The sequence below is a fragment of the Lissotriton helveticus genome, chromosome 1_1 (genome assembly GCF_964261635.1).
Source record: "Lissotriton helveticus chromosome 1_1, aLisHel1.1, whole genome shotgun sequence".
NCBI classification, from domain to species: Eukaryota; Metazoa; Chordata; class Amphibia; order Caudata; family Salamandridae; genus Lissotriton; species Lissotriton helveticus.
This window is the reverse complement of record NC_136057.1, coordinates 573,456,450-573,600,628: the sequence shown is the minus strand read 5'-3', so window position 1 is coordinate 573,600,628 and position 144,179 is coordinate 573,456,450.

The window sequence follows — 144,179 nt, the reverse complement described above, 5'->3', positions numbered from 1 at the left end:
TGTATATAAGTACTTGAGGGGTTTTTGATGGCACATAATCTCCAATTCACACATGTGCGGATGGGTCTGATAAAGGGTGGATCTCAGTATAACTATTGGATTTACAAAGGTCTTTTCTGAGTTGCATTCACCATGTTGGTTCACTGGCTATACACCCTTCCTAGTAATAGAGTCATTACCACTTTGCCACTGACTGGAGACAGTGCACTATGTTTAGCATGTAAATAAATGTAAGCTTGCGAAACAAAAAACTATTGACCTGTATACAATCCGTACAGAATAACAAATCACTTTCTTTCCAACAAGCACTATTTTAAGAATACTAGAGAAGGGTGCACATTTCATGCATAGAAACAAATTTAATATCCTAGTAACCTTATTCAGATCACAAATAAAGAGGGGTTGAGGGGAGAGGGGTTGGCCTAACGGCTAAGGCGCTCGACCTCGGACCTGGGGATCTGGGTTCGAGTCTCGGTAACGACGCCAAAAACCCCCTGTGATTCTGGGAAAATCACTTAATCTCCCCGTGCCTAAAATGAAAGTGTGTCCTCATGTAACGTAACTGGTGCTATGTAAAGCGCTCTGATAACTGATTCGGTTCGGTTCTAGTTCGCGCTATATAAAAAAAACTCAAAAAAAAATAAAAAAATAAAAATATATATGAATTGTATGTATTAATAAGTTTCTTTCCATGGTAAAGATGAGTTTGCATGCTAGTTGTAAATTTACATACTCTGCATACTCCTGCCATCCAGTGTTCTGTCCAGTTTAATATAAGTAGTATTTCTTTGAAGAAGTCTTTCAAGTTGGGAGTAAAGTCACTCCTCGTTTTTTAATTAATCTCCTTGGGCATTGACTCAATTGTTACATTCTATTCACACATGAGGTTCATAATTGAGTAACTAAGTTTAATATAGAGTAATCAATGCGTATGTAAAATAAATAATAACATGAAACAACCACAGGTGTTGGTGGGTAGGTAGAAGGGCACATGTGAATCAATATTTAACATTCCAAGAATAGAAGCTGAGACTGATAATGCCCTAGGTATTGACTCTGTGCTGTATTTTAGCACACTCTCCATGGTTTTTAATAACATAAAGAACAAAGCTAAACAAGTGTTTCACAATCCCTACCGTATGGCTTTTCTATGATGCAATCAGACCATAACTGTGGTTAATACAAAGTCAAACATAAGATATGTACCAAATTACCCAAATTAAGTTTACACTTTTTACAATAGCAGTTAAGATGTGGTAATGTACATCTCTTTTACATTTACATTTACATTCCATTGAACAGTTCTGCGTTGCCTACAACCCAAAACTTCAGACATCAACTCAATTTTTGCATTCTGACTGAACAGAAACAAGAATCGTACAAATTTTAAGTTTGACACTATTGAGTCCAAGCGCCCTTTCATACACCCTGAACTTTTTTCCATAGATTTAGCTGCATAGTCTTTCACGTTTCTACAACCATCACTAGTTTGATTTCATCACTAACATATATAAAGTCATCAGTCACTCCTATGGCAGGCATTAACAATCCTTAAGGCTGACTGCTGTATTTTCTATGAGAGGATGCCCATGCATGAGCAACAGCTCTCATTAGCTTTCAGAATCTATTCTCCCATGGTGTACTGTGATGTACGAATTACGTGATGTGATGGAAGTGCGGTAGCACGTGACGTCATATCCATATCGAATGCGGTCAGTGCACAACTCCCGCAATTTTTTTTATTGTTGAAAAACGTATTTATATATATTTAATATACATATTAAGACTAGAGATTATCTGAATATTGTTTAACTTTATTAAAAACTACATTACTTTTTAATGCAATTTCGGAAAGGTGCGCTGGGTGCCTCCTACGTGCACCCCATGTGACCGCAAAAAACAGATTTGATTGGTTCATTACACTTTCAATTGAAGGACCCCACCCATTTCAATCACTCTTCTTGGAATTTTTCTTAGGAAAACACCTCCTGAGAAGATCTGCTGCTCTTTCTTTTTTGTATAACACATTTAGTTAAAGCTACTATGGCTGCTAATTCACCATCATCCTTTGATTCAGAGAACTCATCAGACCAAGAATTTCTTCCTGAACCTCCACCAAAGTAAAAATATACCAGCATTGTCTGGAAAATTTTCACCTTTCCACCTGGCTTAAAAAAAGGTGACTACAACAAAAGTTACTTGGCGCATATGCAAGACTGTGCTTTCAAGACAAGACCGCAATAAAAAGTACTCGTGTAGAACTGCAAGAATACGGAAGCACTTGCAGACCAAGATTCTGTCTCTCTGCTGCTGCTCCCGTATCTGCTTGTGACAAGTGTATTCCATAGTTGAGATATCGATGTAATGAAGTGGGAATCAGATGTATACTTGCCACTCCCCACGGCTGGTGTTGTATCCATCTATGGACCACTATCTATCTGTATACATCTATATCATGGGGGAGCTGATATAGACACGTTCTGTTTGTCTGCTGCTACTCCCGTATCTGCTTGTGACAATTAGTACATTCCATAGTTGAGACATCTGTGTAATGAACTGGGAAGCAGAGAAATACTTACCACCCCCAGGGCTGGTAGTCTATCCATCTGTGGACAGCTATGTGTCTGTGTACCCCATCCATCTGTGGACCCTTATGTATCCGTGTACCCACTATGTCATGGGGGAGCTGATATAAACAGGTTCTTTCTGTCTGCTGCTGCTCCCATATCTGCTTATGATACTCCTTCCCAATTTGGAAAACTTAGAATGACCTGTATGAAATATGGACGGCTGATAGCATATGCAGAGAAGTCAGTAGATCTTTCCACCAGACTTAACAAAGGGCTGGTGTTCTATCCATCTATGGACCGCTATGTATCTGTGTACCCCCCTGTATCATGGGGAGCTGCTGTTGCTCCAATATCTGCTTGTGACGACTTGTACATTCCATAGTTGAAACATCAGTGTAATGTACTGGGAAGCAGATATATACTTGCCACCCCCAAAGCTCCTGTTGTATCCATCTGTGGATCCCTATATATCTGTATCCCCTCCTATGTCACGGGGGAGCTGATATACACAGGTTCTGTTTGTCTGCTGCTCCTCTCGTATTTGCCTGTGATAACTAGTACATTCCATAGTTGAGACGTCTGTGTAATGAACTGGAAACCAGACATATACTTGCCACCTCCCAGGGCTGCTGTTCTATCCATCTGTGGACCCCTATGTATTTGTGTCCCCCCCTACGTCAAGGAGAAGATAATAGTCTGCTGCTGCTCCCATATCTGCTTGTGATACTTCTTCCCAATTTGGAATAGTTAGAATGACCTGTATAAAATATGGACAGCTGACAGGATATGGAGAGCAGTCAGTAGATCTTTCCACCAGACTTAAAAAAGGGCTGGTGATCTAGCCATCTATGAACTGCTATGTATCTGTGTACCCCCTATATCACGGGAGCTCATATAGACAGGTTTTGTTTGTCTGCTGCTGCTCCTAAATTTGCTTGTAACGACTAGTACATTCCATAGTTGAGACATTTGTAATGAACTGGGAAGCAGATATATATTTGCCACCCCCAAAGGCTCCTGTTCTATCCATCTGTGGACCCCTATGTAACTGTATCTTCCCGTATATCACAGGGGAGCTGATATAGACAGGTTCTGTTTGTCTACTGCTGCTCCCGTATCTGATTGAGACGACTACTACATTCTATAGTTGAGACATCTATGTAATGAACTGGGAAGTAGAGATATACTTGCCACCCGTTGTCTATGAATCTAGACCACTGTTTTACATTTTCAAAAAAAGGACTTATTTCATTGTGTATATGGCGTTCTTTGAGTTTACCCACATACAGGCATGCCAGATGTGTTTTTTATCTGGGAAGGCAGTGAGGAAGACCTGACCAGTTTTCTAGAATTGCTCAACTGTGGTGATCCTAATCTTAAATTCAAAGGCAATAGAAGTCAGGAATCTGTGGACTTTTTAGACATTAAGATCAAGGCAGAAGATTCAAAGCTCTCTGTCGAACTATATATTAAACCTTCAGATAGGAACACATTGCTACACCACACCAGCTATCACCCTAAGAGCCAGAAAGACGGGATCCCTTTCAGTCAATTTTTGCGAATTAGACGCAATTGTAGCGATAGGAAGACCTTTGAGCTCCATGCAGAGACTCTTAAACATAAATTATCACAACGTGGGTATCGAAAAAGACTGATCAAGGAAGCTTACAAGCGTGCAAAATACTTCAATAGGGATAGTCTTTTTGAGCCCAGAGATAAAACAGCAAATGTGACAAAAGGGATCGGTATGGTATCAAACTTTAATGGTATGAGCCACAAGTTAAAGAATTTAATCAATAAAAATTGGACACTGCTTAATAAACAAGGCATGATACCCTTACCCAAACCCATTTATGCATATAGACGGAACAAGACCATCAGAAACTATGTGGTCAAAACCTATAGAAAGCCAAGATTAAATCATCAATTGAGTATTAGGGATGCTCAAAAGATTAGGAGGAACATGCCCTGTGGCACTTGCTCCCATTGTAAAAATATTATCAAGTCAGACAGAGTAGAAATAAACGGCATCTCCCATTGGATGAATGAACATGTTAACTGTAGAGCCACAAACGTGATCTACCTTGTAGTCTGCCCATGTCAGAAGGGCTATGTTGGTGAGACTGGCCGAGAAATACGTACCCGTCTTACGGAACATCGCTCAGCGATAAAAAAAATCGCAAAAAGAATGCACCACTGGTTGAACACTGGATTGAGAAGAACCACTCAGAGGGTGAACCTAAATGGTTCATCTTAGAGAGAATCAGAATATCTGCCCGCGGAGGGGATTTGGATAAGAAAAGAAAACAAAGAGAACAATTTTTCTTGTCCAAATTCAAAACTTGGCACCAAGGGCTGAATAATAGAGAAGAGTGGGAAAGACTGATTAAATAGAGAGTATTATAGTTAAGGTAGGAAGAAGAAACAGATAATGTGTTTCCTGTAATTGAATGTTTTCCAACAAGTGTCATATATATTTTGTGATTTGTTTAAAGACATAGACTACAACAAACTGTAAAGGGATTAGACAATGTCTGTGTATCTTTCCTCATTAATATGTTTGCGAGGAGGATTGGTATCGAAATAGGGTAGAATGTTTATTACCCAGATGTAAAGTATAACCCCAGGAAGGAGGTAATGCCAATAATTAAATATATAATTATGTGAATACTTGATGTATTGATACATTTGCTTTCTGATGAGATATATGCTCTCTGATAAGATATTTCCCTTTATTTAAATGGAAGAGAAATAAAATTATGGTAGGATATGACTTGATGACATTACTGTAAATACCTGCTATACTTTGTTTAATCATATTTATATGATTGGGCCCGCATAATTAGATGCATACGTAGATTTGCTGTAAGTTGATCCGATACATATCATGGTGGGCTTAAGTGAGAATAAAGCAATAAGAGCAAAAAACTACAAACATGGCGTGAATAGGACAGAGGCACTCGCACTAGGCAGGATCCAAGGCAAAAGTTACAGCCTTATGATGTTAACTGAGGGAAATCAATGTAATACACAAAAAACATATCCGTGTCTGAAAACAAGGTTTTTGTTTTTTACTGAACAAACTAGCGAGATTGGTGAATACAGTAGTTCGAAAGCGAAAACAACTAAACACTCCAAATATGGCGGCCGAATGCGCGAAGACGTGTCCACGTTAAATTAAGGATCGGGATACAAGTATCAGGCAAAAATACATAGGGTCAATCGGTCGTAGTAATAACCTTGAACAGATAGGATTAGGAATTAATATGTAAAAATAATAATGCGACCGGTAAATATAGTAGTTCCACCTGAATATAACTAAGAACTACAAACATGGCGGCCAAATGCACGAAGATGTGATCATGTTAGAGACCACGCGCAAATACACCAATTAACTCCTCATTAAATGCCTAATTAGGGATGTGGCTCCGATATAAAGAGGACTACAGCAAACAGTCTTTCTTATCGCTCGGGGAAGACTGATGCCAGATCGAGTGACGGCAGTAAAGATTTAAATGCAGGTGAGAGACTGACGGGGGATAATGGTTTTGGGAGGAGCGCCCACACAGTGATTCGGATTTCGCCCCAAACGTTGCCCGGAGTGGGAGGATTCAGATAACTATACTGAAAAAATCGGTCGAATAGCGGCCATACCCTGGGGTAAAAGGATAATAGGGCCAAGAACTATCAACAACAGATTCAAAGAGAGAGAGCCATCTTTGAAAAAATTAAACGCGCTATGCTGAAAATTAAGTTTTACCTGAGGCTATAGATATAGACCATATTTTGGGCAATTGGTAAGCTGCGCAGTATTTTGAACCCCCACTATCATAAAAGTTAACTCGTTGGGGTGAAATAGAATGGGATATTAGCACGCCCGAATTTGCAAGGAAAGGAAGGGGTGGGAGTGTCTAACAACTTACTCCCCATATCAACGAAGAGTGGTCGCTTGCCAGGGAGATCTGGACAAGCACTGTTTATGCACTTTTTCAGCCTGAACCATTATTCTTACAGGCACTATCAGCCCCACAAGAAAAGAAGAGGTGGAGGCAAGACACGAGTTGGGGCGCATTAGATAAGGACCCCCAGTACCCAACAGTTGCAAAGTACATTATTACAGAAGGGTATGAGCAGTACCCCAACACACAAAGTAAGTGTGAGTGTGAAGTATTTAAGCAAAAGTATGTGTACACGTGGGAGATTCAAAACTAATTGCATATATTTGTTTTTAGATACAAGATTTTAATTGTTCAGTCCTGAGGAAGGTGTTGGCACATTAAAGAAAAACACCGGATAGCGTCGACACATGGACCAAAAAGATGTTTTTTTATTGAATGTATTAATTGTAATTTGTATTATGTATACTATGTGATTTTTTGCAATATGTTTTGATATTTGGGAATGTATATGAATATTGTATATTCAGATGTTTTTAAAATTGCAATTCATGAACTGTATTGATTTTATTTAAAAAAGAAATTCTTTATATTAATAAATAAAATACAAACTCAAAACAATACACCTCCACGTGCTAGTAATATTTCTATATGTAGGTCTCTCGTTTGGTCTAAATATTAACTAGACATAATGTTCAGATAATTAAAGTGATTGACACAGAAAGGAAAAACTTTTTTGTATCTTAACTTCACCCAGTCCTTTCTGGTCTGTTTGGGGAAACTCTCTTTTTTTTGGAGTGATGACTAGTACATTCCATAGTTGAAACATCTCTGTAATGAACTGGGAACCAGAGATATACTTACCACCCCCATGGCTGGTGTTCTATTCATCTGTGTACCCTGATGTATCTGTGTACCCCATCCATCTGTGCACCCCTATGTATCTGTGTACCCTCCTATGTCACAGGTGAGCTGAATAAGACAGGTTCTGTCTGTCTTCTGCTGCTCCCGTATCTGCTTGTGATGACTAGTACAGACTAGGACATTCCATAGTTGAGACATCTGTGCAATGAACTGGGAAGCAGAGATATACTTGGCACCCCTCAAGGCTGGTGTTGTATCCATCTGTGGACCCCTGTGTATCTGTATCCCCTCCATGTCATGGGGGAGCTCATATAGACATGTTCTATTTGTCTGATGCTGATGCGTATCTGCTTGTGACGACTAGTACATTCCATAGTTGACACATCTATGTAATGAACTGGGAAGCAGAGATATACTTGCCACCCCTCAGGACTGGTGTTCTATCCATCTGTGGACCCTTACGTATTTGTGTCCCCCCTATGTCACCGGGGAACTGGTATAGGACGGTTCTGTCTATCTAAACCATCATCATCAAAGCTTTATTTCGATATACAGAATATCATAAAATCACATAAGAATATAAAATCACAATTCATTGACAATACATTTAAAAAAAGGTTACAATAAAAATCATTTATGTTACAATAAATAATTTAAAAATTAATTAAATTATAGCAGCTTTGTGAGAATTTATGGATGTGAAAAAAAAGCCAGCTAAAAATTGGATCATCTAATAGCCTTCAGCCTAATCAACCAGGCCCAACTAAGAAATGTGGCCACCCCACACACTAAGGTTGTGCTAACATCAGCCTTAAGAATTCTAAGTGCGGCGTAGTGGTCCCTGGTTCCAAGCAATAGGCACACAGGTTTAAGCCACTTTTGTCTAGGTTTAACATAGACTGGGCATACAAAAAAGACATGGGGGATATTTTCAATTGTGCCGTCACAGAAGGGGCAGTCAGGAGAGGTTTGGTGCGGGGGCTTCCACCTACTAGTATAGTCGCGAAGGGGGAGTGTTCCCAGCCTAAACTGGATAAAAAGGGATCTATCTCTTGGTTTCTTAATAAAATCTAGGTAGGGCTCCAGACGAGGCTTTAATTTATGCTGTCGAAACGCCTCAGTCAGCCTACCTAGATTTGGCTCCCTCTGTTCTTGGTCATCAACCCATGACCAATAGGCTCGCTTAATATCGGTCTTGGATAACGATACCCCAGGCTCCCACTCAGTTGGCAGGCCCGTTACAAGTAAGAGCTTTTTTATGTTTCTAATCCAACTAATTTTGTGGGAACCATAGAGATTCATAACTTCTCTTAAACCATCCACATACCTTGAGAGCTCCGGGGTCCTCCATAGCCGGGCCCAATATAAAAGAGGGCGTAGAATGGCTAAATCCTTAATAGAGCGGCGACCCAGATCACTCAAAAGTTGTTTAGTGGGAGTACCCCTCGGGAGCAATACCAGTTCCTTAAAAAACTTGTTCTCTGAAGTGACTAGGGCATCAACACAATCAAAGCCCCAAAGCTCTGCGCCATAAAGGGCGCAGCCTACAGCTTTCGCTGCATAAATATCAAGAGCAGGAGCAATGGGCTTCTAGGTGGATGCGCAATATTCCCTCCCTAGCACTCCAACTACCCTTTTGTGGCTTAATGCCATTTTATCTATGTGTGGCTTCCATTTCATTTTGTCCAATATTCTAATTCCCAAGTAGTCAAATTCCCGTACACGTTCCAATGGCACCCCATCCAGGGAAAGGGTGGATCTTGACGACCTACTTGGGTTGAAATAAAGGAGCTTAGTTTTTGAGGTGTTTATTACAAGGCCCCTAAGCTTACAGAACAGACAGAAACGGTCCAACAGCTTCTGCAACCCTGCGGGAGTTTTTGATACCAACAGCATATCATCCGCAAAGAGAAGTGCGGGGACTTTATCACCCGCCAATACCGGGGCATCAGCATTGATATCGAGCAGGAAAGAGATTACGCCATTCCCGAATAACGTGAAGAGTGTTGGGGCTAGTACGCAGCCCTGGCGTACCCCACGATTCACAGGGATTCTGTCAGTTTTTTGCTCCTGTGTACCCCATTTAATACGGGCGTAAGTGCCGTCATGCATGCGTGCCAGAAGATTCACTATGGGTGAGGGAATCCCCATCTCCTCCAGGATCATCCGGAGGCGGTCTCGAGGGACCATGTCAAAGGCGGTCTTTAAGTCAATAAATGCCAAATAAAGATCGCCTTTGCCAATGGTGACCACCTTCCAGAGTAGGAGTACCAGCCTAAAAGCCTGGTCTATTGTGCCTGTGCAGGCCCTAAAGCCCGCCTGAAAGGGTGAGATGATATTGTTCTCATCAGCCCAGGAAATAATCCTCTCCAGGAGTACCCTGCCAACCAATTTCTGTCCTGCATCTATAAGACTAATTAGACGATAGTTGGCAGGGTCCTCCCTGAGACCCTTCTTATAGATAGGGATCACTTCAGCCGCCTTCCATGAACTGGGGACAGGTGAACCTTCCAACAGAGCATTCGTTAGATTTACAAAATAAGAGGCCGAGCCTTCAGGATTAGCTTTAAAAAGATCACCCGGTACACCATCCTGCCCTGGGGCTTTAGCAGGTACTATCTTAGTTATTGCCACCAGCACCTCTTTCTTATCAACTCTAGTTAGGGGTATCCCTCCGGAACCAATAGCCAGGGCACCGCTCAAATGCCCTGCAGCTCCGTGCAGTTCACCCCCCCCCCCCACAGAGTTTACTGAAGTGCTCAAACCATTCAGTATCTGTAATATGGTTGGGGATTTGGTCCGGGTCACACCCATTATATCTTCTGACTAAAGCCCAAAATAGCTCACTGTTCTTAGCATTACTTGCAGCTCTGAGGCTTTCCCAATGAGATTCTTCCCACTCCCTTTTAGCTGTTATCATGGCTTGTTTATAGTGCAATCTGGCCACCCGAACAGCAACTGGATTGCTAGATTTAATAGGAAGAATCAAGTTGTTCTTCCTCATTCTGCAATTACTGTCAAACCATTTCTGCACTGGCTTGGCAGTTGTCGAGCTCTTCTTACCTGAGACTACGAACAGTTTGCCAATCTGATCTATAGTGTCAGTGTAAATAGTATCTACCTCCGCAGGCCCAGCCGCGCCATTACATGCTGCTGAAAGCCTTAAGGACTGCTCACTAAGGATTCCATCCAGTGCACTTAATCTAGTTTCATCTATGCTAAACTTGGGCCACTTGAGGAATCTATTACAGTTAGATGGTACAGCTCTCTTAGTTATTAACCTCGCATTATCTAACGCAGTATTCTTATTTCTCTGCCATACATCCACTAATGTGAGGGATAGGGGGTTGTGGTCACTCTCCTCTGACGGTATAATAACCATGTCCACTACTAACTTCCATGCTCTCCCATCCACCATTATATAATCAATTCTGCTTTCGTGCGATACTCTGTTATATGTATTTGCCCCCTGAGCATCGGAGGTGGTACGACCATTTAGAGCTCTTAGTCCTGTTTCTAACATGAGGGTGTTTAATTGGATGACAACTGGGGACCATCTCCTTACAGGCGTAAGCAAGAGTGGCGGGATGCCCCATCGAGCATCATCCTCATACACTCCAAGGATGTCATCTGCTGCCAAAGGCTCAAATGAACAATTAAAGTCCCGAACAACCAGAACTAAAGAGTCAGGAGAACACAATTCAAGCGAGTCCGATAGAATAGCAATAGTGAACGATTTGGCCCTCCCTTGGGTGCCTCTGGCATATACATTAAAGAATTCCCAAGTGGCAGCACCATTCGGGCCCCTGATGGGGATGAGCAGGTATGATGAGTGATCTTAAGGTTAAGGTCAACCCGTACCCATGCCATAAGCCCTCCAGAGGGACGTCCTCGCCCAACCATGGTGGCCGGTATATAAAAACAAGAGAATCCCTGTTTGTATAAGGGTTCAAGGCACCATGTCTCCTGGAACATACATATGTCATACCCATCAATAAAATTATTCCAATCCGGCAATGAAAGCTTGTTTCGCAGACCTGCCACATTCCACGAAACAAGTTTAAGGTTGTTAATATGAGCATTGCCGATGATCGGGACACATGTGTTAACATTTGGGTCTTGACTGGTCACAATGTTAATAATCCTCGTAGGTTCCAGGGCTAAAGTTGAGGACTCAGGGCTCAGTAATAACACAGATGAGTAGGCAGAGCAACCACCTGGAGCGGAAGAGGGGCTATTCAGCACTCTTACTTCAGCATCAAGTCAATCAACCGTCTCCAGACAGTCAAACCGGTTGTGACTGGAGATAGGGTCCAGATGAAGGGTGGGCATGAGCCATCCCCCCTGAGGTGGTCCCCTCCTATTCCGCTGTACCAGTGACCAACCATCTAACTGTGAAGCAAAATGGCCATGGGGATAAAAGTAAGTCAATGGGAGAGAATGAATAGATGCACCTGCACTGGGGTAACTCCAATTACAAATATGATCAACTATTCTCGGGTTTTTAAAATTGATCACAATACAATCTCCCTTTATATTCTTGGCCAGGTGACCGACCCATGGGACCCTCCGGGTCATAAGTATTTGACCAGCAAGGTGGGGAGGCAATGGTCTGTTCGAATTTAACCAATGTACAACCCTATTGCGTAATTTAATGTGGGTTTCCACCTCACGTTTGCCCAACTCTGGAACCCCAGCTAAGATTACCACAAGTGGACAAACCTCCGGAGGTAAATTAAAGATGTTTTTCCCTATATTAAAAAAACATTAAAAAATCGTATTGCTTCGTACTTCTCTGATAAAGTGGCTAACATCTATTCTGCTTTCACAGGGGGTAAGGATAAGGCAACTGAGTTCAGGGAACTCCCTAATTTAGATGCAGGCACTAATAGACTATGCAATTTTGTTATTCCATCCCCTAATGAGCTTCAGCGGATTTGTCGCTCGATCAAATCCGGGTCCCCTTGTGACCCTGCATCGCCGAAACTCCTTGGTGGAAGCATCGAAACCTTAGAACCTTATATTAGAGATGTTCTTGACATCTCTTTTAAGACCTGCATTGTACCCAAAAAATGGAAGCAAGCAATTGTACTTCCGCTCCCAAAAAAATCTAACCTTAGTTGGGACAGGTTGGACAATTTGAGACCCATTTCTCTTCTCCCTTATATGGCCAAGGTGGCAGAAAAGGTGGTCAATTCCCAAATTATGACCTTTGTGGATGAATACAATCTCCTCCACCCTACGCAGTTTGGATTCCGTCCTCGCCACTCTACGGAGTCTGCGCTGCTTCTGGCCACCGAGACCGTCAGGCAAGGAGTTGATGAGGGTCAAACTATGGCACTCATCTTGCTTGACCTGAGTGCCGCCTTTGACACTGTAGCACATTCCATCTTGCTACAGTGTCTCAATAAGGGAGGAATCAATGGGAGGGCACTTAGATGGCTACAATCCTTTCTGATGGAAAGAGGCTTCCAGGTTGGACAGGGTGAACACTATTCCAGTCTGTTCTATCTTGATCAAGGGGTTCCCCAGGGCTCTGCCCTAAGCCCCACCCTGTTCAACCTGTATGCTTCTCCTGTAGCCACTATTGTGGAGAGATTTGGTATCCAACTTGTATCTTATGCGGACGACACGCAGCTGGCCATCTCCCTATCACGGGCGCCCGACACTGCGGCCGCCAACTTCAGTGCCTGCATGCAGGAGCTAGCCTCCTGGATGTCTAACAACTGCCTGAAGTTGAATGGCTCCAAGACTGAGGTGCTCGTGGTGGGGAGGGGTCCATCTGTGTGGTCCTCAGCATGGTGGCCAGATTGCCTGGGCCCTACACCTATGCCTGTTCAACAGGCTAAAAACCTAGGGGTACTATTTGACTCCGAACTATCGTTTACGCCCCAGATCAATCGGGTAGTGGGAATGTGTTTTGGAATACTCAAAACCTTGCGTAAGGTCATTGACATGCTCCCTGCTGGAGACAGACAGACCCTTGTGCATGCCCTGGTAACATCAAGGTTCGATTATGCTAATCTCCTTTACCTGGGCAGTACGGTCAGTAGTGTTAACCGTCTCCAGGTATTGCAGAACGCAACAGCCCGGTTGGTGCTAAGGCTCCCGAGGCAAACTTCCTCCAAAGCGGCCTTAAAGACCCTTCACTGGCTGCCAATCTGTGAAAGGATCAAATACAAGGCCCTCTGCGTATGCCAGTGTATTCTGGGAGGCAGAGCACCAGCCCCTCTTAATGGTCTTATTACCCCCTACAGACCAGAGCGGATGCTTAGATCTTCTGACACTGGCTTGGTCACAGTCCCCAAAATCCGCAGATCCCGCATGGGGGGCAGATCGTTCCGATTTCTTGCAGCCAAGAATTGGAACCTATTGCCTATTGATCTACGCCTTGAACCTTCTGAGGCCAAATTTCGCAGAGCCCTCAAAACACATCTGTTTCGTCTAGCTCTGCCCTAGCTCCTCCTCTCTTGCACTCAAGCAATCTCAGCGCAGGGACACGCCGGTGAGCGTAGCTAAGCGCTTTACAAAATTCCAAAATAAATAAATAAATATATTAGGATGGGCAATTGGGATCTCACCACCTGTACTATCTTGTGGTATACTATGTATTTACATTTACATTAATTGGAGTTACAACTGGAAGTGCTGACGAGATCTTATGGGCTGTGTTTGATACTACTACGTCCTTCTGGATGGCTATAGCTGGAACGTTAGCTGGAACCTTATTCCCACGTGTTTTAGCTAATAACTTAGTAACTGTGGCTGTATTATTCCTTAAAGGGGGTTCTACTATTCACTTGAGGTCATGTTCAATCCTTTTTAAATGGGCCTCCATGTTAGTCAATCTAGCCTCTAATGGGGCTAGAAGAACTCTGAGGGTCTCATAAATGGCATTTGGCTCATTCACCATCACCCCTTCCCCATCGCCTTGAATCGAAACAGCACCTGTTACCTGGTGCACCCCACTAGGCATTGAAGGATCAACTAGACCCTGGGCGGGGTTTACAACAGGCTGCTCCAGAATGATTGGGGTTTCTTTCATACTTTTTGAGGCATTCTTTTTCCTCCCCCCAGTATTTTTTACTAGCCCTTGCTTATTTTTTGGAATTGCCCCCGGGTCTTTCCCACGTTGTTTAGTGTTATGTACCTTCACTATATTAGGCACAATGGGCAACTTTTGGGGGGATAGCAACAAAGATTCCGAGGCCGTGGACTGACTATCAAGTGAGGCCTGTGATAAGTCGCAGAAAGGGAGCTGTGGAATAGGGAGTTCTAAAATTGGTGAGGCATCTCTACCAACATTTACGCCTAAATTAACTGGAGTCTGCGCATTCGCAATATGTCCCATTGAAGACCTTCTAGCAATGGCCAATTCCTGTGAAACACGTCGCTCCATTATAGAGATCCCTTCATCAACAACACAGTTCATCCTTGTTATGAATTGGTCCATGGCTCCCGTGAAATTAGCAGTGTCCACTCTTCCCTTAGCCTCCTTAGGGGGCATTGCAGTAAACCCAATGAGGTATAATGATAACCATAAACAGAGTACTCACAGGAGTAGGCCGCGTGATGAATGTCAAGGGGGTGGCCTGACCCGGCCTAGTTCGGTCTTGTACGGGCTTAAACGGGCCCGCCCTTGGCCCGGGCTTCGCCCGGCGCTGCCAGCGCGCGTCCCACGAAGCGGGGCTCTGCGCCGATGATATGCGCCTCCTGGCGCTGGCGCGTCATCACTAATGCGCGCCGCCGCTTTGCCTGCCGGGAGTTGTGGTCCCGGGGCGGCGGCGCGAGGTGTGCGGTGCTGACTCTGGCCGGTGGCGGCTTTCAATACTGGTGAAGCTGACTCTTGCCGGTGGCGGCGTCCTCCTCCTCCTCCCGATAGCAGTGGCAGTGGCAGTGGCAGGTAAGTTTTGCCTCGGTCCATCTTCTTTGGTCTCGGATCTCGGGTCTGCAGTTTTCCTTCAGTGCCTGACGCGAGCTCCGCGGCCTCGTGCACCTGGCTCTGGAGTCAATGATCTAAACAGTTGTATGTCAGCTATGTGACATGTCATCACACAAATGTCTAGAGTAACCAAAATAGAGAGCAAGGGTTATGAGGGGCGAGTCCCTACCCCTGTGGTAAATTTAGATAAACAACGAGGACTGACCCACTGTGTTGGAGTGATGGAATCTGGTTAGTTTTCCATGTCACCTGTAAACGTAGCTGGGCACAAGCAGTCTTTGTTTTAAAACCCCTCACACACCAACCTGGTTGGTGTCATGCTTCATCATCGGGGTCCAACCAGGCAGCCGAGTGCCGCTTGGTTGTGCTTCAACGCCTGACTACAGCGGAGGGGGTGTTGTGCGATAGTGTGAAGTGGATGAAGGTGAATGTTAAAATGCACCTCTGGGAATCCTTGCCTGGTAATTTATTCGTGGCGGCCCAGGGTGTAAAGATAATAAAAACTATGTGTTGCAACTAGTAGTAAAAAAATTATGATAACTAAGTTGACTTAATACCGGTCTACATGTTTCAGTACCTATAGGGTCTAGGCGGGACTTTCTTCAGGACCAGGGTGAGTGAGTGGCAAAAGGAAAGGCCACGTGTTTAGGTCCTACACACGCGCTAAGGTGTGTGGAAAAAAGCGGTGGAAGGCGCGCCTGTGAGTTGCAGGCACCTTCAAGCGAAAAAATCCTGTGGGAAGGAAGAACAGACAATGCACACCAATGCGTTAGAAGGGCTGCAGTAAGCAAGCGTTCGCTTCATTACAATAGGTGTTTCATGGCGTGCATGGTGGTTACTGCTATCAAGAAGGTAGGTGACAGTGGGTAGAGCACAGTATGCTGTGAGTGCTATCATGCCTGTGCTGTGGGCTTATTAGGTGGCGCTGTGGAGCCTGGTGGGTGTGACTATGACCTAAGTGCCACCAGTGTCTTAGCCAAGGTGGTGCCGTTGCCTATGGCGGCCGGCCCTAGCGTCACCAAAGGAGTAGAATACAAGCCGCGTGGCTTGTATTCTCCAAAAAAGTCCTACAATTTAAGAAGAAGCGAAGAGTCAAAATACATATATGACTACAATCCAGTTATTCTGTCAATGTGAAATGCTAACATGGATATTCAATATGTTGCGGACAATTCCATTTCTGTTGCTCGATAAGTAACGTCCTACATTACAAAATCAGAAAAGACGGAATTGAAAGAAATGTGGGAAGAGATTTAGCATGAGAAGACATTATATAGTTTCAGTTTGAAGATGTTATCCCATCGAGAAATCGGAGCATATGAATTCTCAGATCGGTTATCATCAGCAAGTCTATACTCCAAATCTAGAAGAATCCTTTATGTGAGTCTAGGTCTTGCGTTTTTTCACCCTTTCAGGATGTTGGCAGTACATCATACTCAAATGCGGAAGTTAGTGAGAAGATTGTATTATGCAAAAAGTCCAGCACTAAAGATAAATGAATTGAACATTGCTCTTTTGCGAGGGTCATTATCAGATGTGAAAAAGGTTTGTGATGATATTGAGTTTAGTTACTTTGGTCCTGAAGAAGAGAGTGAAGAAACTCAAACATTAATAGAAGAAAATGTTGTAGAGAATGTTGAACATAGGTGTACAAAATATTTTGAAAATGAAATTACAAAGTTTAAGGTGATTTCAGGTGAAAGGCCAAACTTTTCTCGTATTTGTTGTCGTCAAACTCACTACAAAAATCAGACTACGAGTGTTGATCTGTATTTAAAAAGTGAAAAAGAAAAAATTGGTACGTGGAAGAAATTTGCAACTTTTTTGTTGGTAGAGAATTGTTTTGATTTGTGTTCTGATCACTATATTTGTAAATACTGTTATAACAAATTAGATAAAAATAGAATGCCTGCTAGAGCTGTCCATAATAATTTAGAGTTAGTTTCGATTCCTCCAGAACTGACAGATCTCAATACTCATTAGTCTATTCTCATTCAATGTATGCACCCGTTTCAGGCTATTGTCCGTATGGACCTAAAACAGGTAAATTGCATCCTTCAGATTTACAAAGAGGATTAAAAGGAAACGTTGTGTATTTACTGTTAGATTTAAAGAAAAATATTGAAACTATTGGTGTAGACAGTGTAGAAAGTGAACCACTAGTTATTCTTGTTAATAGTGTGCCGACTAAGAATAAGAAAATCTGGCAGGACTTAGTGGATGTTAGGAAAGGGCAAAACGCAACAATGTATTCGATAAAAACAATACATACTAAAAGAAAGTTTATATAGGAGAAGAAGAAATAGTTTTAGTAAGATCATACTGAAACGTCAAGTGGACAAATTATAAAAGTGGATATGTTAAGATGTGAAGAAATCTATGAACATTACAGTGGACCCCTATGTATCTGTGTACTCCCATATGTCACGGCAGAGCTGATACAGTCAGGTTCTCTTTGTCTGCTGTTGTTCCCGTATCTGCTTCTGACGACTAGTACATGCCATAGTTGAGATGTCTGTATAATGAACTGGGAAGCAGTGATATACTTGCCACCCCTCAAGGCTGATGTTCTATACATCTCTAGACCCCTATGTATCTGTGTATCCCCTATGTCATCGGGTAACGGATATAGAAAGGTTCTGTCTATCTGCTTTTACTCCTGTATCTGGTTGTGACGACTAGTACATTCCATAGTTGATACATCTGTGTAATACACTGGGAAGCAGATATATACTTCCCACCCCCAGGGCTGCTGTTCTATCCATCTGAGAACCCCTATGTATCTGTGTGCCCCCCTATATCACGGGGGAGCTGATATAGACAGGTTTTGTCTATCTGCTGCTGTTCGCATATTTGCTCATGACAACTAGTACATTCCATACGTGATACATCTGTGTAATCAACTGGGAAGCAGAGATATACTTTCCATCCCCCAGGACTGCTTTTCTATCCATCTGTGGACCCCTATGTATCTATTTACCCCCCTATATCACGGGGGAGCTGATATAGAAAGGTTCTGTCTGTCTACTATTGCTCCTGTATCTGCTTGTTATGAATAGTACATTCCATAGTTGATACATCTGTGTAATGAACTGGTTAGCAGAGAAATACTTGCCACCCTCAATGCTGCTGTTCTACCCATATGTGGACCCCTATGTATCTGTGTACCCTCCTATATCACGGGGTACCTGATATAGACAAGTTCTATCTGTCTGCTGCTGCTACCGTAACTGATTGTAACTAGTACATCCCATAGTTGAGACAGAAAGTACAGATGTTTTAAAAACAAATATATTGGATACATATTACCCAAAAGAAAGTCATCATCTTGAGGACATGTGTCTCTATGAAGTGCTGCAAAATTACACTTTTAAACGGAACACTACAGATGATGGACAATATAGAGTTACAAGCACCTGACTTGCGACACTGCTGATACAAGGGAATTTTACTACTTAGCCCTTTAACAACTTTTCAAATCATGGCGTTCAAAACTGCAATTACTTGGAGATTTCCAGAGCTATGAAGATTCCTTTAATACTTGTAAATATAGCATACAATGCAGAGCTTTTGAAAATGTTGAACAATGTAATTGATCAAAAAGCTACAATTACAGCTGAGATTGCTAGAGACAGTTCTCAAGACAGCCAAAGTTCTACTGCACTGAGTCAAGATCCACTAGGACAACTAATTGTTGAAAACGAAGCAGCAATTGCCATAAATGAGGTGAAAACCGCAATGTATCGAGCTTAAGAAGATGTAACAAACTTAGCAAACTTGGAAAAACAACGACATATTGAGCAAAAACAAATATATGAGCAAGTGAGACAACAGATTGACCATAGATTACTTCATAAAAAGAAAGAGTGCTTATGCATGTAATTTCAACCTATCCAAATGTACGTGAGTGGACAAGCTGCAAAAGGAAAACGTTTTTTAATTAAAGTAATTACAACTTATCTACAGAAAACAATTGAGTCGCATTTGTCTGGTGTTGTCACTGCTCTAACTGTGTTGACAGCACACAACATTAAAAGAATTACTTTACATTGTTTACTAATGCTACTAGTAGTGCATGAAAACAAATTGGAATACCACAAGCTAGCTGGAGAAGCTTGCTGTGAAGTTTCAAGAGTTTTGAACAAAATTAACTTCTCATTATTGATGAGGTAAGCATGATATCAAATGTAATTCTTGCCTTTGTGCAGTATTATCTGCAATTTCCATATGTATTTTCTCAGGAACTTTATTTTCATTTGGAAATTATTTGAAAAGTAATTGAGTCTGTAAATCTTGTTTGCCATTTCTGTCAGTAGTCCAATTCTTATATCTTGGAGAATAATTCCATAATCAACATCATTTGCCTGTTGCATATTTGTAATGAGTTCTTTTTATTTAAAATATGACCAAATGTTCATGTTTCCAACACTACTCAGAGACTTTCTGGTGTCTTCATGCGCAAATGTTTTAAATACTGGTTGTCTTTTTACAGGAGTCAGTTGCAGTAAATCTCCAAAAACTATGACGTGTTTTCCTCCAAATAATACGTCATACTCTGTTTTAAGAATTTGCTGTTTGTATGACATTCAATCAGGCAGCTCCCTACTGCACCCCTCGCAATATTGAGACCCTTGGTCAGCCCAAGTCACCTATACACAAGGCCTGCACTGTATAGAAAGCAACATCCCCTGCAAAATTTACTAACCTTACTAACCTATGTACATACACATAGGTACAACTATATTATACTCTTAATTACTCCATTCTCATCATCTGCGGCCAAATATACTAACAACAGAGTTGATTCCCATGCACAATATCATCGAAAGGAGAAGACAGCCTAACCACGTGACGAAATAGACTTCTTCAAAGAAAAACAACTTGCAAATCTCTCAACACAACACAAGACGACAAGACTATTAAAACCATTTCAATCTATGGCACTACATGCCAACCACAAATGATTACTGAGTAATTAACATTTTCCATCTGTAACAAGTAAAATCTATCAGAAGTAAAGAAACATATTCTCAGTGAAGTGAAATGAGTTATTCTGATACATTGAAACTATTTTCATAACTTGTTTACTGTTCAATCACTGTTTGTGGTCCTCACATTTAACCCGGTGCGTGCTCGTGACAGAACCAATCCGTCATGAGCCTCGTGTGGGCTGTGCTGGTGACGGAACGGTTCCATCACGGCCCACTCGCCACGACTGCGTGGCGCGAATTCCACGCCTGCGCTGAGCGTTCTGATGAGCGGGCGGGGCCTTGACGGAACCGTTCCTTCACAAGCACAGCCCACCCGAGGCTCGTGATGGAGCGATTCCGTCATGAGTACGGGAGCGCAGCGCGGCCCCGCCTCCCCCTTAGCACTGCGGCGGAATAGCCGCCGCAGCTAAGGGGTTAATATTTTGAACTACACCGAAACTGTTTTTACAACTTCTTTACTGTAATATCCACCTTTGTGGTACTCACATAAAATATTTTCTGATACATTGAAACTATTATAAAATCTTCTTTACTGTAATTTCAGTGTTTGAGATACTTAGGAAAAAAATTAAGATACATTCAAAATATTTTTACAACATCTTTGCTATAAAATCAGCCTTTGTGTTGCTTACTATAAAATCTATTTAATATTTATTTAGTAAATAAAGGAACAAAGTTTGTACTTGTGGAAACTATTTTGAAAACATACACTATTTTCTGATACTTTGAAACTATTTTAAAGACATCTTTACTGTAATATCAGTGTTTGACGTGATCAGAAAAAAATGATTAACATACATTGAAAATATTTTTACAACTTATGTAATGTAATATCGGCCTTTGTGATGCTTACTATAAAATGTATTTAATATTAATTTTGAAAATTAAGGAACACAGTTTGTACTTGTAGAAATTAATTTGAAAACATTCAATAAATATTCACAATAAATAAATACTGTATCAATATGCATTGTATCAGGTGCTTTATTAAAAATATGCAGAAAAAATGATCCCTTTAATTGTCATGGCGCACACAGCCAGACAAGAATGAACAGTGCAACTGAACTGCATTACAGAAAGGTAGCAAGCATGCAATGTCATGATTGGGTATGAGGACAGCATACAGAGCTCACATATAAACTGCTTTCCCAGCCTTCTTACTTATTCTCTTGAAGTGTTGATAAGGCCTTTCCAATAGAATTTTAAAGGAGAAAGTAGAAGATTAAGAACTTAAGTAGGAAGTTATATCTCAAAGTGCAAAAATTGATAGAAAAGACGGACCAAAGTCTGCATGTACAATGGCCAGTGAAAGCGTTTTAACAGCGAGTACACCAAAGGTGGTGTATAATGTGCAATATCTAGTAGCGGTACCACCACGCACAGAGTGGGCAAGGGCACATGAATTGATGGATTGTATGGGATTGGACTATCAGGAGAATATACTTTAAGAGGACCAGCTCAAGTAAAGACATTTGATTGATAAGACATAGCAAAGGAGGTGGCAACAATGGGGAGTAAGGTCCATGAGTGGTGGAGATTGGGATTCTACATCTATGTCTTACCTACTATGTTGCAAGCTTAAGACACAGTAACAACCAGAGCCCCTTACTTTCTGTCCCCCCATCCTTTTGTCAATTAGGGTAGAGGGGGGAAATGGAAAACAGTAAACAACATATCTACAAATATACTGGTATGTTCAGAACACTAGATCAAGAACTGAAGAACAAAGGTCACAAATAAAAGAAGAAGTTACACAAAGGAAGGCTGCAACAAAAAAGAAGACAGATCTTGTACACAAACAGGTAAGTCAGCAAAAGAACAACAAGTGAACAAGACTAAGAACACTGAAACGAACGGACGCTGTGGAACAGATTGCGATACGATGTAGAAAAATACTGTAAAAAAAAACAGGGGGTCAGGGTGTGTCTACCCTATCCCCTTTTCACACGTTCCGCACATATTTCATTGACTTCCTGAGCCTTGCTTCTATAAAGGCACAAAATGGCTGCCAACAGTTCCTGATTTCGAATGTTTACAACCGATTGACAGCCAATTAGAATTGAGCGTGTGATCGGCACGATGTGCTTATCCTATGAGGCCTCTCTGCCAAATTTAATTTAATTCCGTTCAGCCGTTCGAGCTGTAGCCGTTGCTAAAGGTTCTATGGGAAATTGCATGGGGAAAACAGGTTTTGGGACCCCCCTTTTTTCTCGGCCCCCGCTTCACCAAACACCCCCAAGCGGAACTGAGCTGGCCAAAAGTTTGGAAAATTTCAAGAAGATTCATCAATCTACGCCAAAGTTATTGCCAATAGAATGTTGTGGATTTACTATGTATAATAGATCCTAACTATAACTATCTACTGGCGACAGCCAGTAGGTAATATATATATAATATTTTAAAAGTTGGATGTAGCTGTTGCCATGTTGGCTCTATCAATTATATATCTAGTGGTTAAGGATAGCACAGTTTGGGTAAATAATTAATTTTGTTATATACCCAACATGCTGTGACTATTATTGATTTGTAAATATGTGTAATTCTGACATTTATGTCGAAATATGGATAATGTAACAACATGGAAACTTCAATAGTATGTTTTCTATTCCTATCACATGTGATGGCACTGCTTGCACTTTAAAAGGGTGATCAGCCCTCTTGACGCTTGTCATGTGATCAAGGCTATCTTTAGCCGAAACGCGTCATGGCGGACTGGTGCTGGGCTAAATTTCAATAAAAACATTTGCACCTTCTCTGGGTCTCGCTGTTCCTGTTTGCTGCCTGACAGTCTTGCTGTTTTGTTCATTGCGTAGCAGGAGCTTCACGTACCTCATATATATATATATATATATATATATATATATATATATATATATATGTATATATATATATATATATATATACGCCAAGGTGTATTGAAGTATGAGTGGGTGGCGGGCGGGCTAAGATGTAGGGCGGATCGCCACCGCCAGCACGTCGGTGGCGATCTGCCCTACATCTTAGCCCGCCCGCCACCCATTTCCCCCGCCATATTAGTATGGCGGGGGTACCATGGCGGACAGGAAGACCGTCTGCTGCTTTTCAGCCCGGTCGACAAGTCGATCAGGTGGAAAAGAGTTTAATATGGTGGCCATCCATATCAGTATGCAGGCGGGGCAGCCTCTCCGTGGCGGTGTTGCAGCCACGGAAAGGCATGCGGATTCTAAGGTTGGGGCCTGTTGCTGGACCCCAGTATGTTGTGGGGGGCACATGGGGGGTACCTATGATACCCCCCTGTATGTGCATGTACAACATGGCAGTTGTGCATGCATATGCACAACATGCATTTTTGGCATTGCAGTGGATGCTGCTGAAAGCACCGTCCGCCGCAATGTTAAAAATGCAGGATGTGCCCGCCAGTGTGGCGGGTGCATCCTAATCTCCCCCAAGGGACCCCCGCACATATGGTGGGCAGTCCCGTTTTCCATCAGGATGGCGGGCGGACTTTGCTTCAATTTTGATAATAGGTTGTCCCAGTAGATCTTGACTTAGTGGACCAGAACTTTGACTATCTTGAGAACTGTCTCTAGCTATTTCAGCTGCAATAGTACTCTCTTGTCCAATCTCATCAGTTAACATTTGTAGATATGTAGGGAAAATTGTACATTGAATGCTATCTTTACTTCCATAATAAGAATCTTCATAGCAGTCACAATCTCCCAGTAATTCTGTTTCACTGCTCCATGGCTTGACCAGTTGCAGAAGTGCCTAATTGGAAAATTCTCTCATATCTGGACTTTCGCAACTAAGTTTTCAGTGGTTAATAAGATTTCCTTTGGCATGCTTTACTAAACATCCATAACATCTAATTACTGCATATTTTTCTTCTTTTATATTTTCTGTAACTTTTGTTTTAAAGCTATAATGTTGAAGTATTTCATACAGACACAGGTTTTCCAGATGTGGACTCCTTTTGGGATAGTATGTATCCAACATATTCATTTTAACAATATCTGTACTTTCTCAATCAATCAATCAGCAAATTTGTAGAGCGCGCTACTCACCCGCTAGGGTCTCAAGGCGCTTGGAGGGGAGGGAGTCGCTACTGCTCGAACAGCCAGGTCTTGAGTTGCTTTCTGAAGGAGAGATGGCCCTGGGTCATCCGAAGGTGGGTGGGGAGGGAGTTCCATGTCTTGGCCGCCAGGTAGGAGAAGGATCTTCCTCCGGCGGTGGATTTGCGGATTCTTGGGACGGAGGCGAGGGCGAGGATGGCGGATCGGAGCTGGCGGGTGGGTGTGTAGAATATGAGGCGGCTGTTGAGGTATTTCGGGCCCGTGTCGTGGAGAGCCTTGTGTGCGTGGGTGAGGAGTCTGAACGTGATCCTCTTGGTGACGGGGAGCCAGTGCAGGTCTTTCAGATGGGCAGAGATGTGGCTGTGGCGAGGGATGTCCAGGATGAGTCGTGCAGAAGCGTTCTGTATGCGCTGGAGTCTTTTCTGGAGTTTGGCTGTGATTCCGGCGTAGAGGGTATTCACGTAGTCCAGACAGCTGGTGACGAGGGCCTGGGTGACCGTCTTCCTGGTTTCGGTGGGGATCCACCGGAAGATCTTTCGGAGCATGCGCAGGGTGTTGAAGCAGGAAGACGAGACGGCGTTGACCTGCTTGGTTATCGTGAGGGAGGAGTCCAGGATGAATCCCAGGTTGCATGCATGGTCCGTTGGCTTGGGTGGGGTGCCCAGTGCAGGGGGCCACCAGGATTCGTCCCAGGTGGAAGGGGATGGTCCGAGGATGAGGACTTCCGTCTTGTCTGAGTTCAGTTTCAGACGGCTGATCTTCATCCATTCCGCGACGTCTTTCATTCCTTCCTGGAGGCTGGCTTTGGCGGTGGCGGGGTCGTTGGTGAGGGAGAGGATCAGCTGGGTGTCGTCGGCGTAGGAGATGATGTTAAGGTTGTGTTGGCGTGAGATGGCAGCGAGAGGGCTCATGTAGACGTTGAAGAGGGTGGGGCTGAGTGAGGATCCTTGCGGGACGCCGCAGATGACTTCGGTGCCCGCGGATCGGAGCGGGGGGAGGCGGACTCTCTGGGTTCTTCCGGCGAGGAACGAGATGATCCACTCCAGGGCCGCTCCTTGGATTCCGGTGTTGCCGAGGCGCTGGATCAGGGTGCGGTAGCATACGGTGTCGAAGGTTGCTGAGAGGTCTAGGAGGATGAGGGCAGCAATTTCCCCGTTGTCGAGCAGGGATCTGATGTTGTCGGTAGCTGCGATGAGAGCGGTCTCGGAGCTGTGGTTTGCTCAGAAACTGGACTGTGATGGGTCGAGGGATCCGTTGGTCTCGAGGAAGGCAGAGAGTTGTCTGTTGACGGTCTTCTCGATGACTTTGGCTAGAAAGGGGAGGAGCGAGATGGGGCGGAAGTTCTTGAGGTCCGTGGAGTCTGCGGTGGGTTTCTTCAGGAGAGCGCTCAGCTCGGCATGTTTCCAACTCTCTGGGAAGGTGGCGTATGCGAAGGAGCTGTTGATGATGTTCTGGAGCTGGGGTGCGATGATGGATTCGGCTTTGTTGAAGATGTGGTGTGGGCAGGGGTCGGTTGGGGAGCCGGAGTGGATGGTGTTCATCAGGCGGGTGGTGTCTTCGGTGCTGACAGGGGTCCAGGTGCAGAGGGCGGTGGTGGGGGGCGTTGGTTCGGTGGTTGGGTGCGTGGTCTGTGCGCCAAAGCTGTTGTGTATGTCGGCGATCTTGCGGTGGAAGAACGAGGCGAGTGAGTCGCAGAGGTGGGTCAGAGTCACCTGATTGGGGTTACTGCCGCATACCGCATCGCTGCACAGGAGGTCCACGGAGTCCGCGACCAGCACTGCCTGCCCCCGCAGCTGCATTACACCCGCGGCCGCCGAGAGGGGTGGACGGACAGCAGACAGCGGACTTCAGTTCCCAGCGTCCCCTGATTGACAGGGACCCCGCCTGGCAGCACACACTTCCGCCCGGAGGCGAATAAACATCGGTACTTCCTCCGGTGGAGCGGGGGTCAGAGTCACCTGATTGGGGTTACTGCCGCATACCGCATCACTGTACAGGAGGTCCACGGAGTCCGCGACCAGCGCTGCCTGCCCCCGCCGCTGCATTACACCCGCGGCCGCCGAGAGGGGTGGACGGACAGCGGACAGCGGACTTCAGTTCCCAGCGTCCCCTGATTGACAGGGACCCCGCCTGGCAGCACACACTTCCGCCCGGAGGCGAATAAACATCGGTACTTCCTCCCGCGTCGCGGGACGCATGCGGGCACTGCCGGGCTGAGCCCGGGCAGAGGGCAGGCCATCTGTGGCCATCCGGGGCCGGAGGAAGCCGGGCAGGGCCACCCCCCTGACATCACGTAATGGGTAAGCGAAAGTGTGCTATCCAAGGAAATTGCCAATGCTGAACTTGAACTGGGCTTATCGGCCACCCTATCTCCAACTCTCCCATTACCCTCTGTCGCTAAACATGCCCCTGCCATCCCCCTTGAACCTAGGGTGGTTATATCCAATGAGAATGTGCCATTGATTCAAACTGTTTGTTCCTTACAAGCGAACCCTGTGGCCCCGAACTCGCCTTCGAGCCAACAATCCACTAGCAGTGCGATCACATTGAACTTGGAGAGGAGGGAGCACATCGAGGGTACCCCATTTGGACCCCCTGGCCATGACATCAATTTGGGGGACCAGTTGGAGACATTGTTCCTCGCTCAGATCGAGCCTCTGCTAGTGGGGATTGCAAAGGACATAGTGGATACACTGAACACTTGTCTCTCTGGGCTATTGAAGAAATGTACTTTAATTGATAAACTGGTTAATGATCTTACCCCAGTCTTACATCCTGTTATAGGGGTAGCCCCATTTGATTCTGGCAGAGGCTCGGGGTATACACCCATTACAACGCACTACCATTACAACGGAACTTTTACAACGCAAATACTATTACAACGCATTTATTTACAACGCATGTTTTTACAACGCAGGTACTTTTACAACGCATACCATTACAACGTAAGTATTGGTAAGTATATAATTATATTTAAAATGTTATATGTTAGGTTTTTTTTAAAGGGGTATTTTTAGGGTTCAGGGTCAGTTTTGGGTTTTTGGGTAAAGGGGTATTTTTAGGGTTCAGGGTCAGTTTTGGGTTTTTGGGTAAAGGGGTATTTTTAGGGTTCAGGGTCAGTTTTGGGTTTTTGGGTAAAGGGGTATTTTTAGGGTTCAGGGTCAGTTTTGAGTTTTTGGGTAAAGGGGTATTTTTAGGGTTCAGGGTCAGTTTTCAGTTTTTGGGTAAAGGGGTATTTTTAGGGTTCAGGGTCAGTTTTCAGTTTTTGGGTAAAGGGGTATTTTTAGGGTTCAGGGTCAGTTTTCAGTTTTTGGGTAAAGGGGTATTTTTAGGGTTCAGGGTCAGTTTTCAGTTTTTGGGTAAAGGGGTATTTTTAGGGTTTAGGGTCAGTTTTCAGTTTTTGGGTAAAGGGGTATTTTTAGGGTTCAGGGTCAGTTTTCAGTTTTTGGGTAAAGGGGTATATTTAGGGTTCAGGGTCAGTTTTTAGTTTTTGGGTAAAGGGGTATTTTTAGGGTTTAGGGTCAGTTTTCAGTTTTTGGGTAAAGGGGTATTTTTTGGGTTCAGGGTCAGTTTTGGGTTTTTGGGTAAAAGGGTATTTTTAGGGTTCAGGGTCAGTTTTGGGTTTTTGGGTAAAGGGGTATTTTTAGGGTTCAGGGTCAGTTTTGGGTTTTTGGGTAAAGGGGTATTTTTAGGGTTCAGGGTCAGTTTTCAGTTTTTGGGTAAAGGGGTATTTTTAGGGTTCAGGGTCAGTTTTCAGTTTTTGGGTAAAGGGGTATTTTTAGGGTTCAGGGTCAGTTTTGGGTTTTTGGGTAAAGGGGTACAGGGTAAAAATAAAATAAAATTAAATTTAAATTAAATTAATTAAATGAAATTAAATTAAATTAAATTAAATACAATTACATTAAATTATATTAATTTTAAATAATATACAATTAAAAAAAATATATATACTTACCAATACTTACGTTGTAATGGTATGCGTTGTAAAGGTACCTGCGTTGTAAAAAAATGCGTTGTAAATACATGCGTTGTAATAGTATTTGCGTTGTAAAAGTCCCGTTGTAACGGTATGCGTTGTAAAAGTATGCGTTTTAACGTCATATATCCAGGCTCGGTGGCCACATTCCAAAAGTCGGCCACTCGTGGCTCTGGGCTGCCTGCAACTATGGAGGGTGAAGGAAATGCTCAGAGTGCTAATATAGCCACAGGCGTAGGATCCCACAGGGCAGGACCCCAAGGGAGTGTTGGACATCCACTTAACCCACTTAATCTAGGCACAAGAAAGAGGGCATGGGGTAGTAAATCGATCCTCGATTTACCCCCGGTGGCCGCACCATTGGTGGCTATCTTTGTTGGCGTACCCCCTTCAGCAGAGGGAATGACAGAATCATTGGCTGATTTAATAATCAAGTCTAAGTCTTGGTGTGCAGATGCCAGTAGTGGTGGGACTCGTGTGGAGGATAGGATCATATTCGCTAACAGGGTGGGCTGGATTGGGAAACGTCCAAAGCTAGTACAGGGGGACTGTGTCGTTATCAATTTTGACAGCCCTGACATGGCCGACAGACTTTTTTGGGACGGCTCTGATGTCAGGGGAGGTGATCAGATGAGACCAATATCTCTGGGGTTCTTCTACCCACCACCCATGACTCAATCTAGGCCTAATTACTTAGCACAAGTAAGAAGGAGCACAAACAACAAAGGCGGCGGGATAGGGCAAGTGGGTTACACACAGTATACACAATCTAAACCTGGGCGGGACTATATTCAGATAGTCCCATTTACACAATCTACGCACCAAAGTAAGGAGTTTGATGGGCTACCACTGAGAAATCGTTTTTCACCCCTATCTGACATCGAGGAAATTGATTGACAGTTAACTATTTCACCGCCTGATAGTGTTAGCACCATCACCTCTGCTGATCAAGGGGTTTGTAAACTGGTTAGTTGGAACATAGATGGCTCTAGATCAAAGAGGGATGACGCTGCCTGGACTGGGTATATTAGCAGCCACGATATTATAGCATGCCAAGAAACCTGGGATATTTCCCCAAACTTTTGGTTGGATGGCTTCACCACATTCGCTATCCCAGCTGTATCGAGCACAGCCGGCAGACCAAAGGGAGGTTTATACCTCCTTTTCTCGCTGAATCTTAAGGGCACTTTCAAGATGATCCCAAGTGGATTACCAAATTTACTAATTGTAGAGTGGGCTGTATCCCAAAGTTGCAAGATAGTAATATTACATTTTTATAATTCGTGGGACAGGGCCAATGGAAACCACGTTCTTTTTCTATTCAGTCAAAATAAAAGTTACACTAATTTCGAGTTTATTTTATTAGGTGATTTTAATGTTCACCCATGTGGTGACCCGTGTTTTTTAGGTGAACAGGAAGGTCAGCTAGGCATCGGGATCCCCCATTTTGAACACACCAAGTCAGGGGAGGCCCTGGAGGAGCTGCTTGCCAGTTATAATTTGTATGAAGCCTGTATCTCAGAGGGAGAGATAAGAACTGTTACGTTTAAGGGTTCTGACCCCAGCACCATTTTGGATTATGTCTTCATGACTCCGGGTATGTTACATAGGGCTGTGTTCTACAACGCCATAGTTTCAATCTATAGTGATCATAACCCGGTTTTGCTTAAGTTACTTTGGGAAGTCCACATGAGATCTAAATCCCGTCCAGATAGTCTGGGGCTTGCCTTACGCCCTGTAGACCAAGGGAGAAGACTTAAATGGGCCAATGTGGTCCCGGGGAACTTTATGGATGACTTACTTCCCACTATCGAGGGGTATATATCAACTTGCCAGGACCGCTGCGCTTCTGCCCCCGAGATTATGGGGGCTTTTGAGTGTATTTGTGTTCAAATTTCGGGAGCATTAACGGCCAAGCCATCTCAGATGGTGGATAAGAAACACAGATGGTTTGACACAAAATGCTCTAAAGCACATAAGGCGTTAATGGTAGCCCTAAAAACCACCCCAAGAGACAGGCTTGTGGTAGCCTCGTTGAGAAAGGAATATAAGGCAATAATCAACAAGAGGAAAAAGGACATAAAAAATCTGGCCTGGGAAAAATTAATGTCTACTGACACACTTCGCGATAGCTCTCAGTTTTGGGCCATAGTTAATCAACCCCTCTTTTCAGATGTGGACAACACGGACTTGGATTGTGTTGTTCCGGACGATAAGTGGATTAGCCACTTTAGAGAGGTATATGGTGACAATGAGCCGGGCGCCCCCAAAACGCCATAGACGTCCTTGGAGTGCGCTCCCCTAACTGTTAATCAAGCCGAGGTCGAGAGAGCTATCTTTGAGACCTCTAAAAATAAAGCCCCAGGGCCGGACGGGGTCCCGGTTGATTTTTACAGGTATTCCCCTAAATTCTGGGCAGGGGTTTTAACCCACGTCTTTACAGCTGCAAATGAAAATATCTTCCCTAGTCGTTGGTCCACTTCAATCATCGTGCCTATTTTCAAAAAAAGGGCCAACGCAATGACCTGGGGTGTTACAGGCCCATTTCCCTCCTAGACTCTGCAATCAAGATCTTAGGCAGAGTCTTGTTATCCAAACTTAGAGGCAACATCGAGGGGGTTGGGGGCTTATCAAATATCCAGTACGGCTTCAGGACTAAAAGAGGCACCTTGGACCAGTGTTCCAACCTTCACCTGTTAATATCGAAGTACACGGTTGCTAAGGAGGGGTCCCTGTTCTTGGCTTTAATGGACCTCTCCTCGGCATTCGATTTGGTGAACAGGTCAAAACTATGGGAAATCTTACTGGTATCCGGGATTGACATATCACTTGTAAATTTCATGGCTTCACTGCACCAGGACCTGTTTGCCACAGTGCGGGTTACGAAGGAAGGTAGGTGCACCAATCGTTTTAAATCAGAGAGAGGTGTCCGTCAGGGTTGCATCTTATTGCCCCTCCTTTTTACCATCTATATAAACGGTCTGGGTAAACATCTTGAGGACCTGGAGGGGGACGTCCCGCGTGTAGGAGAAGTTAACATCCCGGCTCTCCTATACGCGGACGATGCAGTCCTGATAGCTCACACTGGGGTGGGCTTCCAGCGCTTGTTGGCAGCCTTTGGGGCCTTCATGGACCATCTTGATTTAAAAATTAACGCCAAGAAGTCCCACACGATGGTGGTGGGCCACCACAGGTTAAGGGGTAAGTCTATATCCTTTTTCTGTAAGGGTGAGGCAGTGTCTAGGGTGACAGTTTTCCCTTATCTTGGGGTTAGTTTTGATGATAGGGGCTCATGGGGACCCCAAATTAAGATCAAAAGCTTATCCCTGGCGAGAGCCTCCTCAGCCCTTCTAGGATTTGCAAACAGGTTAGGGGCCAGGCCTATGGAGGCACTTTTAAAAATCTACAATTCCAAGTGCATATCTGTTGTTATGTATGGGTCTCCATTGTGGGGGTACGTCTCACAGGACACAATACAAACAGTGGAAAATAAATTCCTGAGACGTCTTCTCTCTGTCCCTCAGTCTACCCCTACCTCTTCCATTCATGGGGAGGTGGGCCTAGACTACGTTACTGATAAACTTAGACTGGCTCCTTTATTATTTTGGTTAAAGACCTGGCTAAATGATGAATTAACCCTCAACCATGCCATTTTACGTGATGTTATGACACTGGATCACGTTAAGAGAATAGCCTGGCTGGAGTACTTGAGATACACTTTCTTACAGCTAGGACGCCCGGAACTCTTTACTTCCCCTTCCTGTATTAAGAGGGAGGATATTAAATGGACCAAAGCAACCTTTATGGATAGGGCCAGACTGGCTCGGGAGGGGCAAGAACTGAATAAACCCGCCGTCAGATCACATTATTTGTTGCTGAGTTCCCCTTCCCTTGAGCCTTATCTCAAAATTGTAACCAAGCCCTTCCATAGACACCTGTTAATAAAATGTTGATTTAATTTAATCCATTATTCCTTAGGCAGCTATTCGTCCTGGAGTAAACCAGAAGAGGGCCCACGGTGTAAATGCGATGATTTTTCAGACCAGGACACTATGCATTTTACTATGTTTTGCAGTTTATATTCGGATGCTAGGAAAAAATACTTGGCCCCAATTTTAAGAGAAGCCGGCTTTGTTCAAGTTAGGCCGGCTCTAGTTTACCTAATGTCCCTGTCCAGAACTACCATCATATTCGGAGTAGCCAGCTTTTTGGTGGCGGCCCACAGAACGAGAACAAATTTGGTGGCATTGGGGGACCCTACCTAGCTCTTTAAACTGAATCTCAATCATTATTCATTTGCACTGCCTTGTGTTTTAGTGTTGTACATAATGTTTTTGCCTGCTCTTCGTAAATTTATGAATCCTGTAAATTTTGTAAATTTGTATATAAATGTTTTAAAGTCTTTTATGATTTTTAACAAATCGAATAAAGTGAACTTGACTGACTGACTGAGTCGCAGAGGTCTTGCGAGGGTGTGATATCGTTGTTGCAGGCGCTGGGGTTGGAGAGCTCTTTAACGATGCTGAAGAATTCCTTGCTGTTGTGGGTGTTGTTGTCCAGTCGTTCTTGGTGGTGCGGATCAGCTGGTGGTGTTTGCGGGTGGCGTTCTTGAGGGCTGTCATGTTTTCTGTTGTCTGGTCGTAGCCCCAGGCTTTCTCGAGGGTGCAGCAGGTTTTCTTGGAGTTTTTGAGGTCGTTGGTGAACCACAAGGCTTTCCTGCTGCCGGATCTGCTGGGAGGGTTCTTCAGTGGTGCGAGGTCGTCGGCGCCGGTGGTGAGCCACTGTGTGAGGTTGCAGGCTGCTTCGCTGGGGTCCGTCGTGTTGGAGGGTGGGTTCTGGCTGAGGGCGGTGGTGAGCTGGTCGGCGGTGATCTTGCTCCAGTTTCTGCGGGGGACCTGCTGCGGGTGGTGGTGGGTCGTGGTTCTCCTGAAGTTGAAGTGGACGCAGCTGTGATCTGTCCAGTGTAGTCCAGAGGAGTGGCTGAAGGAGATGTGCTTGCTGGAGGAGAAGACGGGGTCAAACGTGTGGCCGGCGTAGTGGGTGGGGCTGTTCACCGGTTGCTTGAGTCCAAGGTTAGCGAGGTTGTCCAGCAGGGCGGCGGTGTTGCAGTCCTTGTTGTTCTCTAGGTGGAAGTTGATGTCCCCTAGGAGGATGTAGTCTGATGAGGTGAGGGCGTGTGGACTGATGAAGTCTGCGATGGCTTCGCTGAATTGTGTGCATGGTCCCGGGGGTCTGTAGATGAGAGTGCCTCTGAGGGTGGTCTTGGGGTCAGTGTGTATATGGAAGTGAAGGTGCTCGGTGGTGGTGAGGGTGTCGTCGGATTTGGTCGTGATGCGGATAGTGTTTCTGTGGACGATTGCGATGCCTCCTCCGGTTTGGTTGACGTGGTCCCTCCGGGTGATCTTGTAGCCATCCGGGGTGGCTATGGCGATGTCAGGGGCTGAGGAGGCGTTCATCTAGGTTTCTGTGAGGAAGGCGACGTCTGGTGATGTTGTGTCGAGGAGATTCCATAGTTCGACGGCGTGCCTGTGGACGGAGCGGGTGTTGAGCAGGATGCACTTGTGTTGGTTGTTGCTGGTGCTCGGCTTGGCGGGTGCGGTGCAGGTTCAGAGGCAGGTGAATTGGCAGGCTTGGCAGGTGAAGGGTCCGTGGGTGCATATCGGGGTGGCTCGGCAGCAGACGGGGTTCCGGCCGGTGTTGAGTGCGTGGATGGTGGCGGCGTCTTAGGTCCGTTGGGTGGGCTGGCATCGTTGAGGACCAGTGTTCCTGTTGCTGGGCACGGTCCAGGCGTGGACGGGCGTAGACGGGCTTGCCTTTGGCGCGCCCGTTGCGCGTTGCTGCTGCGCGTACGCGCGGTCCCCGCCCTTATGGCGAAGTGGGAGGGAGGAGCAGCTGGGAGGCGGGAGCGGGGCGGTGAATGGGGAGCGGGAGACAGGAGAGGGGGGCGAGCCGCAGGAGAGCAGCGGCCGGGAGCAGAGGGGGGAAAGAGCGGGAAAGCGGAGCGGGGGAGACCGAGGGCAAGCCTGGGCAAGCCTGGAGATCGGGGCAAGCCTGGGCAAGCCTGGAGAGCAAGGGCAAGCCTGGAGAGCAGGGACCCTAAGGAGAGGTGGCAGCAAAAGGGCCAAGCAGGCAGCGGCAGCAGAATCTGGGCACACAGGGGCCGTGCGGTAGTGGAGTGACCGGGTCATTCAGAGCTAAGTATTCAATTTCTTGTAATGTTTTCAATACATGTGGAGGCAAGACCTAATCTGAGCCAAATGATTCCTCTTGACTTTGAATATAAACTAGAATAGCTCAAGTGATCCGAACATTCATAGGATCCAATCTCTACATGGGAAAGCTTTCAAGCAAAAGCTGTACAATTTCTTGCTAAGACTCTTCTCTTGTGAAATTTCTTCCCACATTTCTTTCATCTCTGTCATTTCAGATTTGATTATATATGATGTAACATAGCGAGCAACATATTGAATATTCATGTTTGGATTCCACATTTTTAAAATCACTGGATTGTAGTCATTAATATACTTTGAATCTTTGGTTTTTCTTAAGTTGTATGTATTCTTCAGAGATTTCCAAGTATTGGTTGCCTTACTGCTGACCTAAAACTATTTACTTTTCCTTTAGAAATGATTGGACGTGGGAATCCAAAACGACATTTTGTATAAAATTTCCATTTAACTTAATTTTCATCTACAGTATTTTCCACATTGATGATTTTGAAACCATAACGCTTCTTGTCTCAAGCTTTTTTCCCCTACTTCTCTTGGAATGGCACAGGTAATATACTGTTCGATGAAAGACAAACCACTTTCATCAGTATCACTTCCAAATTTTTGAGCTTTCTTTATCGATAATAGCATGTGTATTTGAGGAGCACCTTTAGCTTGGTACTCTTTTCTCCAAAATAAATCAGTAATTTCTCCAAGAGGTGGAATATTTTTATTACAGATAAATGACATCATACTTTGAAACCTATGGTTAAAATGCCTGCAGACATTGATAGGATCCAAGGAACAGAGTTCTCCAGGTGTCTTCTATTCAGTATTTTTTACATTTGAATTTGCATCTCATAGAAATACAAGTAAGTCTTCCCACGCATATTCAGCACAGCTAAGTGTTACAAACCATGTAGGTGTATCTAAGTTTCTTAGCATACATTTAAGTTCATTGTGATGATGAAACCAATATTCACTGGCACCACATTGACATGCCATCAAATTAATTAACTGTGATTCTAAATTTTCCTCTCTTTGTTGAAGTTTCTCCATGAATTATTTTGCAGAAACATGTGGAAGAGGAACTCCTGTTTTTAGTATGTGGTTAAACTCATATGAATGTTCAATCAAAGCACTTTCAAACAGAAGATTAAATATGTATGGAATGCACTGTCGTAATCTTGGATCTTTAGAGTACAATCATGTTGAGCGGTGTTTTGAAGCTGGAATCTGTACAGCTCGCTCATCAAATCGTCCACCTATTCCAGTGCGGAACAACTGTGGAAAACAACAAGCTTCTAAACTTTTTTCCCATACACATATGGGATTTCCCTTTTCTTCCTTCATTTGAAATAATTCAATACTGTTTCCTATCACTTCTTTTGAATTTAGAGGATGTATAGTGTGGAAAAGTAAATTTTGCCATGTTCTGTGTCCCTACGTGTCATCCATCATATGTTATGTGTGCATGATTAAATATGCATATGCATTCCCTATGTTCGATTCAAGACGCAATTACAGTAGTGTCCACCTCTAGTATGTCAGTTCCAGTTCTCGTGAATACTACGAATATCAGGCCTATGTAAAGCTACGTTGCCACGTTTCTCAGTGTGCACGTTATTCTATTGAAAAGTCCCCGTTTCTAGGCCTCAAAAGGGCCTGGACACCAGATTCAGCTCCTGTCTCCTGAAGCCTCGCTGAGGAGCGATACAGCCCCACCTGTATCCTCGACCCTTCACTTACTTCCTGCCTCGCAGTGCCCGGCTCACCCTGGCTCTGCCTCTGAGTCTGCCAAGAATATGTTATGATTCCAGTTATCAGTTCAGTCCTCCTTCTCTGCATTCCTAAAGCTACTGAATCGCATCGATAGTTTCCGTCATTGTCTAGCCTTCACGTCTCCACGTTAGAGAAATACTGCATTTAATGGTCATTTAATATTCTTCATCACGCACTACATGTAGAATAATGCATGGTCCAGTCTTAGAATCAAGTTAGCCTTTCCCCTCCTGACTTCTAGTTTATATCAACATGTTCTCTAAACATCAGATACTAGATACTGCTTAGGTACATGTCGCCCTGACTCTCCAGACTTCAGTCTCTGCTCCTAGCACAGAGTTCATAGCCCCCAGCTTCTCCTAGTAACACGTCATTGCTAGTTTGCGCGCACCATCAGGTTAGAGGTCCCGGCTCCTTAGGTAGCCCCCTCCATGGTTTCCGCCCCATTCATGACATATTCTGTTACGTTTGCATCACATGTCTATGTATACGCCCTGTTACACCTCTTTTCACCCTTATCTTTCGCGACTGCTACGCGTCACGCCTTTTGCTCCACCCACTGCTACGCCTATTGCAATGTAATGCTATGTGTTTGCGTTATGTATATATGCTCATGCACTGTTATTAAGAAATGTTTTTTCCCCTTGTCCCGATCCTGACCCCGGCAGCGCTGCTGGGCCCTGCCATCCTATTCCCGTGCAGGTCATCCTGTTCCTGTCCTTATGCTGTATTAAACCTGCAAAACTCCTACTACCTCGAATCTTGACTCTTATTTATTGAGCTATCTGTTATTCATTTATTCATTCAAAAATAGGGTATTATTTATTTATTTACCACATAATGGCGCCCGAACAGGGACATGCCCTTTCCCCACGCGTCGGTGAAGCCACGCCGACCCCCTGACCCTCTGCAGTCGTGACGGAACTCTTCTGCGCACCGGCAGATATTTCTGCTTCAAGTATCCCTCAGGCCCACGGAGGAGACGGAGGAGGCGGTCCAGCATCCAAACGAGACGGTGGAGGAACGCGGCGAGTCCCGACCAGAGCCCAAGCCGAGAGTCCAAGGTCCGAGGTATCCGGAGGCCCACCTGTAACTGAAGTCCGAAGTTCATCGTCCGTCGTCGAAGCGGTCCAGTCCAGTCTGAGGCCTTCCGTTCTTGCTGCCCGGTGAGTACCGTTACTGGGGTAGTATCTAGACAGGGTCAATTTAATTGACTCTGGTCCGTGGGTTGGTGGTACACAGACCCACAAACGAAGTGTCCACTTCGGTGGATGCGGGTCCTGACGTGTCTCTTTATGAGACCGGTAAGTTTCGTACTGTTTCAGCAGTGCATCTAGTCTCTGTTCTAGTCAGTTCTGTTCTCGAGAAAATTCATGTGTTCTGTTCTCAGTATTCCAGGTAGTATTCTGTTCGAACTGTTATTTTAAATGTTCTTCATGTATTTTAATGTCGTGGTATGAATGGGGAATAAGTATCGTGTTCATTGTGTATTGTATTGTGTCTAGATTACAGTTCAGTCATGCCCCTGTTTTCCAAGTTACGTCAGTTAAAAACTAGAAAGGGTCTGCTGGAAGCAGCAGTTCCTGTCCCGCCTAGGGACAGTCCAGGTCATTTTATGTATCAGAAGCATGGCATAAGTGCCATACTATATCTAGATTTATGGGTAGAGTACACCAAACAGTTAGAAGAAAAGTATAGATGGCCCGTATCGGGTACATGGGATGCCGAGTGCATCATGCGAGTAGAAGAGGCATTATGGAAAAAGAAAGCAAGACAGTCACAGAAAGATGCCATCGAGTTATGGCGCAAAGAAGCTCATAAAAGAACTGAAAAAGAAATCAGAAAGTCAGAATTAAGTAGAGAATCCTTAGAACGAGCACAAGAAAAAGAACTAATCGAGATAGGTGAACAAGTCAAAGCCGAACAGTCAGACAGACAGAGGCATGCCCTTATTAGGGGTATGTATCCTCTCCTTGCCGAGGGCTTGCCAAAAGCGACCCCAGAGGCATCTAGTAATTTCCCGCCACCATTAGTTCCGACCAAGCTATGTCACAAACAGACCGCAGCTGATATTTTTATTTCGTCCTATTTGGACGACACAGTCCCAGAATATGCAAATCCTGTTCGCGCTCCGCCAGTCCCTGTAAATCAGGCACTTCCCGCTCCTCCAGACACCGGAGTACCTGTTACGGTACCCCCGGTCCAGCCCGCCATACCAGTTCAGCCCGTATTTCAATTTCCTGCCACACTAGTACGAAGAGGATCAGTAGACGACTCTAGTTTAGGGGCCGCAGGAGGAGGTCCTCCTCAAACCCCGCCGCCACACAAGCGTTTAACGACAGCCGAATTACATATACAAGCATCACAGCGTACGCCCAGACATCAGACTGTAGCAGAAATAAGAAAATCCCTTGCCGAATGCGGCTATGATCCAGTCCCAGGCGAGGATAATATGGTTTTATATTCATTCCGCGTAAGAAAGGTGGCCGAGTATCTAGTCACCTTACCGAATATGAAAGAAGATCTAGACAGAATATATTGTTTCATCCGTACAGGGGATGATCCAGAAAGCATTGGCGAGGCCATGTCTCAAAGGAAAGCTGAGACCCAGCTCATGATATTAAAGTTTCTGATCAATTGTCTAATAAGAGAACAAGATTACCCGTCTAAAGATCCGGCAGAAATGAAAACCCTGACAAGGTGGAGTGATAATATAGCCGAGGGTAAGCACAAGACCGTCGGTGCTATGGAGAGTATGTACAAGAAAATCCGTAAAGAAATAATAAAGTTACACGAACAGCGTAAAGCAGCACAAGTAAGCGAGAAAGAAAGTAACTCTGATCCTGAAGAGTTAGACGACGAGAATCCTGACAGAATAGCGTATGTAGGAAAATCTAGATTTCCAGATCGCCATTTACGCCTAGAACACAAGTCTATTTTCCATCATCCAGCACCAGAACAAGGTTCTCTAGAACAAGTGTTTCAAGCTACCGATCACATTCTGAAATCACGAATCGGTTACAGTGAGTTAAGTACCATGCATGAACAAGAACTAGCCCGATCAGCAGTCCGATGGATTACTGATTCTACCACTTTTCCAGACGAAATAGTGGCACAAATGTTTCTGAAAATGCCCCCAGCCGAGCAACGACTGGCGGGTATGTATATGATTCAGCACCTCATTACATTGTATGAGGGTCAGCACTCTGATCCAGGTCCGTTACACGATATCCTGAACGAGTTACTCCAGTATAGATGGAAAGGTTTAGGTACCGATTTAATTAGTGTCATTCTAGAACAGCGTCACAAATATAGAACGTTTTTGAACCCGCATTTTGTTCATGTCTCACCCCCAGAAAGTAAACCATTTTACATGGAGAGACAGAATCCGTTACGAGAAGTCCACCCAGTTAGAGGAACGGGTGGCGAACTAGAACGAGTGTTTGTTTACACTCCGATTACAAAGATGGAACTCCTAGAGATGAAGAAATTAATTCCCTGTCATGATAAAGATCCAGCAGGGTTCCATAGAGAATTAAAAGACATGCTCCGTATGGGAGAATACACGTATCCAGATATAATTAAAATGTTAAAGGTTCTGCTGCCCGCAGGGGTGTATGAAAAGCTCAAGGAAAAAGAATGGGAGGTGGGAGAGAAAAAGATCGATTGGGCAGTTCTAGAAGCTGAAGACAAGGCACGAGTACCAGGTACCGGTCTTGGAGCAAAATGTAAAGAATTACCAGAATTATTAATACAAGTTTTACCTAGATTATTGACAACTAGAAAAGAAGACTGGGATGCAATCTCAGCCTGTAAACAGAAACAAGACGAAGATATTAGTGATTTTTATTCTAGATTTGAGAAATGTTTTAGCATCAACAGTGGCCTCAAGACAAGTAGTGAGTCATACCCTCACCTTTTTGTTACTAAATTAGTCGAGAATTCAAGTCCACAAATTAAAAATCGAGTTTTGAAAGTTGAAAGTACCTGGCAAGCTAATACCCCGTCCCAGATGTTGCAGATGCTCCAATACCACCAGAATAGGATCAGGGAAGAACAAGAACACGAGAGAAAACGTATGAAAGACACGAAAATGAAAGTACTAGTTGCACAATCTGTTCCTCAAGATAGTCAGAAGAGGGGTCCGAATCAAGCCAGTCATCCTGCAGCTCCCGTTAAAGGGAACTGCAATTATTGTAAACAGCCAGGTCATTTTATAAACGAGTGTACAGTTCTGAAACATAACATAGCTACCGGTAAGACTAAAGAAAGACCACGTCCGCCTAGACAAGAACAAGTTTCACAGACTCCTCAGCCACAGAATGCACCACAGACAGTTACCGCACCGCAGCCTATTGCTGCAACACAGCACGTTACACAGCAGATGTACCAGTATGCACAGTCTAAGTATCCAGAGTACCAGCAGTATTCATGAAACAGCCTAGAGAGGGAGGTAGGCTTGCCTCTCATCAAGATACCTGTAGATCAAGAAGGTCCCTATGTTCACAGTCAAGTATTAGGGAAAGACAGAAAGTTTTTGATTGATACAGGGGCAAGTAGGACCACAATTAGTCACGCCGAAGTTCCAGGGGCTCCGCTCTCAGGCTCAAGAAATGTTTCCCTTGGATTTTCAGGAAAACCCATTGTAAATGAAATATCAAAGCCAGTTACTCTAGAAGTAGGTCCATTGTCCCGCACTACTGATCTGTTACTTACTAAGTCATGTCCAGAAAACCTATTAGGTATTAAAACACTGAAAGAGTTAGGTGCAGTTATATGCTGTTCCCCAGAGGGAATACGATTGTTCCTACGTGATTTTAAGGGTCACTATGTATTACGAGATTTTGATCCCAGATTGTCCAATGTCCCGCAGCATCTATGGGCGCAAGGTCCAACTGATGTTGGTTATATGCAAATCACACCTTATCGTGTGACTCTCAAGCCAGGTGTGGTGTTACCACGAATCAGACAGTACAGATTGCCACCTGAGGCTGTAGCAGCCTTATCCAAAATTATTGACGAGCTCATGGCTCAAGGAGTGGTTGTAGAAACTGACTCCAATGTATGCAATTCCCCGATCATTCCAGTCATGAAACGTACTGATCCAAATGCACCCCCAGTATATCGATTAGTGATTGACCTACGAGAACTTAATAAATGTATTATTCCTCAGTACCCAGTTGTTCCAGATATCTCTTCCCTATTGACAGCCATTGATTCCGAAGCCACGTTCTTTACTGTAATCGACCTCAAGAACGCGTTTTTCAGTGTCCCTATTCATCCAGACAGCCAGTTCCTTTTCGGATTTTGTTTAAATGGAAGGAGCTATATGTTCACACGAGCTCCTCAAGGTTTCACAGAAAGTCCTAGTATTTACAGTCAAGCACTCAAGAGACAACTAGACAACATTCACATGCCAATTGACACTGCCCTGCTCCAGTATGTCGATGATCTCCTGATCACAGCCCGTTCTGAACGTGCTTGCGAGCGAGCATCCCTTACAGTCTTGTATTTCCTAGCCGAGATGGGGCACAAGGTGTCCCCTTCGAAGCTTCAATTCTGTGTCCAGCAAGTGGTCTACTTAGGACACTTACTGTCCAAGAGGGGTAGGCAGTTGACACCAGACCGTATCCAGTTAATAGCGAGTCTTCCTCAGCCCAAGACCCAGAAGGAGGTACGTGCTTTTATCGGCCTTACTTCTTACTGCAGACAATGGATTCCTCAGTATGCATTTCTAGCCAAGCCACTGATACAGTTAACGACACAGGAGGCAGCCGTATCGACTGTCCTCCCTTGGACATCTGAACATACACTTAGTTTCAATGAGTTAAAGAAAGCCCTATGCCAAGCTCCAGTCCTAGCTACACCGAACTACAGTAAGCCTTTTACACTTTTCGTCACTGAACGCGAAGGTACAGCATTATCTGTTCTCACACAAGATCAAGCAGGACAATACAAGCCCTGTGCTTATTTTTCGAGCACATTAGATCCTGTAGCCCAGGCTCTGCCTGCGTGCCTCAAGTCAGTTGCAGCCACAGCACTAGCTATCAGACAAAGTGATTCCATAGTATTAGGACATACCTTGACAGTACAAGTTCCACATTCCGTGGAAGTTCTTTTAAACCGAACACAAACTCAGCACTTGACAATTGCACGTTTAACAGGTTATGAATTGACACTGTTCCAGCCACACATAGAAATCAGACGCTGCAACATCCTGAACCCTGCTACACTGTTACCATCAGTTACTCCGAATTCTGCCGCACATGACTGTGTGGAAGTAGTTAACATTATGACCAAGCCAAGACAAGATCTGACAGATATTCCGTTACCAGACCCCGACCTGACACTTTATGTGGATGGTTCATGTATGAGAACAAGTACAGGAGAACTAGTCGCCGCGTATGCAGTGACTACTGACACTGAAGTTATTGAAACACACCGTATTGACACCCTGTCCGCTCAAGCAGCAGAGCTAGTTGCTCTGACACAAGCCTGTATACACGCCAAGAACTTGAAAGTTAATGTTTACACAGATTCACGTTACGCATTTGGAGTTGTACACGACTTCGGAGTGCTCTGGCAGGAGAGAGGTTTCATGACTTCTCATGGAACCAAGATTCAGCATGGTCTCCTTATTCAAGCTCTGTTAGATGCCATACATTTACCGACATCTATCGCTATCATGAAGTGCAAAGCACATACGAAAGTTACTGACACCATTTCTCAAGGTAACGATCTAGCAGATCACACAGCCAAGCTTACAGCACAGACTCTAGACATTCCAGTTAACATGACACACACTCCAGATCCGACTACATGCATGACAGTTAAGGACCCTACTCAAGATGTCATAGATATCCAGTTACATGCTACTCCCGAAGAAATCAAGAAATGGTCCGAACAAGGAGGGGTCCAGACAGATCAAGGATGGTTAACGAAGGGTAGAGCCACATGGTTTCTCCCCGACTCTATGGTTCAAGTCATTATCAATACCGCACATAGTCCAGCACATTTAGGAGAAAAAGCTATGTTAGACAGTATCCAGAACATTTGGTTCAACAAGCATTTACGAGCTGCAGCCAAGCAAAAAGTCCGTACCTGTATGATATGTTGTCAGTTTAATCCAGGTAAAGGTGTCCCGGTGGAACAAGGTGGATTCCAGCCTCCGGACCACCCTTTTGAAGTCCTCCAGATGGATTATATTCAGATGGAGCGATGTCGAGGTTTCAAGTATGTCCTTGTAGTTGTATGCGCTTTGTCCAGGTGGACAGAAGCATATCCAGTCCCAGATTACACAGCCGCGACCACTGCCAAGCAGTTGGTTCGTGAGTTCTTCCCCCGTTATGGACTCCCTAGAGTCGTATATTCTGACAACGGCCAGCCATTCTCATCTGAGTTGATGAAGCATGTTTCCCTTTTGTTAGGGTACCAGTGGAAGTTCCATTGTGTACGCCATCCTGAAGCAGCCGGTCTCGTAGAGAGACATAACCAGACCCTGAAAATCCGCATCGCTAAAGTGTGTAAAGAGAAAGGTGTGGACTGGCTAGTAGCTCTGCCAGTTGCCTTGTTCTATATGCGCATGGTCGCACATTCCAGATCAGGTCTGTCCCCGTATGAGGTCGTTTTCGGCCGCCCCCCTAACATGTGGGGTACTCCTAGACCCCGAAGTATTACCGATGTTTCAAGTAATATGCTGACAGATTACCTAGCTTCCTTGATGTCTGCCCTCAACTCTTGTCGTTCACAGGTTGCCGCCGCATTTCCAGACAATACCGAGGTGGCACCGCATGAAATCGTTCCAGGATCCATGGTTCTTGTCCGCAATTTTGACCGCTCAAGTCCGCTGGAGCCACGCTGGAAGGAGCCCCGACAGGTCCTCCTCGCCACCCGTACAGCCGTGAAGTTGGAAGGTCGCAAAGGCTGGGTGCACCTTTCGCATGTAAAAAAGTTTTATGGACTGAAACCCGTCTCAAAGAACATTTCCCAGGATTTGAAGGATTGCCAAAATATTGTTCTCAAGGACTGTCCCGCAAAAGACATTGCTACAAACCCTCCCCTGTTAGAGAAAACTCCGCAACAGGAGTATAAGTTGAAACTTCGGTCTAGTAAAATAAGTCAGCCAGTTTGATTGTCTAAGTCCTCCCCTAGGTGAAACGGTTAGACTGTTTCTGACATGTATAAAATAGACCCCCATAGTGAGAGAGTTAGTCAAAACTCAATTCGATGTATCGTTTTTCTATGTTTCATATTGTTTCTCAGCATTATGATTTCCTGCACCAGTTATGCATTTTACCTGTGTTTCCCAGTTTCTCATGTAAATAAGTCTGCTAATGCTACAGTAGAGCACACGTTTAGTGATCTGCCTCCTCATGAACTCTCTTACCGCCTCGCTATGAAAAATAATTCTTTCATCCGCATGTTACATTACTCACATCAGACCAGCAATGCCACTAATTGTTGGGTGTGTGGTCGACTCCCCCCTTTCCAGATACCGAAGGGAGTTCTGCCACTTTTTCCTTATCCATTTTCACATAATGGTTCGTGTGGAGCATGGTCCACGTTAACGTCATCCTCAACAGATATGTCTTTTCTTAACAGCACATGTTTTCCAGACAAGCAAGGTCTCCCCCACAGAACCGGGTTAGATCTAGAAAATGAAGTGTATAATTTAGGTAACTATTCTTCGAATTTCATGGTCCTGAATGTTCAGTCTGATTCCACTCCAGATTTACCTGCTATTTCAGTACTACCAGTCAAAGGTGAATTATGTGTCCGAAATTATGGTTCTGTATACGTAGGACATAGTGATTGTACTACTATTGTCAAGTATAGTGACAGTGGGAAATCCATTTTCAAAGCTTCACGTCATTCTTATTTTATTTGTGGTCAAACTGCATATGTTCGTCTGCCCCTCGATTGGGAGGGAACCTGTTACATTGCCTTCCTACTGCCACCAGTTTTCCTAGCCCCACCTGATTATCATAGAAACACACATCTAGTACACATTAGACATAGAAGGGAGTCCCCAATTGTCGATTATACTGAAACTGCCCTAGAACAGTATACAGATTTCAACAGAGGTTTCTTTTTCTTTATAGGACCTATCCAGAATAGTAAGCTAATCCGTAGGTTAACCAGAACCCTCGAAGCTGTAGTAAATGAGACTGCCTCTGCTCTAGGTAACTTAACTGAAGAGCAATCTGCTATGAGATTTGTCGTTTTACAGAATCGTCTCGTCCTTGACGTCATACTGGCCGATAGGGGCGGGGCCTGTAGAGTCATCGGATCTAGTTGCTGCATTTTCATTCCAAATAACGCGCCGTCTGTTTATTCAGCTATAACCAGACTCCATAAAATTGCCCATCTGTTACACCAAGATCCAGGCACCTGGACATGGTCCGGTTGGTTCTGGAATATAATTTCCGCCTGGGGATGGAAAGTCTTGTCCTTTCTAGGTATTGCAGTAGCGATCATATTCAGCTGCTGCCTCTGTATACAATGTGGCCCTGCGATTTGCGGCATTTGTGCTACCTCTTGTATTCCTAGTCTCAAGCCCCGTTCTAAATCCCGTTCCAGGATAATTCGAGACGAACAAATGATACTGTATGAAATGATAGATGGTATCATGAATATTGATGTTTCCTGATGGAAACGTAGTGACAAGGAGGGAATGTGGAAAAGTAAATTTTGCCATGTTCTGTGTCCCTACGTGTCATCCATCATATGTTATGTGTGCATGATTAAATATGCATATGCATTCCCTATGTTCGATTCAAGACGCAATTACAGTAGTGTCCACCTCTAGTATGTCAGTTCCAGTTCTCGTGAATACTACGAATATCAGGCCTATGTAAAGCTACGTTGCCACGTTTCTCAGTGTGCATGTTATTCTATTGAAAAGTCCCCGTTTCTAGGCCTCAAAAGGGCCTGGACACCAGATTCAGCTCCTGTCTCCTGAAGCCTCGCTGAGGAGCGATACAGCCCCACCTGTATCCTCGACCCTTCACTTACTTCCTGCCTCGCAGTGCCCGGCTCACCCTGGCTCTGCCTCTGAGTCTGCCAAGAATATGTTATGATTCCAGTTATCAGTTCAGTCCTCCTTCTCTGCATTCCTAAAGCTACTGAATCGCATCGATAGTTTCCGTCATAGTCTAGCCTTCACGTCTCCACGTTAGAGAAATACTGCATTTAATGGTCATTTAATATTCTTCATCACGCACTACATGTAGAATAATGCATGGTCCAGTCTTAGAATCAAGTTAGCCTTTCCCCTCCTGACTTCTAGTTTATATCAACATGTTCTCTAAACATCAGATACTAGATACTGCTTAGGTACATGTCGCCCTGACTCTCCAGACTTCAGTCTCTGCTCCTAGCACAGAGTTCATAGCCCCCAGCTTCTCCTAGTAACACGTCATTGCTAGTTTGCGCGCACCATCAGGTTAGAGGTCCCGGCTCCTTAGGTAGCCCCCTCCATGGTTTCCGCCCCATTCATGACATATTCTGTTACGTTTGCATCACATGTCTATGTATACGCCCTGTTACACCTCTTTTCACCCTTATCTTTCGCGACTGCTACGCGTCACGCCTTTTGCTCCACCCACTGCTACGCCTATTGCAATGTAATGCTATGTGTTTGCGTTATGTATATATGCTCATGCACTGTTATTAAGAAATGTTTTTTCCCCTTGTCCCGATCCTGACCCCGGCAGCGCTGCTGGGCCCTGCCATCCTATTCCCGTGCAGGTCATCCTGTTCCTGTCCTTATGCTGTATTAAACCTGCAAAACTCCTACTACCTCGAATCTTGACTCTTATTTATTGAGCTATCTGTTATTCATTTATTCATTCAAAAATAGGGTATTATTTATTTATTTACCACAATAGTATAATGTTCATAAATATCTTCACTCCTAGACTTCTTTACTTTTTCTATTTGGCAACTTGAAATTTCTGTTTTATCTTCTTAGCATATTACCTGTTCATCAACCTTTACATTCTTATAATAAATATTATTTTGTACCAGATATAATATAGCCTTTTGAAGTTTATTAACATCTAAATACTCTTGCCATATTTTCGACTCTTTGTTGGTACACCATTAACTAGAATAACTACTGTCACATTTTCCTCCCAGTCTATACCAACAGTTTCAATATTTTTCTTAAATTCTAAAGGTAAATATAAAACTCTTCCTTTCAGACCTCTTTGTAAATCTGTTGAACGCAGATTACCTGTTTTAGGCTCCATACGAGCTATAGTCTGAAATGGGGGCACAGATTGAATAAGAATGGACTCATATGCAAACAAATCTGCCAGTTCTGGAGGAATAGCTATCAACTCTAACTTGTTATGGATTGCTTTAGGATGCATTTTGTTCTCTTCTATTTTGTTGTAAAAATATTTACAAATAACATGATCAGTAGCCAACTCAAACCGACCTTCTACCAACAAATAAGCACCAAATTGCTGCCACTTATTGTTGTTTTCCTTTTCACTTTTTAAATATAATTATACATTCCCAGTTACACTTCTATAATAAGTACATCGACAACAAATACAAACATAGGGGCCCATTAGGATGTCGGGTGGATCGCCCCCGCCATGTAGGCGGTGGCGATCCACCCGACATCCGTCACCGTCCGCCACCCATTTCCCCCCGCCATATTACGATGGCGGGGGGACCGCGGCGGACGTAAACACCGTCTGCCGCTTTTTTCGCCCCAGTCGATTTGCGGCCGGGGTGGAAAAGGGTTCATATGGCTGGCGGAGGATGGCCAGGACCAGATGCTTGCCGCCACGGAAAGGTATGTGGTCTTTACTTTGGTGAAGGCGACGGGGGGGGGTGCACATGGGGAGTACCTGTGGTACCCCCTGCATTTGCATACGCAATGCGCCAGGCACCGCGCGGTGCCTGCCGCTTTGTGTATGCAAATGCACCACAAACATTTATAGCATTGCGGCGGGTGCTGGTGTGAAAACCGCCCGCCGCAATGTTATAAATGCATGATGCGCCCGCCACTGTGGCGGGCGCATCATAACATGCTAGACGGGACCGCCGCACAGTTCGCGGGCGGTCCCGTTTTACGCGAAAATGGTGGGCTGGCAAAGTCCGCCCGCCATCCTAATGGGGGCCAAAATTTGTTTTTTCACATGAATCTGTATTGAACTTTGTAATTTATGCTGCAAACTCATCAATACAAATGTCTTTCGCATGTTCTTCAACTCATACAGCTCTCAATTTCTCCACACTCCTCTTGTGAACCAAAAAAACAAAACTGTATATCATCACAAACTTTTTGTACATCTGAAACTGAACCGTGCAAAAGAGCTGTATTCATTTCAGTTAAACATAATGCAGGAGTTTTTACATAGTAAACTCTCCTTACTAAATTCCGTTCTTCTGAGTGGTGTCCTGCTAACATTCTTAAATGATGAAAAGTAAGTTTACACACTTTTCTTGAAAGACAGGCCAGAGAATGACCCTGTAACTTACTATATTTTCTTATTTTACATGGATCTAGTCCTTGTAACATCTTAATCTTCTGTTTAAGACATTTTTGCATACTCTTGAAAAAAAAATTGCAATTTGTCAATAGATTCCTATCGAATACGTCAAATACTGCTACATTCCCACTTATATACGAGACCTTGTGCATGCTCCCCTTCAACTTCTTGAGCTATCACTTCTTCCATACAACTAACAACCATTTTTTCGTTAGAAATGGAACAATCATCTTTCATCTCATAGCATCACCCACTAGTATCAACTGCAGGCACTAATGTGTTCTGTTGAAAATAGCTTTCTTCAGTAAAGAAAGGCTCAGTAGTGGAAGTGTGCTTTCATTCACCAATAAAAGTTTTACAAAAGTTACTTCTATTAACTAATCCTTTTCTTTTACTTTTCTCCTTCATAAACACCATTGTTTTATCCAATGTTCTCATTTTCTTCAATATTAGCATAAATAATTTTTGCTTCAATTCAAAAGTAGTATCTATTACACTTTAAATGTCTTGCTTATTCTTATAGGCTGCTTATACTTTTTACAATGGTTTAATACATTTTGAATTACTCTACTTCGAAACATTCATGTGCGTATCTCTTTAATTTGCTTTTCTCCTGTTGAAGCATGAGTTCTTTTCTTACCATAATATATCTTGTTCTCCTTCTGCTTTGTTGTAAAATGTTCCTTTTTTCTTTCATTTGTATTCTCTTTCTTTAATCTCTCTGCAACTGTATTAAGAAACTGTTTAGTGCTCTTACCAGAACAGACTTCATCCTTGGTAAAATTTATGTCTTTTTTAATGCACTCTTTTTACTTTTGTTCAAGTAGATCTGTTTTTTTTGTTATCTTCTCTTTTCATGTTTTTTTGCCATCTTCAATTTGTGACCCAGACAAAATAATTTTCTAAAAAATAAAGAGCAGTTTCAATAATTTGTTTCATGTATTAACAATTTTAAAATAATTACATATCAATATTCACATTAACTAGTAAACAATTATTTACAATGACATCGCTAGTCTCTTTATTACAAATACAAAAAACTATAGAAACAATCAAGAGAACTTCTGAAAGAGGAAAAAAGGTGTTAAAGAGAATGAAAGGGAGAGAAAGAAAAAACATTTAGAAATACAAAGTGATGAAACACAGGTGCACAAAGAGAATAATGGATGCACAAATAAACAACAGAGGTACACACACAAGCAAGGGAAGTACACAAAGAGACAAGAGAGATGCAGAAACAGGCAAGAGATGTGCAAAACAGGGAACTGAGGTGCACAAAAAAGGCAAGAGAGGTGCAAAAAGAAGGAAGACAGCTGCACAAAGAGGAAAGAGATGCTCGAAGAGGCAAGAGAGGTGCAGAAATAGAGAACAGGGATGCAGAAGCAGACATCATGCGTGCAAAAAGAGACAAAATGAGTGCCAAAAGAACCAAGAAGGGTAAATAAAGAGAAGACAATTGCAGAAAGAAGCAACAGACGTGCACAAAGAGGCACAACGAGGCAAGAGTAGTGCATAAAGAATGAAGAGATGCACAGAAAGGAAAGTGAGGTGCATAAAGACGGAAGACAAGTGCACAAATATGTAACAGAGGTGTATAAAGAGGCAAAACAGCTGCAGGAAGGGGAAAGGGAGCTGCACAAAGAAGCAAAAGAGGTGCAGAAAGAAACAAGAGAAGTGCACAAAGAACCAAGAGAGGTGCAGAAACAGACAAGAAGGATGCAGAAAGAATCCAGAGAAGTGCAAAAAGAAGCAAGAGAACTCCAGAAATTCAAAACAGCAATCTTTGCAAAGTTACTCTAGTAAGTCTCACCATATTCTTGAAAACATGCATGCATGCTTCTCCACCTTTTAGCGGATGCATCATACAAACAGTAGAATACCTGTACTACACACGTATAGCATGTTCAGATGCATAACACATATCATAATACATTTGCAAGTAGACACATTCCACAGTCACAAGATCATGCAGACCTTTACACGTGAAAAATTGCACTTCCCATCCCAAGCAAACACCTACAATTTTATGGCAAACTCCACTGACAGCTTTCCACAGACTCATACAAAATAGTCTAATGACTAATACCTCTGTCACCATGTCTTAAACCTGACCTTTATGTGGCAGCTTCACTATTGGGCCTATCAAAATATAAAACAGCAACCTTTCCTATGCCTTTGATGTAAATCTCACCCAGTGGTCGAATTAGGGGAAAAAAGTAGGAAAACTGTTGGCGGAGAATCAGAGGGCGGGAACATCCTGAGGATGAGATCAGTGGGCGTAGTCAGAGGTGTGGCCAGAATGCACAAAATATTCCAATCGTCGGTATTCGTTTGGCATTTCACTGACCAGTTACAGTCTGTTATCTTATTTAATTCAACCAATGGATACACATGATTATTAAGCTATAAAATGAGTTATTGACATTAAAATACATTCACAAAACGGGATATGTTTCCAATCACAGAATGTCCCATATACTCTTAAAAGTAAAAGCACAAGCCATTTGCTCTGAGCCATGGAATTTCTGTCGCAACTTCTCCTCCCTTTTTCCACAAGATCAGTTCAAACATGAATGTCAAAATATCCAAGTTTGCAAATGTTTTCTATATAATTATGGCTCTGCCATATTTGCCACATAATTCATAATCTGCTGCATAATCTGACAATTTCATCTAATGAATTGTTTGTAGCTCAAACTGATCAAAAGTTACTAAAAATGTGAATTGTGTTGCTGCAAAGAGGACGGCCCTTTGCAAAGGTTGACTAATCACCTTTCTCACTGCTTCATTAGTATGTTACACTGGCACTAATAACGCAAAATCTTTCCAGAGACTGTTAGAATGTGTAAAAATGTCAAAATAATAAAGTATCACAAAATAAACTGCATTAAGCTGCAGCTTTTTTTGCTGCATAATTTAGTCAACACTGCTACATAGTTTTGTCCTCCTTTGTTGCATAATTCCACTGCCCCCAAAGCAGGCTGCACATGTTAAAAGTGCTTGTGCATGAAGCAGAGAGACTGTGAAGTTTGCTCCCTGTGCAACAATATTTGTTGGTGCTCCTCATTTACCACCTCCAGCATGGATTCACTCACTACCACCCTTTAACACTTAATTTGATTTACAGCGCTACTCATACCAGTGTAGGGTGTCAGAGCACTTTACATCAGACACATTGACAAAAGAAGTTGACCTACTCCTGAGGCGGAAGCCGGGAGAGACTGCTCGTGATTTTTAAAATGTTGCAATGTATTTTGTGTGTTTTTAACCCTCGCCCCACTCACCCTGAGCACTTCTCCTCTAGAAGTTGCAGCTAAAACCTTGGCACAGCGGACATGAGCGCTGCTACAGGGAGGGGACAACAGCGCCGCCATTGCGGCTCAAACACCGGGACACGCCCACTTTTGAGACCACGCCCACTTAATCTCCACCCTATATAACGCGCTGAATCACTAGTGCGCCAAAAGAAATTGATCTACTCCTGAGGCGAAAGCCGGGAGAGACTGCTCGTAATTTTTAAAATATTGCATTGTATTTTGTGTGTTTTTAACCCTCGCCCCACTCACCCTGAGCACTTCTCCTCTGGAAGTTGCAGCTAAAACCTTGGTACAGCGGACCTGAGCGCTGCTACAGGGAGGGGACAACAGCGCCGCCATTGCGGCTCAAACACCGGGACACGCCCACTTCTGAGGCCACGCCCACTTAATATCCACCCTATATAACGCGCTAAATCACTAGCGCGCCAAAAGAAATTGACCCACTCCTGAGGCGGAAACCGGGAGAGACTGCTCGTAATTTTTAAAATATTGCATTGTATTTTGTGTGTTTTTAACCCTCGCCCCACTCACCCTGAGCACTTCTCCTCTGGAAGTTGCAGCTAAAACCTTGGCACAGCAGACCTGAGCGCTGCTACAGGGAGGGGACAACAGCGCCGCCATTGCGGCTCAAACACCGGGACACGCCCACTTTTGAGGCCACGCCCACTTAATCTCCATCCTATATAATGCGCTGAATCACTAGCGCGCCGAAAGAAAATGACCTACTCCTGAGGCAGAAGCCGGGAGAGACTGCTCGTAATTTTTAAAATATTGCATTGTATTTTGTGTTTTTTAACCCTCGCCCCACTCACCCTGAGCACTTCTCCTCTGGAAGTTGCAGCTAAAACCTTGGCACAGCGGACCTGAGCGCTGCTACAGGGAGGGGACAACAGCGCCGCCATCGCGGCTCAAACACCGGGACACGCCCACTTTTGAGGCCACGCCTCCCACCTCCTTATATAAATGAGCATTCCTCTGACGCGCAGCGGACGAGCGCAGCGGGCACGCTGTCAGCGCGCCGAAGGCGCGCCCGTCCGCGATCGTACGCGGTCCAGGGCCATACCTTATGTCCCTCGGGAGGGACACATACGGTGGAGCAGGCAGGAACTGCTGACCTTCCGCAGTACCATTGCCGGCCCATGTCTGCATAACTTGCGAGTGGAGGATAATATAGGCTGCGAACACTGCCACTTCTCCTATGACCCTGGCAGGGATGTGTCCCCTAGAGACTATATCCTGGACTGTGGCCTGCTTAACGTACGTTCTCTGTGGAAACACAAACTAGATCAATACGACCTACTCACTGAGAAACAGTGGGATCTTGTGTTTCTTACTGAGACATGGCTAGATGAAGGCTCTACCGCTGATGCCTTAGAGGCACTACCAGAGGGCTACATAATGCTTAGGCAGGATAGACCTACTGGTAGATGAGGGGGCATTGCCATTGTAGCCCAGAAAAGTCTACGATGCCAACTAGACCACTCTCCCATCCTGGATAGCGAGGCAGGGAGTTTTACTGTTAAAGTAAAAGAAGACTGTACGCTGAAAGGCATGTTAATCTATAGACCCCCTGGCCCTATAGCCAGGTTTGGGGGGAGTCTGGTTGAAGGCATAATGGAGGCTGCGCTGCGCAAAGACAAATTCCTGGTACTGGGGGATCTTAACTTACATTTGAACAACCCCACAGACAACGTCAGCAGGGACTTCTGCCAGGCGCTAGGAGCCCTCCAGCTGAATCAAATAGTAAGTGGTCCCACTCACCAGTTGGGACACCTACTTGACCCCATATTCATCAATTGGGGGGGAAGTAGAAGCCAGGGCCCCCATTCCCATACCCTGGTCGGATCACCATCTAGTACCATTCTCCATACGAATTCCCGGGGTAAGATCTCCGGAGCCAGTAACACTGTACCACCCCAGGCGGAGATGGGCTACCTTTTCCCAGGCTAAATTCAGTGCAGCACTGACCAAAGGAGGAAGCCCTGGGGGGGATGATGCGGACACGGCTAACATCAATCTATGTAAGCGTATCAACGAGGCGCTTGATTGTACAGCCCCACTTTCGCGCGCCAAATCGGGTGGCCACATTCAAAAAACTGCCCCGTGGTTCAGTAATGAACTACGAGTCACGAAAGCAGCATTGAAGCAAGTCGAAAGACAGTGGCGTGGGGCCCCTTCTAAGGAAACTAGGGAAGCCTACCTAATTGAGAGGCGAATTTATCACAGGCTAATCAGGAAGTCCAAAGCAGCATATAACACTACTAGAATTAGTGAAGCTGGTAACTCAATGAAGGAGCTTTTCTCGCTCTACAAAACCCTCTCGAGTGGGAAACCAGCCATTGCTACAGATGACTGCTCGGTGGAATCCTGTGACAGGATCGCGGACTTCTTTGCCGAAAAGATAGCCAAAATGTATTCGGCATTTCCTAGTCATCCCATTGCTGGGATTGAATTTGCGGAAAGCCTAAGGGAATGGGGGGACAGACATATACTGACCAACTTTGTCACCCCGCCCCCAGAGGACCTTCTAAAAATCTGTAGATCCGTCAAGTCGGGCTCCCCGCGGGACCCCACCACGCCGAAACGGCTAGCAGATAGCTTACAGGTGCTGGAACCATATATCAGACACCTATTGGACGTGTCTTTTAGCACTAAGACCGTGCCCAAAGACTGGAACCAGGCGGTGGTTCTACCTCTCAGGAAGAAACCTAACATCAGCTTTGAAAAGCTAGAGAACCTCCGACCGATCTCCCTTCTGCCTTACCTGGCCAAAGTGGCGGAAAAAACGGTAAACCTGCAACTGATGGATTCCGTAGAAGAGGCTGCCCTACTACACGATACCCAGTTTGGTTTCCGTCCCCGCCACTCAACGGAATCAGCGCTTCTGAGGGCTGTGGAGACCCTACATCAGGGGGTGGATGAGGGTCATACTATGGCCCTCATCCTATTGGACCTGAGTGCAGCATTCGACACTGTAGCTCACACCACCCTGCTACAGTGTCTGAATAGTGGAGGGATATCTGGAGCTGCACTCGAATGCATCCAGTCCTTCCTGACGGGGAGAAGTTTTCAGGTCCGCCAGGGCGAATGTTATTCCAGGGATATCGGATTGGGCCAGGGCGTACCCCAGGGATCGTCCCTGAGCCCCACCCTATTCTATCTATACGTCTCCCCAGTGGCCCCCATTGCTGAGGGTCATGGTCTGCACGTAGTGTCCTACGCTGACGACACGCAGCTGGTTGTCTCCCTCTCGCGAGCACCCGATCTTGCGGTGGACAGTTTCAGAGCCTGCATGCAAGACCTTGCAGCCTGGATGTCCACCAACTGCCTCAAATTAAATGGCAGCAAGACCGATGTGCTCGTAGTGGGAGGGAACCCATCTGTCTGGTCGTCAGCATGGTGGCCTCCATGCTTAGGCGAGGTTCCAACACCTTGCCAAGTAGTTAGAAACCTTGGAGTCTGGATTGATGCTGACCTGTCCTTTGGACCTCAGATAGGCCGTGTGGCGGGTGTCTGCTTCAGCATCCTAAAAAGTCTACGGAAGGTCCTAGATCTCCTTCCTACGTCAGCTCGTAGAACGCTGGTGCATGCCCTCGTCACATCGCGCCTGGACTACGGCAACCTGCTGTACCTGAGAGCAACCAGCAAGGCAATTAATCGCCTTCAGGTGTTGCAGAATGCGTCAGCCCGCCTCATTCTAAAATTTCCCAAAAGATCGGCCTCTAAAGCTGCCCTTCAGACCCTTCCTTGGTTGCCAGTGAGGAGTAGGGTCGAGTTTAAGGCCCTTTGTACCTGCCACCGCATCCTTACTGGGAAGGCGCCAGCACCGCTCCAGAACCTGGTCACCAGGTACGTACCCACGCGCGCCCTTCGCTCCTCCGATGGAGGCCTATTAAAGGTCCCTAGGATAAGGAGGGCTCGCATGGGGGGTAGATCTTTCCGCTACCTGGTGGCGAAGAGCTGGAATGCCCTTCCTCTGAACCTCCGCCTGGAGTCATCTGAACTTAGCTTCAGGAAAAAGCTAAAAACATACTTATATACACGGTAACCGAGCAGACTCCACGATCCAGTCGGTGGGAGTTCTTCTGTTTCAGCGCGGGGACACGCCATCTGAGCGTAACCAAGCGCTTTATAAAACTCCCTAACTAACTAACTAACATTACTCGGAGACAATCAATTATACGTGTGTAAATCACTGTATAGGAAACCCTACATATGACTAAGGACTACAAGGTGTAGTAGTCACATGACAACCATACTCGTAGGCAGTATAGTTTAATTGCCATTGATCTTGAGAAACATTAACTCAAAATGTAAAACATAATACCATGGTTGGGGGTTCTCCCTAATAATCAGAATTGATTTCTATCCAAATGAACACTTTTTGCAACACTAGGATAATCAAAGACTGGGGGACTATAACACACTAATTTATACCTTGCCGTTTGCATGCAGCTATTATATGACAGTTAATAGCTCACAAATGTTCTATATTAGGATTTTAACTTATAAACTACAAGTAACAAAAAGATCTCTCTGACAAAAGCAGTAACCTACTGACCTATTTACGTTATGTGCACTTTGTGTACTGCTTGGTACATGTTATTTACAGCAGGCACGTTAACCCTCTGTGCTACCATTCTATGAGTCAAACGTCTGCTAGACAAACCTCTAGTCTCTCTTGCTAAGAAGAATATTAATGACCTGAGTTATTATGACATTTTTATTGCTGCTGACGCTCCCACCCAAACTCAGCGCCTGGTGTGGCCACACCAGCCGCACCGCTCTAGAGCCGGCCCTTCTCAAGGTTCCTGTGACCTCATGCTCTAGGGTGTGCTGCTTCATAGGCTGCCCTCAACACTGGAGGTGAACTTCAGCATGGATTTTGGTGGACAGGCCTTCAAGGTTAACCCAAACTTGCTAGGGTTCACCTTCTGGTGCTAAGACAACAGAGCCTCTAAGGTCTTGCAGAGCCTTCTATGGTCTAACATGGGAATGTGCTCCATCAGAAGAATGGTCTGGTCATGAAGGCTGAACCTGGTTCCGCAGGTCAAGTTCGACAGCTCTCATCATAGTGCCACATCATCTCCCCCACTGAACACCATACTCCCCAACTAAGAGAAACTTGCACTGCCTTCAACTACAACCCAATTGTTCCACGCTATAAGCACCTGGATGCGCCTCAATTCAAATTACGCACTAGACAAGAGCAATATGCTGCATAAAAAAAGTAACAACATCCTGGAAAAACAAAACCCTCATAGGGAATGCAAGATTAAGTAAAGTATGTGAAATATAAGCAAGAACAACATGGTTACCTTAACACTTTTACATTCACTATTCAGAAATCAGTGAGTGCTTTTGCCTAAAAGTTAAGGACATGACTTCAGGGCCCGGAAGGGACCCATTTCAATGTCCATTGCTTATATTCTTACAACATGTAAGAAGTATGGTTTAAATAGACCACATCTATGCACAAAGAGCAGCGGTACACCTTTTTTTTGTCAATTCAACCAACAATCAGGTATTGAAGTACCTCCAGGATTGGTGCTCTTCCCCACCAGGGGAAAACAATGCTGTTCAAAGAAAGACAAGAAAACAAAAGTAGCACTTCACAGGTAAACTCTGTAAAATTATGCTAATTTGTTCAGGTGTGAACAAATTCATTCTGGCCACTTTGCAGCCACTCTGACTTGCTTTATTTAGTTATTTATTACATTTCCATATTTTGGACCATTTATACCGAAGGCTACACTTTGCAATAAAAAAATGGCATAAAAGATTACATTTCCACCAAAAGTGTGTTTTTTTTAGACCCATTTCACAGGTGAGCGAAAACGAAAGGAGGAAAGAGAGGGTCATAACCGTCTCTTGAAATCACGGTTTTCAGTAAGTGAGGAGGAGCTAGAAAGAAAGAGAGTTAATAAGAGGAAGAACGAGAGGGAGGTGTGAGAAGTTAGCCTGGCATGTGATGTTTGCACCAGTCTAATCGACCCTTATTGATGGTGGTTGTAAAGTCAACCTTATGGAAAGCTATCCTAGGGGTAGCAGTAACGAGCAGTCTTCAGGCTACGACTTCAGAGAGCGAATTAAGCGAGTTGTTTTACCAATTAAAATCCCTTGAGTACCAAATGAAAGCACACCACACAAGTTATATATTAAATATATATGTATTTCTAAACACAACCCCTCTGCACTCTTTATGAGGTCAGAGGTAAAAGTACAATACTAGTTACTTAATTGGCATACGATAAGTTGCACAGTATACGTTTTGCCCTAGGGGCCTCACAAACCATATACTAAAGTAGTGGTATAAGAACCACGTATGGAATAGAAAGCAGGCCTGGGGCCTGTGGAATCACTGGGGCAACTCTAAACCACCAAAGGTTAGGAAGTAGGAGGCCCACGGGAGACGCGCGCATTGTCTAAACAAAAGCCCCGGGTTACCATTGACTTTCTATGGGAAACAAACAAGTTACAAATTTACAATTTAAGGACACTTCCGGATGGACTACGATGGAACCCTTTTAAACTAGGACACTTCGAGAGTCAAGACCCATGGGAGGACCAGTACTCGTGTTACCTCACCCAGGGAAGCCGGGTGCATAGGTGCCTTTTCGTGTCAGGTTTCGTCGTCGTTTTTAATGGAGATCTGCAAAGAAGTGCTGCAGGCGATCAGAGGAAAAGTGTCCGGGTGGATCCAAGGGTGGATCGAAGATCTGAAGAACCTGAAAGCAGAGTAGACAGAGTCTGGGCCACTAGCCAGTGACCAGGGTAGCGATAGAAAGATGCCACCAGATGTCGGGTACTTGCAGGTAAAAAGGTGAAGTTTGTCTCTTCCGCCACGAGGACCAGGAGGCATTGACGATGACCAGGAGCTGGATTAAAGCTGTCCCACAAAGGATCTAGTTGACAGCTGTGTCGGTATCCGGATTGGACCCAACAAGCCTTGGCAAACGCAACCCATGCAGGATGTCAAGATTGGCTTTGGTGCAGACCAGCCAGGACTGGGGAGCTTCTTCTTTGTAGGGAAGTTGGAGCAAGCCTGGAGCAACCAGGAAAGCAAGTAAGATTTAAAGAGAAATCTTTGGGGGGCTCACTAGCCAACAGGAAATGAACCACAAAGCCATATCAAGCTGAAATGCAAAAGCGGGGCCCACGGGACACTCGTGGAGTGTGTGCCTTTGAGCTTCAGTGCAAATAGTGCTTGGGTCTGGGGCTTAAAGTATCCCAATGCACAACTTTGAGATACCTCGTGAAGTAGGTACAGCTTGCAAAATGCAGGACTTCCAGGAGTTCCGATCCCACATCTCTCGTGTCTACCACGGGTCTCAGCTTTGTTGATAGCGAAGGTCGGGTCAGAGATGTCTAGAAGTCTATTTCCTGTGTCACAGATTCTTCAGGATCCGGCGGGAGCCTCGAAAATGCAGACTGGCAAAGTTGCTGTTGGTGCCTGTTTGAACAGGGTGGTCACTCTTTGACCACAAGGGAGATATCTACCATCTTCCAGTCAAAAAGGAATGTCGAAGGTCCATGATATATGTTTCAGAGTTTCGTCCAGGGTAATCTAAAGTCCTAGGGACTGGGATCCTATACTTATACTAAGTTTAGGGGTTGGACTAACTTTAAGGTCCCTCCTATGGGTGGACCTGGGGTGGGGGTGTTTACACCCCTTCCCCTTTGTCCAGTTTCGCACCATAGCTGGGGCTCAGTGCCACAGCAACCAGTTTGAACTGGGAAATGCATGGAGCACCTAGTGCGCCCCATGCAGTGTCTGGAAAGCCTTCACTGAATGCTGCCCTCCCTGCCCCAATACACAAAGAGCCTGTCTGGGAAGGTGCCAGCACGTCCCTGGGCAGGAAACCTATTGTCCAGGCCTCCCCTGCCGGAGTTTCGTCCAGCAGCAGGAGGGCAGACTCATGTCTGTGGCAGCAGCATCCATTTTGTGATGCTGAGGCACTGTTTAACTTTAACCGGGTAAACCAGTAACTACAACTCTTCTCCCTCTAGAAGGGTGGAATGCTACCCCCGCTGAAGGACTGGCGGGGGAGAAGAAGTATTCATAAGTGTTTGACACCTTACACAACAAGTTTTAATGAAGCCAAACCAAAGTTAGCATTAACCCTGAGGATTATAATGCATTTAAGAGTACATGGAATGGCTATATCATAGAACAGCTATAAGGAGATGGTTCCGAAAGCTGCAGAGGGGCTCAGCTCATGGTAAGGCACCCTCTCAGGTAGTTATAGTTAGGACCTACTTTCCATTGGAAATTCACAACATTCTATTTGAATAACTTTGGCGCCGGTGGACGAATCTTCGTTAAATTCTCCAAGAGAATGGCCTGCTCCGCTCCGCTCCTTCCCTGAAAGTGTGGGTGTGATTCTTCAAGTGGGGGCCAAGAAAAAAGGGGGCCCCAAAACGTGTTTTCTCCATGCAATTTTCCATAGGGACCTTTAGCCAGGGCTACAGCCCGAACCACTGAATGGAATTACACAGAGAGGTAGAGTTCGGTTCACAGATTGTGCTTTTTGTTAAATGGTGTAAATCTGTTCAGTAGTTGCTGAGAAAATCAAAAGTAAAATAATAGTGATATCTAGAGACGAAGTACTGTATGCGTACGGAAATCCGTACAATTACGAGCACGAGCTGCATGTTAATTGGATGTCAACTGCCTGCCAATACTGCAAACCAAGAAGTGTTGGCAGCCATCTTGTGCCTCAGTAGAACCGAGTCACAAGAAAACAGTAAAACAAAATTGAAAAATAAGGAAAGGGGGCAGGGTAGAAACATCCTGACCCTCTAGACCTGCTCATGGATCTTTAGGCCCCAAAATTCTTTTTTTAGAAGAAGAAATAGCGGGGTACGCGTATCGTACGCGTACGCGGTGGAAAAGGAAAAAAAAAATAGAAGTCCGTTTTTTTCTTAATTAGCCTGCGGGGGGCAAAATCCCTGGGGCATTTTTTTTCCATAATGGGGGGCTTGTAAGGCCCCCTGCAGCCCCAGGGACCACCACCCTCTCGGGGTTTTTTTTAAAAGTATGTTTTCAGCTGCCACTCCCTCTCCCCCCGTACACGCCCTGGGGACTGCCACCTTCCAGGGGCAGTAATATGTAAAAATGACCTTCCAGCCCCGGGGACCTGCACCCCCGGGGCTTTTTAATGTTGGGAGGGGTCACGCGGCCCCCTTCCTGGAGCCCTTGATGGCCCTGGGGACCACCGCCTCCCAGGGCCGGCTCCTGCAGTGTCTCGGAGTGCCTACCCCCGGGACACTTCTGTTTGCTATGGTAGAGCGGGAGCGTCGCGGTTCCAACTTTACCACAGCAAACCGCTTTCTTATTTGAAAGAGAGAGCCAGTTAATCTGCTCTCTCTTTCAAGTAGGAAAGCAGATTGCTTTTCATCAGAGAGAGCAGCAAGTAAGCTGCTCTCTCTGACAAAGCAATGCCGGCTCTCGAAGAACGCGGGGTCTGCGATCGTGGGGGCATTGAGGCTCAAAAAAACCAGTTCTTTTTGAGAACTAACTTTACTGGTCAAAAAAGAGTTATATTTCTATGATAGTATGTAAAACTTTCCGTTTTTTTTTCCTTCAACAGTTGTACTCTCTACGCATACGCAGCCTCATTTCCAAGCCCATGTTTCTTTCTTTTTCTTCAAGTTCACCAAGTAAACCTCTCCTTATTTCAGGTATTAAATTTGCCGCTTTCTTTTCCCAGGCCGTGTGTGTCATCCACTGCTATACTTTTGTAATAAATTAATAATCATATTCTATCTATATTTATTTGAAACGTATTGCTGAGGTGCCAAACATTGATTACATACTCCGTCCACTGCCATTTTAGTAGTTTTCCTCCGTTATTTTTATTATACCTATTACTTTCCTGCCCCAGACACCAGGACACCATGGTGTTTGTCCCTGGCCTCTGATGTTATCAGACTTGGTCGCACGCACAACTAAAAACTAATTTGAAGCACGTAAGCCACAGCCATTACAACGCATGTCTGTCACCAGAAAGCCATTATCATGCTGATGCCTTCATCATGGGTGGTAAATGTATACTGGTTGTAAAAGCATGCGTGGTGAAGCCATATGCGTGCTAAAGGCTTTGTGGTGACAATCACGCGTGTTTATGACCGCGTTGTAATGGCTGTTTCCCCCCAATGGACACTGCAGCAACCGGGTCTGGGCGTCGTGGACTCCAGGGCACTAGGCGGAGGGCCACACAGCCCCTCTCATACAATATAGAAATCTTTTGGGGGTGATTGTTTCCGTGTTTTGAAGGGCGTTTTTGAGGCCCACACACTTAATTTTGTAGGGGGGTAGGTTTGCACAGGAAAATGTCGCAAGAGGTTTGTAAATGTGGTACACATTGTTTTGTTTTACTTTGATTTCTTTTCTATGTTGTAGTCCATCCAGAGAAAATATAACTTATTGTACAGTTAGTACTTTTCAACCCTACTCTTGAACATCTTACTATAGTACTTCAAATTATAAATAATATTTTTATTGTGGACTGTCACCACTCCTCCCCCCAAAAAAGAAGTATGTAGTTTTTTTATCAACTTTTATTAAAACAACAATAACTGTAAACGTAACTTAATGATAACAGTATAATAAACAAGTACAAAAATAACTTAAAAAAAACATTAAAACCAAATTGTGATGTGGACTCCAAAAGATGTACAATCGGAAATCTGCAAAACAAAAAAGAAAATGAGAGTTTAAAATTATGTAGATGTGAGTAAATGAGGTGAAACATTACAAGTCAAGGTAACACTACGATTTTACGTGTGCAGTGTGCCTGGTACATTTCACTTCTGTTATAGTCCCGCGTTCAAGTGGTGTCCTTATGGAAGTGCCTACTGCGTTACTGACACAAAAGTGGTACAGCGGGATTGTAAAAACGCCGATTTATTTCTAATGCATTTAATTGGCGGAATTGCATATCTAGGCCGCTGTGCTTACCTTGTATAAACATTGTGGCCATCAGAGTTCACAACTTCAATTGAACTCTGTTTGTATACGCCAAAGTGTATTTAATACGTTGCGGACAATTCCATTGCTGTTGCTCAATATGCCGTGATTGCTCCTGAAGGATGTTTGGTGAAGCAAGCAAAAGGACATTTGATTAATCACCGAGTTGCGAAACTCCTGTCAAAAGTGAATTTTAATGTGAGTTCTTAATATTGCGTACCTAGACTGTTGCACCTCATTGCCTCGCAGAGTCTGGAGGTGAGAGATTTTTTTGAAAAGTTAGACGCAGATTTACAAGCTCCTTGCGCCACTTTTCCCATGTTAAAAGTGACACAAAAGTGGCACAATAAGCTTGTAGATCTGTTCCTTAGACTGTTGTAACCTATCTAATGTCACTGCTGTGTGGTAATTAAACATTTCTACACAGTCAAGCTACTGCACACTATCGACTCTCTTCTTTCACAGATAATTTGTTTTTGTTTCGGAAACAAGTTTCTTTGCTCACATAGTGCCATAGACATGATTAAAAGAGGGTTGAAGCAGGCTTCACTGTAGCCAAGAGAGTTCACCACTTAAACTCGGATACGGTTTTATACGGCACAGTGGAGACAGCAGCGTCCATAACTGTAAAAAAGAAAAAAACATGATGTGAGAGACAGTAAGAAAGAGAGAGATAAAAGGACATTAAAACGCAGAAGAGACACAGACGATGGGTGGGGGGCTGAAGCCCCGTTAGCCTAATGGGTATTGCGTGCCTGCTGCATACTACATATTCTCTTCTTTGGCAGATAACTTGTCGTTGTTTCGGAAACAAGCTTTACGTTCAACCATATACGAACAATTAGAATAGAGGCATGGGATGGCCACGTGAGGCAGTAATAAATAATAAAAGTCACAGGAGGATTAGGAGGGAGCAAATACAAAGAAGCACAAAGCATGTTACGCACAAAAATAAAGTAAAACAGAGCTGAGAGAGGCACGTGAACCAGTAAAAAAATAATACTATTATGAACGAACAATTTATAACAATACAGGCTAAATCACATGACACAGTTCAAAAATACGACACAGAAATTCATGCGCGCACAATGTACTTAAAAAAAAGACCTAGGAGGGCCCCTTGATGCATTTGGAAATATTCCGATCAGCAATATACGATCAATAAGAATAGAGGCCTGGGAAGGCCACGTGAGGCAGCAATAAATAATAAAAGTCACGGGAGGATTAGGAGGGAGCAAATACGATGAAGCACAAAGCATGTGGCTCACAAAAATAAAGCAAAACAGAGCTGAGAGGGCCACGTGGTGCAGTAAAAACAAATACTATCATGCAGGTACAATTTACAGCCGAAGCTGATGTTGTGACAGCTTCTCCTACCTTTGCTTCTGTCTTGTCTTGTCTTCAAAGGCTGGGGCTTTGGCTGGGCCTGGGGTGGGCTGGGCGCGGGCGCCACCGCCACCGCGCCTATGGTGGCCTGGCTGGGTGGCAGCAGCAGTGACACCACGTCGAGTGTCACGAGTCCTCCTCCGCTCGAGCAAACAGTTCATAGTACAATCAACGTCGACAGTCTGTCTGTCACCGCAATACAGGCAGGCAAAAGAGAGCGTGCTCACGTCAGTGCCCGCATTATATGGGAACCGCGGGGGCTGACCAAACCAAACCCAGGGCCGTCATTGGTAGCGTTTTCGCGCTCTAGAAGAATGACAGCCCTGGGGGACATTCCATTGGCTAATATATTGGCTTCCAGGCTTAGTAATAGCAAGAAAGCTTGGTGGTGACATCTGGGGAGTGTGGGCAGGCGTGCACCATGCATGTGCAAGTGTGAATGTGTGCACCAACAATTAACAACAGAGTGAGACGGGGGCAGGGTTATCATGTGCGCAGAGGCAGGCCCAGAATCGGACCTCCAATGAGTGACCACTTGTAATCATTCTCGTAGCACGCCCTGTGTTCTGATTTGACACTGAGAGGGTGATCGCACCATACTTTGTACTGCTAATCATACTCAGCGCGTACCAGCGCATACGCTGCGAATACACTTTGACGTTACGCGTCGCATCAAAGCTTCCATGTGACATCATGTACGGCGCCCTGTACGAGAAAGGCGCCAATGTTTTTAATTGTTTAAAAACATATATTTATGTATTTAATGTACATACTAAGGGTAGACATTATCTGGGATAATTATGAAAATAGTTTCTTTTAACTTTTGACAATCGTATATTTCTTTTAAAAAGCAATTACACAAATCGCGATGGAACGTCATGCGTACTCGCATCATAAGAGTACCGTAAGCCCACCGTAAGCGTACGCAAAGCCATGTGACTTTAAAAGAAGAGATTTGATTGGTTCATAACACTTCCTATTCCAACTGTTGAAAGTCCCATCCCATTTTAATCATTCTACTGACTTTCTAAGAAGAAGCATCTCTTCTGAGAATCCTGTCAAATTGAAGGAAGATCACCATAATAACAGCAATGGACTGATCTTCCAGCTATTCTTCAGAGGGAGATTTCATTCCTGAAGAACCTCCAAAGAAGAAGAAAGAAGCTCTAATTTGGAAGTTTTTACTTTTTCTGAAGGGCAAAAAAGGTTTATGCTCCAAAAGTAACCTGTAAAATTTGCCAAACAATTCTTTCAAGGGGTGATCCATCTAAAAAATACTCCTTTGGCACAGCAAATATGGTGCGACACGTGAAGAACTTGCAGCCCAACAACTTTGCTCGAGCTGCAACACGGAGGTTTCAGGACAACCCACCCGCTACTGCACCAAGCACATCAACTGCTGCAGCAGCATTTTCAGCAAGCAGTCCACACCCACAAATTGATGCTGATTTTGGTGAAGTTAAAATTCTATGCATTTATTGCGATAAACTTTTGTGTTATGGGGAACAGTCTATCGACCTGATAAAACGCAGGAAGCAGGAGCATCGCTGTCCTCGACATTAGTTTTTTTTTCATTCTTTTGTTCCTGTTGGACACTTTTTGGGTTCCAGTTCCCTTTTTTTGGTTTAAAATTTTTTTTTCAAAAAAACACAAAAAAATAGAACACTAAAAACACAAAAAAAACAGTTATTTTTAGAACTACCTTCACTGGTCAAAGAAAGAACTATATTTCTATGTTAGTGTATAAAGGTTTCTCAGAATGAATGTGTAGTACATAAATGAATGAATGAATACATTAGTAGTGTATGGTGAATGTGAAAGTGCAGAACTATAAGGAACTGCTACAGCATACATCTATAAGCAGCTTACCTATAGTATACTGTAGTACCTCCGAAGCACTTGAATGTAACATATGCACATAAATATGTTACAAGTCTATGCTTCAATTTGCATTGCTGGTGAAACTGCCTGGATGAATTTCTATGTGTTACGGGTGGATGTACAACCCCCTTGGCCTCTTTTAACACAGCTGTTGCGTAACTTTTGAGATGCACTGGTGGTGCAAAAGATGTGCCATGATGTGTAGTATTTACAATATGGCACATGTGGAAGGTGCATCACATTGTAAAGCCATGCGCGAGAAGGAGGTGATATCACAGTACACAATAACTGGCATATCTCTGGGGATGTGCCACTTATTGTACATCTGCTGATTAGTGTTTTAATGTAGTGAATGGATTCTTTTAGAACAGTGTATAGATAAGCACATAGTGCTGTATGGTCACTACAATACTGAAACAGAAGTGTGAGAGTGTTTACTGGAAGTGTAAGGATACAGATTGGGGAATTGAAGATATAAAAGACAAGTTTCCCGGTGCATAGAACACTACATGCATAGTCTATAGGGGTTTTCTCAGGAACTACTGAACGGATTTACACCATTTAACAAAAAGCACAATCTGCGAACTGAACTCTACATCTCTGCCAAATTTGGTGTAATTCCGTTACCGTATGCGTACTGTACGATTACCCAAAAAAAACAATGAAAAAGGAATTATATAGAATTCAATTTTAATATATTGGGGAAAAAATAATCAAAAAAATTATTTGCAATTTAGTTTTGTTATTATTTTACAATAAGAATATGAAATATAATTTAAAAAATAAAATAGATATACATATTTATATTAAAAATGTAAGAACTTAGTATAAAAAGAAAGAAATATAATAATTAATACATTTAAGAATTTAAATTTACAAAACCTTTGAAATTCACTGAAAAAACCACAGGTTTCACCCACGTTATAGTTAGGAATTAGCATTTTAAAAACCTTGCAAATTCACTGAAAAACCCATAGATTTCACACATGTTATAGTTAGGAATTAGCATTTAAAAAACCTTGCTAATTCATTGAAAAAAAACATAGGTTTCACACATGTTATAGTTAGCTGGACATTTCACTCATACAAAACCTTTGAAATTCCCCCATCATAGTTTGTTCAGCTAACTATAACTCGCTCGCCCGCAATGCACTGCTGATGACGTCACATATTACATCACTCATGACATGGTCAGTGACATCACTCATGACATCACTGATGACATCTCAAATAACATCACTGATGACATCACTGATGACATCATCCTTGTGACAGACCTACTCTCAGCGTAATATAACCTTTGATACACACATGCAAACATACAAAATAAAATGTTCTAAAAAATGGAAATACCAATACCAGTTACAACAACCTATTCAGTAATTCCAACATCTACATACACATCCACTCATTCACCAACAGTTCTATATAGTCACTCATACATGTACTCATTCATCATATGTACTCATGCACCTATACATCCTGTTACACACCGATACTCATCCATAGACTTACTAACACACATACTCACACATGCAAATAAACTATCAAACATCCATTTACTTGCATATACAGCTATACACACACCACTATACGTACTTCTACAGAAACATACATATACTCACTCTCTTAAACAATCACTTATAGAAACACATACTTATTTATACAGGAACTCTTCTCAACTCTCACTCTCACATATATACATCAATACTCACATATACTTGTTTAATAGTTAGTCATACAGACACTATTGAGACAGTCATTCACTCACTATCACACCCATACTCACACTCATTCACCCATACAGTCCTGCACACATGCTGTCTTCCAAACACATACAGTGAGTCACTCGTTCATTCATGCATCTATACGCTAAGTAATATCCCCCACCGAACTATATAGACACTCATACTGATACTCAAAAAACAAAGTAATAACCCATATACACACTCATGTAGCTACTCACCAACCCATGCAGCCACTTATACACAAAATGAGACACTGATACAGATATTTAAATATTTAAACATTACTCGTTAATACGTGTATTCTCTAAGATACACTTAATAAGTCAGTTATACAATCAATTTTACAAAAAAACATCCATTTACACACTTATTTACCCATTTATTCTTCCATTGACCTTTAGATATACATATATAAAAAATATTTATTTTTCAGATAGACACACATTCACTGGATGATGTCATCGGTGATGTCATCAATGATGTCATTTGAGATGTCACCAGTGATGTCATGATAGGTATACTATATCTAAGTAAGGGGTGATTACACCACCTTACCCAGGCTGTGTGAACAGACCTGTGGTGTCAGTTTGGAAGGCAAACCAGGGGTGGCACAATACATGCTGCATCCCCTGGTAGGCCTAGGGTGCACCTATGCCCTGGATACCTATGGTACACTATACAGGGGCTCACAAGGGTGACCCAGTAACCAATCTGGTATGTACCTAAAGTACATGGTATCAATTTAGAGAGAGAACAGCTGGGCTGTGGGCCTGATTAGCAGGCCCACAGCCACACTAAAGTCGAAAAACCAGAGAATCACAGCAAAAAGTGGGGGTAACCATAGGAAGCAGACCCTACTCTCCTACACAACCCCCCCCAACGCAGGAACATTAAACTAACCTTGACCAGTTGAGTCTTCATGTTCTAAGCGGAAATATCTGGAGAGCCCATCTGCATTGGCATGGTTACTCCCAGGTCTATGTTCCACTGTAAAGTCCATTCCCTGTAGGGAAATGGACCACCTGAGCAGTTTGGGATTTTCACCCCTCATCTCTTTTAGCCACAAGAGGGGCTTATGGTCTGTCAGAACTTTGAAGTGAGTACCAAACAAGATGGTCTCAGCTTCTTCAGGGCCCAAACCACAGCAAAGGCCTCCCTCTCAATAGCTGACCAACGTTTCTCTCTAGGGGTCAGCATTCTGCTAATAAAAGCTACTGTCTGGTCTTGACCATATCTATTCAATTGTGATAGCACAGCCCCTACCCCAAACTCAGAAGCATCTGTTTGAACAATGAATTCCTTGGAGTAGTCTGGACTTTGCAGAATTGGCGCAATGCACATGGCCTGCTTCAGGTCATCAATTGCCTTTTGACAGCTGACTGTCCACTGAATTTTCTTAGGCATTTTCTTGGAAGTTAAGTCATTAAGGGGTGTCACAATGGAACCATACCCAATGACAGATTTCCTGTAGTACCCAGTCAGGCCCAAGAAAGCTCTGACCTGAGTCTGGGTGGTTGGAGCAGTCCAGTCCATTATGGTCTGGATTGTGCTCTGCAATGGTTGATCCTGGCCTCCACCTACAAGGTGGCCCAGGTATGCAACCTGACTCTGCCCTATCTGGCCCTTGGTAGCCTTGATATTTAGGCCTGCCTTTTGCAGGGCCTCCAAAACATTTTTCAGGTGGATCAGGTGATCTTTCCAGGTGGAGCTAAAGACAGCAATCTCATCTAGATAAGCTGCACAGTAGCGATCCAGGCCTGAGAGGACTTGGTTCACCAACCTTTGAAGTGTGGCAGGTGCATTTTTCAGCCAAAGGGCATTACCACAAATTAATAATGTCCACCAGGGATGTTGAAAATGCTGCCTTTGGCTTTGCATCATCAGCTAGTCTGATCTGCCAGTAGCCAGGTCCAATGTGCTCAGAAATTTGGCAGATGCCAACCTGTCTATGAGCTCATCTGCCCTGGGTATTGGATGGGCATCCGTCCTAGTGACAGCATTGAGACCTCTGTAGTCCACACAAAACCTCATCTCTCTCTTACCACCCTGGGTGTGAGGTTTAGGCACATGGACTACTGGACTGGCCCAAGGGCTCTCTGAGGGATCAATGACTCCCAATTCCAACATCCTCTGGACTTCTGTCCTGATACAGTCCCTGACATGATCAGGTTGCCTGTAAATTTTACTTTTAACAGGCAGACGGTCCCCATTTTCCACTTCATGAGTGCACCAGGTAGTCTGACTTGGAGTCAGTGAAAACATATGCCTGTAGGCCTGCAGAACTTGTCTGCAGTCATGCTGCTGTTGGTCAGTGAGGCTGCCTGCAAAGGCTACACCATCAACTGAACCATCATCAGGGTTCTGAGAGAGCAGGCCTGGGAGAGAGTCACTCTCTTCCTCCTGTCCTTCATCAGTAGCCACGAGCAAGCCCATGTCTGCCCTGTCAACATATAGTTTCAGTCTGTTGACATAAAGAACCCTGTGGGGGCTCCTGGGAGTTCCAAGATCAACCAAATAGGTTACCTCTCCCTTTTGTTCAACAATAGTGTGGGGTCCACTCCACTTGTCTTGGAGAACTTCTGGGACCACTGGCTCCAACACCCACAATTTCTGTCCTGGCTGGTAAACAGTCAGTGCAGCCTTTTGGTAATGCCAGGCCTTTTGCAATTCCTGACTTGCCTCAAGGTTTTTAGATGCCTTTTTCATATACTCTGCCATCCTGGAGCAGAGACCAAGTACATCGTCCACAATGTCTTGTTTGGGAAGTTTGAGAGGTAACTCTCATCCTTCCTTCACCAGACAAAGGGGTCCTCTTACAGGATGCCTAAACAAAAGTTCAAAAGGGCTGTAGCCAACCCCCTTCTGTGGGACTTCTCTGTAAGCAAACAAAAGGCAGGGTAACAGGATATCCCATCTCTGCTTGAGCTTTTCTGGGAAACCCTTGATCATACCCTTTAAGGTCTTTTTGAATCTCTCAACTAGACCATTGCACTGTGGGTGATAGGGTGTGGTGAACGTATAGTTCACTCCACACTCCTTCCACATTGCAGTCAAGTAACTAGACATGAAGTTTGCATCTCTATCTGATACAACCTCCTTAGGTAAACCCACTCTTGAGAAAACTCCCAAAAGGGCTCTTGCCACAACAGGTGTTGTAGTGGACCTAAGGCAAATAGCTTCTGGGTATCTGGTGGCATGATCCACTACCACCAGAATACACCTGTGCCCAGAGGCTGCTTGGGGATCCATTGGTCCAACAATGTCAATCCCTACTCTTTCAAAGGGAACCCCCACCACAGGTAGTGGTATAAGGGGGGGCCTTTGTAGGGCCACCTGATTTGCTACTGGCTTGGCAGGTGACACAGGAGCGACAAAACTCCTTGGTGACTTCTGACATGTGGGGCCAGTGAAAGTGAGGGACAAGCATGTCCCAAGTCTTGTTCTGGCCAAGATGTCCTGCAAGGGGAATATCATGGGCTAGTGTCAAAAGGAAGCCCATGAATGAAATGAAATAAAATGTATAACGCGCAACTAAGCCCGGTGGGCGTCAAGGCGCATAACCAAACAATACCAAACAATACCAGCTATCAGAGGATACTCCTAATTACGGGTATGCCCTGACAAAACACCAGGTCTTGAGCGCTTTTTTAAAAGAAGACAGCGATGGTTGCATCTTAATCTCAAGAGGCAGCAAGTTCCATAGTTTGGGAGCAGCAATGGAAAATGCTCTGTTTCCCCAGCGTACCCTTTTGGCACGTGGGACAACCAACAGATTCATCTCTGCGGATCTCAGAGATCTACAAGGCTGGTAACGGGTCAGCAAGGCACCAAGGGGATCAGAAAGACCCTCAGCCAAAGCTCGATAGGCAAGGCATAGGATCTTAAACGAGATCCTAAGATGAATAGGGAGCCAATGAAGGCTCTTTCTAGCCATTGTCGCAGATGAGGCATTGGGAAGTGCTAAGACAAAACGAGCAGCCGCATTTTGAACGACCTGTAATCGCTGAATGAGCCCCTTGTTGGAGTCTGCATAAAGCGCATTACAGTAGTCCAACCTTGAACTCACCAATGCCACTGCAACCTGCTTACGTGCTGAAGGGGAGAGATAGTGAAGGATCCTCTTAGGAATCTTTAACACCCCCCAGCAGGTGGCCACCGTACGGTTGACCTGCAAAGTCATGGACAAGGAGGTGTCAAAGATTACTCCAAGATTTCTTGCAGACTGGGAAGGAGATGGACAAGTTCCCAGTGAGGCCGGCCACCACTCGTCCAACCAGATATCCTGGTCTTTGCCAAAGACCAGGATCTCAGTTTTGTTGCCATTCAACTTCAGGGAATTCTGAAGCATCCAGTCAGAGACTGTCTGCATACAGATCCTGAAGTTGGTGGCAGATGTTGAAACTGAGTGGGTCAGTGACACCATAATTTGTGTGTCATCGGCATATGACACCAATTCCATCCCCTGAGATTTTACTAGCCTTGCAAGGGGGGCGACATAAATGTTAAATAGGGTCGGGCTAAGAGCTGACCCTTGTGGCACCCCACATTGCAAGGACATAACAGGGGAGAGGAATTCACCAAGCTTGACTCTTTGCTCCCTGCGCTGTAAAAAGGAGCGCAAAAGGTTCAGGGCCATGCCAGAGATCCCTGCCTCCCTCAACCGAGATGTAAGAGTAGAGGGAGACAGGGTGTCAAACGCCGCCGTGAGGTCCAGTAGCACCAACACTGTAGTTTGGCCGGCGTCCACCTTCATACGTCTGTTATTTGCCACCATAGTCAGAGCTGTCTCAGTACTATGTGCCTTTCGGAATCCATGCTGGGAGCTGTCAAGATACCCAGATGAGTCCAGAAAGGTAGTAAGATGGCAGTTGAGGTGTGACTCAAGAATCTTCGCAGGCGCGGGTAACAGTGAAATAGGTCTAAAATTTTTCAACTGTTCCGGATCCAGCGTGGGCTTCTTAAGTAAGGGCTTCACTATCGCCCTTTTCCATAATAAGGGGAAGGTTCCTTGGGTTATAGCACCATTCATGACTTCCAAGAGCGGCGGAAGCAATATCGCTTTGCATTCCTTCAATATCCTCAAAGGGTAAGGATCAAGAGGGGATGAGGATTTAGTCCTATCGAGCAAAAGCTCAAGTCCTTCTTGATTAAGTAGCGGAAAGTCCGTAAGACTATCCGGATGATCTCTAGTCCAGGCTTCTAACTTGATCAAGGTTTGGAGAGAGGAGTCGGCTAGGGACTTTCTCTGGATTTCCAGCGCAAGATATATGTCCTCAATTTTCTTGTGGAAGAACTCTGATATGTTGTTACAGAGCTCCTGCGAGCCCACCACTGGATCAGGAACCTGTAGGGAGCAGAGGGAGTCAACAATCTTAAAAAGCTCCCTAGAGGAAGTAAGGGAGGTAGTGAGATTCGAGAAGTACTGCTGCTTTTCCCTGATAACACTAGATTTATAGTCGGCAAGCAGACCCTTATGTACTTCCCTTTCAATAGGATCCCATGCTTTCCTCCATTTTCTTTCCTGTCTTTTACAGCCTTGTCGAAGGAGTCTTAGTGAATCCGTATACCACGGAGCAGTGGGCTTACGGCGAGCCGAATATCTAAGGGATGGGGGAGCCAACTCATCAACCGCCAAGGTGATAGAGTCAGAGAGCCGTACCGCTGCTTCCTCCACATCTCCTAGGGAAGAGTAAATAAACCTCTTTATATATGGCTCCAGAGTATCATTATTGATGTTCTTAAAGCTCCTTTTCGGACCTCTGGTAGTGGAGAATGAGTCGGATGCTACTTCCAGAGGGAGGGCCATCAAGAGAGGAATCGCCGAGTGATCCGACCAGACCAGAGGCACCGGAGTGTCAACAGACAGTCTGTCGTCATTAGTGAAGACTACGTCTAGAATGTGGCCCGATGGGTAGGTTTATTGACAAGCTGGGTGCATTCACAAGCTGCTAGTGTGTCCACTAACCTGATGGTATCCGGGTCTCTTATATTATCCAAATGAAAGTTAAAATCCCCAAGAATGGACAGATGGGAGTTGCCAAAATAGGGTTCCAGGATTCTGAGAAGATCTTCAGTGAACGTAACTCTGGAACCAGGGGGTCTATACATAAGGATTCCTGAGAAGGAGACCGAGGGAGCACACAGGATAGAAAAGTGCAGAGCCTCAAAAGAATCCGAGGCTACAGACAGGGATTTAATCGTGCAGGGCAAGGCGGCCTTGCAAACAATAGCAAGTCCACCCCCTCTGCGTTTAACTCTGTCTTGTCGCAGCAGTTTATATCCCTCTGGGATGGCCATCAATAGGTCATGGCCAGAAGACTCAGAAGCCCATGTTTCTGTGACAAGCATCCATTCCGGTTGCCTGTCTACCACAAAATCATGGAAAGCAATATTATTTTTAATAAGGGACCTGGCATTGATCAGGAAGCCCTTCTTTGTCACTGTATTCCTAGAGGAATGAGAATCATCTCGAGTAGCCACTTTAAAAGATGTGGGAGGTAGTATCACAGAATTACAGGTGTGGCAGCGGGAGGAATGCAGGATACCTTCCGGAGAGAATCTATGGGTACAAGTTAGGCAGGGGGGTTTTAAGGCTGACAACTCAAGAGAGGAATAAAAGAAAAATCCCACTGATTGCGTAGGGGTGAATGCCAAAGGTATGACCAACCTCCTGGAATACCAGGCTTGGGTTCTCTAATCTCTGAATACAGGAGCCCTTCATCCCAGTAAACCTTATGGGTTCCACTAGCATTCCTTGCAACCTCAGCAGCAGCTTGCTCTCTGAGGGGTTCAAGAGAAGGGCAGTCCAAATGCGCCTGCCTCAGATCTGCCCCATAAAGTTCCCCTGTCCCAAGAAACTCAACCTGATCAGGCTCAAGCTCTTCTAGGACAGTTCCGTCTTCAGGCTCACAATCAGCTTTCTCAGAAGGCTGATCCTCATCCTGAGGCAGGGGGGAAGGCACAGCCTTAACCCTACTGCTTTTCCTGGTAGGCAACTGGTCGATTATTCCATGATCCAGTGCCTGTTCACTGTTGCAATTTTTGACCTGTGACCTAGTCACAGCAAGCACATGTGCTGAGATGCCTAACATTTCTGCATGAGTCCTATACTCCACTTCAGACCAGGCTGAAGTCTCTAGGCCATTGCCAAACAAACATTCTACAGGGAGGTCTGCGCTAACAACAACCATCTTAAGGACAGTTACTCCTCCCCAGGAGAAATTAACAACTGCCATCTCATGTGTGGTAGTGACATTGCTAGCATTGGTCACTAGGTAATTTTCACCTAGTATGATCTGTACAGGGTTCACAAAGCTGGGTGTCACCATTGTGACACTAGCACATTTGTCCCTGTAGGCCTGAGCCACTTTGTCATTGATTAAAGGAGTTTGTCTGTACTTGCCCAAGTTATTGGGACTCACAGTAGAGGACATGGCTATGTCCCCATCACAGACCAAAACAGCTTGAGTTGGTACTCTGACTAGGCCAGAGTCCTTCTCAGTTCCCAGGGTTAACCCTACTACACCCTTCTGTTGTGAACCACCACTTGGAGCTGAACTAGGGTGAACAGTTGCCTTAGGGGCAATGGTGGCTGGAGCTGTCTCTTTTTTGGTGCACTCACTGGTCCAGTGAGAATTTACTTTACAAACTTTGCACCATGGTTTTCTAGGATTGTTGGCCACCCCCCACCATTAGAAGCTTTTTGGGGACCTTGAGAAGAATTCTGGTCTTTTGCTTTATCCCCACCCTTTTGGTCCTGCTTCTTCTGGTCACCACCTAGGTTCTGTACCTTCTGCTTCACCCTGGTTCTGACCCATTTGTCTGCCCTCTTACCCAATTATTGTGGAGAGGTCAAATCAGAGTCAACCAGGTGTTGATGCAATAACTGGTTCTGACAATTATTAAGAATCTGTTCTCTCATTATAAGGTTATACAATCCTGTATAGTCACTTACTTTACTGCCCAGTAACCAACCTTCCAGAGCCTTAGCAGCACAATCTACAAAGTCTGTCCAGTCCTGAGTCTGTGTCTTCTGGGTGTCTCTAAACAGCAACCTGTACTGCTCAGTGGTTAGGCCAAACCCATCTATCAGAGCACTCTTCTTGACAGTGTAGTTGTCAGCATCCACTTCTCTAACAGTGAGGAGCTTGTCTCTTCCTTTGTCTGCAAAGGAGAGCCAAATGATTACAGCCCACTGACTTTGGGGTACCTGCTGTACTTTGTAGGCCCTCCCCAAAGCAGTTATCCACCGGTGGATGTCATCCCCAATCTGATAGGGAGGGACAATCTTATTCAGGTTTCTATGGTCATGAGACCTTTCCCTACCACTAGGGTTGTTGCTGCCACGAGTGGGCCCTAGCCCACACAATTTTCTCTTTCTTTCAAGAGCCAGGGTCTCTTTGGCCAGGGCAATTTCTTGCGTCCTGATCCTCAGCTTGACTTCTTTCATCCTAGCGTTGTGCTCTATTCTCTGAGGGGAAGTCATTCTCCTCTGAGCTGAGGCAGAGGACCCTACTGATGAGTCAGAATGTCCAGATTCATCTGAAAGAGATCTGTTTCTTCTGGGCACATCATTAGGCCTGCGTGGATGGATAGAGAGAGGCCTTCCTAGGCCCTCTCTACCCTCAAGTAGTCCTGTATTTCCCAGGTTAGGTTCATCAACCTCATCCTGGGCTTCATCCTCATCATCTTCATTCTCCTGGTGGGGAACCCCACTAGGATCCTCTTCTGATGGGAGATGCCTCCCCCTCTCTACTACCCTGATTATCTGGATCTGATGTTTTTTTCTAAATCACCTATCACTAAGATATCTACCAGATGTTGAAAGGTTGGACTCTGCCCTTGCTTTAATTTCCTTATGATACACAAGCTTCTCAGTTCTTGAAAAGTGAATGAGTCATATTTAAAAGGCAACCTTGGGTTGTCTTCTAGCAGAGGCACACTAGACCCTGCTTTTAAAGCCATGACTAGTGAGGTGTGGTGTGTGCACCTACCTACACTACTTGTTTTCCCCCTAGAACCTCTCTGGAAGTTGTAGTCAGGGTGTGCTAAGCCCTTAACACCTACAACTGCTAAGTTCAGTAGAACGTATGTATTATTAGACTTGATTCATATGTACCTACAGGTACCTTGATGTGATTTTTCAAATGATATTCTCAAGATTATTTGGCAAAACAATGCAAGCTCTTATCCCATACGCTGCACACCAATGTGAGAAGTTAGCTGGCTGGCATATGATGTCTACCAGTTCTAGTGGGCACCTTGCACCAGTCTAATCGACCCTTATTGATGGTGGTTGTAAAGTCAACCTTATAGAAAGCTATCCTAGGGGTAGCAGTGATGAGCAGTCTTCAGGCTAAGACTTCAGACAGCGAATTAGGCGAGTTGTTTTACCAATTATAATCCCTTGAGTACCAAATGAAAGCACACCACACAAGGTATATATCAAATATATATGTATTTATTCTAAACACAACCCCTCTGCACTCTTTATAAGGTCAGAGGTAAAAGTACAATACAAGTTACTTAATTGGCATACGATAAGTTGCACAGTATACATTTTGCCCTAGGGGTCTCACAAACCATATACTAAAATAGTGGTATAAGAACCACGTCTGGAATAGAAAGCAGGATTGGGGCCTGTGGAATCACTGGGGCTACTCTAAACAACCAAAGGTTAGGACTTAGGAGGCCCACGGGAGATGCGTGCAGTGTCTAAACACAGCCGGGTTACCATTGACTTTCTATGGGAAACAAACAAGTTACAAATTTACAATTTAAGGACACTTCCTGATAGACTACGATAGAACCCTTTTATACTAGGACACTTCGAGAGTCAAGACCCACAGGAGCACCAGAGTACTCGTGCCACGTCACCCAGGGAAGCCCGGTGCATAGGTGCCTTTTCGTGTCAGGTTTCGTTGTCGTTTTCAATGAAGATCTGCAAAGAAGTGCTGCAGGCGACCAGAGGGAAAGAGTCCGGGTGGATCCAAGGGTGGATCGAAGATCTGAAGAACCTGAAAGCAGAGGAGACAGAGTCTGGGCCACTAGCGAGTGACCAGATGTCGGGTGCTTGCAGGTGAAAATGTAAAGTTTGTCTCTTCAGCCAGGAGGACCAGGAGACATCGACGACAATCAGGAGCTGGATGCAAGCTGTCCCACGAAGGATCTAGTTGACTGCTGTATCGGTATCCAGATTGGACCCAACAAGCCATGGCAAACTCAACCCATGCAGGATGTTGAGATTGGCTTCGGTGCCGACCAGCACGGTCTGGGGAACTTCTCTTTTGTAGGGTACTTGGAGCAAGCCTGGAGCAACCAAGAAAGCAAGTTAGATTCAAAGCAAAGTCTTCAGGGGGCTCACTAGCCAACAGGCAAGGAACTGCAAAGACGCATCAAGCTAAAAGGCAAAAACGGGGCACACGGGACACTCATGGAGTGTGGGCCTCTGAGCTTCGGTTCAAATGATGCCAGGTCTGGGGCTTCAAGCACCCCAATACACAACTTCGAGAAACCTCGTGAAGTAGGTGCAGCTTGCAAAATGCAGGATGTCCAGGAGTTCGGGTCCCATGTCTCTCGTGTCTGCCACGGGTCTCAGCTTTGCTGTGAGTGAAGATCGGGTCAGAAATGTCTTGAAGTCTATGTCCTGTGATGCAGATTCTTTGGGATCCGGCAGGAGCCTCGAAAATGCAGACTGGCAAAGCTGCTATTGGTGCCTGTTTGAACAGGGTGGTCACTCCTTACCACAAGGGAGATATCTTCCGTCTTCCAGTCAAAATGGAATGTCGAAGGTCCAGGATATATGTTTCAGAGTTTTATCCAGGGTAATCTAAAGTCCCAGGGACTGGGATCCTATACTTATACTAAGTTTAGGGGTTGGACTAACTTTAAGTACCCTCCTTGGGGGGACCTGGGGTGAGGGTGGTTACACCCCTTCCCTTTTGTCCAGTTTCACACCAGAGCTGGGGCTGAGTGCCCCAGCAACCGGTTTGAACTGGGAAATGCATGTAGCACCTAGTGTGCCCCAGGCAGTGTCTGGAAAGCATTCACTGAATGCAGCCCTCCCTGCCCCAATACACAAGAGCAGCACCTCCCTGGGCAGGAAACCTATTGTCCAGGCCTCCCCTGCCTGAGTTTCCTCCAGCAGCAGATGGGCAGACTCGTGTCTGTGGCAGCAGCATCCATTTTGTGATGCTGAGGCACTGTTTAGCTTTAACCGGGTAAACCAGTAACTACATGTCTTCTCTCTCTAGAAGGGTGGAATGCTACCCCCGCTGCCAGGACTGGCGGCGGGGGGAGCGGAGGGGGTAGTATTCCAAAGTGTTTGACACCTTGACACCTTACACAACATGTTTTGATAAAGCCAAACCAAAGTTAGCATTAACCGCAAGGATTATAATAAACTTAAGAGTATATGGTATGGCTATATCATAGAACAGCTATAAGGAGATGGGGCTCAGCTCATGCTAGGGCACCCTCTCTCATAAAACCAAGCACTCTGCCTCCAGGATTGTTAAGGCCTGCCATAGGAGTGACTTATAGGTGTATATGTGTCTATATGCATATATAGATATAGGTATACTATATCTAAGTAAGCGGTGATTACACCACCTTACCCAGGCTGTGTGAACAGACCTGTGGTGTCAGTTTGGAAGGCAAACCAGGGGTGGCACAATACATGCTGCAGCCCCTGGTAGGCCTAGGGTGCACGTATGCCCTAGGTACCTATGGTACACTATACAGGGGCTCGCAGGGGTGACCCAGTAACCAATCTGGTATGTACCTAAAGTACATGGTATTAATTTAGAGAGAGAACAGCTGGGCTGTGGGCTTGATTAGCAGGTCCACAGCCACACTAAAGTAAAAAAAACAGAGAATCACAGCAAAAAGTGGGGGTAACCATAGGAAGCAGACCCTACTCTCCTACATGAGGGAGCAGCTGCCAGAGGCAGGGCAGAAGTGGACACTGTACTTGTCTTCTCTGGGCAAGAATGAAAAGACAGAGTCCTTTTCCTTCTCTGCGTGCCCTGCCCGTCCCCAAACCGTCAAAAATGCGACACCTATCTGTAGGCCTCTATTTCTGCCGTCTTGGGACATGTTTACATTTAAAAAGTAGGGGGAATGTAATATATTGATTTAAAGAAGTAGGGGCCATGCCGATCCTGTCTTTTCCTAGTGGTAAAAACATAAAAGAAAGATACAAATAGATGTATACCTGTGTTTTATAGGTCTAACATCTTCAGGTGCAGAACACATGTGAAAATACATGTACAAGTACAGACATACCTCAGTCATAACTCCATGCAATTATTTCTACTTGACAGACTGCACGGTGTACAGACAGAATATTGAGTTGTTTATTTTGAACTACAACAATATTTAGTTTGAAATATCGAGGTACAACAATATCGACAGTAAGTATATCGTTGTACAGAATATCGACAGTAAGGTAAGAAATATTGTTTTTTTAAAATATCGAAGACAGTAATATCTTTTATACAAATATTGTTGTTAATGATATCGATATTTATATTAGTGTTCTGTATTTTAGTATGTGTGTTAAAAGTATGTGATGTAATTTTTTTGGGTATGAGTGTAGTTTTTTTAATGTACGTGTTAAATTTTTACCAGTAATTATTTTATGATTTTTTTTGTGTATTTTAGTTCTGTAGCGCAGTTGTGGGTTTATAGGGGGATAGGGTGGGAAGTAATTTAATTATAATAAAGTAATTATTAATTTGTATTTAATATTATGTATTATTAATTCATTAATAATTGGTTATTAATTAATAATAACAAATAATAGATGATTATATTAATTATAGTATTTTTTTAGGAGCAGGTTGTGGTTTTATAGGGGAATGGGGTGGGAAGTAATTTAATTAATTTTTTATTAATTAGTATTTATTATTAAGTAATTCTTTATTTTACGAGTTTTATATGGCGCTATCTGGACCCGTGAGTATCAGAGCGCTTCACATCAAGTAAATTATGTGCAAATAGGCAGTATAGTGTATAGTAGAACATAAGGGTTTGAGCCGGGTATAGATCCAACAAAGGCGCAGTCGAGCAGAGGGGCATGGAGGTTGCAGGTCAAACAAGACGAGCGTCCAAAGAGTTTCTTTGTTCACACAGGACGAGTGTCCAAAAAGTTTTCTTGACCCGAGTCATTGACTTGGTTATTAGTTATTAATAATTAATTCATTGATTATTATATTAATTGTGTTATTTTTTTAGGAAGGGGTTGTGGGTTTATAGGGGAATAGGCGGGGAAGTAATTTGATTATAAAAAATAATTAGTACTTTTTGTTTATTATTATTAATAATTAATTAAAACATTGTTTATTAATTTATATACATTAATTAACAGATAATTATATTAGTTGTGTTATTTTGTAAAGAGTGTGTTGTGGGTTTATAGTGGAATAGGGTGGGAAGTAATTTAATTATAAAAAAGGTAAATATACATTTTTATTTATTAGTAGTTATAACTTACTTAATTGATAATTATATTAAGTGTCTGTTTTAGGAGCGGGTTGTGGGTTTATAGGGGAATAGGGTGGGAAGTAATTGAATTATAATAAAGCAATTATTAATATTTATTTATTAGTATTTATAATCAATTAATTATTAATCGGTTATTTAATTTTCATAATTATTTAATTAATAAGTATGTTAATTCCAACCGTCTGCTATCCAACACTTTCCCTACTGTTGCACTTACTGGAGTGGGAATAGTTATTTTTATTCCTATGCTATCCAACACTTTCCCTACTGTTGCACTCTCTGGAGTGGGAATAGTAATTTTTATCCCTATGCTATCCACCTGTTTCCCTACTCTTGCACTCTCTGGAGTGGGATTAGTAATTTGTACATCTCTGCTATCCAATACTTCCCCTACTGTTGCACACACTGGAGTGGGAATAATATTTATTTAGAAAGTTTTATAAAGTGCGAACATGACCCTTGCGGGTATCAGAGCACAATACATACGGCGAAAGTATGCATAAACTTCATACAATAGAAGTCAGTAAAGTGAAATCACACGGAATACGCTGCCAAGATTAGGGACCCTGTAATTAGCCACATTAGAGCCATTTCTCCTAAGGCGTAAAATCTTTCCTGTGACACTTAGCAAAAACAAGTAAAAGTGCACTCGACGTAGAAGACCTGAATAGAACTTTATACAATAGAAGTCCGTAGAGTGACAACACAAGGAGTACACAGTCAAAATCAGGGACCTGGTAGTGTGCCACACTATATCAATTTCTCCTAGGGTGTAAAATAAAACCTGTAACTTCTAGCAAAACAGGCAACAGTGAATTTGACTCAACATAGTACAATAATTAACAACCCTGATGGATGAAGGCCCTCGGGAAAGATAACCATTAGCAACCAAACCTAAAAATAAATGGAGAACAATAAGTTGGGAGAGATGTCTGTCAGCAAGGGGACATGTAAAAAGAACACAATGATGCTGTTAATGGGCATTCAGGTAAAGCGATTTGACCTGTTTCTTGAAATAGGCTGTGGAGGGATTGGCTCTCAACTCCGAAGGAAGAGCGTTCCAAATTCTGAGTGCCAGACCGGAGAAAGCATGTTTGTATGTACTTTTCTTCTTGGATTTTGGTGGTTTCAAGAGAAGTGTGGCAGTGCTACTTAAGTTACAATTGGAGCCAGAAAGAACAAGCTTGTTCACTAGGTAAACCGGAGTATTGTAATGCAAGGCTTTATGCATGAGGCAAGCTATTTTGAAGCGAATTCTCACTTCAATAGACATCCAGATAAGCTGCACAAGGTCAGGTGTGATATGATCATGTTTTTTGGATCCTGTGATGAGCCAGGCCGACACGTTGAGAGTGGCTCTGAGAGGGGCCAAGATCGCTTTAGGAAGCCCCACAAGGGTCACCAAACCATGTTCAAGACTTGAGATCACCATTGATTGTACTGCAGGTTGTAAGTCTTCACTCGGTAGGAAAGGTTTGATTTTCTTGAGGGTGTTGAGATGAAAGTTGGCACCCCTAATAGTGGATCTGATGTGCGCTTTCATTTTAAGTAGTTTGTTTAAGGTAATGCCTAATTATTTAGCGGAATCAACCACAAGAAGGGTGCAGTTAAGGGCTGTGAGTTGCTTTAGCCAGTCCATGGCAGGCGTGGAGTGCTTTTGGGGGGCAATAAGCAGGAATTCAGTTTTGAGTGTGTTCAACAACAGATGGTTCTGGGCTAACCATTGTTGAGTTCGCAAAAGAGCTTAATTTAGAATTTTAATGTAATCTAGAGAGGAGATCATCAAGTAAAGTTGCGTGTCATCTGCATACATGTGGTAAAGAATGTTAGACTGGTTCAGAATGACCGTGAAAGGTTCCATAAATAGGTTGAACAGCATTGGCAAGAGTGCGGATCCTTGCAGCACTCCAATCCTGACCTGGGTACTGGAAGCAAGGGACTGGTTGATTTTAATCCTTTGCGTGCGGTTGTGTTAGAAGGAGGTAAACCACTTTAGGACCGGTCCCGCTAGACCCATCGTCTGTTGTGGAAGATTAATCAAGGTTTCGTGTTTTATGGTGTAGAAAGCAGAAGATAGGTCTAGAAGGATCAGAAGACAATGGACATTCTGATCAAGGGATTTCAGTGCGTCATCCACAATGTGCGTAGTGCGGTTTCCATACTATGTCCTGCCCTGAAACTGGATTGATAGAGGTCTAACAGTTGAAATTTCTCAATATGGTTGCAGAGCTGTTTGTGGACACATTTCTCGAGAAGTTTGGCTAACGTCATGATGGTTAGTGATAGGTCTGAAATAGTTGGGATCAGATAAATCGAGTTGGGCTTCTTGGGAATGGGAGTGACTTGTCCAATTTTGAGGCAATCTGGGATGCTCCCCTGCAGAAGGGATTCTTGAATAACATGCGACCAAAGAGCTAGAATGTCCAAGTTGAGATCTTTAAAGAGTTTAGCAGGAAGTGTGAAGTTGTTGGCCGGTTTAGAGTTGCCATCTCGTGGAGTAAATCTGTGTGATCTGGCAGTATAAAGGAATTCCAGGAGGTTCCATTTTTGGGAGAACCTCCGTGAGAAAAGGAGACAGTCGCGGGACCATCAGTTCCTCTGGGGAAGTGGTGGGGATTAGGGGTGCCATCCCGGGAGTGCAAGGTTGGATCTCCGGTTCTATTTTTCTAGTTTTTTTCTGAGTAGTGCACTGTGAATACCTCCCCGTTGGGAAGTGACATCTCGGAGATGAGGTTTGGGTTGGAAGTGTGGTTTGCTTGTTGTTTGATGATTTAAAAAAATATCTTGGGTCTGTTTGTTGCGCTGTCTAGTTGCGCTCTGAAATGGTCTGATTTTGCAATGCAGATTTTCTTTTTGTAAGCACTTCTCATTTTCCTTAGCTGAAAGAGGCTGGTGGTGGAAGGTTAATTTCTCCAAGACCTCTCTAAAAGCCTAAGTTTGTGGCGTTCATCATTTAGGGAACTATTAAACCAAGGTTTGGATTGTTTAAGGGGAATCCTTTTAAGTTGTTTGGGTGCCATAGAGTCAAAGATACTAGTCATCGTGCTAATGTAATGGTCAGAAAGACCGTCCAGGTTAGCCATGTAAGGTGGAGGCTGAAGACTATTCTTGGTGATGGAAGTAAGAGCATTGATGTTTACATCTCTCATGTTGCGAGTACATTGTTTTGCTTTAAGAGGTTGACCCTTTCTGCTCGTCGACTTTTCCAGTATGTGGAAAGCAATTTGGTGATGATCCGACCAGTCGCATGGTAGGATGTCCTTCAGTTGAATGCGATTGTCTTTAGCAATAATGAGGTCCAGAGTGCCACCCTTGTTGTGGGTGGGTCCTCTACAGATCTGAGAGAAGTTGCAATTAGAGAGGAAAGTCTTAAAGGAGCTGACTGAAAGATCATTGGTTTCTTTCCAGTGGAGGTTAAAGTCTCCAAGGAAGATATGGTATAGTTGATCAGAGCATGAGCTCCATGATTTGCTCTATGAAAATCAAATTGTCACCAGGAGGATGGTAGATCATGTGGAGCACACATACAATCTTGCCCTTATTCCAAATTTCTGCCATGAGTAGTTCACAGGAACATGGATGAGTCTTCTGAGTTTGCTTTACGGTTAGGCTTGAGCAATTAATGCAGGCAATGCCCCCCTCAATTGTAATTTTTTCCCCTCCGCTATCCAAACCTTTCCCTACTGTTGCACTCACTGGAGTGGGAATAGTAATTTTCACCCCTCCACTATCTAACACTTTCCCTACTGTTGCACTCTCTGGAGTGGGAATAATACATTTGACCCCTATGCTGTCCAACTCTTTCCCTACTTTTGCACTCTCTGGAGTGGGAATAGTAATTTGTACATCTCCTCCCCCAATTCTTTCCCTGCTGTTGCACTCACTGGAGTGGGAATAGTCATTTTTACCTCTCCGCTATTCAACACTTTCTCTACTGTTGCACTCTCTGGAGTGGGAATTGTAATTTTTACCCCTTCGCTATCCAACACTTTCCCTACTGTTGAACTCTCTGGAGTAGGAATAGTAATTTTATCGCCTCTGCTATTCAATATTTTCCCCACTGTTTTAGTTAATGTGGTGTAAAATGTATTAAAAAAATATTTATATATGTTTTTAGTTTTTTATTTATATTATTGGTGTATGTGTTTATATATATATTTATCATTTTCAATATGTTTTTAACAATGTATAAATTATTAAAATAATTATTTAATATTATTATTAAGTAAGTATTTGTATTATATTTATATTTTTTTTATTTTTTTTCCATTTTATGTATTACTTATAATTTTAAACATTTTCTAATAATTTTCACTATGTTTTTCATTATATGTATTATTTACTTTATTTTACATTATTTATAAACATAAAAAACCTGATATTTGTAACAACAATATTTTTACAACGATATTTTTTTTCCAATATTTTTATACTTACTGTTATGTAGTTCAGGACTACGATATTCTGGATATCGATATTTTGCATCGATATTTTTGTACCTCGATATTCTGACTTTCGATATTCTGTCAGTGATCCAGACTGCACTTCGCATTTGTTAATGTTAATGTTAATGTTAATGTTATGGGTGTCTTATATAGCGCTCGGCTCCTCCGAGGAGTGTCCCGGCGCTTTCAGACCCACAGCAAAACTATAGGAGAAGGCAGAAAAAAAGGTAAAAAACAGACAGATCACTGTCCATAGAGCCACGTTTTCAGACCTTTTCTAAAGGCCAGCAGGTTCGAGGTACAGCGGAGCGACAGGGGGAGGGTGTTCCATAGCTGAGGAGCTAGAAGTTTGAAAGAACGTCCCCCTACCCTTGCTTTCCTGACAGCAGGGACCACAGCTAAACCCAGAGATTCCGATCTAAGGGATCTAGTAGGTTTGTAGAAAGCAAGGCGTTTCTGGATATATTCAGCTCCCTCCGCATGGAGTGCCTTATACGCCAGAGTAAGTGCTTTAAAAACAATCCGCTTCCTGACAGGGAGCCAGTGTAGAGAAAGTAAAAGGTCCGAGGCTCTCGTACGGCGGGGTAGGCCAAAAAACGCCCGTGCCGCCGAGTTTTGGACCACCTGGAGTTTTTGTAGTAGATAGTCCGGAAGACCCAAGTATAAAACATTAGAGTAGTCGAGCCTGGAGCAGATAAGGGCCTGGACCGTCGTCTTCCTATGCATCAGAGGGAGCAAGGGAAGAAACTTGCGCAGCATTTTAAGGAGACCATAGCAAGTGCCAGTCATGCCCAGAATCTGGGACTTAAGAAATAGGCTGTTGTCAATTTTGACCCCAAGATTCTTAGCCACCAGAGAAGAGGACGAGGGAGGAAACATATTCACAGGCCACCAATCCTGCTAGCTCGGGTCAACCTGACAACCAAAGAAAAGCACCTCTGTTTTATCAGGGTTGCACTTGAGGCTGTTTCGCTGAAACCAGTCGAAAACAGCCCCAAGGCACCCACGGATGCTCTCTCCGTTGAACTCCGCCCCCTTTCCACAAGTGAAAAGGAGCTGGGTGTCATCGGCGTATGACATGATCTGAGCCCCAAAGGACTCTGCCAGCACCGCCAAAGGGGTCATGAAGATATTAAACAGAGTCGGGCTAAGCACCGATCCCTGTGGGGCTCCGACCTCCAAAGGCGGCACTTCGGCAGAGTAAGGGGGGGCCCTGACCAGCTGCCGGCGACCAGCTAAATAAGATCTAAACCAGCTTACCACCGTCCCTCTCAGACCGATCTCATGAAGTCTGCTGAGGAGACCCTCATGAGAGACGGTGTCGAAAGCCGCCGACAGATCTAACATTACCAGCATGGCTCTTCCACCTGAATCCAGCACTTCCTTAATGGCTTCATTAACCTCCAGGAGTGCCGTCTCGGTGCTTAGATTGGATCGAAAGCCCGACTGGGTGGAGTGCAGCAAGCTATGAGTTTCGAGAAAATTGGAGAGCACAGAATGAACATGCTTTTCCACTATCTTTGCAAGAGCAGGCAGAAGGGAAATTGGCCTATAGTTGGCATGACTCCCGGGGTCAAGACCAGGCTTTTTAAGGAGTGGAACAACCATCGCTTGTTTCCAGACCACAGGGACAACACCACTAGTCAGTGACAGATTAAGAATCGGATTAATCAATGGGTTCAACACCTCCGCAGCCCTAGCCAGAAAAGTAGCAGGGCAGGGGTCCGAGGGAGAGCCTGACTTGAGTTTAGAAAGGAGGTCCTGGGAGATAGAGTTAGAGATAGCTGGAAACTCAGATAGAGAAGGACCAGAGTCAGCTGTCAGGACCAGCTGGTCCCTAGGAATGGCAACAACATCAGGGTCCAAGGAGGAGAAGGAGTCTTGAATCAACTTAATTTTAGTTGTGAAAAAGTTCGCTAACGAAATCACCCATGGCTCAGAAAACTCATGAGCAATGCACTGGCCTTAGGGGTTACAAACTCCTTAACAATAGTAAAGATTTCCCTGCAAGAATTTGAAGCCGTCTCAATTCTTGCAGAAAAATAGTTTTTTTTTTCCGGCCAAAATATCCGCATGATAGATCTTAATAATAGTCCTATAGGCATCCTTGGCCTCCGGATCATACTGCTGGCGCCAGAGCCTCTCCGCTACTTTGCAATTACGCCGGGACAGTGCAAGAGACTCCGTAAACCAAGGCGCCGAAGTCCGCCTTGTAGATGCCCGGGGATACATACAGATACATACATTTATATGGCATACTTGAAGTGTACCTTTCCACAGACTCATACAAAGTAGACAAATCGCTAATCGCTTTGCCAGCATGTTTTAAACCTCACTTTTATCTTGCAGCTTTACTGTTCAGCGACTACTCAGAGTGTTGAGAATAAGCAAATATAAAGCAGCAACCCTTAGCATGCCTCTGTTGTAACTCTCACAATATTCCTGAAACCATCCAGACATGTGCCTGTTCCTTTTGATACTGCCATCATATATAAAAGAAACATACAAATAGATGTAAAACCTGTGTTTTATAGGTCTAGCATTGTTGCAGGCATTCGGCGCAAATACATAACTATGCGCAGAAGTATGGGACCTTGGTATATACAGACTGGGTCTCCCTACCACCTTTGTACCCACAAACCTAGGACCGACTAGCTATAGTGTCTCACATGCTTTCCTACATAATTGCCGGAGAAACAAATCATTAGACACCCTAGAACACAACACTCCCAGATCTCTCAGGAATCGGGGTAACAAGGCACATCCTTTCGCTCACACTGTTCAACTTGTCCACAATAAGATCTGACAGAGACACAAAACTGGTTAAAGTATTTATTTTAACTAATGTGCCCTAACATGCAGTATTACGCCACAACAAGCAAGAAAATTCATAATACAAATATAATCAGCAGCAGCGAACCCGTGCATCATGAAGCGAGATGTCATCATACAGGACAACAGAGGAAAACACTATGGTGCCTAACCTCCCTCCCCTTGCTAAGAAAAACTATTACTGATTGATTGATAGGCTTTATTTCGATATAAAAATATCATAAAAGCTTGTACAACAAATATAAAACACAGAATTTATACCGATCTCATTCTATTTACACAAAAAATTTAGGACAGAAGGAAGATATTTAAAACAGTTAAAACAGAATTAAATTGACAAAGAAAGCCTTCTTGCACGAATCAACCATGTCCACTTTAAAAATTTTGACACAGCACAAACAAAGTGGATGTGTCAGACATTAAAATACGGAGCGCCCCTCTGTGTTGGCGGGTGCCTAAGAGTCTACATAAGGGTTTTAGCCAGCGGCTCCTAGGCGCACGGTAATCCGAACAATCAAAAAGAATGTGGGATACCGACTCTACTCAGGTGGGGCAACGCGCGCAGAACGGGGAAGATTGATAAGACGATTTCCAGCGGGCAACTAGTTCACCTACTGGAAGAGTCCCCACTCTAAACTTAAAATACAGGGAACGGTCAAAAGGGATGGAAATGATGTCTAGATAGGGTTCGTAAGCCACCACGTCTTTGATCCTCACAAAAGCTACAGTAGAGTTACAATGACGTGGATCTGAATGTAGTTTGGAGGAAACCCAATTCCAGTAGAGCTTCTTGATCATAGCTTTGGGTGGGGCGGTTCTCAATGCCCATACCTCTCCTAACCCTATCTCCGCTAGTAACCATTTTACATCCTTCAACCATTTAATCCTAGACCAGCCTACCATGGCCATAACCTCTGATAGCGCCTCCGCATAAGGGGCTAGTTCAGGCACCCACCACAGCCGGGCCCATAGAAGCAGGGGGCGGAGTTGCGCTTGGTCCTTGATTGATCTGCAGCCTAGATCCAGTAGCACTGGTACACTAGGTGTACTCCAAGGGAGAGCCATCCGGTCTTTCAGAAATTTGCTCTCCGATTTTGCTAATACATCCAGGCTGCAGGTACCCCACAGCTCCGCCCCATATAGGGCAGCGCTGACCCCTCTGGCTTTATATATTTCCACTTCTGGGGCTATAGGTTTGCTAGTGGAGGAGCGTTGTTCCTTAAGTAAAGCACCTCCCACCCTTTTGTGACTGAGGAGCATTTTTTGGATATGCGGGTTCCAGGTTAGAGAAGCATTAAGGCTGATACCCAGGTAATCAAACTCTGATACCCCCTCCAGTGGGACGGAATTTAAAACCGGTGGTCGCCCCAATTTCTTGGGGGGATTCATAATCAAAAACGTGGTTTTATCGGTATTGATTACCAATCCCCTCAGCAAACAAAACTCCTGGAAACCATTCAGGAGGCTCTGGAGACCCATGGGAGACTTTGAGATAAGAAGGGTGTCGTCTGCAAAAAGCAGTGTTGGGATACGTTTGCCCGCCAGGGATGGAGCGTCTGAGGGGATTCTTAGCAAATGCTCAACCACACCGTTTACGTAGAGGGAAAACAGGGTGGGGGCTAACACGCATCCCTGGCGGACGCCCCTTCCCACAGGGATCCTGTCGGTTTTCTCACCCTTCGTGCCCCAGCGGACCTGCGCAAAATTACCAGCATGTAGTTTTACAAGGAGAGAGAGAATATGCGCAGGCAACCCCAGTTCTGACAGGACCTTCCTCAACTCTTCCCTGGGAACCAGGTCAAAGGCAGTCTTGAGGTCTATGAAGGCCAAGTACAGACTGCCTTTGCCCAGCACCACCACCTTCCAGTATAAGAGAGCCAGTCTGAAGGCCTGTTCAATGGTCCCAGTACCAGAGCGAAATCCGGCCTGGAGGTCCGACAGGATGTTATTATCGTCCACCCACTGGAGCACCCTTCCCAGAATCACCTTCCCTGCCACTTTTTGGGATGAGTCAATAAGACTTATTGGCCTGTAGTTGGCAGGGTCATCCCGACACCCCTTTTTGAAAATCGGGACAACCTCTGCCCCCTTCCAGGATTCAGGTACGGGCGCACCTTTACTAATGGCGTTTAACAAAGATGCAAGTAACTTCCCCCACTCCTTGGGATTTGCCCGTAGTAAGTCGCCCGGTAACCCATCAGGCCCTGCTGCTTTCAAAGGCGCCAGTGTTTTAATTACATCTTCCACCTCTCGAGCAGTAAAGGGAACATACTCAGAACCCCCTGGACAAACAGCCAGAGAGAGGGAGGTGTGGGTAGGCAGCTCGGTGGAGGAATAAAGGTTTGCAAAGTGGTTGAACCAGTTCCGGGCAGGGATGTTACACGTCATCAAGGTGCTAACTGGCCTATCCCTAGATCTTATGAGGTTCCAGAAACTTCTAGCGTCCCTATCCGAACTTGCTTTCATGAGATCCGCCCAGAACCTATCCTCCCATTCTCTCTTAGCTGCAGACGTAGTCTGGGAGTACTCTTTCCTTGCCAGTCTTATGGCAGTCAAAGATTTACTTTTGACCGCGCCAATCAGGGAATTTTTCTTCTCCCTGCATTTTTTAGTGTACCAGCCAATGAATTCGACAGGTTCTTGCTCTTGCCAATTCGAGGGGCCTTGCTTGGAAGAATGAAGAGGTCGCTCAGAGCCTTGGTAGTATCACAAAAAAGCACTGAGACTTCCTCAGATTGGTGAATCATTGATTCCAATTTAGACTGAACAGTATCTAAAAGTGCCGCAATAGCTAACACTTTCTCTTCATCCATGATAAGCTTACTCCATTTCAAACATCTCCCACAGTTGGAAGGATATACTTCCTGATGGGCAGGCGCCAAGTGAGACGTAAGCACCCCCGGGTTCCCAATCCACAGAGGACGGAGGGTAAGAGAAAGAGGATTATGATCACTCTCAACTGAAGAGAGTACCTCCATATCCTGCAAGAAGCTCCAGAGTTTCACGTCAAGGAGGATATAATCTATCCTGGACGTATGGTCCACCCTGTTGTAAGTATGGGCTCCAGATGGACCTGACGTCGTCCTACCATTGACAGCCCTAAGGCCAAATTCCATATTAAGGGAGTTAATTTGGACCACCACTTGCAACCACCTCCTAATGGGAGGTATAGTTAGGACTGGTATTCCTCTCCTATTATCTTCATCTGCAGTCCCCAAGGTGTCCTCCAGTCCAAGGGGCTCAAACATACAGTTTAAGTCCCCTGCGACCAGGACATGAGAACTATTAGTGCCCTGCCTAAGTAAAGATTCCAACTCAGATACTATGGGTGAGTGCGAACCTCCCTTCATACCCCTGGCGTAGATATTGAAGATGTCCAAAGTCAGCCCTCTTCTCGGTCCCTTGAGTGATATACTCAGAAGATCTGGTGAATTTGACACTTGCTGAGTGACTCGACAGCCAAGTGAAATGGCGACCCATATGAGAAGGCCTCCTGAGGGGGGGCCCTTCCCCGATAGGGGTGACACTGCTGGTATAAAAAAGGATGAATAACCTACCCTGTGACAAGGCTCCCTACTCCAAGTTTCTTGAAAAATGCAAATAGAGTAGCCTTCCACAAGAGTGTTCCATTCGGGTACAGCCAACTTCCTCAAGATACCTGCAACGTTCCAGCTGAGAATCCTTATGTCTGGATCCGCCACAGCGGGCTCGCTGCAAGGTACAGGGCTGGGGACCCCCTCCCTCTCGGGGGGTATCCGAAGTACACTTACTCCTTGTTGGATCCCAACAACCGGATTGGAATCCGGTACTTGGGGACTACATACGACTAGAGAGGGTATCGGACTGGTATTGATGATATCTAAGATGTGAAACTCCGACAGAAATCCCGGGCTCGGTGACGAGGGAACCACCCCGGGGGAAATATCGTTTCAATATCCTGAAAACCTCCCATATGAACCTAGCCATGCAGCTGGCTGATAAGGCATAGGGAAGAAGTCATTCCCGGGGAGGATGGAATTGCGACTCCCACTTCCTTCCAAGTTAGTACCACAATGGTTGCCAACAGGTCTCGGGTAGAAGTAGGTCAAGTCTGCTACTCCAATGCCAGCACCTCCATTCCCCGCAAACTGATTGCAAATTGTCTGGGCAACCCTGACATCCTTAAAGTTGACCACCACACAGTCACCCTCAAACTGCTTATGCCCATAACCCACCCACCCTACCCTTCTAACACTCAGGATCAGACCATCTAGTTCCATAGGAAGGGGTCTATTTGCCCTCAACCAATGCATGGTTTTATTTATTAGCATTTGATAGGATTCTAGCTGGTCAGCCTTCAAGGGTGGTACATTTGTAAGAATGGCAACATAGGGGTAGCAGTCTGGAGGTAAATTCATGGGTGGTATTCTAGGGGCCTCTTTGGGAGGTAACACATTGGGCTGGATAACAGGATGTGGAATGGCCCTAATTCTTCTAGGTTGGGGTAGCTCAGGTCCCTTGCCAGAGCCAAAATTTCTCGGATTAGCAGAGCCTATTTTGCCAGTAACCTCGAACGCACAGGCTTCTTGGTATGAATATTGGTAGCCCTTGGAGGATTTGGATGTTTAGTAGTGTTCTTTGTGGCCAGCCCGGGGTTCCGATCGCCCCCATTGGGGGTGGCAGCAAGTACAGCATGAGCATCTACCGCTGCCGCCTCTTTAGCCGTTCCAGTTGCTTTAGATGAATCCTGTGGGGTGACAGACGTCGCCCGGGCAGCAAGTCCCCCTCCTGAGTCAACATCCCTAGTTCTAGAATGTAGTTTGATAAGAGATTTTGTGGAAAAGAAGTTGTCCAGGGTCGCTTGCTCAAAACTGTCCAACCGCTCCACCAGCCTTTTGACTCTCTCTAAGACCGGAGTCAGTAGAGATTTGATCAATTTCTCTATTTGGGCGATCAGGGGGATCTCGAGATGTGTGTGCTCGGCAGAATCTATAGTCAGATCAGCGCTTGGATTTGCAGATATCACGTCGAAGGGCACACCCCCCGTGTGCCCCTGAGGGCTACCTACACCCACCCTAGGGTTCTTATGGATCACACCCGCCCTAATGCCAAGTTTCCTAATTTTCTTGTAGGGTTTGGGATGGCAACCTTTACGCGGGCTAACTATTCTTTTCCTTTTAGTATGGACCACTCTAGCTACTGCCCGCGATACCAATTCTGGTGGAGGAGGGAGTTCCCCATGGCTAGGTGAGGTGTTAAGAACAGGCTTGAGGGCAGGGGCGTTACTAGACCTCGAGGTCAAAGCGTCAACTTCAATAGGTGGAACTGCGACTGACGTACACTCCAGCCTGTTAGGGCTAAACCTCAAAGCAGCCGCCAATGGCTGCACCAGGGGTGGACAAACATCCAAGACAGAGACAATTGCCCGTACTGGGGAAAGGGCCGGCGCCGGGGAACCCAAGGACGACCGCTTCTCTTGGGGATGCTTAAGAAGTTCAATGGATAACCGGCGCTCAGCACGTCTCTCAGCTAGGGTAATTTCTCTGTCTATCCCACGGGTAGCCCTGAAAAAAATATTTATCCAGAGGCCCTAGTATTGTAGCCCCTACCGTGGAGGGTAAAGGATTTAGTGAGCTCGTAGTCATGATTTAACCAACAAACAATGGTAGAGTCAGTCGTATGCACAATGAACCACAACACATAGAGACCCGAAAATGAGATGAACCTTTAGCACGAACAGTTGAGAATCTCAAGAGGGCAACAACTCACTATTTCACAGACATAGCAATATATGGTAGTTCTGAACGAGATGTTAGAGGGTGGGCCCGGCCCAGCCTCCTGCAGCCCCTGATGGCCACAGACGGCCCGCCCTTGTCCCGGGCTTCTCCCGGGACGCTCCCACGCAGCGGTCAGCTAAGCCTACTATAGAGGGAAGAGAGTGATCAGGGGGCGGGGCAAGCAGGGAGAGCGGACCCAGGTCCAGAAGCAGACTCCTTCGGTCCGCGATGCGGGACCCGCGAAGCGGGTCCGGCGAGCAGCAAGTGGGTCCTGCAAGGAAAACAACAGCAGGTCCTCCTAGGCACAGTCAACACGAAACACCATCCCACGAAGGTAGGAGGCACAGGGCTTTTCACTCGTGGTCGTGGTCGGGGGGCGGGGCAAGCAGGGAGAGCGGACCAGGTGCAAGAGATTAGATCGGGCAGGGACTCCTGGGAGATGGAGTCCCTGCGGCACCGCCCGCAGCCCTGCTGCAAGTCCTGCCCTCACCTCTAGCATCCACAACGTCCCAGCCCCAGGTCCAGAAGCAGACTCCTTCGGTCCACGATGTGGGACCCGCGAAGCGGGATCGGCGAGCAGCAAGTGGGTCCCGCAAGGAAAACAACAGCAGCTCCTCCTAGGCACAGTCAACACGAAACAGCATCCCCTATTACTATATAATACAAGATCTCTGGGCTTAGTCACCAGATCCCATACCTTAGCCTATAAATGGTATATCTACGTCATAGGTCTTCTCCCTGGAAAGGTCCCTCTCCAAGTGTGTCTCACCTCTTCATGTACCCTACTAAAAAACCCAAGTACGCTGTCCAGACAACAGCTGCATCAGTATGTTTCTCTAAGGACTAAGGTCTGTCCAGAACAAAATAACAAGGGGCATTGTTGTTCGACCTTGCACATAATGTTCAGTCAAAATCCCAGGAACTTGCAGAGAGCAAGCACAGCCATGAGTTCCCATGTGAAAGCAGTCATTGAAATATTGCATAAATAAAGATGTCTAGCAACGTGTGCAAAAGCAGCAGGCAAGTTGTGAAATGCCCATGCTAACTTAGTGAAAAACTACAATGTCCTTATAGGCCATGTGACGCCCTACACTTGGCCAGAGTGTTAGCCATATGAGGAATCATAGATAAGCAGAGGCAAAGCGTCTTAGTCAGAGTCCAATTGAGATTGGCAAAAAGGCCCAAACATTTTTGTAATTTCAAGAGTATATTGTTTGGGAAGACAACATTTTGCGATTTGGGTGCTCAAAAACCCATCCATTTACATGTTGTCTTCAGTGATCAAAACGTTGCGGGAAAAGCGGAATGCCATGAACTCCAGAATGTTGTCTGTCCCTTCCATTGCAAAAATGTTTGCCATCCAGTTGATGAGATAAAAAAACGCTCATGCTCCTCGTATCCAGAGGCTCTGAGGAGCATTACAGGGCAACCTGGGTCAACTTTGATGAAACTGAGTAATGAGGCGCTGTGCACGGGCGCAGGTACTCAAGTCTGCCGTTGGTCCAAGCAATGGATCGCACAACAGGCGTCTACCTATGGCACATTCCTGGTCATGGGCCTTTAAGGCACCCATTAGCAGATTGAGGTACTGGGTTTTTCAGAACCGGTACTTAACCGGTAACCCAGCGGTGTCAGGGAATATACACCCAAAGACCTCGAGTCCTTTTCCTTATTCAGACCACAGAAACTCAGAGTCTTCTAGGTGAAGTCAAGGATCGATTTATTGGTTGCAACCAAGGTAACAAGTGTCCTAGAAGTACAACACGGGGAAGTATATTCTCAGGAGACTGCTCGAATTTACAAAGTCGGGCTTCTCTCTTTATACAGAATATTCAGCTTCAGGCAAACATTCTTCGAATTTATAGTATGTCATTTACAGTTATTGGTTTACAAAAGAAAAGCAGAGTCATGATGACATGTACATATTTCACGTCGTGCTGCCCATAACAAATCACCCGGCAAGGGCCAACATTTCATCAGATATCGCTGGACCCCCAATAAAAACAGGCACCTCCCCATCATAAAGTAAGTGAAGCAAAAGAGTAGAGACAGATGTGAGCAAGATACGGCAGGTGTGCGCGCTAAAATGGTTTTATGGCTTGTTGAGCCTTGATGCTATCTTGCTCGGCCACTGGGAGGGGAACTGACCTAACGAGTTCGGCCTGGGGCAATGGTTCCAACCTGCACAGGTCATGGAAAAGTCGATTAAGGAGTATGTGTCCTTGTGGAATTGAATTCAACTGGATTAAGGCCTATGTAAAGGGCAACACATAAATGGGAGCCAAGGGTTCAGAACGCAAATGACGATTTTGAGGTGAAATCGTCACTCGAATATGCTGAAAATACCTGTACAGGACGTATTCGTCATTCTCGGTCTTTTGGCACTAAATTCGTCCATTTACGATGAAGTTTTATTCTCGAGTGCAGACACATTACACGAGTCCAGAATTTTCAGTACTACAATCCCTCCTTTTGCCCTTACATAGGCAATTAATCTATCCTCATGTTAGTCTGAGTCCAGATCTATATCCCTAAAGTCATTGAGATGTTGCTGTAACATCATTCTAGTACTTAGTTCATCTCTTGACACAGGTTTCCTTACACATGATGTAACACAGAGGCCACATATTGCAGGAGCACACTTTATGCATAGACAGAACAGGAGAAGAATGGCTAAGACCATCCCAATGACCATTAGAATTTTCCATCCCCAGGCGGATATTAGTTCCCAGACCCATCCCATCAATGACCAATCTCCTTTATCCACATGAATAGATTCGGAAATCTTATGTAGTTTGGAGATGGCCTGGTACACTGTTGGAGCGTTATCAGGGATGAAGATACAGCAACTAGATTGGATCAATTTACATACTCCACCTCGGTCTGCAAGGATGACATCTAAAGCGACCCGGTTCTGAAGGGTCATAAGCCAATCCGACTGGAGCTCAGCAGTCAGGTTACTAAGGGCACCAGTAGTTTCTATCACGGTGGACTCAACTACCCTTGTCAATTGCCTTATGTTTCTGCTGTTAGCCATGGATCCCCAGAACGGCAGAAAACCCTTTGCAAAGTCACCAAATTCTTGACCTGCAGTGTCCTCTTCACTCAAGATACCTCTAACTATCCTTGTCCTGTGGTAGTCTGCCGCTGCTGTGTAGGTGGGAGGCAACAGGAAGGAAACAAAACATGAGCCCGAAAAGTCAGGGGGCAACCATGTATAGGCTCTATCGTGGCAGATGAAATAAGTACCCTTAGCTGCTAAAAACGCAGGGGAAGTCTGAGATCCAAACATATACGTTTCAGTACAGACACTCTTCCCTAACTGAGCTCTGGGATTTGTGCCATTACCTTGCAGACATAGATGACCCTGATGGGGTACAATCCAAATCGGGGACGATCTCTTAGCTTGCTGTTTCTCACTTAGAGTAATTCCATACCCAGTCATGTTCCATCCTATGTATAATAGTGTCTCATCTCTAGGGATAGTCTCATAAGAAATACCTTCCTTAATCATGTCAACTATACCTTTGACTAGAGCACTTTTTCTAGGATTGTCTGTTATAGAACGCAGGGGGTAGATTTCGTGTGCATATATGAACATTGTCCTATATGCCCATACAGAACCATTGTGACTAAATGGCAGGACCAAATAGGGGATACCTTTATCCGTTGTGTGAGGCATGAGACCGCACACCCAACAGTTAGTTGTGTTCATTACAAGTTGGTGTTGGTGTAACAACTGAACAAAGGAGTTATTAATGAACTCCAACCTTCTATTTGATTCGTGGTCGGGCAGAGGGTGGAAAGAATGAGCGGAAACAGTAGGAGGAGGTATGGGTGATGCTGTGGGCGCAAATGTTACATGGAAAGAGAATAAAACATAACTTATCAAAAAGATCATTACGCTGAATAGCATAAAAATACACAATATTATAAAACTTTTCTTTGTCATCGTTTTACACAGTCTCTGCTTAAAGTTCATTTGTTTGGCAGGTCTCTCCACATCGGGAAACTCCATCCTCTCTAAAGTGCTGCCCGCGGTGGGAGGTTGCCTCTGCTAAGGGATGCTTCCGTCAGTCTAGGGCAACTCCCTTGGACCAACCAGAACTACCGACCTAACGTCGTCAGCTGCACCCCAAAGACTTTAATCAACCGCGGCCCTAGCAGCGGAACCCGGATGGCGGTTCGAAAAACAAAAATGAGCAAGTTTCTTAGATGGGAGAGCTGCACTTTCAAAAATAGTAATTGGGGAAAAAGAAATATCTTTTTATCTGTCCATAGATCTTAGTCTCAAATTGCAAAAGAAATTATTTTATTAGTTCGTTTTTCTCGGTCTCAAATTATACCGTCGCTTCCCAGGTATTGTCTGATCTGGGAACAAAAGGTCAGGCTCTGTAATGTTCACTCGCTTGGATGGTGGCACAGCCTTGTGCAAAATGTTTTCATTTTCTTGTTCAGAGTCAGTTCCTTTTACATGTGAATCATTAAAAGGGACGGTATTTGGCACGGCATCAAGTTCTGGGTCAGCGACACCCTCCTGAACCCACTGGTCATAGGGCAGAGGTAAGGGTACCCTTTTACAGTGGACCCCGTGGATCCAGGCCTTCTTCCCTTCCACTCGAACTGCCGATCTGGTAGAGAGAAGGACGAGGTGTGGTCCCGTCCACCTGGGCTGGTCGTTTTTAGTCCTTTGGAAACTCTTGATCAACACCCAGGATCCAGAGTTTATGGGGTGTCCTGGAGTATCAGAGGCCGGAGGCAGGGAGTCATGTACCTGTTGATGCAAAACACACAATTTAGCCGTCAATTCATACAGGTAATCAAGCAAAATAGGGTGTTCTAGCTCGCTGAACTTCGTGGGCCTAGGCACTCCCCATATGTTGGCTGGCCGGCCAAAGACAATTTCATAAGGGCTGAGTTTCACTCGCGAATGCACAGTCATTCTGGTGGATAGGAGTGCTAAGGATAGAGCATCAGGCCATTTAAGACCTGTGCTCGCTTGGATTTTGGCCAATTTAAGTTTAAGCATGCCATTGTAACATTCTACTAACCCAGCTGATTGGGGGTGATTTGCAGCATGGAACTTCTGCCTAATGCCTAGCCCTTCACACACTCTCTTCATCACACGACCCACAAATTCACTTCCGTTATCAGACCAGACCATTCTAGGCATTCCAAACCTGGGGAAGTACTCTTTCACAAGGGCTTTTGCTGTGGACAAGGCAGTATTGTCTTTCAGGGGATATGCTTCTACCCATTTGAGAAAGCACAAACAACAACAAGCACGTATTTTAAGTTGTTGCACCTCTCCATGTGTATGAAATCTAGCTGCAAAACCTCGAACGGATACGTAGGAGGTGCAAAATGACCAGCTGGAGTTGGGGTTCCCCTACCAGGATTGTGTTGCAGACACACCATGCAATTCTTGACAACATTCTCTGCACACTTGGGAATTCCTGAATTTTTCCACACTGGTGCCAACAACTCGCAAATCCCTTTCACGCTTATATGAGCCATTCCATGAGCCATTGTGACTACTGCAAGCACATATGCATCGGGTAACAACCATCTCTGATGTTCTGTCGATTCAATCCAACAACCATTCGCATCCATTCTACCCGAACTTTCTCTCCACGTACTCAACTCTTTCTCTGTGGCTTCGGCTTGAATGGACTTCACGCTCTCTATCGTGTCTTCACACATTCCTACGTCACCAATCCATCTTGCAGGGCCTGCAACATACATTCGACTCGTCACATTCCTTGCGGTTTCTTTCGCGGTTTCATCAGCAAATGCGTTTCCATGACCAACGTCATCAGTCACCTTCTTGTGAGCACTACATTTTACAATCGCCACTTGTAAAGGCAAAGTCAGTGATTCTAGAAGCTCATTTACCAACTGACCATGCTTAATTTTAGCTCCATGCGAAGTCAGGAACCCACGTTCTCTCCACAATCGTCCAAAACTGTGAGCCACACCAAACCCGTACTGGCTGTCGGTGTAGACAGTCACTTTCATTCCTTTCGACAACACACATGCTCTCGTGAGTGCAATTAGCTCAGCTGCCTGAGCTGAATTATGTGGGATGCGTGTAGCTTCAACAATCGTGTGCAAAGTCGTGACAGCATATGCTGCAGTCGTATCGCCATTCGGAAGCTTGAAACATGAACCATCCACCCACAATGTACCATCACATTCAGCAAGAGGAGTGTCGAAGAGGTCTACTCTTCCTTTCGCCTCTTCTTCTGTTCTATAAAGACAATCATGCTGTTCTGAAGCATCTGATTCTTCTATGAATGGTAATAATGTGGCTGGGTTAAGGGTGTTGCACTTTTGAATGTGCACATGACTTGCTAGCAAAGTCAGTTTGTACCCTGACAATCGAGCACTGGTTAAGTGCTGTGTCTTGGTTCTATTTAACAATGTGTCTACTGCATGTGGGACCATCACGACTAGTGTATTATTCATTACTAGACCAGCAGACTGTCAAATAGAAACAGCTGCTGCTGCTGTGGCACTTAAACAACTTGGCAATGCTCTAGCTACCGGGTCTAAAGTCGACGAAAAATACGCGCATGGACGTTGTTTGTCCCCAAATGACTGAGTCAGTACTGATAATGCGCAACCTTCCTTCTCGTGGACGTACAATTTAAAAGGCCTACTGTAGTTGGGGTTAGCTAACACCGGAGCCGAACATAATGCTGTGCGTAATTTGGAAAAACTCGTTTGACACTCTTCAGACCAAGGGACGGGATTGGGTGTATCTTTACACGTTAACGCCACCAAAGGTTTGGCCAATAATGAAAAATTAGGGATCCATTGTCTACAATATGATGTAATGCCCAAGAAAGCACGTATTTCTCTCTGTGTTCTTGGCACACTCAATTTCGCTATTGCCTGAATTCTCTCTGGGGTCAGTTTCCTTACCTCCTTCGATAAGAGATGACCTAAGTAGGTCACCTCTTGTCGGAGGTATTGAAGCTTGGAAAGTGACACCTTGTGATGTAAATCGCACAGATGGCGTAACAATGACATTGTTGCTTTCTTGCAAATTTCCTCAGTATCCGCAGCTATAAGCAAATCGTCAACATACTGTACAAGAGTAGCACCTTTTGGCAAAACAATCGTATCAAGCTGTGTTTTTAGAGCTTGACTGTATATTGACGAACTTTCACAGAAGCCCTGAGGAGCGCGTTTAAAATGGAAGCTTCAACCTCCTAAACTGAAGGAAAAAATATCCCTGCTCTCCTCGGCGATCGGGATGCTGAAGAAAGCATTCTTCAGGTCAATCACAGAAAACCAAGTGGCAGAAGCTGGAATCATAGTCAATAATGTAGTAATGTCTGGGACAACTGGAAATTGTGGCACCACGATCTTATTCACCTCTCTGAGATCGATCACAAATCTGTACACCGGTGGCTGAGATGGGTCAGTTCGTTTTAAAACAGGTAGAACAGGACTATTGCAAACGTTGCCTCTTGTCTCTTCGATCACATCTTTTTCAATTAACTCGTGAACCATCGCTAGCAAAGCTTTCTCGCCTTCACTAGAAATTCTATATTGGGGAATTCGTGGCATTTGAACATTGGTTTTCAATGTTACAACATATGGTGGAATTTCTAAAAGACCGACATCGTTAGGACCAGTAGCCCAAAGAATGTCCGGAAGAAACGACAACTCTGTTGGAAGTTTGTCTCTCGACAAATACATGGCAGAAACCACTTTCTTACCTAAAGTGAGTTGTACTCCCGAGGGAGAACAGTACAAAGTCGCATACAATCTTTTTAACAGATCCAATCCCAACAAATTTTCACCACAACCTGTTGTCAGAATAAGGGGTGCTTCTAATTCACGGGGACCAACAGAAAGAGTCAAAGGGTCAGAAATCGGATTTCTAACCGGGGCGCCAGAAAAACCTGCTGATACATTCGTTTCGCCAGACAAAGGTGCGCCAGGGAGTTTTGAGTGCGTAATGGAACTCTTCGTAGCACCAGTATCCAACAGAAAAGGTACTGACACACCTGATGTAATCACCTCAACGTATGGTCCGCTCTGATCTACTGGAACTGAAACAACTCCCTCTGTTTGTCTATGGCTGTCCTAGCAATCATTACTCTCCCAATTCTCACTTTCTGTATAGTAATCATTTGTATAGTACTGAGCTGTCCTACCAGATGTGTTGTTCTGCTGATCAAACTTGTTCATGGAATTTTGAGGTGGAAGGGGACGTTCGTTTCGGGGGGCATTCCCGTGTCCTCTTCTTCTAGGCGCTTGCTGAGCACCTCGACCTCTTACACCAGAAGCACCATTCGCGCGCTGTAGTAGGATAGGGCAACTATATTTAAAATGACCTTCCTCCTTGCAATACGAACATTGGTTGGGACCTACAGAAACACGTGGTTGACAATACTCGATCCTTTGCGAGTTCCTCTGATATTGTTGAGGCTGCTGCAAATTACTCTGGTAATTATTCTGACCGTTATTATTTTGACCGCCACCACCACGTGGTGGATATGCTTTCTGTAACAAGACCTTCGTTTTCAACTCTTTCGTTTTCTTTTCTACTTTATCTTTCTCGTCTTTGTCTCGATTTTTGTAATACTGTGCTGTAGCTAATATCTGTGCCGAAGACGAGACTGCCCAAGAACTTTCTGAGTCCTTTAACTTTTTGCACAACTCAGGAAGCAAATTGTGCACGAATTTATCGACGAACAGTCTCTGACCACCTTGTGTGCTCATATCTTGACCACTGTGGTCGACAAAAGTTTCTTCAAATCTGGTGAAGAAATCAGACACCGTTTCATCTTTCTTCTGTTTACATGCAGATAGTTTATCCCAATTCACGCGTATTTCAGGCATTATCTTTTTCATATAATCAATTATTTTACCAGGCAGTTCTGCTATCAAAGGTTCAGGCTTAGCGCCACCTACTTGTAGGGCATCTGTCGCAGTAATGTTAGCCCATGAGTCACCTAATTCCTGATCATGATCCGTGTGACGAATCTTTCCCCATAAAGGCTGTGGAACAACGTTCCCAAATAACATATCGATATCGGCTAAATTCATTACACATGACCCAGCAGTCTGCGACAACTCTTTGTAATATCCTGCAGGGTTTTTACGCGGATCAGGTAATGTCTGTTTAAGTGCTAAAACTTCAGCTCGTTTCCATGGGACATGTACCCACACACGCTGAAAGTGTGGCAGAATAGGTGGATTAGCCGTTGCGTCACCCTCTCTCCATTGAGGGGGAACTTCTCTCATGGGATATTGTCGCGCCTTTTTCCGAGGTGTATCGCGCTCAGATTGCGAACCAGAAGTGTTCCCTTTACTCCGATAAGACAACAATATCTCAACCGCTTTTTGGACATCGGGACCTACGATCATTCCTTCCCCAAACTTGAACCGTACACGACACAACTCCTGCGGGTTGCATCCTAAATCATTGTCTTCCAAATCCTCACAGAGGAAAACACACATTTGTTCAAAAACATATCTCTGTGTCGGTGCTTCCCACTGAAGGAAAACTTTCATGACAGATTCAACGTCATATTTTACAGTATCCATAATCCATTTATGAGCTAAACGATTCAATACATCTCTCTCTTGGTAGTCAGGCAGTTGACTTCGCAACTGTCTTCGTTCCGTGTTAGGGGTCGTAGTAGGCGACCCGAAAAGAGGTGAGAAAAGATTAGTTACAGTGCTGGCCATTCTCTGTCGAACGGAAGGAGAAACTGAAGGGAGAACGGGTGGAAAAACAGGGTGAGATAAGGCTGAAGTAGAGGCAATAGCAGAGTGAGCATTATGAGAAATCGAAGGTGTACTAGGCAAAGTCGTAGAAGGCATAAGCGAAGTAGATGTAGTCGGTGTGCCTTGAGGAGGCTGCACCGGAGGAGCAGAAGCCAGCTGAAGAGCAGCTGGTGGGTGCTGTAGAGGAGCAGGCATAACAACCATGGGCGGCGCAACTAAGGGTTGCGGAGGCGCCGTGGCTGTTTGTGCATAGGGGGGTGGTGAACCTAACAAATGGCCCATTAACGGGTCTTCCTTAAGGTCTTTTGCTGCATCCTTCTTGGGACGCGGCAAAACTGGATAGCATTTATCTATCGCCATTTTACGTTGCCTGTGCAACTGCTCACTCATCTGTTCTTCTTCATTGTCTTTAAACTGCATAGCAGCTTTCATTACTGAAATATTCCCTTCTCTCTTATTTTTCTTCTCTAATTTAATTTCTTTTTGTCTGGCCTCCTTACGCCATAGGCGAAAAGAGTCAAACATTGCCGGCCGGGCTTTCTTCTTGAAAAGTTTAACTTCGAGGTTATCTAGAATTTCCGTGTCGAAGCTACCATGTTGGGGCCGTTTTAAAACACCATCTTTCCTGGTGTATTTAATCCACACTTCGTTGTATGTGATGGGGCCTACCCCATGTTTCACATATAACTCGTAGGTTGGAGTTCCAACCGGAGGAACCGGACATGAGTCCTCCAATCGGGAGTCCCTATTATTACTGCCAAGACAAAACAAATTTCCAAGTCTAAGACCAGGCATCTTCGCTCTCTAGTCTAGTTCCAAACTTCAAAGGTTTATCGATTACGATATTTCTCGTGAATACACGAGTCCTTCGGTTTTGGTGCTTGCAAGTACCAACACAAAACTTTTTATCCCAAGGATACCAAAACTAAGATCAACTAAGGACTGGGAGACGCTCCACTTATACTTAACTGAGATATCGATGACGTCACCAGAAGACTCGTCTTAGTGTTTCGCTCTACCAAACTTCAAGGGTCCAAATCAGGGCGATAGCCAGGGCAGCAGTCCTTGTAGCCGTCGGGAAGCGGGGAACCTCGCAGCAAAGACCTTCGGACCACGTCGACATGCAGGGGTCGATGAGATGGTTGGCCATCCTCTGGAATTTTCACACGATGCTCCTCACGATCCTCTGGCTGACTGGTACCACTGGAATCGCCCCAAACGTTGGGCGCCAGCTGAGGTACTGGGTTTTTCAGAACCGGTACTTAACCGGTAACCCAGCGGTGTCAGGGAATACACACCCAAAGACCTCGAGTCCTTTTCCTGATTCAGACCACAGAAACTCAGAGTCTTCTAGGTGAAGTCAAGGATCGATTTATTGGTTGCAACCAAGGTAACAAGTGTTCTAGAAGTACAACACGGGGAAGTATATTCTCAGGAGACTGCTCGAATTTACAAAGTCGGGCTTCTCTATACAGAATATTCAGCTTCAGGCAAACATTCTTCGAATTTATAGTATGTCATTTACAGTTATTGGTTTACAAAAGAAAAGCAGAGTCATGATGACATGTACATATTTCACGTCGTGCTGCCCATAACAAATCACCCGGCAAGGGCCAACATTTCATCAGATATCGCTGGACCCCCAATAAAAACAGGCACCTCCCCATCATAAAGTAAGTGAAGCAAAAGAGTAGAGACAGATGTGAGCAAGATACGGCAGGTGTGCGCGCTAAAATAGTTTTATGGCTTGTTGAGCCTTGATGCTATCTTGCTCGGCCACTGGGAGGGGAACTGACCTAACGAGTTCGGCCTGGGGCAATGGTTCCAACCTGCACAGGTCATGGAAAAGTCGATTAAGGAGTATGTGTCCTTGTGGAATTGAATTCAACTGGATTAAGGCCTATGTAAAGGGCAACACATAAATGGGAGCCAAGGGTTCAGAACGCAAATGACGATTTCGAGGTGAAATCGTCACTCGAATATGCTGAAAATACCTGTACAGGACGTATTCGTCATTCTCGGTCTTTTGGCACTAAATTCGTCCATTTACGATGAAGTTTTATTCTCGAGTGCAGACACATTACACGAGTCCAGAATTTTCAGTACTACAAGATCGCAATGCAGGGTCGCTCGTGTGGTATTGGAGAAGCAGATATCCAGGGCCCATTAAAATGGGCACCACAGCCGGTGGAACACAGGTTGCACGCAGGTGCAGTAGGCATAGCGGAAAGTCAGCCAATAGTCCATGGCAAATGACGTCACTGGCATAGAACCAAAAAGCTGCCAGATCTGGACCAGCGATTCTGCTCTTGAGGCTCCAAGGAACTACCGGCGAACACTTGTGATCGGCAAGCAGCCGCCGTACTCAAAACCACGGACGCCCCCTGGTTCCATTCGTAACTTACCCCTGGCGCCGTCATTTTCCCATGTTGGTCATCTATCAACGTTGGTAGGGGTTCTAACGATTTCCAACCTATTTAGCTCGAACTTTGAATGTCTATAACCCCTGGACCCTTCCTTTCCCGCGCTCGCCAATCAGGCAACGTAATTTCAGGCTTGCTAAACTCTCTTGTCCTGATGATGATCCATGTATCTAGTTATGGATTGAAACGTTGTTGACTCTCTAAACAGCATGCATGTTATACTCATTTGTTAAAGCAAGTGCATCACTGTTTACTTCTAAAAGCTTGCCCCATTATTTGTATTGGCGAAAAGCTTTCTGTTTTGCCTGAAAAATGTGTGTTTACTTGTGATTCTCTTTATGTTTCTTCTTGAAGGATACAGGACTCTGTCCCACTCGATTACTCACTGATTTATCACAAACAATCGCTTTTGAATCTTTTAAATCAAATGTCCGGCTGGACATCTTTTTTTTTTTATGTTTGAAAGCTTTATTAAGAATAAAGGGTGCATAACAATAATGTGACATCAGTATCAAAAACGGATTCAAGTGCAGGAGAGAAATATATGGAAAGATCTACAGACAACTGATGACAACACAAGGACTAAAAGCATTTTCTAATTTTTAGGGGGAATGCAGGGGGGAGGAAAAACAGGGGGGGGGAACAGTAACCATGCTAGTATAAAGCATGCTTATATAAACTATAACAGCATATTAAAAACAGGTGCATATCAACATGAAAGAATACACAATAACTAAAAATTCAGTATAATACAATGTAAACTGTGAATTTTAGGAAATAACGCTACAAACGAGAGTACGAATCTTTCAAGGAGGTTTAAAATTCTCGGAGGAGAGGGAAGTGTAGGTCCTTTTGGCAGATTGATCTAGATATAGGGTAAGGGGCAGCCAATAGAGTTCGACATTGCGAGGCGGTTTACTAGAGGATGCAAAGGCAACATCAAGTCTATGGAAATTACATAGTAAATTCCACCAACAACGAATGGAGACGTTGGTGAGGGATTTCCAATTAGAGGCAATGTGTTGGAATGCGAGAGCTATCATGAGGTCAAAAAGAATGTGACGGAAGGTGTAAAGATTCCGAGAGGCTCCCCAGAAACATAAGGGTATTAGAATATGGGACAGAGAGTGTAAAAATACGTGTAATGAAAGACCAGACCTGCTTCCAGAAGGCTACTACAGAGGGACAGAAAAAGATAAGATGAAGAAGATCGGCCTCAGGTGCATTACATGTCCAGCAATTAGGAGTAGAGGAAGAGAGGAAGCGAGAGAGAGATAGTGGGGAAAGATAAAGTCTATGATATAGGAAAAAGAGAGATTGAGTGAGGGAGGCACAGCGGGAAGTCTTCAGAGTTCTAGCCCGTAGCTTATCCCAACTAGAAACAGGCCATGAGCAACCAAGATCCCTTTCCCAGGAGAGCTCCACTTTAGTCTTGGGACGTGCTGGGTTGGGAGCAGAAGAGAAACGATATATAAGAGAAGCCTTAGGAAAAGTGGCTAGGATGGCAAGAAGAGGAGAAGGAGTCAGAGGCGAGTCGGAAAACGATAGAGAATAATAACGGTCTAAGATAATTTCCATAAGAATATAATATTTCTGGGAGAATGATCGAGGACAACGAAACTGTTCTTGAAATTAGGGGAAGGAGCAAGGCGACGAGCCGTCGAAAAGTTGATGAACCCAAATAATACCTTTCGATCTCCAAGAAGACCAAGCAAGAGGTCTGTTCTTTAGAAGTATAAGTGAGTTGTACCAAATGGGTGAAAGTAGAAAAGATTCACGGGACATATTCAATGTGGACAGCAAGGGTTTCAAAAGAGAGGAAGTGTGTTTAAACAACGGAGGAACGGTATGAGGGGATTTAGAGGTAAACCGAATTACATCTTGAAAGGCAAAGGGTAATAACAAAGAGCGTTCAATATGAAGCCAAAGGGGGGAAAAGGGAGAAGGCTCTGTCGATAACCATGTGGAAGCTTGACGTAGAGAAAAAGATTTATGGTAGAGACGAAAATCAGGAAAGTTGACCCCCCCATTTGACTTGGTCTTGCGAAGAGCTGTCAAGGATATCTGAGCTTATTTCTGTTTCAAAAGAAATTTGGACAAAATAGAGTCAATACGGTTAAAATAGAGAGCCGGAATATGAACAGGGAGCAGAGAAAGCAGATACATCAGAATTGGGGCAATCATCATTTTAACCGAATCAAGGCGACCCCACCAAGAAAGGAATAAAGGGTTCCAAGAGGTGAAAAGATGTTCTATTCGAGAAATAACTGCGGCCATGTTCAATTTGACAGAGAATGAAATGGAGTTGGAAAATAAAACACCGAGATATTTTATTTTAGTACTATTCCACGCAAAACCCGTGGAAGAGAAAAAATGTGGAAGACAAAATTTAGTTAATGGAAGAATTTCCGTCTTGTCGGAGTTAATTTTATAGCCTGAAACTAGAGAAACCTTTTCAAACTCAGCTAATAAAGAAGGGACAGAGGTTTCCGGGTCTGAAATAAATAAAAGAATATCATCAGCATATGCCGAAAGCTTTAGTTGATGGTCTCCATATGGGAAACCAGAAATAGAGGGATTGTTGCGAATGGAGGAGAGAAAAGGTTCAAGAGCTAACACAAAAAGAAGAGGGGAGAGAAGGCAACCCTGTCGAACTCCACGTTGAAGCGTAAAGGGAGAGGAAAGTTGGCCATTAAAAGAATTGAAGCTTTGGGCATAGAATATATCAAAGAAATAAAAGAAATAAATTTAGGGCCAAAACCATGCCATTTCAAGGAAGCAAGTAAAAAAGACCAGTCAACCCGGTCAAAAGCTTTTTCAGCGTCTACTGAAATAGCTGCCAGAGGAATAGAGAGAGAAGAAGCTTTATTTAAAACACTGAGGAGAAGTCTAGAGTTATCGGAGGTAAGACGACCGTTAACAAAACCGCACTGTTCTTTTCCAATGAGATGTGGCATAAAGGGGTCAAGACGAAGAGCGAGCAATTTGGCAAAAAGTTTGTAGTCCACATTAACTAATGAAATTGGCCGATAGTTTTTACAAAATTTGGGATCACGGCCTTCTTTGGGAATAAGGCAGATAGTAGCATCTTGAAAAGAACCTTGTGCAAGACCAGAAGAGCAGAACGATTGGAAAAGGACAAGGAGCTTGGGTAACAAGAGGTCAGAAAAGTGTAAATAAAATTCAATTGGAAAACCATCAGGGCCCGGCGTTTTGCCTTTAGCAAGCGAAGACAAGGCAGTGGAAAGTTCATGTAGGGAAAACTCTGTTTCCACGTCTGAGAATTGGAGTTGAGAGTTATCGGGTGTGGGTAAATTGTCAAAATAAGACTGAAGAAGGGCCGGCGTAGGGGGAGTTTCCGGGGTGTACAAGGATTTATAAAAAGAATGGAATTGCTCAAGAATGTCCTTGTCTGTATGGAGGAGAGTATTAGTAGGGGAATAAATAGACTTAATAAAAGTGCGCTCTTTACGAGATTTAAGATAGTTAGCAAGGAGTTTGCCAGATTTATTACGCCCGCCATAGTAACGTGCGCTACTGCGAAGAAGGATGGAAGGAGCTGAGTCAGTGGTAAGTTTATTAAATGCAATCTTAGCTTGAAGGAGTTCAGAGGACATGCGGGTAGGAGAAGAGGTATAAAACTGATGTTCCAAAATCTTAATATGATCTAAAGCAACCTTCCGCTTTTGAAGAAACTGCTTCTTCTTTTTAGAAACAAAATCAATAATGAAACCCCGTGCTGTAGCCTTGAATGAGTCCCAAAGGACATGAGGGGAGATGTGAGGGTCAGAATTGATTTGTTAAAAGTCACTAATAAAGGAACGGAAGGAAGAGGAAAAAATAGGATCAGTTAACAAAGAGGAATTAAAGCGCCAGCGAGAGGATTTAGGAGGAGGAGGAAGCAAGTCAAAAGTTGTAACAATGGGAGCATGGTCTGAGATTACAATAGGTTCAATAGAGGAGGACAAAAGGTTTTGAGTTAAAGAAGAGGAGAGAAAAATATAGTCGAGACGAGAAAAAGAAGCATGGAGGGAGAAAAGAAAGAAAAATCTAGCGTGTCTGGATGAGTGATTCTCCAAGAGTCAGAAAGATGAGCTTGTGAGATGGTGTCTAAAAACTGTTTATGGGGTTTGTGTGGGACAAAACGGACAGAGGATTTATGATCCAAAAAGGGATCAACTATTTGGTTGCAGTCACCTCCTAAAAGGAAAAAATCATCCTGATGTTGAATACATTTGCTAGTGATCAACGGCCAAAAGGAAGGATCAAAGGTAGTAGGACCATAAACATTAAATACTGTAAGGGGTATCGCATTTATAAGCAACTTAGCTAAACCCCAACGACCCTCTGCATCTTTTTCTTCTAATAGAATCTTACATTGGAGCTTCTTATGGATTAAGATAGCAACCCCAATTGTTTTATGAATTGACGGAGAATATAAAACATTACCCACCCAACTTCTTTTCAATTTTAAAGATTCTAGATCAGTAAGATGGGTTTCCTGGAGAAGGACAATATCGGGATTATAAGAAGATAAATGAGAGAGTACTCTCTGTCGCTTGATGGGATTGTTAAAACCTTTCACATTCCATGAAACTGGACATCTTAACTAAATATAGTACTGATTCTGGTCTACATTCATTGTTTTTTGACTTATGAATGTTTGAAGGACCAATTGTTGTTCATAACTAGTTGATACCCAGGGTCCTTCCTACCATGTGGGTTCCCTTGTTTATAAAAAACAACACAACATCTGATCATGGAACAGCTGCAACTGGACCGGGCCTGGCAGGTCCACAAATTGAGCAGCCATTGCGAAGCAACAGTGTAAGAACCAGCGTGCCGCAAAACAACAGGAGCAACAGGGGAAACCCTCCGAAGGCGTTGGAAAAAACAGAATGAATAAAGGCTGGTATCACTCCAAAACTAGTCTCAAAGGAAGAAACAAGGCCAGATCCCACAAGTTTAAAAAAGTGAGCGAGGCCTTCTGTATTAGACACATTAAATATTAGATGTATTAATTCCGAAAACTGGAGTGGGAGATATGTGTTTAGCAGTGAGTTTATATCACTTACGGTTCTCCCCACCTGCAATTCGAAGGTCTCTCGAACTGATGTTTGAGCAACTTCTTGTTGAAACAATAGCTCTTTGAGTCTGCTTAGTTTGTTGAAATCTGTTTTCAAAGTTGGAATTGAAGGCCAAATGGAACTCCCTACAGTCCCATTTGGGGGCGGACACAGGATGTTGCTGTAACATGTAACTCATTGACAAACAGTTACTATATATGGGCCATCAGCCCGTAAGCCACAGCAGTCGTGGTTATTCAAAATAAGATAAGTGCCATTACAAAGCAAAGTAAGCGTGGGGATAATAGCTGGAACCGCAATACCTTTTAAAAAACAAGCCTGATTATGAAGTGAAACATTACAAGCCCCATGCAACTTAAGTTGTTTGCATACAAGGGAATGTCCTAATGTACAATCACAGTCCTTTCCTATAAGAAAAGCTTCCCTTTCCGCGTGTTGACATCAATGGGTGAACGTTAGCGGCCATAGTTCTTGAATATAATTATTGCCAAGTGGTTTATATCTACCAATTGCATAGTGTTTCATGCAGGGCGTGAACTGAAAAAGTGAGACGGGCAGTGAAATAACCTCATATAATAATCACACAGCTGAATCAGTCTCTGCTACCGAAAAAGGTAACTGTTCTTTGCTCAATTTGTAATAATGTGTAAGTATAGACATACCTCAGTCACAACGCCTTGCAATTCTTTCCACTTGACTGACTACACTTGCCATTTCAAGCAGATACCTACATTTATATGGCGTAATTGAAGTGTACCTTTCCACAGACTCATACTAAGTAGCCTAATCACTGATTCCTGTACCAGCATGTCCTAACCCTCACTTTTCTCTTGCAGCTTCACTATTCAGCGACTACTCAGAGTGTTGTAGCTTTCCACAAACTGATAGAAACTACCATAATCAGTAATCCATCTACCAATGTACACATATTACTATGCACAAACTATTTCAATCACCATTTCAGTACAATAAAACAAACTACAATAACAATCTGTACATTTCATAATATATTTAAAACATCACACTTCTCGAATAATTTAAAAACTTTGAAAATAATGTTTTCAAATCTAAAAATATCACTCAAAGAGTGAAGCACTACTACATAATACATAACACACCCCACATATGTGTAACTCCCATCTGTAATAGTATTGCAGAATATGAAATATCAGAAACTCATAAATGATTTTCTTTCTCACACAATAAATGTAATGCAGCACTCTCAACAAACCAGAAATAGCAAACTATCCCTCTCTTTCTCCGCACAAATAAATGTAAATAACAAATCAATTTGCTTTCTACATTATTTCAAGTTGTGAACCACAGTTCTATTCGTTAGACATATTAACCCTTTCTAAATATTACGAAGCTGGAGTGTAGCATCCTGATGGAGCCGCAAACCTTTACGAGAGTTCTGAAACCTATTTCCAATAATACTAGCATTCTTTTTTTTAAATCACACCACTTTTAAACATAGTACTTATTTGGGAAAACATACTGTAGCAGCATATCATTTATATACAAGTTAGCATTTCATATTTTAAAACCACACTTGAGTTTCAACCCTTCCCCTATTCTGCTAAATCCTAGTTTCCATAGTAGCACTTTTTGCAACATTGAACTCTACCAGAAGGTCGCAAGTTCACCATATTTTTTAATTCAGCACACTAGCTTACTAAAGCAAATAGCAGGTGGGGTTGACTTTTGCAACATATTAGCTTATCCTATCTACTCTACCTTTCAAACATTTTTCTATAACCAATCAGAACATGCTTCTTGAGCAAAATATTTTTGAGTGCACAATGTCAATAATCAACTAATTGTCAAAAAATAAGAAGTCCCAATTGGTCTACGTGGCTGCCTGTCATCAAGCGCATCCAGTTTAAGGCCCCATGCAATATATTTAAGGTCATTCATTGTAAGGGCCCATGGCAATTGTCTCAACTTTCCAAGCCCTACATCCCAGGCAGAACGTTTAGATCATCTTACAGTTGCAACCTAGCCATCCCCAAGTTCTATAGATTAAAATGGGGAGGCAAAAGCTTCACCTTTATCACTGTCAGCCAGCTGGTGGCCTAACTCGCTAGGAGAGTGCCCTTCCCCCACGATATCTGCTAAGAATCTTGGGGTGATGATAGACCCTGCCCTGGATATGGGCAGACAGGTTAGTAGAACCATCTCCACCTGTTGGGGCTTAATCCACACCCTGCGAAGAATTAGGAAATATCTCTCTCAGCAATCCAGAAAGCAAATAGCTGTCGCACTTATCGGCTCACGACTGGACTACTGCAATGCGCTGTATGCGGGCCTAAACAGGAGCCTGCTGCAGCGCTTGCAGGTAGTCCAGAATGCCAGGGCCAGATTTGTTCTGGACGTTCCCAGACGCTCCTCGGCCACGTTGGCCAGGAAAGCGCTGCATTGGCTACCGGTAGAGCACCGAGTACGGTTTAAAGTCCTATGCATGACCTATAGAGCCATTGCAAAGAACAGCGACACGGGAATTGGTTCCATCATCTCCCACTATACTCCTGGAAGGGACTTGCGCTCCTCCAGGAAACTGCTTCTGACAGTTCCCCGATTACGAAGAGCCAAGTGGGGTGGCAGGGCCTTCTCCACCCTGGCCCCTAAATGGTGGAATGATCTCCCTCTGGATCTCAGGTCCCTACCCTCCCTACAGAAATTCCGAAGTGCCCTTAAAACTCGCCTCTTCCTGCAAGCCTATGTGTAAGGATGCATGTTTCCTTTTTTAGATGTTATTGTTAGGCGCCTTGATACCTGCGGGTTATTGTTTTGCGCATTATACATTTTTATCAATCAATCAATCTGTCAAACTCTGGACCTCTTTGCCCACGGCTCTCAAAAATGAACATAATCTGCTTCAGTTCAGGAAACATCTTAAAACATGGCTTTATTAATGGTCTTCCTCCAACGAATACCGTCTATTGTATTTTGCGCCTAGATACCTTATGGTCCTGTTGCGCTTTATAAATATATCATTTTATTTCATTTCAGTTCATTTCACAGATGAAGGAAATAGAATTTTCCTCAACAACATCAAGATGTGCATCCGCACTTACATGTAGCTCAAAGTCATAATGAAAACAACAGCTCTTTTTAGAGCCACCCTATTACCCAACAGTGAATCTTATTGTCTTTGTAACATACATACTCTTTTGAAATATTTTCCAGATTCGCGAACCCGTCGCTACTCCAAAAAAGAAAACACACCAATTCAATGTTCTACAACACAATACAATACACTTTTCAAATGTAACTTTTAAAAATAATTTTTTATATTATGTCTAACTCTATCAAATGTGATGTGATTATTAACTCCAATCTCACTAGCTCTATAAAAAAACGAATCCACTGTGACGTTACACGGGAGGCTGCACTGAGAGCCACTATGAGGTCCCGACTCCTATCACAAAAAAAAAAAAGAATATGGCCTAGTTACATTGCCCGATATGGGCCCGGGAGCCGGCCAATTGAAATGAAAATACCAGGAGGGCCAGACCGGCCCCACTACCGCAGCCATTTTAGGCCCCGGGGACTCCATCTCCCCGGGGCTTGGCCTCTTAGTGGAGACCAAGGGGAGCCCCAATGCCCCCGCGATCTCTGCAGGCTCCCCGCCTCCTGGGGGCGCAGCCACTGCTTTTGGGCACAGGAAGCTGCTGATATGCAGTTCCCTTTGCCCAAAAGCAAATCTGTTTCACTTCATAGAAGCGAGAGCAGTTTTCCTGCTCTTGCTTCTATAAAGCGAAGCATCGGTTTGCTATTGCAGGGCGAGAGCAGTGCTCGTGCCCTGCCATAGCAAACTGCAATCTCCAGAGAGTGGGCACCCCAGGACATTGCTGGAACTGGCCCTGGGGGGTGACGGTCCTCAGGGCCAAGAACAGCTCCTGAAAGGGGCCCGCGCGGTCCCCCTTCCATCAAGCTTAAAACCCCGGGAAGGTCGTGGTCCCTGGGGCCAGCGGTCCACAACGGACCCCTGCCCGGGGCAGTGTGGGGGGCAGAAACATAAAGAAATCCTACCTAACTTTAGCTTATCTTGAACTATTGTTTTTGTGTTTGAATATATATATATATATATATATATATATATATATATATATATATATATATATATATATATATATATATATATATTACCTACTGGCGGTCGCCAGTAGGTAGTTATAGTTAGGATTGTTTTCCATAGGGAAATCGCAACATTCTATTGGGAATAACTTTGGCGCCGGTTGAGGAATCTGCCTGAAATTTTCCTCAAATTAGCCTCGCAGTGCTCCGGTCCTTCCCTGAAAGTTTGGGGGGGATTCGTCAAGTGGGGGCCGAGATAAAAGGGGGGTCCCAAAACATGTTTTCCCCATGTTAATATCCATAGGGCGGTTGGACTCACTTTTAGCCCGAACGGCTGAATGGATTTCCACCAAACTTGGCAAAATTGTAGGGACTGGTAGCCCGATGTGCCTTTGCTATGTCTCAAGATATGTGCTCCAGAGGATTTTGAGTAATTTAGGTTAAAAAAAATATATATATCTGTAAGCGCGCCCCGGGTAGCGCCCCGGGTAGTGCACCCGGCGCGCACCGCGAGTTTGCGCGCGGAAAGCTGATTGGCTTTCGGGTGTCTGTCAACATTCCAAACAGTCCGGAGAGGCCACCATCTTGTGTCTCGGTTGGATCGAGACACAAGATGGGGCAAAAACAAAGGGGGAAATGACCAAAAGGGGGCAGGGTAGAGCCCCCCTGACCCCCTAGGTTTGATGTGGGTGCCATAAAAGGGCCCTGCGGGGCAAAAAAATAAATACATTTTTTTCGATTTTCGCGGGGAGAGCGCCCGGTACGCGCACCGGGGAGCGTACCATGGAGAAAAAAGAATGACAGAGTTTCCAACAAATGTAGCATTTTTTTATAAATTGGAGGTAGTTCTAAAAAGAACTGTTTTTTTATTCTTTTTGTTGTTTTATTTTTTTTTATTGTTTTTTGGAACATGTTTTACTTTTTTTGGCTTTTCAGAACAGTTTTATATTTTTTTGTAGTTTTTCTGGGGTCAAACAAAACAGAGGGAATTGCAAACAGCTCAACTGGAGCAAAAAAAAATAGAAAAAAATTAAAGTTGCTTGCTGCACTGATGGTTGTCTGCAGCTCGATTGAGTAAAGTGATGCTTTGCTCACCATATGAAATTGTTTTATTGCAATATATGCAAACAAATTTAAATTGGTTTGTACATTATGGACCATCTCCTTAGCCTCTGCACCCGATGGAGTGGGTTGATTGGAGGCGCTTGAAGAAGAAGGATGGTGAGGGTTCTTGCTCAGTTCCCTGACCTCTGCTGCCGAATAATTGTTCGGGTGCTTCCTCTGCATATGTCGAATCATAGTGTGGTTCCCAAAAGAGTACTTCTTCTTTGGGTTCCCTCTTGACAGTTCTACGCCACAGATGAGGCAAGTCACCTTAGCTGCATTCACTTTTTTTGCACCCCTTGGGATCTTGAAAAAGTTCCAAATAAAATGTTCCTTGGGTCTGTATGGGGGGTTGTCCTCAGGCAGAAAGTCCCTCTGCACCTCCTCCTCTTCATCCTCCTCTTCTTCTTAACCACCAATATAGTCTTGTGGTGGTACTTGTGGTGGTGGTAGAGGTGGTGGTGGTGCAGATGCACCTGCAGCTGCTACTAGTGAAGCCATTTCTCACAGAATGAATGCAGGTCTTCTTCACTCTAACAACAAAGTGAGAATGAGGAAAAAAAGTGGGGTCTTTCATCATTTGGAAAACAAAACTGTTGTGAACCAATCAAAAGTGTTATTTTCAGGTCTCATGACCTGGGCTTTCTCATCATTTGGAAACCAAAACTGATCTGAAGCAATAAAAAGTGTTATGTTCAGATCACATGACCCGACGCGCTCACGCTACATGCCCCGGTGCGTGCCCGGGTGCGCTTCCGTTGTGCGATCGTATGCGCACGGGTGCTTCCGGGTGCGCTTACGCAGTGCGTCATATGACGCATCACGCGGCTACGCAATACGTCACGATGTTGTTTTCGTTCGTGAAAATAGCGCTAACGGGACGCTCACCGGTACACGCCCCGGGGCACGCCAAAGCACTGCGCTTACTGGTGAGCGCATCGGTACTCGCCCTGGGAGCGCTCCGGGGCAAAAAGAAAAAAAATACTATTACATAATTATACAATATAAAATTCGTTATAAAAAATATTTCTTTTCATACCTATAGAGATTTGCTATTAAAAAACCATTGAAATTCACTGAAAAAACCATAGGTTTCACATCAGTTATAGTTAGGAATTAGTATTTAAAAAACCTATGAAATTCACTGAAAAAACCATAGATTTCACACCAGTTATAGTTAGCTGGAAATTTTACTCGCAGAAAACCAATGAAATTCCCACGTTATAGTTAGTTGGACTCACTATAACTTGCGCGTGCAATGCATCGCTCATGACACGGTCAGTGACATCACTCATGACATCACTGATTACACCATCCTTGTGACAGAGTGACAGACCTCTTTTCACTGTAATGTAACCCTTGAAACACATATTTTAAAATAGAAACTAAATTTTTCAAAAAAATGGAGATATCCATACCAGTTACAACAACCAATTCAATAATTCCACCATCTATATACACATCCACTCATTCACCAACAGTTCTATGTAGTCACTCATACATATACTCACTCATCATATATAGTGATACACCTATACATCCTCTTACACACCGACAGTCATACAAAAGATACTCTCACACATACTCACGCATGCAAATAAACTATTGAACATCCATTTATTTGCAAATACAGCTATACACACACTACCACTTTACTTCTAAGGAAACTTACACATACTTACTCTCTTAAACAATCACTTATAGAAACACATACTAATTTAAACAGGACTCTTACAATCCCTCACTCTCACATATACTCACTTATATACATCAATACTCACATATACTAGATTAAAACATATGTAGTTACTGATAAAGACACTAGTGAGACAGTCATTCACTCACTAACACACACATATACACACTCATCCACCCATTCAGTCCTGCACATATGCTGTCTTCAAAACACATACAAAGAGAGAGTCAGTCATTCATGCATATATGTGTTAAGTAATACCCCCACCAAACCATACAAACACTCATACTGATACTAAGAAAAACATCTAATAACCCATATACATACACATGTAGCTACTCACCAACCCATGCAACCACTTATACACAAAGTGAAACACTAATACATATATTTAAATATTTAAACATTACTCTCTAATATATGTATTCACTAAGATACACTTAATAAACCAGTTAACCAATCAATTAAAAAAAAAACATCCAAGTAAACACTTATTTAAACATTTATTCTTCCATCAACTTTTACATATACATATATAACACATATTTATGTTTTTTAAAAGACACACATTCACTGGATGGTGTCATCAGTGATGTCATGAGTGATGTCACTGACCATGTCATGAGTGATGTAATATGTGACGTCATCAGCAGTGCATTGCACGCGCAAGTTATAGTGAGTCCAACTAACTATAACGTGGGAATTTCATTGGTTTTATGCGAGTAAAATTTCCAGCTAACTATAACTGGTGTTTTTTCAGTGAATATATATATATATATATATATATATATATATATATATATATATATATATATATATATATATATATATATATATATATATATATATATATATATATATATTTATATTTATAATCACTAAACAAATCAAACGCTACAGGACATTATAGTTAGGAAATGTAATTAAATAAACCTTAGAAATTCACTGAAAAAAACAAAGGTTACAGGGACATTATAGTTAGGTTGGCATTTCACTCATATAAAATCATGTACTGCTTATAACCTCACATAATACATCACTCATGACATGGTCAGTGACATCACTGATGACATCACTGATGACATCTGTTAGTAATAGAGGTATCTATTCGGCAGAGGTAGGTAGCTTTGTCTAAGTAGGGACCATTCTTCCTAGTCAGGGTAAGGAAAATACACTTCTAAAATAACACCTGCTCACCCTCTTGGTAGATTGGCATGGGCAGACAGGCTTATCTCAGAGGCAGTTTGTAAAGCATTTGTGCATGCATACAGTGACAAAGTGAAAACACTACAAATGGACACTACACCAGTTTAGAAAAATAAGTAATCTTTATCTAAACCAAACAAGACTAAAAACGACAAAAATCCATAATGCAGTTTTTAAAAAATATTTAATTTGCAAGAGTAATCTCAAAATGCAGTTGCTTGAAGTCGGTAGCTCCATTCGGTGCTGAAAACAACAGAATCCAACAGTTCCGTTCGACCGTGTCAGTCTCATAAACAGTGCCTTTGTGTTGCGGACGACATGGTGGTGAGGGCCGGTCGAGGCAACCGCCGCGGTTGTGATGTGAAGCGTAGCGGTGCCGTTTGCAGTGCCCTCAAATCGTGGTGCAGGCAGTGGCTCAGTGACGGTCGTCCAGCGGCGTTGGGGAGACCAGGGCTGCGGTGCGGAGTGAGGTGGAGCGTGTTGTGGTGCTGACAGGTCATGTTGCAGGCAACAGAGCCGGTTACTGGAAGCTGGTGTCGGTCAGTCCGGACTGCGGTTTGGGATGGGACGGTGCATCGTGCTACTCACTAGTGGTGCCCCAAGCCACAATGCGGTCATGGGTGTCAAAGTCAGTGGGCCGTGATGGTGTCAGTGAGACCAGGGCAGTTGAGTGTAGTGAGGCAGTACGGAGTGCGATGCCAACAGGCCGTGGTGCAAGCAGAGGCTTGGTGGTGGCGGGGGTCTTCGTTGTCAGTGAGACCAGGTTTGGGGTGCGGTATGCAGTGGTGCTCTCTGTGGTGCCCTCAGGACATGGAGCCAGGGACAGAGTCGGTGATGGAGTCAGCTGCTTTCCCCCTCTGTGGCAACTGAAACAACGGTTGCAGAGGCGGTACCCAGAGGTTTGTGAAGTTATTGCAGTCCCTGAGACTTCAGAACAGGAGGCAAGCTCTACTTCAAGCCCTTGGAGATCTTCCTCAAGCAGGGGACACAGCACACAGCAAAGTCCTTGCCCTTTCCTATGGCAGAAACAGCTACTGCAGGCCAACCCCTGTCAGCACACAGCACATGGCCAGTACTTCTCCTTCAGTTTCTCCAGCTCTTCTCTTTGGCAAAGGTGCCTCTTGAATTCTAGAAATGATCTAATGTTCTGTGGTCTGGGCCCCAATATTCAAACAGCATTTTCCTTTGTTCTCTTGTGGTAGAGAGGCTCTGTGCTTAGTCCAAACCAATTCTGTCCTCTCTGGCCCAGCTTCCCAGCAGGAGGTTGAGACAGACCAAGCACATTCAGGTACAAGGAAAGCTCCTCCCACTACTCTAAATACAGCCCAGGTTTATTCAGCTCAGCCCTGACTCATCCAGGAAAGGCAGGACATACCTCAACCCCAACAGTGGCTGTCTACAGTAGATGCACATCCCCGGCCCCAATCACTCCAAAGCCAGTCAATTTACAAAACCAGTGGAGGCACACAGGATGGCTAAGCAAGAAAAAACCCATTTTCCAAAAGTGGTAATTCCAAACACACAATATAAAAATAATTTTCACTAAAAGATGCATTTTTATATTCTGAGTCCAGGCACACTAAACCCCATCTTCCCATCTTGCCCCAATGGGAAGTTATACTTATAAGATGTTATAAGTAAACTCCCATTCTATCCTATGGGACAGTCAGCCTTTTATTAGTGAAAAACGAAATACACTGTATTTCATTATCAGGACATGACACACACATCAGTACATTACCTACCTTTCACATACACTGTACCCTGCACACAGGGATACCGTGGGCCTACCTTAGGGGTGACTTACATGTAATAAAAGGGAAGGTTAGGGCTTGGCAAGTGGGTGCACTTGCCAAGTCGACATGGCAGTAGAGACTGTGTGCAGACACTGCGGTGGCAGGTCTGAGACCCCTTTGGAAGGCTGTGTGGGTGGCACAATCAGTGCTGCAGGTCCACTAGCAGCATTTGACTTACTTACAGGCCCTGGGCACACACAGTGCACTGTACTAGGGACTTAGTAGTAAGTCAAATAAGCCAATCATGGAAACACCAATCCATAATCATAATTTACAGATGGAGCACTTGTACTTTGGCACTGATCAGCAGTGGAAAGGTGCCCAAAGCATCTTGACCAGCAAAAACGACATCCAGCACACAGCAAAAAATCCAGGAGGCATGATCAAAAAGACTGGGGAAAACCACACCAAGGATGCCAGGTCTAACAACATTTTAAATGACATCACTGATGATATCATTCAGGGACTCTGAATGTTTTGAAAAGGTTTATGAGTGTTAAATATATATACCAGGCTGTATAAGTGCCTGTATGGATGACTCAGTGGGTACATGACTGACTGTATAAGTGATGGATTAATTGTCTCATGAATGTATCTTTGAGTGACTAGGTTGTGCGAATGTTTGTATCAGTCTGTCAGTTGGTATCTAAGTGGCTGTATGGGTTGGTAAGTGGGAACATGAGTACCTGTATGGGTGACTAATTGGTTGTCTGAGTAGCTGTACGAGTGTTTGTGTCAGTGGGAGAGGGGGTGTGTGGCTACTTACATGGATGAGCGAGTGGGTGAGTCAGTGGCTGTATGGGTGACTGACTATGTGTATGCATGTGTCAGTAAGTGAATTGATGTGTCAATGGTATATGGGTGAGTAACTGCATATGTGAAAGGCAGTATAGGTGAGTGTTGGAATATCTGAGTGACTGTATGTGTGACTGAGTGATTGTGAGAGTGACCATATGGGTGAGTTTGTGTAGTGCGAGAGGCACTCCCATATATTGGGACCATGCGCTGGCATTTGACTACCATTATTTTAATTGACTTTAGGTGTTTTCTTGAATGTACAACATCATTTTTCCTGCACGTAGCTTTTTTCCTTGAATATTTCTTTTGTGTCTCCATGTAGCTGCAGAGGGGGGTGGTTTGCTTTTTACAGCCTGCCATGTATCTCTTCCTTGTCACTGCTCCTATCACTTTTTACCTTTTACTTAAAGTTTGACTTCAGTTTGCAGGCTACTTCTACAGTCAACTTTTAAAAAATGATTCCTAATGAGCTTTACTTTTATGCTTTTCTAGGTCGGTATATTAAACAAGGTACCTCACTGTTAGGTTGTTTGTGTGTTTGGTCTACCCGTCAGGCATTGTAACCCATCTAATGAGGACCATGCCAAATGATAAAGCATGACACCTAGCCGGGTGTGTGAGGGCCCTAGTTCCTAAAGTGGGAGACCCCTTCTCCCCTTTTGAGACATTAACTCACACCGACCAGTCTTCTCCTTATCCGTTATTTTCCATCCTATACTTTCTAGGAACTGCATACCTTTGTTGAGATACATATACACAGGGGCATGTATGCTGGACCTATAAGCCCCTGAGATACCCCTTTTTGTTTTATATATCTTGAGGACGGTGCACAACCGTGAGACTTACTTGATTAAAGGAGTCGCTTTTTGACACTCCTTGGATCTTGCGATTCCGGCAACAAAGTCATTTCTCCCTAACCTTTCCTCTGACTATTGGTCAGACCCACCCTGGTGACAGATGGAAGAAAACCAGGGCCTAAGCTTGGGGATGAGGAGCATGTGGAAGTTCTTAAAACTCCTTCACTACTAGGAGCTGATGACAGCACCCCATCAGGCAACCAATCAGATGATTAGCATTCACTCATGACAATGAAAAGAGAATGGATCAAGATCACACTACACGGAGCAATCATGACAGAATACTTATGAGGCAACATAGCTCCCAATGGCCTGATCCACAACAACTTTCTGCGCCTTTTTTTGTAAGATGCCACTTTCAAAAGGTAATGTCTCTAATCACATAGAAATGCACTAGAGATTGGTTGATCCTAATTATCAATACTGCTAAACGTCTAGCAGACACACTACTGATTAAAAATCAAATAACAGAAAGGTCATTAAAAGTGGGCATATTGATAACAGCCTAAAAATGAAACTAGCTGGGATAAACAGTGAGATTGCAGAACACAAAGACTACATAATCAAACAAAAGATTGCTAAATTACAGAAAGACATTCACAAATTTGACAAAGAGAAGGTATATCCTTATCTTAAAGATGATTGTGTGCCTATAGGAGGGGATACCTCATCAGATGAGAGCCAGAACTCATGCAGGAGAAATGCATCCTCCAACAGCAACTCCAGCAATGATAGTTAGGGTAACTATGGAACCAGAGGGGCCCACATCCCCCTTCTTTGGATACGATATACCTCCATCTCAAGGACCTGCATATTGGCAGTATCCCATGTTCCCACAGGGCCCACAACAATTCTTCCCCCACACTTGCAACCCCTCTTTTTTAGAAGGAAGTTGGGGCAGAGGAAGAGCTCACTGCAGAGGAAATAAAAAATAAGTGCACTGGCATGAACCACCACAAAAATCAGTGGAAACTCGGAACCAATCAAAGACGAAACATTGATTGTAAACTTATCGACCAGGGTGCTCATTGAGACTGAAATTAGAGTCCTTAGGAAGGGCTTTGGGTATGTACCTACTTCTAGGACGAATTCTGTGATAATTGTGAACTGCACAATTTTGTCCGGAAGATACGCCTCAAAGAGTTCTTTCAAGATAAACCTGACCGTATATGTCTGGATACAGGATTATGCAATCCCTCTAAATTCACACCAAATACTAGCATAGTTCCGAATTAAATCCTCACATTCAAACAAGCAGTTCTCAAAGAAGTCTCCAGAGGTGCAACAACCACCCCCTTCCATAACCTCTCAGCCTTAGAACTCGCAGCTGTGAACTCTTTGGCCAACAACCACGAGATCACCATCAAACAAGCAAAAAAAGGTGGGGCTACTGTGATGATGTCCACTTTGGACTACGATACTCAATATAATCACCAACTAGCCAACCGTCGGTACTACACTTAGGCACTACCATGGCACTCATGCAATCACCCAGGCATTACTCTTACACTCATACTTTCACTCAGGTATTTCTCATACACTCATCCAATCATACAGGCACTACCCCTGCACTCATAGAATCACCCACGCCTTACCCATGCACTGGAATCACACACAGAAAACTAATCTTGCACTCAACCATTCACTTAGGCATTACTCATGCACTGATCCATTCTTTCAGGGAGTACCCATGCATTCATCCATTCTCATAAACACTACCAATACATTCCTGCAATGACCGATACATTAGCTTGCATTCATACTATCTCTCAGGTATTTCCTATACACTCATACAAACACCCAGGCACTTCCCCTGCACTTATGTAATTACCCAGGCACAACTCTTGCACTGAACTTTTCTCTCAAGCACTACCCATGCACTCATCCAATGACTCAGCCATTACTCTTACACTGATCCGTTTACTCAGGCAGTACCCATTCACTCATACAGTTAAGGAGGAACTACCTATACTCACATCCAATGAATTAGGCACGACCTACATGATTTTTCAATCACCAAGGCACTACTTTTTGCACTCAATGATTCACTCAGACAATACTCAGGTACTATGATGCACTCACAAATAACCCTTGGATTACCCTTGCAGTCATCCTTGTACTCAAGCACTAGCCATGGACTGATCTAAGGAGGCAGATATTACTATTGCACTCATAAATCTACTCAGGCACTACCAATGCACTTATCCAATCAGTCAGGCATTACCCTCGCACTCATGCAATCACCCAGGCACTGCTCCTGTACTCATGCAATCATCGACATACTACCCATATAGTCATGCAATCACTCAAGCACTACTCTTGCAGTAAATTATTCTCTTAGCCTGTACCCATGCACTCATTCAGTGACCCATGCGTTACTGTTGCAGTGATCCTTTTACTCAGATACTACCCGTGCAATGATATAATCACTCAGACATTACGATTGGAGCTGTAAACTCACTCAGGCAGTACTCAGGTATACATCTAGTTGTATGTTTCTTTTATTTATGATGCCAGTAGGAAAAGGTACAGACACATTCATGCATGCTTTTATGAATAAAGAGTTCTTGAATATAATTATTGCCAAGTGGTTTATATCTACCAATTGCATAGTGTTTCATGCAGGGCGTGAACTGAAAAAGTGAGACGGGCAGTGAAATAACCTCATATAATAATCACACAGCTGAATCAGTCTCTGCTACCGAAAAAGGTAACTGTTCTTTGCTCAATTTGTAATAATGTGTAAGTATAGACATACCTCAGTCACAACGCCTTGCAATTCTTTCCACTTGACTGACTACACTTGCCATTTCAAGCAGATACCTACATTTATATGGCGTAATTGAAGTGTACCTTTCCACAGACTCATACTAAGTAGCCTAATCACTGATTCCTGTACCAGCATGTCCTAACCCTCACTTTTCTCTTGCAGCTTCACTATTCAGCGACTACTCAGAGTGTTGTAGCTTTCCACAAACTGATAGAAACTACCATAATCAGTAATCCATCTACCAATGTACACATATTACTATGCACAAACTATTTCAATCACCATTTCAGTACAATAAAACAAACTACAATAACAATCTGTACATTTCATAATATATTTAAAACATCACACTTCTCGAATAATTTAAAAACTTTGAAAATAATGTTTTCAAATCTAAAAATATCACTCAAAGAGTGAAGCACTACTACATAATACATAACACACCCCACATATGTGTAACTCCCATCTGTAATAGTATTGCAGAATATGAAATATCAGAAACTCATAAATGATTTTCTTTCTCACACAATAAATGTAATGCAGCACTCTCAACAAACCAGAAATAGCAAACTATCCCTCTCTTTCTCCGCACAAATAAATGTAAATAACAAATCAATTTGCTTTCTACATTATTTCAAGTTGTGAACCACAGTTCTATTCGTTAGACATATTAACCCTTTCTAAATATTACGAAGCTGGAGTGTAGCATCCTGATGGAGCCGCAAACCTTTACGAGAGTTCTGAAACCTATTTCCAATAATACTAGCATTCTTTTTTTTAAATCACACCACTTTTAAACATAGTACTTATTTGGGAAAACATACTGTAGCAGCATATCATTTATATACAAGTTAGCATTTCATATTTTAAAACCACACTTGAGTTTCAACCCTTCCCCTATTCTGCTAAATCCTAGTTTCCATAGTAGCACTTTTTGCAACATTGAACTCTACCAGAAGGTCGCAAGTTCACCATATTTTTTAATTCAGCACACTAGCTTACTAAAGCAAATAGCAGGTGGGGTTGACTTTTGCAACATATTAGCTTATCCTATCTACTCTACCTTTCAAACATTTTTCTATAACCAATCAGAACATGCTTCTTGAGCAAAATATTTTTGAGTGCACAATGTCAATAATCAACTAATTGTCAAAAAATAAGAAGTCCCAATTGGTCTACGTGGCTGCCTGTCATCAAGCGCATCCAGTTTAAGGCCCCATGCAATATATTTAAGGTCATTCATTGTAAGGGCCCATGGCAATTGTCTCAACTTTCCAAGCCCTACATCCCAGGCAGAACGTTTAGATCATCTTACAGTTGCAACCTAGCCATCCCCAAGTTCTATAGATTAAAATGGGGAGGCAAAAGCTTCACCTTTATCACTGTCAGCCAGCTGGTGGCCTAACTCGCTAGGAGAGTGCCCTTCCCCCACGATATCTGCTAAGAATCTTGGGGTGATGATAGACCCTGCCCTGGATATGGGCAGACAGGTTAGTAGAACCATCTCCACCTGTTGGGGCTTAATCCACACCCTGCGAAGAATTAGGAAATATCTCTCTCAGCAATCCAGAAAGCAAATAGCTGTCGCACTTATCGGCTCACGACTGGACTACTGCAATGCGCTGTATGCGGGCCTAAACAGGAGCCTGCTGCAGCGCTTGCAGGTAGTCCAGAATGCCAGGGCCAGATTTGTTCTGGACGTTCCCAGACGCTCCTCGGCCACGTTGGCCAGGAAAGCGCTGCATTGGCTACCGGTAGAGCACCGAGTACGGTTTAAAGTCCTATGCATGACCTATAGAGCCATTGCAAAGAACAGCGACACGGGAATTGGTTCCATCATCTCCCACTATACTCCTGGAAGGGACTTGCGCTCCTCCAGGAAACTGCTTCTGACAGTTCCCCGATTACGAAGAGCCAAGTGGGGTGGCAGGGCCTTCTCCACCCTGGCCCCTAAATGGTGGAATGATCTCCCTCTGGATCTCAGGTCCCTACCCTCCCTACAGAAATTCCGAAGTGCCCTTAAAACTCGCCTCTTCCTGCAAGCCTATGTGTAAGGATGCATGTTTCCTTTTTTAGATGTTATTGTTAGGCGCCTTGATACCTGCGGGTTATTGTTTTGCGCATTATACATTTTTATCAATCAATCAATCTGTCAAACTCTGGACCTCTTTGCCCACGGCTCTCAAAAATGAACATAATCTGCTTCAGTTCAGGAAACATCTTAAAACATGGCTTTATTAATGGTCTTCCTCCAACGAATACCGTCTATTGTATTTTGCGCCTAGATACCTTATGGTCCTGTTGCGCTTTATAAATATATCATTTTATTTCATTTCAGTTCATTTCACAGATGAAGGAAATAGAATTTTCCTCAACAACATCAAGATGTGCATCCGCACTTACATGTAGCTCAAAGTCATAATGAAAACAACAGCTCTTTTTAGAGCCACCCTATTACCCAACAGTGAATCTTATTGTCTTTGTAACATACATACTCTTTTGAAATATTTTCCAGATTCGCGAACCCGTCGCTACTCCAAAAAAGAAAACACACCAATTCAATGTTCTACAACACAATACAATACACTTTTCAAATGTAACTTTTAAAAATAATTTTTTATATTATGTCTAACTCTATCAAATGTGATGTGATTATTAACTCCAATCTCACTAGCTCTATAAAAAAACGAATCCACTGTGACGTTACACGGGAGGCTGCACTGAGAGCCACTATGAGGTCCCGACTCCTATCACAAAAAAAAAAAAGAATATGGCCTAGTTACATTGCCCGATATGGGCCCGGGAGCCGGCCAATTGAAATGAAAATACCAGGAGGGCCAGACCGGCCCCACTACCGCAGCCATTTTAGGCCCCGGGGACTCCATCTCCCCGGGGCTTGGCCTCTTAGTGGAGACCAAGGGGAGCCCCAATGCCCCCGCGATCTCTGCAGGCTCCCCGCCTCCTGGGGGCGCAGCCACTGCTTTTGGGCACAGGAAGCTGCTGATATGCAGTTCCCTTTGCCCAAAAGCAAATCTGTTTCACTTCATAGAAGCGAGAGCAGTTTTCCTGCTCTTGCTTCTATAAAGCGAAGCATCGGTTTGCTATTGCAGGGCGAGAGCAGTGCTCGTGCCCTGCCATAGCAAACTGCAATCTCCAGAGAGTGGGCACCCCAGGACATTGCTGGAACTGGCCCTGGGGGGTGACGGTCCTCAGGGCCAAGAACAGCTCCTGAAAGGGGCCCGCGCGGTCCCCCTTCCATCAAGCTTAAAACCCCGGGAAGGTCGTGGTCCCTGGGGCCAGCGGTCCACAACGGACCCCTGCCCGGGGCAGTGTGGGGGGCAGAAACATAAAGAAATCCTACCTAACTTTAGCTTATCTTGAACTATTGTTTTTGTGTTTGAATATATATATATATATATATATATATATATATATATATATATATATATATATATATATATATATATATATATTACCTACTGGCGGTCGCCAGTAGGTAGTTATAGTTAGGATTGTTTTCCATAGGGAAATCGCAACATTCTATTGGGAATAACTTTGGCGCCGGTTGAGGAATCTGCCTGAAATTTTCCTCAAATTAGCCTCGCAGTGCTCCGGTCCTTCCCTGAAAGTTTGGGGGGGATTCGTCAAGTGGGGGCCGAGATAAAAGGGGGGTCCCAAAACATGTTTTCCCCATGTTAATATCCATAGGGCGGTTGGACTCACTTTTAGCCCGAACGGCTGAATGGATTTCCACCAAACTTGGCAAAATTGTAGGGACTGGTAGCCCGATGTGCCTTTGCTATGTCTCAAGATATGTGCTCCAGAGGATTTTGAGTAATTTAGGTTAAAAAAAATATATATATCTGTAAGCGCGCCCCGGGTAGCGCCCCGGGTAGTGCACCCGGCGCGCACCGCGAGTTTGCGCGCGGAAAGCTGATTGGCTTTCGGGTGTCTGTCAACATTCCAAACAGTCCGGAGAGGCCACCATCTTGTGTCTCGGTTGGATCGAGACACAAGATGGGGCAAAAACAAAGGGGGAAATGACCAAAAGGGGGCAGGGTAGAGCCCCCCTGACCCCCTAGGTTTGATGTGGGTGCCATAAAAGGGCCCTGCGGGGCAAAAAAATAAATACATTTTTTTCGATTTTCGCGGGGAGAGCGCCCGGTACGCGCACCGGGGAGCGTACCATGGAGAAAAAAGAATGACAGAGTTTCCAACAAATGTAGCATTTTTTTATAAATTGGAGGTAGTTCTAAAAAGAACTGTTTTTTTATTCTTTTTGTTGTTTTATTTTTTTTTATTGTTTTTTGGAACATGTTTTACTTTTTTTGGCTTTTCAGAACAGTTTTATATTTTTTTGTAGTTTTTCTGGGGTCAAACAAAACAGAGGGAATTGCAAACAGCTCAACTGGAGCAAAAAAAAATAGAAAAAAATTAAAGTTGCTTGCTGCACTGATGGTTGTCTGCAGCTCGATTGAGTAAAGTGATGCTTTGCTCACCATATGAAATTGTTTTATTGCAATATATGCAAACAAATTTAAATTGGTTTGTACATTATGGACCATCTCCTTAGCCTCTGCACCCGATGGAGTGGGTTGATTGGAGGCGCTTGAAGAAGAAGGATGGTGAGGGTTCTTGCTCAGTTCCCTGACCTCTGCTGCCGAATAATTGTTCGGGTGCTTCCTCTGCATATGTCGAATCATAGTGTGGTTCCCAAAAGAGTACTTCTTCTTTGGGTTCCCTCTTGACAGTTCTACGCCACAGATGAGGCAAGTCACCTTAGCTGCATTCACTTTTTTTGCACCCCTTGGGATCTTGAAAAAGTTCCAAATAAAATGTTCCTTGGGTCTGTATGGGGGGTTGTCCTCAGGCAGAAAGTCCCTCTGCACCTCCTCCTCTTCATCCTCCTCTTCTTCTTAACCACCAATATAGTCTTGTGGTGGTACTTGTGGTGGTGGTAGAGGTGGTGGTGGTGCAGATGCACCTGCAGCTGCTACTAGTGAAGCCATTTCTCACAGAATGAATGCAGGTCTTCTTCACTCTAACAACAAAGTGAGAATGAGGAAAAAAAGTGGGGTCTTTCATCATTTGGAAAACAAAACTGTTGTGAACCAATCAAAAGTGTTATTTTCAGGTCTCATGACCTGGGCTTTCTCATCATTTGGAAACCAAAACTGATCTGAAGCAATAAAAAGTGTTATGTTCAGATCACATGACCCGACGCGCTCACGCTACATGCCCCGGTGCGTGCCCGGGTGCGCTTCCGTTGTGCGATCGTATGCGCACGGGTGCTTCCGGGTGCGCTTACGCAGTGCGTCATATGACGCATCACGCGGCTACGCAATACGTCACGATGTTGTTTTCGTTCGTGAAAATAGCGCTAACGGGACGCTCACCGGTACACGCCCCGGGGCACGCCAAAGCACTGCGCTTACTGGTGAGCGCATCGGTACTCGCCCTGGGAGCGCTCCGGGGCAAAAAGAAAAAAAATACTATTACATAATTATACAATATAAAATTCGTTATAAAAAATATTTCTTTTCATACCTATAGAGATTTGCTATTAAAAAACCATTGAAATTCACTGAAAAAACCATAGGTTTCACATCAGTTATAGTTAGGAATTAGTATTTAAAAAACCTATGAAATTCACTGAAAAAACCATAGATTTCACACCAGTTATAGTTAGCTGGAAATTTTACTCGCAGAAAACCAATGAAATTCCCACGTTATAGTTAGTTGGACTCACTATAACTTGCGCGTGCAATGCATCGCTCATGACACGGTCAGTGACATCACTCATGACATCACTGATTACACCATCCTTGTGACAGAGTGACAGACCTCTTTTCACTGTAATGTAACCCTTGAAACACATATTTTAAAATAGAAACTAAATTTTTCAAAAAAATGGAGATATCCATACCAGTTACAACAACCAATTCAATAATTCCACCATCTATATACACATCCACTCATTCACCAACAGTTCTATGTAGTCACTCATACATATACTCACTCATCATATATAGTGATACACCTATACATCCTCTTACACACCGACAGTCATACAAAAGATACTCTCACACATACTCACGCATGCAAATAAACTATTGAACATCCATTTATTTGCAAATACAGCTATACACACACTACCACTTTACTTCTAAGGAAACTTACACATACTTACTCTCTTAAACAATCACTTATAGAAACACATACTAATTTAAACAGGACTCTTACAATCCCTCACTCTCACATATACTCACTTATATACATCAATACTCACATATACTAGATTAAAACATATGTAGTTACTGATAAAGACACTAGTGAGACAGTCATTCACTCACTAACACACACATATACACACTCATCCACCCATTCAGTCCTGCACATATGCTGTCTTCAAAACACATACAAAGAGAGAGTCAGTCATTCATGCATATATGTGTTAAGTAATACCCCCACCAAACCATACAAACACTCATACTGATACTAAGAAAAACATCTAATAACCCATATACATACACATGTAGCTACTCACCAACCCATGCAACCACTTATACACAAAGTGAAACACTAATACATATATTTAAATATTTAAACATTACTCTCTAATATATGTATTCACTAAGATACACTTAATAAACCAGTTAACCAATCAATTAAAAAAAAAACATCCAAGTAAACACTTATTTAAACATTTATTCTTCCATCAACTTTTACATATACATATATAACACATATTTATGTTTTTTAAAAGACACACATTCACTGGATGGTGTCATCAGTGATGTCATGAGTGATGTCACTGACCATGTCATGAGTGATGTAATATGTGACGTCATCAGCAGTGCATTGCACGCGCAAGTTATAGTGAGTCCAACTAACTATAACGTGGGAATTTCATTGGTTTTATGCGAGTAAAATTTCCAGCTAACTATAACTGGTGTTTTTTCAGTGAATATATATATATATATATATATATATATATATATATATATATATATATATATATATATATATATATATATATATATATATATATATATATATATATATATTTATATTTATAATCACTAAACAAATCAAACGCTACAGGACATTATAGTTAGGAAATGTAATTAAATAAACCTTAGAAATTCACTGAAAAAAACAAAGGTTACAGGGACATTATAGTTAGGTTGGCATTTCACTCATATAAAATCATGTACTGCTTATAACCTCACATAATACATCACTCATGACATGGTCAGTGACATCACTGATGACATCACTGATGACATCTGTTAGTAATAGAGGTATCTATTCGGCAGAGGTAGGTAGCTTTGTCTAAGTAGGGACCATTCTTCCTAGTCAGGGTAAGGAAAATACACTTCTAAAATAACACCTGCTCACCCTCTTGGTAGATTGGCATGGGCAGACAGGCTTATCTCAGAGGCAGTTTGTAAAGCATTTGTGCATGCATACAGTGACAAAGTGAAAACACTACAAATGGACACTACACCAGTTTAGAAAAATAAGTAATCTTTATCTAAACCAAACAAGACTAAAAACGACAAAAATCCATAATGCAGTTTTTAAAAAATATTTAATTTGCAAGAGTAATCTCAAAATGCAGTTGCTTGAAGTCGGTAGCTCCATTCGGTGCTGAAAACAACAGAATCCAACAGTTCCGTTCGACCGTGTCAGTCTCATAAACAGTGCCTTTGTGTTGCGGACGACATGGTGGTGAGGGCCGGTCGAGGCAACCGCCGCGGTTGTGATGTGAAGCGTAGCGGTGCCGTTTGCAGTGCCCTCAAATCGTGGTGCAGGCAGTGGCTCAGTGACGGTCGTCCAGCGGCGTTGGGGAGACCAGGGCTGCGGTGCGGAGTGAGGTGGAGCGTGTTGTGGTGCTGACAGGTCATGTTGCAGGCAACAGAGCCGGTTACTGGAAGCTGGTGTCGGTCAGTCCGGACTGCGGTTTGGGATGGGACGGTGCATCGTGCTACTCACTAGTGGTGCCCCAAGCCACAATGCGGTCATGGGTGTCAAAGTCAGTGGGCCGTGATGGTGTCAGTGAGACCAGGGCAGTTGAGTGTAGTGAGGCAGTACGGAGTGCGATGCCAACAGGCCGTGGTGCAAGCAGAGGCTTGGTGGTGGCGGGGGTCTTCGTTGTCAGTGAGACCAGGTTTGGGGTGCGGTATGCAGTGGTGCTCTCTGTGGTGCCCTCAGGACATGGAGCCAGGGACAGAGTCGGTGATGGAGTCAGCTGCTTTCCCCCTCTGTGGCAACTGAAACAACGGTTGCAGAGGCGGTACCCAGAGGTTTGTGAAGTTATTGCAGTCCCTGAGACTTCAGAACAGGAGGCAAGCTCTACTTCAAGCCCTTGGAGATCTTCCTCAAGCAGGGGACACAGCACACAGCAAAGTCCTTGCCCTTTCCTATGGCAGAAACAGCTACTGCAGGCCAACCCCTGTCAGCACACAGCACATGGCCAGTACTTCTCCTTCAGTTTCTCCAGCTCTTCTCTTTGGCAAAGGTGCCTCTTGAATTCTAGAAATGATCTAATGTTCTGTGGTCTGGGCCCCAATATTCAAACAGCATTTTCCTTTGTTCTCTTGTGGTAGAGAGGCTCTGTGCTTAGTCCAAACCAATTCTGTCCTCTCTGGCCCAGCTTCCCAGCAGGAGGTTGAGACAGACCAAGCACATTCAGGTACAAGGAAAGCTCCTCCCACTACTCTAAATACAGCCCAGGTTTATTCAGCTCAGCCCTGACTCATCCAGGAAAGGCAGGACATACCTCAACCCCAACAGTGGCTGTCTACAGTAGATGCACATCCCCGGCCCCAATCACTCCAAAGCCAGTCAATTTACAAAACCAGTGGAGGCACACAGGATGGCTAAGCAAGAAAAAACCCATTTTCCAAAAGTGGTAATTCCAAACACACAATATAAAAATAATTTTCACTAAAAGATGCATTTTTATATTCTGAGTCCAGGCACACTAAACCCCATCTTCCCATCTTGCCCCAATGGGAAGTTATACTTATAAGATGTTATAAGTAAACTCCCATTCTATCCTATGGGACAGTCAGCCTTTTATTAGTGAAAAACGAAATACACTGTATTTCATTATCAGGACATGACACACACATCAGTACATTACCTACCTTTCACATACACTGTACCCTGCACACAGGGATACCGTGGGCCTACCTTAGGGGTGACTTACATGTAATAAAAGGGAAGGTTAGGGCTTGGCAAGTGGGTGCACTTGCCAAGTCGACATGGCAGTAGAGACTGTGTGCAGACACTGCGGTGGCAGGTCTGAGACCCCTTTGGAAGGCTGTGTGGGTGGCACAATCAGTGCTGCAGGTCCACTAGCAGCATTTGACTTACTTACAGGCCCTGGGCACACACAGTGCACTGTACTAGGGACTTAGTAGTAAGTCAAATAAGCCAATCATGGAAACACCAATCCATAATCATAATTTACAGATGGAGCACTTGTACTTTGGCACTGATCAGCAGTGGAAAGGTGCCCAAAGCATCTTGACCAGCAAAAACGACATCCAGCACACAGCAAAAAATCCAGGAGGCATGATCAAAAAGACTGGGGAAAACCACACCAAGGATGCCAGGTCTAACAACATTTTAAATGACATCACTGATGATATCATTCAGGGACTCTGAATGTTTTGAAAAGGTTTATGAGTGTTAAATATATATACCAGGCTGTATAAGTGCCTGTATGGATGACTCAGTGGGTACATGACTGACTGTATAAGTGATGGATTAATTGTCTCATGAATGTATCTTTGAGTGACTAGGTTGTGCGAATGTTTGTATCAGTCTGTCAGTTGGTATCTAAGTGGCTGTATGGGTTGGTAAGTGGGAACATGAGTACCTGTATGGGTGACTAATTGGTTGTCTGAGTAGCTGTACGAGTGTTTGTGTCAGTGGGAGAGGGGGTGTGTGGCTACTTACATGGATGAGCGAGTGGGTGAGTCAGTGGCTGTATGGGTGACTGACTATGTGTATGCATGTGTCAGTAAGTGAATTGATGTGTCAATGGTATATGGGTGAGTAACTGCATATGTGAAAGGCAGTATAGGTGAGTGTTGGAATATCTGAGTGACTGTATGTGTGACTGAGTGATTGTGAGAGTGACCATATGGGTGAGTTTGTGTAGTGCGAGAGGCACTCCCATATATTGGGACCATGCGCTGGCATTTGACTACCATTATTTTAATTGACTTTAGGTGTTTTCTTGAATGTACAACATCATTTTTCCTGCACGTAGCTTTTTTCCTTGAATATTTCTTTTGTGTCTCCATGTAGCTGCAGAGGGGGGTGGTTTGCTTTTTACAGCCTGCCATGTATCTCTTCCTTGTCACTGCTCCTATCACTTTTTACCTTTTACTTAAAGTTTGACTTCAGTTTGCAGGCTACTTCTACAGTCAACTTTTAAAAAATGATTCCTAATGAGCTTTACTTTTATGCTTTTCTAGGTCGGTATATTAAACAAGGTACCTCACTGTTAGGTTGTTTGTGTGTTTGGTCTACCCGTCAGGCATTGTAACCCATCTAATGAGGACCATGCCAAATGATAAAGCATGACACCTAGCCGGGTGTGTGAGGGCCCTAGTTCCTAAAGTGGGAGACCCCTTCTCCCCTTTTGAGACATTAACTCACACCGACCAGTCTTCTCCTTATCCGTTATTTTCCATCCTATACTTTCTAGGAACTGCATACCTTTGTTGAGATACATATACACAGGGGCATGTATGCTGGACCTATAAGCCCCTGAGATACCCCTTTTTGTTTTATATATCTTGAGGACGGTGCACAACCGTGAGACTTACTTGATTAAAGGAGTCGCTTTTTGACACTCCTTGGATCTTGCGATTCCGGCAACAAAGTCATTTCTCCCTAACCTTTCCTCTGACTATTGGTCAGACCCACCCTGGTGACAGATGGAAGAAAACCAGGGCCTAAGCTTGGGGATGAGGAGCATGTGGAAGTTCTTAAAACTCCTTCACTACTAGGAGCTGATGACAGCACCCCATCAGGCAACCAATCAGATGATTAGCATTCACTCATGACAATGAAAAGAGAATGGATCAAGATCACACTACACGGAGCAATCATGACAGAATACTTATGAGGCAACATAGCTCCCAATGGCCTGATCCACAACAACTTTCTGCGCCTTTTTTTGTAAGATGCCACTTTCAAAAGGTAATGTCTCTAATCACATAGAAATGCACTAGAGATTGGTTGATCCTAATTATCAATACTGCTAAACGTCTAGCAGACACACTACTGATTAAAAATCAAATAACAGAAAGGTCATTAAAAGTGGGCATATTGATAACAGCCTAAAAATGAAACTAGCTGGGATAAACAGTGAGATTGCAGAACACAAAGACTACATAATCAAACAAAAGATTGCTAAATTACAGAAAGACATTCACAAATTTGACAAAGAGAAGGTATATCCTTATCTTAAAGATGATTGTGTGCCTATAGGAGGGGATACCTCATCAGATGAGAGCCAGAACTCATGCAGGAGAAATGCATCCTCCAACAGCAACTCCAGCAATGATAGTTAGGGTAACTATGGAACCAGAGGGGCCCACATCCCCCTTCTTTGGATACGATATACCTCCATCTCAAGGACCTGCATATTGGCAGTATCCCATGTTCCCACAGGGCCCACAACAATTCTTCCCCCACACTTGCAACCCCTCTTTTTTAGAAGGAAGTTGGGGCAGAGGAAGAGCTCACTGCAGAGGAAATAAAAAATAAGTGCACTGGCATGAACCACCACAAAAATCAGTGGAAACTCGGAACCAATCAAAGACGAAACATTGATTGTAAACTTATCGACCAGGGTGCTCATTGAGACTGAAATTAGAGTCCTTAGGAAGGGCTTTGGGTATGTACCTACTTCTAGGACGAATTCTGTGATAATTGTGAACTGCACAATTTTGTCCGGAAGATACGCCTCAAAGAGTTCTTTCAAGATAAACCTGACCGTATATGTCTGGATACAGGATTATGCAATCCCTCTAAATTCACACCAAATACTAGCATAGTTCCGAATTAAATCCTCACATTCAAACAAGCAGTTCTCAAAGAAGTCTCCAGAGGTGCAACAACCACCCCCTTCCATAACCTCTCAGCCTTAGAACTCGCAGCTGTGAACTCTTTGGCCAACAACCACGAGATCACCATCAAACAAGCAAAAAAAGGTGGGGCTACTGTGATGATGTCCACTTTGGACTACGATACTCAATATAATCACCAACTAGCCAACCGTCGGTACTACACTTAGGCACTACCATGGCACTCATGCAATCACCCAGGCATTACTCTTACACTCATACTTTCACTCAGGTATTTCTCATACACTCATCCAATCATACAGGCACTACCCCTGCACTCATAGAATCACCCACGCCTTACCCATGCACTGGAATCACACACAGAAAACTAATCTTGCACTCAACCATTCACTTAGGCATTACTCATGCACTGATCCATTCTTTCAGGGAGTACCCATGCATTCATCCATTCTCATAAACACTACCAATACATTCCTGCAATGACCGATACATTAGCTTGCATTCATACTATCTCTCAGGTATTTCCTATACACTCATACAAACACCCAGGCACTTCCCCTGCACTTATGTAATTACCCAGGCACAACTCTTGCACTGAACTTTTCTCTCAAGCACTACCCATGCACTCATCCAATGACTCAGCCATTACTCTTACACTGATCCGTTTACTCAGGCAGTACCCATTCACTCATACAGTTAAGGAGGAACTACCTATACTCACATCCAATGAATTAGGCACGACCTACATGATTTTTCAATCACCAAGGCACTACTTTTTGCACTCAATGATTCACTCAGACAATACTCAGGTACTATGATGCACTCACAAATAACCCTTGGATTACCCTTGCAGTCATCCTTGTACTCAAGCACTAGCCATGGACTGATCTAAGGAGGCAGATATTACTATTGCACTCATAAATCTACTCAGGCACTACCAATGCACTTATCCAATCAGTCAGGCATTACCCTCGCACTCATGCAATCACCCAGGCACTGCTCCTGTACTCATGCAATCATCGACATACTACCCATATAGTCATGCAATCACTCAAGCACTACTCTTGCAGTAAATTATTCTCTTAGCCTGTACCCATGCACTCATTCAGTGACCCATGCGTTACTGTTGCAGTGATCCTTTTACTCAGATACTACCCGTGCAATGATATAATCACTCAGACATTACGATTGGAGCTGTAAACTCACTCAGGCAGTACTCAGGTATACATCTAGTTGTATGTTTCTTTTATTTATGATGCCAGTAGGAAAAGGTACAGACACATTCATGCATGCTTTTATGAATAAAGAGACTTACAACAGACACATTGAAAAAGTCGCTGCTTTGTATTTAGCTAGGCCCAACACTAGTAGTTGCTGAATAGTGAAGCTGCAGCACAAAAGTGTGGTTTAAGACAAGTTGGTTGAAGGATTTGTGATTAGGTTACCCTCTATCAGTCTATGTAAGGGAACACTCCAAGTATGCCTTATACATTTAGGTGTCTCCTTGAAATGGGGAGTCAGGTTTGTCAAGTTTAAGGGACTTTATGGTATTATAACTGAGGTATGTCTCTACGTGCACATGTGTTCTCACATGTGTTATGATTATAAAGATGGTAGAGGTATAAAACATAGGTATACATATATTTGTATGTTTCTTTTACATATGATCTCACTAGTAAAAGGTACAGAGACATGCATGCATGCTTTTATGAATAAAGAGATACTTAGAACAGACACATTGAAAATGTTGCTGGTTTGTATTTCAATATGCCCAACACTCTCAGTAGTTCCTGAATAGTGAAGGTGCAGCAGAAAAGTGTGGTTTAGGACATGTTGGTAGAAAGATTAGTGATTAGGTTATCTCGTATCAGTCTATGTAAAGGAACGCCGTATAAAAATGTAGGTGTATTCTTGAAATGGGGAGTGAGGTTTTTTTTTTTTTAGTCCGCATATGTCAGTATATGACTGGAGATTATAGAGATTTCTGACTTAGTCTTTTGCCGTCCGCACAAGGTGATACCCGAACACTCCACTAGGGAGGAGATGGATACCATCATGGGATCCATCTTTGCGAGGTCGACTTACTCTTTTCTCCTAGGTCACAGGTATTTACATAGGTTCTCTTTCCAGGGCTACCAATCCTTCTTGGTAAGGCCCCTGAACTCTCGAGAACAGCCTGTTTTTACTGATGCTTAATCATTGTTGGATTAGTGGTAGCGAATAATTCCAAAAAAGATTGTGTGTTTAAGTATTTAAGTAAGGGGCAACCAAACCAGTAGGGAAAGAACTAGGGGTGGGCAGAAAAAGCCGCTCTGCCAGCATAGTGGATAAAGCCAGCCACCCATGCTTCCCGGCCCGGTCCCTGCTTCTGAAAGCATCCAGGGTGGGGAAAGCCTCCACGGGCCCCAGTGGATGCCTGTCTCCAGTGTCAGACCCTCGGCTGGCTTGCAGGATGGGGGGCTTCCGCACCCCGGGGCCTGCCGGATGGAGCACGATCCCTGGGCCCAGACCAAGCTTCCGAACACTAGCCAGGCCGGGGAGAGCTTCCCCGGGCCCCAGTGGACCCCCTTCACAAGCGCCCAGACCTTCGGCTGGCTTGCAGGACAGGAGGCTCCCATTCCCCGGGGCCCGCCAGACAGAGCACGAGCCCCGGGCCCAGACCCAGCTTCCGAACACTAGCCAGGCCGGGGAGAGCTTCCCCGGGCCCCAGTGGACCCCCTTCACCAACGCCTAGACCCTCGGCTGGCTTGCAGGATGGGGCTCCCTCACCCCGGGGCCCGCCGGACGGAGCTCGAGCCCCGGGCCCGGCCCCAGCCCCAGCTTCCAAACCCCAGCCAGGCCGGGGAGAGCCTCCCCGGGCCCCGGTGGACCCCCATCACAAGCGCCGGGAACCTCGGCTGGCTTCCATGACAGGGTGGCTCCTGCAGCCTGGGACCCTGGGACGTAGCACGAGCCTAGGGCCCAGCCTCAGTTTCTGAACCCTAGCCAGGCCCAGGAGAGCCTCCCCGGGGCCCGATGGACCCCCCGTCACCAGCACTCGGACCCTCGGCTGGCTTCCAGGACAGAGGGCTCCCACAGCCTGAGACCCTGGGATGCAGCACGAGCCCTGTGATTGGACCCAGCTTCCGAACCCTAGCCAGGCTGGGGAGAACCTCCCTGGGCCCCGGTGGACCCCCTTCACCAGCGCACAGACCCTCGGCTGGCTTCCAGGATGGGGGCTCCCGCAGCCTTGGACCCTGGGATGCAGCAGGAGCCCCGGGCCTGGTCCCAGCTTTCGAACTCTAGCCAGGCTGGGGAGAACCTCTCTAGGCCCCGGCGGAACCCCGTCACCAGCGCCCAGACCCTCGGCTGGCTCCCAGGATGGGGGGCTCCTGCAACCTGGGACCCTGGGATGCAGCACGAGCCCTGGGCCTGGTCCCAGCTTTCGAACGCTAGCCAGGTTGGGGAGAGCCTCCCCGGGCCCCGGCGGACCCCGGTCACCAGAGCCCGGACCCTCAGCTATGTTCCAGGACAGGGGCTCCTGCAGCCTGGAACCCTGGGATGCAGCACGAGCCCCTTGCTCGGTCCCAGCTTCCAAACCCTAGCCAGGCTGGGGAGGGCCCCGGTGGATCCCAGTCACCAGCGCCCAGACCCTTGGCTGGCTTCCAGGATAAGGGCTCCCGCAGCCTTGGACCCTGGGACACAGCAGGAACCCCGGACCCGATCCCAGCTTTCGAACTCTAGCCAGGCTGGGGAGAACCTCTCCGGGCCCCGGCGGACGCCCGTCACCAGCACCCGGACCGTCGGCTGTATTCCAGGATGGGGGCTCCTGCAGCCTGGGACCCTGGGATGCAGCACGAGCCCCGGGCCTGGTCCCAGCTTCTGAACCCTAGCCAGGCTGGAGAGAGCCTCCCAGGGCCCCGGCGGAACCCCGTCACCAGCGACCGGACACTCGGCTGTCTTCCAGGACGGGGGCTCTCACAGCCTGGAACCCTGGGATGCAGCACGAGCCCCAGGCCCGGTCCCAGCTTCCAAACCCTAGCCAGGCTGGGGGGAGCCTCCCCAGATCCCGGTGGACCCCCGATCCCTAGCACCCGGACCCTCAGCAGGAACCAAGGACAGTCAAGCCCAGGCCACGTCCTCGCCCTGACAACCTGCCCAGGGAGCCCATTTTCCTGACTATTAAGCCCCTATGTAGTGGGGGCTTAGAGAACTTTGGGAAGGGAGAAAAGTTGGAGTTAACCCGGCAGCCAGCCCACAGGGCCATCTGGTCACCCAGCCTGCAGGGCCATCTGTTTGCCCTGCCTGCAGGGCCATCTGGTTGCCCGGTGAGCAGGGCCATCTGGTCGCCTAGGACGGCCTGGGAAGGTGCCGTACCCAGTCGCCCTTGCAGTCCGGCGAGTGTGGCTGGGCGCACCGGGGCAGCCGTTTGGGAGGCTTCTTCCCCCAGGTGGCTGCTGCTCACCTCCCTGCCCGACTTGCCCGGGAGCAGCGGGAAGGGGAGGCCCGGTCAGCCCAGGCCATCTGGTCACCCTGCTGAACCACAAGGGATGGTGGCACCCTTCCCCGCACCCTGGTGGTGCAGGGATGGGAGGGGGTGGCCCCCATGCCGGAGGACAAGTGGTGGAGGCAGCCTCCCACGGGCCCGCGTTACCCCCTCCACATCCCTCCCGCCAGCCCGGGGGCAGAGGGACCCACCTGTGGGTGTGGTGGAGGAGGGTATCCGTGGGCACCCACACACGGAGAGACAAAAGCTTGGCTCAAAGGATGACTTTCAATAGATCGCAGCGAGGTAGCTGCTCTGCTACTTACAAAACCCTGAATCAGGTAGTCTACGAATGATTTAGCACAGGGTACCCCTCGAACATGCGGTGCACTAAGGGCAATGAAGGCGGCCTCCTTCCGTCCGCGCTCCAGTCCCCTAGCGAGCGGCTCTACGCACCGGCCCCCCTGAGAGAGGCCGGCTATCCCAGGCTATCCCAGGCCAACCGAGGCTCCACGGCACTGCTGTATCATTACGGTTTAGCTGGAATTCTGACTTAGAGGCATTCAGTCATAATCCCGCAGATGGTAGCTATGCCCCATTGGCTCCTCATCCAAGAACATACACCAAATGTCTGAACCTGCGGTTCCTTTCGTACTAAGCAGGATTACTATTGCAACAACACATCATCAGTAGGGTAAAACTAACCTGTCTCACAACGGTCTAAACCCAGCTCATGTTCCCTATTAGTGGGTGAACAATCCAACGCTTGGTGAATTCTGCTTCACAATGATAGGAAGAGCAGACATCGAAGGATCAAAAAGTGACGTCGCTATGAACGCTTGGCCGCCACAAGGCAGTTTTCCCTGCGGTAACTTTTCTGACACCTCCTGCTTGAAATCCAAAAAGTCAGAAGGATCGTGAGGCCCCACTTTCACGGCCTATATTCATACTGAGAATCGAGATCAAGCAAGCTTTTGCCCTTCTGCTCGGCGGGTGGTTTCGTTCCTCCCTGAGCTCACCTTAGGACACCTGCGTTATCGTTTGACAGGTGTGCCGCCTCAGTCAAACTCCCCACCTGCCACTGTCCCCAGAGCGGGTTGCGTCCGGCAGGTGCCGGGTGCTTGGAGCCAGAAGCGAGAATATTTTGTTTGGATTATAAATTGAAGATGGCAAGAAAATATGAAAAGAGAAGAAAGAAGGTTAAAGTCTGTTCTGGTAAGAATACTAAATAATTTATTAAAACACTTGTAGAGAGATTAAAGAAAGACAATAAAAATGAAAGCAAAAAAGAAAATTTTAAAACAAAGCACAAGCAAATAAAGAGATGTAATGAAAAAAACATTCATTTTTAAATAAAGACCACATGTCACAAAAAACAAAGAGTTTAAACAAATACG